Source organism: Trichosurus vulpecula, chromosome X, assembly GCF_011100635.1.
Source record: "Trichosurus vulpecula isolate mTriVul1 chromosome X, mTriVul1.pri, whole genome shotgun sequence".
NCBI lineage: Eukaryota > Metazoa > Chordata > Mammalia > Diprotodontia > Phalangeridae > Trichosurus > Trichosurus vulpecula.
In genome coordinates this window covers 12,471,835-12,616,013 of record NC_050582.1, presented here as the reverse complement: position 1 = coordinate 12,616,013, position 144,179 = coordinate 12,471,835, and positions in this window count along the sequence as shown.

Genomic DNA, 144,179 nt, shown 5'->3' with positions numbered 1-144,179 from the left:
CTTGCTCCAATCTAATTTTTAAGGTAGTATTTTCTTCAGTGGTCTTCTGGACCTCCTTTTCCATTTGGCTAATTCTGCCTTTCAAGGCATTCTTCTCCTCATTGGCTTTTTGGAGCTCTTTTGCCATTTGAGTTAGTCTATTTTTAAGGTGTTGTTTTCTTCAGTATTTTTTGGGTCTCCTTTAGCAAGTCATTGACTTGTTTTTCATGGTTTTCTTGCATCTCTCTCATTTCTCTTCCCAGTTTTTCCTCTACTTCTCTTAGTTCCTTTTCAAATCCTTTTTGAACTCTTCCATGGCCTGAGACCAATTCATATTTTTCTTGGAGGCTTTTGATGTAGGCTCTTAGACTTTTTTGACTTTTTCTGGTTGTATGTTTTGGTCTTCTTTGTCACAAAAAAAGATTCCAAAGTCTGAGTCTGAATCTGAGACCATTTTCACTGCCTGTTCATGTTCCCAGTCAACTACTTGACCCTTGAGCTTTTCATCGGGGTACGACTGCTTGTAGAGTAGAGAGTACTTTGTCCCAAGCTTGAGGGGCTGTGCTGCTGTTTTCAGAGCTATTTCTACACAGCAAGCTCTGCCACACCAGTGCTCCTTCTCCCCAAAGAACTGCCAACCAGACTTGTGGCCCATATCCAGGCAGGGCAAAGCAGGCTTTGCACTCCCGCTCTAATTGGCTGCTTAATTCCTCCCACAAGGTGGGCCTGGGACCAGAAGCAACTGCAGCTGTAGCTCTGGAAGCAGCCTCAAAGCTGCACCACCTCCACTGCCCCTGGGGTGGTAGCCAATCACAAACTCCTTTCACTCTGTCCCAGCAGCTTTTCCCGCTAACCTTCTCTGTTGTCTTCGGTGTTTTTGTGTTGAGAAGTCTGGTAACTGCTGCAGCTCACTGATTCAGGGCTCTATGCCTGTTCCGCCTGGCTCCTGGTCAAGTTGGTCAGGGCATTGCCCATACTGGGCTCTGCTCCACTCCGCTCCCAGTTCCATGTAATAGACCCTTCCCAGCGACCATCCATGCTGCCCTGGGCTGGAGCCCTGCTTCCCTTTGCTATTTTGTGTGTTCTGCAGCTCTAGAATTTGTTCAGAGCCATTTTTATAGGTGTTTGGAGGGACCTGGAGGGGAGCTTTAGCAAGTGCCTGCTTTCCAGCCTCCATCTTGGCTCCACCCCCTCTTTTGTATAATCTTGATAGCCTAATTGCTAATTTTTAAGCAGAAGTGACCTAGTCCTAATTTGCCATCACAAACCTCTCTGCATCCACAAACACACTGAAATGACCAAGGTATTAGTTTTATGTTTCTTTGTTGACATTTTGTTGGATGAGTTCATGCAGATGCTGATCATGAGGTCTTTTTATTTAATTTTTGGATTTTGGCCATTTTGTAGACTCCATCTGAGTATAACTGATGAATCTAATGGTGTGTACTTGTTATGGGCCTTTTAGTGAGGAAGTGTTAATCTGTTAGCTTCCTTGGGGCGATGGGCCCTATATTTCATTAATAGAAGGATATTTGTCAGTACATGCCCTGAATCTGTTATATAGTCCATTATGAAGTTTTACAGATGTAGTCCCTCTCCACACAGTAGACCTTCAAATACTTGAAAACAGCAATCATACTCAACCCTGAATCTTTCCTTTTCCAGACCAAGCAAACAAAGTTCTTTCAATCTTCTTATGACATGATTATAAAGGCCTTTGACCATCCTAGTCAACCCTCATAAGCTCAGAGTAAGGTGGTATTATTAGCTCCCTATTCTCAGAACTCATTGTGCTTTTAATGCAGGCCAAGATCTCATTAGCTTTTGTGAATGTCACATCACAGTACTGGCTCATATTGACCTTGCAGGTCATTGAAACCCACAGATCTTGTTCAGAACAACTGTTGTCTACCATGCCCCCTCATTAATACCTATAAAGTTGATCTTTTTGTGCCCAAGTGTAAGATTACATTTATTCCTGTTGAATTTCATTTTATTAAGTTTAGCACAATGGTCTAGCTTGTCATCCACTGAGTCTGTTGCACACTTGTCTGCCATCCACTGTGTTAGCTATCCCTCCTCTCTTTGTGGCATCTGTGAATTTGATGAGCATACCATCTATGCCTTTATCCAAATCATTGATAAAAAGATTAAATAGCACATGGTTAAGTATATATTGCTGGGGTACTCTACTGGAAACCTCCTGCCACATTAACAGTGAATCGTTGATAACTAAACTTCTACTCTTTAAGTCTGGCTATGTAACTATTCTAAAGCCATATCTTTCCATATTCTCCACAAAAATAGAGTGACAAGATACTTTATCAAAAGTTTTGCTAAAATCTAGCAAAACTGTCTGCAGGATCCCCAACCATATCTCTCTATCTTCTCTAGAGAAATGGCATAAAATACTTTATCAAAAACCTGAGTGAAAATATAGTTAAATGGTATGTTCAACAGTGCCCTTCTCTACTAGTTTAGTAATCCTGTAAAAGAGGAAATGAGGTTAGTCTGGCATGACCTGTTATTGATGAGGTCATGCTGACTCTGAAAAAGTATTCTTATATGTTCAAACCCACTCAGCAACCATATCTCATTCACATAATCTGTTATCTAGACATAATCTTCTATCTTGTATTTGTGGAATTGATTTTTGAACCTAAGTGCAGGACTTTACATTTATCTCTATTAAATATAGTTCTGGGATCATAGAGCTAAACCTATATAAGGGACCTTGGAGGTCAAATAGTTCTACCTCCATACTGGAACCTGAGTACCAGGGAGCTTAAATGAGTTGCCCAAGGTCACAAAGATAGTAAACAACAGAGCACAGGATTTGAAACCCAGTGGTCTGACTTGAGAGCTAGAGCTTGTTCAGCTCAATGATAACTGTTTCTCTTTGGAACAGCAACCCTGAGAGTCTTTCCCTCCCAACTTGATTTTTTTCTTTTCTTTTTTTCTAATTAAAGAGGCCATCCCTTGACTCATTTCTTAAAGAGGCTTATTCACTGAATGGGTGTTACCTCAGTCTAAGTGAGTACTTGAAAAGGCCTGAGCTTAAAAGGGCCAGGGTCTCCCATTGCATCCTGGGTCATCTCCAGTCATCCTGATGAATGTCAGGTCACTGGATCCAGATGGCTCTGGAGGAGAAAGGCTGATGACCTTGCATAGTCCTCCCTCACTCAAATCAAAGTCAACTGCAAGTCATGTCATCATTTCCCTGATGTCATGGTCCTCTTCGAAAATGAAGGACAAACACAAGAGCTCTTTCCACTGTTCAGTCCTTCAGTCCAGTTTGTTGTTATATTTTTGAATTCTGATTATATTGTTCAACGTATTAGCTCTGCCTCTTAGCTTTATATCATTTACAAATTTAATAAGTATGCCAACTTTCTTTGTTCAAGTCATTGAAACTTTGAAACTGATCAATCTATGATCCCTTCCATGTGAGTATTCCCATAAATAGTATCCATTTCCTTTCAACTATTTTCCATTTTGTTCAGTGGCTTTTAAAAATCCTTCACAGGAAGTGCACTCAATGTACTGGGAAACTTCCTCTCGAACTCTTAATGTTGTGTAGATACCAATGGAGCCCTTGGACTAGCAACTCATTATCCCTTGTTTTTACTGTATAATTGGTCTACCTCCTATTCCATCAATGATTAAAATGCTTAATAGCACAAAGATAAGGACAGACTACTGGGGTATAACACTAAGAGACCTCCCTCCAAGTTGATATTGGGCCATTAAACAGATACAAAAGTCAATTAACTATTTAATATTTGTGCCATATTATTAGTACTTTATTGCATACTCATGTTTTCTAAATCGTCTTTATTCTACAAGGTGTATACAATATTAAACACTGTCTTGTGCCTCAATTTTTCTAGGTCTATCTCCTGATGTACAAACAAGGCACTCTATCATTAAGGAATTCTTGACTGATAAAATTTCAAAAATTTGTTGGTTTTTTTTGAGGGTCCTGGTTAGTTAAATTACTGTCTGCTGACATTTTATTATATTGTATGCTGTTGCCTCAAAATACCAACACAGGGCAAAGTCTTCTTACATTGATTCTGGCACCACACTTAATTTTTCTAATTTCTCTTTACAGAATTTTTTTCATATGGTAACAGAATGGAGAGTGTCATCAATAAAATTGTAATTTAAAATAAATGGTATGGGATTTTAGGGAAAGGGCAGATATGATGATTTATACCCTGGCACTGTGAGGCTTCAATAAGTTATTCCTATTTTGAAAAGGCATCAGTCAACTCTATTTTGCCCTCATATGCTAGGAAGAGCCAGAGTTGGCAATAGTGTGAGGCACCCAGATTTTTGTCAAGCCACCAACAACCAGGTGGATGTGCTTTCTCTTCTGCTAGCTCCCCCAAAAGCCTTCTCTTGGCCCTTTGCTTATCATACCCTAGCATTGCACAGCATCACAAATTTCTCCCGGGACGTCCATGCCCATTGGAGAAGGGAAGGGGGAAGGGAATAAGCATCTATATAGTGCCTAATTTCACATTTGATTCCTGCAATAACCCTGTGAGGTGGATGCTATCATGATCCCCATTTTACAGTTGAGGAAACTGAGGCAAACAACAGTTAAGTGACTTGCCCAAGGCCACAAAGCCAATAACTATCAGGCCACATGTGAACTCTGGCTTCCTTGATTTCAGGAACAGCACTGTATTCACAGTGCCACTTAGCTCCCTCTGTGTAGGCTGAACAAGTTGCCTCTGAAGTCCCTGCCAATTCTGTCTTTCTGTGAAGCACAACACAACCTTTAAAAGATCCAGAAGCTTAGTTTCTGCTCAGTACCGTTAACCAGAATGGCTACAAGATGGTTTCAATAATCGCATCCTTGTTTTTTTGATATAAGACAGGATTCTACAAAAATATCAGATGTGGTTATTCATGCAGAATTTTTAGAAGAGGATAAACAACCAAATTCTTAGATGTTAGTCACCTGTTTGAAAGCAAGGAGCTAGAAAAAAAAAAGATTCCTTGAGCTCTCTCCCAGTTCTACACTTTTGTGATTTTCTGCAAGGTCTAATTTTCCCAAAACAGATAAAATACAAACTGGATATTTTATGCTCTAGAATAGGGACTCTTAACTTGGGGTCTGTGAACCTGGGGTTTTAAAAATGTTTTGATAATGATTTCAATATAATTGGCTTTTTGGTACTCATATGTATTTTATTTTATGCATTAAAACATTATTCTGCAAAGGGGTCCATAAACTCCACCAGATTGTTAAATATTCCATGGTAGAAAAAAGGTGAAGGGCTCTCTGTTCTACAATATGAAGAATCCTCATTGTGGAGGACACTGCTATCGTGGATGTATTTGATGGCACATAATTGGTATGGGAAAACCTTAATGACTTCAGTTCACTCACTTCATTCACTCTTCCTTCTCAATTATTGTCTTATCTCCTTCTGATTGCCCCAAAGAGTATTTGAATTACTTTACATTTAATTCTTGAGAGGGAGGGAGGGAGAGAGAGGGAGGGAGAGAGAGAGAGTAAGTGTGTGTCTGTACGTCTGTGCCTGTTGGGGCGGGGCAGAAAAGGAGAGGGAAAGAGAGAGAGGGATTGAGAGACACACAAGACAGGGAAAGAGACAGAGAGACAGAGACAGACAGAGACAAAGAAGAGAACCAGGTACTCAGACATGGGCATTACTTAAACAAGTGTACCAATAAGTTACCCTTCCTGCTTGACAAATACACAAAGTGGCATTTCATGAAGAAGTGGGACAGGAAATACATTAGGCATTACAGGGTTCCACTTAGAAATATGTTTTCATCTTTGGAACTGGATAACCTGTTTGTGGGTTTTCAGTTCAAGTTAATGACATTGGTCTTTGGTTTTATGACTGGCCCCACTTAAGGACATTTTCTATACTCAGTAAATATTTTGGCAATTTTCTGTAATACTAAATAACAGGTTACAATATTTGTTCCCCCGTGCTCCAAATTGTTATTTATTTTATATTTTTTATATTTGGATTAGACTTGGTGAGAAGAATTCAGTTAGAAATAGAGTTGGCAGCTATGGAAAAGCTTTGTCTGTCTGAGGAGACCACCACTGTGTGTTGTCCATAGCTCAATTCATCCTTCGTTGGTATCCCTTTGTCTGGCAGCCATTGTATCCATGAAATGTTACCAAAAGACAGAGTGAATCTGATCTGTGGCAGCTCAGATGCCACAAGAAGACATGAAGGTTATCATGTATTTGTCAAAAGCCAGGTCTGTTTTCTAACTGAATTCTTGATTTCCTGTCCCCTCACATAGTTGAGAAACTGACTGGAGAATTGTCGTGGATCAATCATTTTCAGCCATATCCAACCCTTCATGACTCTATTTGGGGCTTTTCTTGGAAAAAGACATCAGAGTGGTTTGCCATTTACTTCTCCAGCTCATTTTACAGATGAAGAAACTGAGGCAAACAGGGTTAAGTGACTTGCCCAGGGTCACACTACTAGGAAGTGTCTGAGGCCAGATCTGAACTTAGAAAGATGAGTCTTGCTGACTCCAGGTCCAGCGCTCTATCCATTGTGCCACCTAGATGTCCTTTCTAGCCAATGGGACTGACCAAAACTTTTGTTTATAGCAGATGCTGTCAGGTGGATTTGGGCTTAGGCAATCAATGAGTTAGGACTCTTAGCTGTTGTCATTAGAATTGGTATCACTTGCTTTTCTCCTACCCATTTTCCTTTTAATGCTTGTCTTCCATAAACTCACTTTCTCCTATTCTTTTCCTAGTGGTCCATTCTTTCTCTTCCTCCTCTCCTCCCCTCCCACCCCCCGTCTTTCTTTCTCTTTCTTTGAAAACAAAGGAGGAACAACAACATTTCAGTTAAATGTGACTGGGCATTGTTTTCTGGTCCAGAAGTAAAGAATAACCTCTCTTTGTATAAAACAAAAAATTATTGAATAAAAGAGGAGAAAAGGGAAGAACTTGCCTGAGCTCTCCCAAATTCCCCTCCAAACAACTTTAAAATAATGTCTCAAAATAAATGCTGGAGTGGCAAAACCCACAAAAGGATGGGTTGAAACAATCTTCTATCCCAAGACAACCTAGGAGGACAGCAAGAAAGGTCTGTCCTAAATTATAAAAGCTGGAGAAGATGCGGGAAAATTGGAACACTAATGTGTTGTTGGTGGAGCTGTGAACTGATCCAACCATTCTGGAGAGCAACTTGGAACTATGCCCAAAGGGCTATAAAACTGCACACCCTTTGATCTGGCAATACCACTACTAGATCTGTATCCCAAAGAGATCATAAAATGGGAAAAGTGCCCACATATACAAAAAATATTTATAGCAGCCCTCTTTGTGGCAGCAATGAATTGGAAGTTGAGGGCATGCCCATTAATTGGGGAATGGCTGGACAAGTTGTTGTATACGAATGTAATGGGATACTATTGGGCTATAAAAATGAGGACCAGGAGGACTCAGAAAAACCTGGAAAGACTTATATGAACTGATGCTGAGTGAGGGGAGCAGAACCAGGAGAATGTTGTACATAGTTACAGCCCCATTGTGAGATTACTGATAGACTTGGTACTTCTCAGCAATGCAAGGTTCTAAGACAACTACAAAAGGGTCATGATGGAAAATGCTACCCACATCTAGAGAAAGAATTAGGGACTCTGAATGCGGATTGAAGCATACTATTTGCTTTCTCTCTCTTTTTTGTTTTGTTTTGTTTTATTTCTTCTTTCTTGTGGTTCAGTCCATTGGTTATAATTCTTCTTTACAACATGACTAATGTGAAAATATGTTTAATATGAATGTTTATGTAAAGCCCATATCAGATTGCACACTGTCTTGGGGAGGGGGAGGGCAGAGAGGGGAAGAAAATTTAAAGCTCAAAAGCTTGTGGAAACGAATGTTGAAAACTAAAAGTAAATCATTAAAAAAAGAAAGAAAAAAAGGTCTGTCCCAAAAGAGTGAGAGTGAAATGCAGTATATCACAGGCAACGTAGAGGGCAAGTCAGCAGAAGTTCATAGGGGCAACTGAATCGTCAGCAGTTGGTATGGAGCTCTCAGCCCACAGATGGTAAGGGAGGCAGACAACTGGTCAGAAAGAGATTACAGGGGACCTCTCGTTCGTACTGGGCGCAGGATTCTACTGCATTACCCATATAGGAATATAAGTCAAAGTCCCAGGGTGAGAAGACGCACTAGCATGCCAGAGCTTGTGGCCCCAAGGAAGCAGGGACCCTAGTCACACTTCCAAGGCAAAAAAGAATGCTTGTGGTCACTCACAGAGCAAAGTAAGGTTAGGAGAGTAGTAAACACACCTCTCAATAGATCATATGACATTGGAAGAACTGAAAACTTACAGACCCCCAGAACTAGCTCTGAAAAGAGCTGCACAAAAAACCTGAAGCTTGGAACAGTGTCCCCTCCACCAGAGTCCAACTTTAACATAAAATTCAAAGTCAAGAAATAGGCTTGAAAAATAAGCAAACAACAAAAAAAAGAACCTGATCAAAGAAACTTACTATGGAAACAGGGAAGATGAAAAAACAGACTCCGAAGAAGACAGAAAGGGAAAATGACAAATGCTGGAGGGCATGTGGGAAAGTTGGGATGCTGATGCATTCTTGACAGAGTTGCTAACTGAGAGTAATTTAGAACTATGCCCAAAGGGATATAAAAACTGTGCATACTCTTGTATTAGGAGGGCAGAGTTTATAATTTCAAAGAGGATCATATATATGTCTGAAACATTCGGAACCACTGGATATAAGAAATTCTCAAGATAAGAGGCAGAAGAATCAAAGCATATATTTAGGCTCCAGAGTAACAGATCCACAAACCAGCATCCCCATTTTGACATATTGATCAAAAGCTTCCAGGCCCAATAAATACGCCTCACAAGAGTAACCAGGAGGCTACAGAGAAGCATGATCGTGTACAGCAAAATCATATACATGCTTCCCCTCTATGGTAAAAAGATTACCCACTGGCCTCAAGTCCTTGTTCAGCTTCCTCCCGTAGGTCAGCTCTGCTGCTGGCAGCTCCTGCTTCAGCTTCGGCTGTGGCTGTGGCTGTAGCAGCCTCTGGCTCCAATGGAAGCTGTTCTTAACCATCCAGATTCTGCGGGGGGGGGGGGGGGGGGGGGGGGGGGGGGAAGGTACGCCAGGGAAAGCACAGGTTCTTTCAATCTGCTTAAGCAAGGTGAAGGGGTTGACCGGGAAAGCACAGGTTCTTTCCATCAGCTTAAGCAAGGGAAGCAAGGTGAAGGGGCCGACAAGCTTACTCCAGTCCAACATACAAACAGCATTCAGTTCAGGGGAAAAAGCCAGACTAGTCAAGGGCACTTGTTGACTAAGTGCTAAGGAGCCCATTTTTGGTTACCAACACAACTCTTTGACCCAGCAATACCACTACTAGGTCTATAACACAAAGAGATAAAAAACAATACAAAAATATTACTAGCAGCTCTTTCTGTGGTGGCAAAGAATTGGATATGGAGGGAATGCCCGTAAATTGGGGAATGGCTGAAAGAGTTTTTGTATTTGATTGTGATGCAATATGTTGTGCTAAAAGAAATGATGAACAGGATGCTCTCAGAAAAACCTGGAAAGCCTTAGTTGAACTAATGCAGGGTGAAATAAGCAGAACCAGGAGAGCACTGTACACAGTAACAGGAATATATAGGTTGATCAACTGCAAATGACTTAGCTATTCTCAGCAATACAATGATCCAAGACAATTCTGAAGGACTTATTATGAAAAATACTATCCATTTCCAATGGAGTCTGAATGCAGGTTGAAGCATACTTTTTAAAACTGTCTCTATTTTTCTTGTTTTTTTTTTTGGGGGGGGAGGGTTGTGTTTTATTTCATAACATGGCTAATATGGAGATATGTTTTGCATGACTGCAAATGTAAAGCCTATATCAAATTGTCTGCCTTCTCAGGGAGAGGGGAGAGAGGAATGAGGGAGAGAATTTGGAACTCAAAATTTTTAAAAGTGAATGTTAGAGATTATTTTTACATGTAATTGGGAAAATATAAAATATTAATTATCAGAAAAAAGGGAAATGCTGTCCATGTCCAGAGAGAGAAGTGATGAACTCTGAATATAGACCGAAGCATATTTTTTAAACTTTATTTATTCATCTTGTTTTATTTTTTGTCTGTGTTTTCTTTTACAACATGGCTATGATAGAAATATGTTTTCCATGACCTCACAAGAAAAATTGTTATCAAATTGTTCACTTTCTCAAGGAATGGGCAGTGTCACGAGAGGGAAAGAATTTGTATTTCAAATTTTTTAATGAATATTATAATTTTTACATGTAACTGGGAAATACTTAACAAAATAAAAATATATATTTTTAAAAATATTGAAGATAGGATTCTCAACCAAAGTCTCTGTTTCCTTAATGAGGTGAATTTACTTGGTTATGTGTTGGAAGTTTGACTCATTTGGCTCATTTGGAAGCTACCCTCCCTTGAGCAACCACCTGACCACAAAAAAAGAAAGAAAAAGAAAAAAAAGGAAAAAAAACTCCATCCCCCAAAATATATTACATAGACCTCCATGTAATAATTTCCCTTGGTCCCATAAAAGCTGACCTCTACCACTTTGTACCTCTTTCTTTGTTTACCTAGGCTTCCCTTTAGGCACAAGAGGGCCATTAGTTTTTTCCTCACCCCCTAACTCCCAATATATTGGGCCAACTCTGAATGTAGGATGATATTAGGCCATTACCTCTCATGTACCTTTGCTAAATTTTCTTGGCTAGGGGGGAAATGGTTGCTGTCTAAGGTATGACGATACTTATACATATTTGAGGTAGATATGAGACAGAGATCATGGGAGTAAGGGAAGTTGAAAACTAGAGTTTTCAATGAGGAAAGGGGTTAGGGTAAAGAAGAAGGCAGGGGGCCAAGCTGAGATTACTGGGAAACAGACATGGCCTGGATGTCAATAGATAACAGAAACAAGGTGCTAGATAAGATGGAGTGAACTTTAAAGGAAAAGTGGGGATTTCGAAGTGATGGAGGCAGAGAGGTCTGAGAATGTCAGGGGAGAGCAAGGACTATGCCAATTCCTCCTCTCGGCCCTTTGAGAAGGATGCACAAGAGAAGGAAAGAAACATTGTTTCCCTGAGCACCAGAAAATGGAAGGATGCATTCCTGCAGACGTCAGCCATGGAGGACCTTATGATTCAACTTTTTAGTCTAACTCATTTCATAAGCTCCATATGGGACTGACAAAGCCATGTACCTGCTATCGCTCTTTACTATTAGTTGGCGAAGACTGTTTGTTCCAAAAGTATTTCCGTAGGTTTTGGACTTTTCTCATATGCTCTAAGAAGGTCTATCAATCCTCTTCCTCCTTTTTGATGTCAAAGTGTTGATCTTTCTATAGTTGCCTTGGAGTCATAGACTCCACGTGTGATTAATACTTTATGTATCATTTTTGGAGGTTAGGATATTTTTCAAATCTGTTACAGCCCATTTGACTATTCCAAAAATGTGTATTAAGTCTGATATTATGGAAGTATTCACTGCTTTATTAAAGTCTTTCCATTCAGCTTTGATTTCAGGTTTCCACGAAGTCTCAGCACATTCAGCCACAGCCGCCTCCTCCTCCTTGCCTGTAGTCCAAGGTGTCTGTAGGTATCACCTTTATCAAGGTTTAATGTGACCTCTAGATTTAAGCTTGAACTTTCAGTCTCCATCTTTCTTTGGTGTATATTAAGAATTTTACAATTATATTTTGGAAATCATTTGAAAAAGATTCATCAAGATGAAGTGGCTATTTTGTTTTTTTTTAAGTGAGGCCATATAACTTGATATCATCCATATACAGCAAATAGTAATTAGAGAGCTTGGTGACATAGTAGTTAGATGACCATTCCTGGAGTCAAGAAGACATACATTCAGAGCTGTCTTATATACACTTATAAACTATGTGACTTAGGTCATTTATTTTTAACCTTGGTCTCTTTATCTGTAAATAAGGGATAATAATAGCACCTACCTTAACAGGCTGTTGTAGGGTTTGAATTAGATAACATGGACCTTAAAGTGAGATACACACAAACAAATATATATACATATATATATATAATTATTTATCACAGTCAGTAATATTAATAATAATAAGCGGGGTTAGACCTATTATTTAATTGATATCTGGAACTCCCAGAAGAGAGAATTCCCTCTATAAATGGTCAGCACTTTTTCTGCAATTTGTAATCGTGGAGATTTTACTAGAGAACTGAGAAGTTAAATAATTTGCCTAGAGTCACAAAGGGGGTATATGTCAGAAATAGCATCTAAGTAGAACTTAGATCTTCCTAGCTCTGAGAGTGATATATGTGTGTGTATACACACACACACACACACACACACACACGAGTGAGATATTATGTATATATATATATATATGTATGCATATACACACACACGCACGCACACACACACACACGATACCATGCTGTCTAATGGTGATAATAATGCTGATAGTGATGGTGATGTTGTCGATGATGATAATGATGGTGAATTATTGGACTCAAGGTACCTGGGTTCTAGTTGTAACATCATCCACTAGATGGAAAATGAGGAGCATAACTAGATAATTGCTGTGGTTCTTTCCAATTATATTACTCTGTGGTTCTATAAACAGGCCTCAATTGAAAGATATGACTGCAAGGGAGAGAATTCCAAGTATCATGTCAGACTAATAAAGGAGGTGGGGGCCCTATAATGCCTGCACATCGAATCACATGGGCAGCTGTCTGCTCTGCTGACACACACAGCCAGTCCTTACTAGACAGATATATCTAAGTTACACACTCACAGAGTCTCATTTGTCACTGCAATTTTTGTAACATTGCACATTTCACTATTGTTTCAATATTTGAAGTTTATTTACACTTAAAAAGATTATTTTGCTTCTAAAACTAAGAGGAAATTAGATAAAAATCAAAGAGAGAATCAATGTGCCTATACTAAGTCTAAAAGATATCATATGTATTATTTTCTTCAAGGCATTAGAGACCGTATAAGATGGTCTCTCACCTCATAGGTGATTTCCAATGCTTTATGTGGTAATAATTTTAGTCTTTGCCATTTTATGGAAAGCAATAACTTCATGAATTTATGAAACACACAAACTTGAAAACCACAAATTATCAATGAACACAAACAGAAAAAAGAGAGCGAAATAAAATTCAGCCTTTTTTATGACAGAGACTATATGACTCAAATATCTTCCTTGCCCAGCATTCACCCTTTTCCAACCTGTTTTATTCCCTGAAGCTGATTTGTAGACATTCCTCTCTTCACTTTGAGACACAAGGACAAAAGTAATTTTTGTTGTGGAGTATATTATTTCTATCACTCTTCTAATAGTCTCTTCAACTGACTTTCATAGAGATTTTAACATTCAAGAAATGAAGTCCCTTTTATTTTAGTCAGTAATGAATTTTATTGTAGGGTCAGTTTCATTAAAAAATGTATTAAAATGAGAAATTCAATCTCCATGGTCTTCCAAGTGCAAAAAAAAATTGTTGATATATCACTCCCAGTATTCTTCAGCTAGGGATTCATCTATAATTTCTATCAGCAGATGAGGTAAGAATCATTCTTTGTGGCTAAACATTCAGATGAGGAAAGCCATTAATACCCAGTCAAGGATTTCAAAGATTTTTATACAAACTGAAATACAGAATACTTGGGATAAAGGCACACATTCTTCAAAGAAGATGAATGCTGAACCCTTTCATTATAGTCTATTACTCAATTAAGAAAAAAGTGAGAAATTTTCAAGGACTCAGGTGGTTTTCTTGTTGTTTTTTTTTAATATAAAGAAGGATACTAACTTTCCCCTCAAGTTCTTTTAACTAATGGTTGAGTTAAGCTACTTTTACATAAAAGTGAATTGTCTAGCACTTCAGTACACGGATTTATGATATATGTAATTTGGATGAAGTGGAAGAACATTCTACGGAGATAATTCAAGGCAGTGTGTGTAGTGTTCAGAGAGGAAGATCCATGTGCATTATTTACACTCACAATTATTTTGCTACTAAAACTAATAGCGAATTAGATAAAAATTAAAGAGAGAATCAATGCGCCTATACTAAATCTAAAAGATATCATATGCATTATTTTCTTCAAGGCATTAGAGACCATACAAGATGGTCTCTCACCTCACAGGTGGTTTCCCATTCTTTATTCCATGTCCTCTGACACATTCTGCTAGGTCAAGGTACCTTTCCAGGTCCCACCCAATTCACTAAGAATATGAATTGCAGAGCACATAGAACCTGCCCAGTTCCAGGGAATTTCCTTATCCTAGAGGTCACCGCATCAGTGACATCACACGTTGTAACGTTCCTATATCCTTGCCCCTAGGCAGATAGCCAGAACTATATGGTCATGTATACCCTTTTTAAAATTTGGTTTGGGAAATAAATTAATTCAACACTTCAGACCCTACCACTGAGACATTCAGCCTAGACAGGATTGTTGCCAGCTCCATCACCTTTGCAGCAAGGGCAGCTTGGATGAGTGGAGAGAGTAGTGGATTGGGAGTCAGAGGGATCTGAGTTTGAGTTGGGCCTCAGACACTTACTAGCTATATGGGAAAAGTCACTTAATGTCTCTAAGCTTATAATAATAGCTTACTTCACAAAGATAATGGGGGAATTAAATGAGATAATATATGTAAAGTGCTTTGCAAAATTCAAAGCACTATATAAATCTGAGCTATTTATTGACATCAGTCATGTCTGGCCTACTCTTACCTACTTCGCCATTGTCCTTTTCCCTTCCCCCACCAAAAAGGGGCATAAAATAACCTATCCTGACGAGTCCCCTCATCTCTAACATTTACCCTTCACACTACCCCCAAATCTATCTCCTCCATAGCATTCTTATCCATTGGCAGCAAATCATTTTTCATTGAAGACTATTCAAATAACACCAAAGTCATCCAGTGGATCTTTTTTGGCCTCTGGGTGTGCGGACTGTTAACTATGAGCTTCAATACTCTCCAACAGGCATGACATTAATAAACAATAAATTGTTTCATCTTCTGCTACCCTTTTTTTTTTACCTCAATAAACCTATTTTTGCTTCTCAAATTATAGTCTTCCTATTTGAAGCTGCAAGTATTCGCAGAGAGTATTTCCCACACATGGACATATCTCTCTCGAACAAACCAGTTCAATGAATCCCTCCTCTTTAAAAAACAGTGTAAAATTTGACTCCCCTAGAAAGCCGTCACTGGATAACATCACACCATAAATCTCATCAGTATCAACTACCCAATAGCATTTGGAACATATGGTAAAAGATATTTTATTTTCCCTCATATATACATCTGCTGTGTCCAATACAAGATTATGAGCCTCATGTGAAGGCATTTACATATAACCTTCATTCTGTATTCTCCATAAAACCTAGAATAGGAGTATATACTCTGAAATCAAGAAGTAGATGCTATAGGGATGGATATAAGGTGCTACCACTTAATAACCTAAAGCTGAGTTGTACTAGATGACCATTAAAGAATTAATTCCTCACTTAATGCACACCACGTACTGAGAGTAAAGTATGCACTTACATACAAATGTTGTTTACGGCTGATCATTTCAGTGGGTTAGCACATGGTGCTAATAAGTCTAAAGGCACAGTTACAATTCCTGGCCATGAGCAATAATGTATCCCCATATCAACAGTCTAAGAAATAAATTTTGGAAGAGAGTTTAACCATAGACTTTCCTGATTAATGTGGTTAGTTCCTTAATCAAATTGCTAAGATGATTGTAGGGTGGTAAGCCTTTATGTGAAGGCGTCTGAAGGCTCTTCATGGAGAATCTGGGCATGCCTGCTAGCTTCAAGTAGAGATGGTACAGAATTCCTGACTGGACACTTATCAGTACCCTGGTTCTTGCCATCTCTCAAGCTGGGAAAGCACAGTCTTAGAATCTCATCTTCAGGACACCTGTAAGCCCTGAAGCTTCCACGTGTGTATACCTCAAGGCAATCATTTCTAGCTCCTGGGATGAGGGAACATGTATAGGCTAATAATAGCAATGATATTAATAACATATTATAACAATGTCTAGCGTTATGTATTGCTTTAAAGTTTGCAAAGTACTTTACATATATTTTATTTGATTCTCTTAATAACCCTGTGAAATAGAAGTTATCACTATCCTCACTTTATAGATGAAGAGAGGTTAAGTGACTATTCCAGGGCCCTCAAGGTAGATAGTAAGTAGGTATATTAGGAAGGCAGAATTTATGATTTCAAAGAGAATCTCATATGTGCCTAAAAGGTCCGGAACGGCAGGATATAAGGAATTCTCTAGGCAGAAGGCAGGAGAACTAAAGCATGTATTTACACTCCACGATAACAAGCCCACAAACCAGCGTCCCCATTTTGATATTTTCATCAAAAGCTTCCAGGCCCAATAAGTCCGCCTTACAAGGGTAACCAGGAGGCCACAGAGAAGCGAGATGGTATAAGGCAAAATTGTATACATGCTTGCTTCCCCTCTACGGTAAGAAGATTACCCACTAGCCTCTAGTCAGCTCTGCTACCGGCAGCTCAACTTCGGCTGTAGGCGTCTCTGGCTCCAACCGGAAAAGGAAAGGAGGATCTTCAAGCTGTCCTCTCCCGTCTTATAGAGTTTTTGACATCATCAAGCGCCGCCTGAACGACCAGGGCCGATTGGTTCTTGACTTGGCCCCTCCCCCTAGCATAGACCATGTTAACACACCTCCCCTCAGCCAGCCCCACGACTCATCACACAGGAAGCTCTAGTCCTGCCCTGGAAGAGCAAGCCCCAGCGTCCAGGGAAGCTCAACGAGGCAAGCTGAGTCATTCAAAGAAAACAAAGTCCATTCTGGCTACAGTAGGATTCGAATTTAGTTCTTCCTAAATCTAGATGCCTCAAGAGAGAAAATAAAGCTGAACATATGGACTAGGAATCATGGGCACAGTGCCACCTAGCAGCTTGTTTCCCTTCCAGGACCAAGACTGCTTTGCTGTAGTCTGGTCTGTCTCTTAAATAGGGCAAATTAAAATAAAGACCAAAAATGAGGGTCAAATTGGTCTGTCAGTTCATTTTTATAGACCATAAACAGAGGTTATTTCTCTTATAGGGTCTACCTTCCTGAACTAATCCAATCAGTAAAACAATTAAGTAATCAACCAACAAGCATTTATTAAATGCCTACTATGTTCCAGATTCTGTGCCTAAGCACTGAAAATACAAGTACAAAACATAAAACAAGCTCTACTTGTATGGTGCTTAAACTATCAGAGAAACATGGGAAGACTCATATGACCTGATGCAGAATGAAGTAAACAGAATCAGAAAAAAATGTACACCATGACTACCACAATATATGCGTAATATTAAAATGACCTGGAACACTGGGTAATTATAATGACCAAGATTGGCCTCAAAGAAGAGCTCAAAAAATGTATTTTCCTTCCTTCATAAAAATGTGAGGGATGATGGGCATAAAATATTATGTAAGCTGTCAAGCAAAGTTGCTATGTCAGTCAGTTTCACTGATTCTTTTTTAATCTTTGGTATAAGAGAAGACTTACTGGAAGGAATGTGATGTAAAAACAAAAGACAACAATAATTTTTAAAAATCTGGCCTCTTAAGTCATCTTTGTTGAAGGCAGCTCCTGTAACTGAACACCAGTCCCATGTCCTGTCAGCAAGGCACCACCAGGCATATCCACACACATTATAAGGAGGGTGGGGAGGTACCCATGAGATGCTTACAAACAAGGTTAGGGATACAAAGAAAGACAAATGCCAACCTCTGCCTACGAGGAGCTCATAATTGGAAAGACAACATGAAAAACAACCATGTAGAAACAAAATACATAGAGGATTAACTGGAGGAAATGAATAGAAGGCAGGTACTAGAATTAAGAGGAATCAGAGCAGGCATCCTGCGGAAGAGGGTATTTTTTCTGGGAAGCCAGGGAAGGCAGGAGGTAGACAGGAGGTAGACAGGAGGTAGCCAGGAGGTAGACAGGAGGTAGCCAGGAGGTAGCCAGGAGGTAGACAGGAGGTAGACAGCAGGAGGAGGAGGAGGAGGAGGAGGAGAAGTAGTTAAGAATGACACTAAGGTTGCAAGCCTGGGTTTCAATGATGAAGAGGATAGTGGTACCCTTTACAATAATAGGGATTCATAAAGGTGGAGGGAGGAAGTAATGAATTCAGTTTGGGATATGTTGCATTTAAAACGTCTTTGAGACATCCAGTTTAATATGTCTCTCTAAAAGGCAGTTGGAGATGTGGGTCTGGAAGCCAGGAAAAAGGTCAAGGCTGGATAAGTAGATCTGAGAAGGGTCAGCATAGAGATGATAACTGAAACCATGAAAGCTGTAATCCTATAGAGGGAGAAGAGAAAAGAGTCCTGGACAGAGCCCTGGAGGATACTCACTTTTAGAATCTATGACCTGGATGAAGATCCAACAAAGGAGATGGAGGAGTTACCAGACAGAAAGAAAGAGATAGAGTAATGTCACAGAAACCTGGAGAATAGTGGGTTATCCTGGAGGAGTTGATTAATTGTAAGAAAGGTGAAAAATTATGAGGATTGAAAAAATGTCATTAGATTTGGCAATTCATAGATGATTGGTAACTTTGAAAAGAGTAGTTTTGGTTTGGATCATGCGGTCAGAAGCCACACAGCAAAGAGTTAAAAAGAGAGTGAGAGGAAAGGAAGTGGAGGCACCTATTCCAGATGAACTACTCAAGGAGTTTAGCTACCAAACGAAGAAGAGATATGAGATGATACTTAAGTGGGGATGGATGGATCAAGCAAGGGTTCGAGACATATACATGTTTATAAACAGAAGGGAAGCAGCCAGCAGACAGGGAGAGGTTGAAGATAAGTGAGAGAGAGGGGGAATGGTGGAGGAGGAAATCTGCCAGAGAAGACAGGATGGAATGGGATCACTTGTGCAAGTAGAGCTGTTTGCCATGGCAAGAAGGGTCACTTCTTCTTGTGAGAAAGGGGTGGAGGTGCAGATGGTAGCAAAGAGGCAACTAAGATGAGGAGGAGGGAAAAGAGGGAGCTAACAGAAATGGCTTCTATTTTTCAGTAAAATATGAGACAAAGTTCTCAGTTAAAAGATGGAGTATCTTATGCAAGGAACATCAAAGAGGCCAGTGTCATTGAAACATTAAGTATGTAGGGGTGAGTGATAAAAAGGTTATTGAACAGAGTTAACCTTTATTTCATTCACCATGTAATGTTGTATTATCATAACATATGCAGAAGACTCCCCGTTAGAGAAAAGACCTTAAAATGTGTTTTCTTTTATCAAGAATTTGACATTGTTACCTTTTCTTTTGGGGGGGCAGTATCTGAGGAAGAAAAACACAATTAGATCCTGTGCTCTCTGAATCTTTCAGTAAATCGTGTGACTGTAAAGATGTGATGTGCTAAAGAAAACTATTTGCAAAGGCCTGACCATTCCCTTCTCACATTTTAATTAAGGATAACCTCAATGTGCTTGTAGATAATTCTCATAAAAGCATTACAAAGAAGAAAAAAGTAGAGATGTGTCAATAATCACTGGTATTCTATCTATTGCCCTTTGGGGGATTAATGTAATCTGTGATTCTTTCTATTATTTTATTATTATTGCCTGTGTGAGACATCTTTTTTTTTCTTTTTTTTAATAATTTATTTAATAATTTTAGTTTTCAGCGTTGATTTTCACAAGAGTTTGAATTACAAATTTTCTCCCCATTTCTACCCTCCTCCCACTCCAAGATGGCATATATTCTGATTGTCCCATTCCCCAGTCAGCCCTCCCTTCTGTCACCCGACTCCCACCCATCCCCTTTTCCCTTACTTTCTTATAGGGCAAGATAGATTTCTAGGCCCCATTGCCTGCATATCTTATTTCCTAGTGGCATGCAAAAACTCTTTTTTGAACATCTGCTTTTCAAACTTTGAGTTCCCACTTCTCTCCCCTCTTCCCTCCCCACCCACCCTCCCTAGGAAGGCAAGCAATTCAACATAGGTCACATGTGTATCCTTGTGCAAAACCCTTCCACAATACTCATGTTGTGAAAGACTAACTATATTTTGCTCCTTCCTATCCTATCCCCCTTTATTCAATTTCCTCCCTTGACCCTGTCCCTTTTCGAAATTGTTTGTTTTGGATTACCTTCTCCCCCTATCTGCCTTCCCTTCTATTGTCCCCCTTTTTTATATCCTTCCTACTTCTTTCCTGTGGGGTAAGATACCAAATTGAGGGTGTATGTTATTCCCTCCTCAACTCAAATCCTATGAGAGCAAGATACACTTATTCCACCTCACCTGCCCCCACTTCCCTTTCTACAGAACTGCTTTTTCTTGCCGCTTTTATGAGAGATAATTTACCCCATTCTATCTCTCCCTTTCTCCCTCTCTCAATATATTCCTCTCTCATCCCTTAATTTGACTTTATTTCTTTAGATATCATCCCTTAATATTCAACTCACTCTGTGCCCTCTGTGTGTGTGTGTACATATATATATATATGTACACACACACACATATATACATATATATATATATATATATATATATATATATATATATGTATGTATATTCCCTTCAGCTACCCTAATACTGAGGTTTCATGAATTATACACATCATCTTTACATGTAGGAATGTAAACAAAACAGTTCCACTTTAGTAAGTTCCTTATGATTTCTCTTTCTTGTTTACCTTTTCATGCTTCTCTTGATTCTTGTGTTTGAAAGTCAAATTTTGTATTCAGCTTTGGTCTTTTCACTGAGAAAACGTTAAAGTCCTCTATTTTGTTGAAAATCCATATGTTGCCTTGGAGCATGATACTCAGTTTTGCTGGGTAGGTGATTCTTGGTTTTAATCCTAGCTCCCTTGACCTCTGGAATATCATATTCCAAGCCCTTCAATCCCTTAATGTAGAAGCTGCTAGATCTTGTATTATCCTTATTGTGTTTCCACAATATTCAAATTGTTTCTTTCTGGCTGCTTGCAGTATTTTCTCCTTGATCTGGGAGCTCTGGAATTTGGCGACAATATTCCTAGGAGTTGTCTTTTTGGGATCTTTTTCAGGAGGTGACCAGTGGATTCTTTCAGTTTCTATTTTACCGTCTGGCTCTAGATTATCAAGGCTGTTCTCCTTGATAATTTCTTGAAAGATGATGTCTAGGCTCTTCTTTTGATCATGGCTTTCAGGTAGTCCAATAATTTTTAAATTATCTCTCCTGGATCTATTCTCCAGGTCAGTGGTTTTCCAATGAGATATTTCACATTGTCTTCCATTTTTTCATTCCTTTGGTTCCTTTTTATAATATCTTGATTTCTCATCAAGTCACTAGCTTCCACTTGCTCCAATCTAATTTTTAAGGTAGTATTTTCTTCAGTGGTCTTCTGGACCTCCTTTTCCATTTGGCTAATTCTGCCTTTCAAGGCATTCTTCTCCTCATTGGCTTTTTGGAGCTCTTTTGCCATTTGAGTTAGTCTATTTTTAAGGTGTTGTTTTCTTCAGTATTTTTTTGGGTCTCCTTTAGCGAGTCATTGACTTGTTTTTCATGGTTTTCTTGCATCACTCTCATTTCTCTTCACAATTTTTCCTCTACTTCTCAAACTTTCTTTTCCAAATCCTTTTTGAGTTCTTCCATGGCCTGGGACCAGTTCATGTTTTTCTTGGAGGCTTTTGATGCAGGCTCTTTGACTTTGTTGACTTCTTCTGGCTGTATGTTTTGGTCTTCTTTGTCACCAAAGAAAGATTCCAAAGTCTGAGTCTGAATCTGAGACCATTTTCGCTGCCTGGCCATGTTCCCAGCCAGCTACTTGACCCTTGAGTTTTTCATCGGGGTATAACTGCTTGTAGAGTAGAGAATACTTTGTCTCAAGATTGAGGGTCTGCGCTGTTGTTTTCAGAGCTATTTCTGCACAGCAAGCTCTGCCACACCAGCGCTCCTCCTCCACCAAGAACCGCTAACCCAGACTGGACTCATATCTAAGCAGGCTCTGCACTCCTGCTGTGATCGGCCACTTAATTCCTCCCACCAGCTGGGCCTGGGACTGGAAGCAACTGCAGCTGTGATTCTGTAGCTGCACTTCCTCCACTGCCCCCAGGGCAGTGACCCAACCATGAACTCCTTTCACTCTGTCCCCCACAGTTTTTCCCACTAACCTTCTCTGTTGTCTTTGGTGTTTGTGGGTTGAGAAGTCTGGTAACTGCCACCGCTCACTGATTCAGGGTGCTAGGGCCTGTTCTGCCTGGCTCCCAGTCTGGTTGGCCCGGGGGCAGCCCATGCTGGGCTCTGCTCTGCTGCCCTCTGCTCCCAGGTTCGTGCGATAGACCTTACCCAGTAACTATCCAGGCTGTCCTGGGGTGGAGTCCTGCTTCCCTCTGCTATTCTGTGGGTTCTGCAGTTCTAGAATTTGTTCAGAGCCATTTTTATAGGTGTTTGGAGGGTCCTGGGGGAGAGCCCTAGGCAAGTCCCTGTTTTCCATCTGCCATCTTGGCTCCACCCCCCTCCTGTGTGAGACATCTTGTGAAGCAACCCACAAATGATTTGAAGACTGAGTCATCTCCAGCAGAGGTATCCATGATGTGTGCTTATCCTGGTCCAACCACTCTTCCTCAATTGGTCTTGCTAAGTGGCATTTCTATTCTGTCATCTGACACACTTGGGACTACTGTATCAGGGTCCAATTATGGTGATCCCTTTCTTTCTCCAGATGAAAACAGAATGTTCTAAGATATTGACATATTTTTTCCATCTCATCTCTATTTGTTGTTCTGACAATTTCCTCTGTAAATGCTGTAGCCCTTTTGGATCTCGGGCCAAGTTTTCTATAGACTTTGTTTTCCCTTCAATTGCTTTTTGTTTTTATATATTCTAATAGTGCTAATCAGTGTCACTGAGGTGTCACAGCTGATGGACTGTTACAGTTGGTGTTAAAATAGCACTTCAGACACTTGTAACCCCCTGGAAAGGAACTTAATCCCTCAAAGCTTCAGTTTCCTCACCTGAACTTATTACACAGGCTTGTTGTCAGGATCAAATAAGTCAATGTGCATAGAGCACTTTGTAAGCCTTAAAGAGCTATAGAAATGGGAGCTATTATTATGGGCATTGAATGGCACAGCAGATGGTGGTGGATTCGGTGTGTGGAAGACCTCAATTCAAATCTGGCACCAGACACTTAGTATTTATGTGATCTTGGGAGAGTCACTTAACTACTTTAAGTTTCCTCGTGTGTAAAATGAAGATAATATTAGCACCAATACAACAGGGTTATTGTGAAGCTAAAAGGAGATAAACTTAAAGTCCCATATAAATGAGATGATGATGATGATGATACCATCTTCCTTGGCTGCATCGTACAAAATGAGATTGTACTGTAAACAAACCTGTTTGTTTACACTGTTGGCCTTGGTCGCTGCTATGTTTCTCCACTTGGCAAAGAGATCGAATGTTTCCTGACAACATGATATAAGCCAATAGAAAGCTGGGTTGGAATCACAAAGACCTGGGTTTGAGTTCCGCTTCTGACAAATACTACAGTAGCTACATGACTATAGACAAGTCACTTAACCTCTCAGAATATCAGCAGACTCTCCAGAACTCTTATGTTACAGATGAGTTGTTCACCTCTTTCAATGGAGAGGATTTCCATACCAGGCGTTGCTTATAATGATGAAATCACTGGTCCAAAACGACAACAGAGTCAATGTATAATCAAGATAAATATATCTGACCTTTCTGTTTCTGACTCTCTTTTGGAAGAAAGTATTCATGATATATGGGCACAAGCCTCCTACATAGTCTGTAAGCTTTGGCCTCTTTCCTTTCTCAAAAACGAACCCAATTTTCCAACAGATACCTTTTGTCAAGTTCTCTTGCCCTTGCCTTCACAATAATCTCACTAAATACAGACACTGACCGATGAATTCACTAACTAATGAGCGGCCTAGTGGTGTGGAGCTTCTCTGTTCTGAGCTATATTAGTCTTTGCACAGAAGACCCAGTCTGATGTCAGGACTACATTTGGAGCTTTTATATTCCACTGGGCGTAGCCTTCAAGAAACCATGGCCACCTCCACGCCACAATGATGTCTTGAAATAGGGCTTGATTCGATTTCATTTATTTATTTATTTGCTTGCTTGTTTATTTATTTATTTTTTTTACTTATTTAAGAAACAGGGATAGATGTAGGTGCTGGACACTTGATTTCACTGGTATAAATAATAAAATCACTTTTTCCTAATCCAGTCCCTATGGTGAATGCATTCAGCAAAATGAGGATATAGCAGTGTGGTATAATTGAAAGAGCAATGGTCTGGAAGTCAAGTACCCAGAGTTCTGGTTCTGGCCCAGCCACTAATTAGCACTGTGAGTTCAATTAGCTTCAGCCTCCTCCTGCGTAAAATCAGGGAGTTAGGTCAAATAAGGACACTCTGAATGAGAGTAAGGAAAGGGTAGAATTTTTAAGTGCCCAGAGCCATTCGAACCTGGACAACCTATAATATATGTCAAGATTCTTAGTGGGGCAGGTAAATGAATATCAGGGTGAACATATGCATAGGCAAAATAGAAGGTCACCTCTCCAAACAGCTCTCTACCATAATTACACTGCGGATGCCTGATAATCTACCAATAGAGATTCATTATTTTGAGTTAGAATACAAATATCCCCAGGAAGGGAAACCCATTTAAGCTTACATCAGTGATTAACAGCTTAGACTATAAATAATTTATCAGAACCTTTCCCAGACAGCAGCTAGTAGAGAAAAAGCATAAATGGTGGAGAGGTCATAGAAGATGCTAGAACACAGGCTCAGGCTTGGGAAGGAAGGCCTGGCCAAAACAAAAGCACTAGATTTCTGGAGGAGTTTAAAGACTTTTAGCATTTAAAGGAAAACTAAAAGAAGGGCAAAGCCAATTTTTGCGGGGAGGGTGCTAATCTTGAACCTCAACTTCCAATCTAGCAGATATCTTTCTTTAGATTTATGTTTAGAAGGCAGCATAATGAAGTGGAAAGTGTATTGAATTTGGAGTGAGAGAAACTCAGGAAAGAGACTTATCACTGTTTTTGCTACAGTCTAAGATGTAGTGGCCCCAAATTACTCATCCATGATGCCTCAGTGAGAAATATTTGTGACACACAGTAGGACAGAGCTAAGAGCATAACACTCTGCACCCTTTTAGTCAAGAGCATACTTCCTACACACACCCCAAGGTAAAACTCCCTTCCTCTCCCCCTTACCCCCAAATATCGGGCTGTCAGATTATAGTTTTTAACACTGGCTAGGGTATTTTTCTTGATGGACCATAGAATCCTTGAGTGAGCAAGGAAGTTTTTTTTTCTCTTTGGACCCAGGAGAACACACTAAAATCAAAGAGGAAAAGCTAGCTCCTTATATAGGTATTATCTGGGCCTAGACACAAGAGTCTCCTCTAACTTACTCATCCTTGATTTAGTGCTCCATCTAAATCAGGGTCAAAGTACATTAATGGAATCAGTATGTGGAATTGTTTTTTTCCAATACAAACCATGATGCTGTAGTTCTTCTATGGACAAATTGATGGCTTCTCCTTCCTCACATGCTGCCACCTTTCACGAGTCAGTAACTAAATGAATTAAGAAAACATTGGGAAACAGCTCACCATGAGGTGGAAAAACTAACTTTAAACTCAGTGCATTTGCATTTGTGGGGCCTGGGAAGAGTTATTGCTGTAAACAATGTTTTTCAAATGGTCTCATTCAGATCTCTATTAACAATCTAATAAATCTTGTTACAGTAGCAAAGGACAAAAAGTGCAAGTGTGAAAATGAGCCAGTAAATCAAATTGTTTTTGAGACAACTGAAATTTGGGGCCTAATCCAAGACAGATGCTCCTAAATGAAAAACTGCAAAATCTTAAAAATAGTAGTGATGAATATTAAAAAAAAGATTTCTATTTTAGGTCAAATAATCACTTCAGTTATGCTTGCTTTTATTAAAGCGATATTTCTTAATAGCAATTTTGCTGATCTAAACATTTTAGAGATTTCATAAAGGGATAATATTGAAGATTAGGCCTATCTCCTCTGAATGTACTTACTGAACCATGTGAATTTTGAATACTTCCCAATATTAGTAGGTTCTCTGGATATATAAATTAGAGCATTAGTGTAATGGTAAGTGAAAGGCACACCATAACAGAAAAAGGAGAATAATATATTTTCGAAGACATATATATATATATGTACATGCAAAATAATAAAGATTTAGAAGATTATGGTTTCTGCAAGTTGCTGAAACAATTTTCAAGGGCTAGAAGAATGGCCCCTTTGGTTTCCAGTAGCCATATTCTCCTTAAAAGCACAGAACAAAGCTGACTTTAGTTTCTCAAGCATATTGACACAGAATTCTCAAGCAGTCATCCCAGAAAGCAGGAAATGTCTCCTCTCATGTTTCTTTATGTTTATCTTACATCACAGAGATGCAGATTCTGTCCATTTAGCTCTCCCCCCAAAAAAATTTGAGCCAGACTTCTGCTTCTAAAAAGGCTGCTTATGTTTACTTCCATCTAACATTCCACTTTAATCTATGTGGCACAGACTCATGGTTCTGAAAAGAATAAACAAGGCATAACATAGGAGAAACTTGCTTGAGAAATACACACAAACTCAAAAAGCCCCCAAAGAAGGCTAAGGTGATTGGTATAGGGATTATATAACCATGGCACCACAGACTTAGAAATAAGTTAGAAGATCCTAAAATGAGGACTAATGGTAATACTGACTTGCATTTATGTAGCGCTTAAAAAAAATTGTGAGGCACTGTACCTATATTATTTCAGTCAAGCATCGCTATAACCCTCCAAGAGAGATACAAGCAAAATTATTATCAATTAGGTGGATGAGAAAACTGAGGCTAAGAAAGGTTGTCTTGTCTATGGTCAGACATGTAGCGTCAGAGGTGGAATTGGAATCCAAGTCATCCTGACTCTAAATCCAATGTTTTCCCTAGTAGAAAGGTGATGATACTCAAACTGATTTGCCATGGCACATGTTAATAACCAAAATTAATTCCATTCCTTGCTTTGATCTCAGCTTCTTCTACAGATAGTGCCATTTTGCCTAATCATGTTCCAAGAATGTGAGATGAAGGTATGGAAAAGTAGTCAGAGTGCTCAACTCACTTTTTCAGGTTCGCTTTCGTACCTGCTGCCATCTAAATGGCCTGACTTATGGACATAGCCTCTTCCTTCAATACTGGCAGGGCTTTCTTGGTTTAGAGGTAGATGTTTAGCTACTCTCTGTGTTTGCTTTTCAAGCAAGTCACCTTTGGATCTAAGGGTTTATATCTGAAGCCAAAGCCGGGACCAGAGATAAGCTGCTGCTTCTTGAAGGAAGTCCATCCTTATATGGACATAATGGGAGCCAATCGAAGTCAGTTAGGACTGACTTTTTTTTTCAAGTGGTACTGCAGAGCAAGGACTCTATTCGGAGGCAGACTATGTAGGATTAAATCCTTGCTCTGATACTTGTGACTCATGTGACCACAGGCAAGTCACCTTATCTCTGTGCATGTCAGACGCCACATCTGTAAAAGAGAGGGGTGTGCTACATAATCTCCCAGGTCTCTTCCACTTCCACAGCCTGAAATCCCATGAATTAATTTGCACCCATCACTAGTACTGAAAGATACAAGTAGCAGAGCATGGCTAGAGACAGGAGCAAAAAACAGGACTGAAAAATGTCTGATATTGGAACACAAAAATATATGGCCCTCTGTTAATCCCATACAAATGTATGGAAGAGAAAAAAGCCAAAGATAACTGACTTATCTATGACATGTGGATGACTATCTAATTTTGGAGGATGATAGGCATGACTGTTTTTTTCCCTGGGAAGATTACAAGACCTGTGTATTATGATTCTTTTATATGAGACACAAAGGAAACAACTAGAAAACAGTCAACAAAGCAAATGCTGGCTGGTATTATTTTGAATTATGATGATATGATCCTAGCACCTTCTTAAGACAGAAGAGAAAATGTAAATATGATTGAAAATGTAATACAGAATGAATGAAGTGACATTGAAAGGAACTGGCATGGAGGTAAAAACATTGGAGTAAGAGACCTGAGGTGTAGTTTTGGCTGTTACTAAATGAAGAGACAACAGAGAACAGCTAAAGGGGGGCTGACCCTGAAATTAGGAAGACCTAGGTATAAGATCTCATTCTTAGGTGTATGTACCCCAAAGAGGCAAAAGACAGAAAGGACCCACATACAACAAGATATTCTTAGCAGCACTTTTTTGAGGTATTGAAGAACTGGAAACAAAATAGATGCTCACTGATGGGAGGAGAGCTAAAAAAATTGTGGTGTATGAATATGATGCAATATTATTGTGCTATAAAAATCATGAATATGAAGAATACAGCCAAGTGTGGGAAGGCTTATACAAACTGATGTAGATCAGAAGAGAAGAATGATATGCACCGTGACTACAAAAATATAAATAGAGAGAACAAAAAGAAAAAGTAAAATTCAATGTTGAGCTTGTCTTTGAAAAGGAGATGAGAAAAGATACCTCCTTCCCTAATCAGAGAGATGAGGATCTACAGGCCATTGTATAGGCTGACACTTAGTTGACGCGCTGTTTAGTTTTGATCAATTGCATTTTTTTCTTTTCCTTTGTAAATTTTTTGAAAAAGGAAGTTTCTGGTTACAAGAGAGAGGAAACAACTACTTGGAAATGAAGGCTACAGAAAAAAATGAAATGAGTAAAAATTAAAAAAAATGTAAACCAAAGCTATATTGGTATAGAGATGAAAACATTGCTTTGCTAGTCTTAGTTCAGTTGCTAGTCAAAAAAGCAGGAGAGCTTAAGAGAGGGCCAACTTGAGAACCAGAAAGACCTAGGTTCAATTCCTGCCACTGACCCACACTAGCAATATGAACATGGACAAATCATTTAAACTCTCAATGACTCTAGAGAATTCGTTATGACCATAAATTACAGACCAAATGCCAATCTGCATCCATCATACTACAATGATGAAATCATAGGTCCAGGTTTAAAATAAACAGAGCCTGTGTCAGCTTATTAATCCCTATGAATTAATAAGATAATGAATTTGGAAGTATTTGGAAATCTACAGAACACCAAACAAAGGTCAGATAGAATTAAGAGTTTTTGTTAGGAATAGAGAAAAGAAGACGGAGGTTTGAGGGTTTTGAAATTGCATCCTTCATACAAAAACTTTATATGCCTAGAGGATGGCAACAAGGGCCACCCTACCTGGCCTAGCTCATTAGACCAACTAAGTGATAGTCTTATTCTCAATAAATGTGTAGTTCCCCATGAGCTGAAATAGCCCCTCTTCCAAATGTCAATATTCATTTTTGTGCATTCAGTTATCTTAAATCAAATTTTCCTAAGCCATGTATTTCATTAATAGTTAAACTCAACATTTGTGAATAGATGTAATGAAATAGAACCCTAATATTTTCATCTGAACCAAAATTGTCAAGACCAACAGAAATCCGATGCTAATTTTCTTCAGACCAACAGTACTTTTCCAAGTTGGCCAATCCTCCAGAAAAGAATGAAGATTATGCTGAAGAATATTACAAGGGCAGTAATGATCCATGGCGTTAACTAGCTGAATGTCTTGTTGGCCTGAATATAATGCTCATTAACCACCATTGGCAATTTATGGCTGACCTAATGTTTTTAATGATTTCATAAAGGAATAAAACAGTAGGCTGGCCAACTATATCCTGAGTAAATTTAGTAGAGTCTTTTCATGTTGTAGTAGTAAACTTGGCTGGTGTCATTAAAATATGAAATGGAAGCTGTTTTTCCCACAGAAAACTATCTACAAGATTGAAAATCCATGGTCTAGAATGATTCCTGAAATAATCTCTCTTCTCATCTAGACTTTGATAAGGCACACTTGGGCAAGATCACTCAGGCATATAATTTAAATCAGAGAAGATCCAAGAATGGATTAGAACACAAGCTGGTCTGTTCTGGTTTGTTATTGCTCAGTTGCATCTGACTCTTCATGACCCTATTTGAGGTTTTCTTGGCAAAGATACTGGAGTGGTTTGCCATTTCCTTCTCCAGCTCATCTTGCACATGAGAAGACTAAAGAAAACAGAGTGAAGTGACTTGCCCAGGGTCACACAGCTAGTGTATAAGGCCAGATTTGAATTCAGGTCTTCCTGACTCCAGGCCTGGGACTTTATCTGCTGTTTACTATTTACTAGTTGACTGACTTCCAGTGCAAAGCATAATACTGAAGAAAGCCTTACCCCCAAGATCCTACAAAGCACAACCCAGGTGCCACCTCCTGTATGAAGAATTCCCTGATCGCCCTGGTTATTACCATCTCCCTCTAGAAATCACTTAATATTCCTTTGTAGGTGCTATTTGCTTCTTTGTGGGTACATGCTTGTATCCCATTTCCCCCAAAAGAATATATAGCCCTAAATGGCAGGTACTGTTTAGTTCTAGTGTTTGTCTCCTCAGTGACTTGGCCCAGTGCATTGTACCTAGACGGCACCAAATGTTGAAAAAGTGTATTGTCATGATACCTGTTCTAGCCCAAGCTGCCAGGAGTTTTTCTAGTAACCAAGTAAGAGGACGGAAGGAGCAGTGAGCTACCAGAGTAAAGGCCTCTGCTGGTGCAGAGCCCTGAGTTATAGTTCTGGTTTTATGACTATCCTGCTGGATGGGAATCAAGCTACATAACTCCTCAGGGCCTCCTGGGATCGACTCATAGAATCCTGGCACTGAAAGGAGTCTCAGAGTCTTGCCAGGTCAGCTTGTATCTATGCTCCACAGCTGGGTTGGAAGACAAGTTGTGAGGCAGCCACAGACCCTTGTAAGCTGTGAGACCCTGGGCAAGTCACTTATTCTCTCTCTGCCTTGGTTTCCTCACCTGTAAAATGGGGCTAATAAGAACACCTACCCCACAAGGTTGTTTTCAGGATCAAATGAGATAGTATTTGTAAAATGCTTTGGAAATGTGAAAGTACTATATAAATACTAGCCATCATTACTAGAGTTCCCTTTGGTGGAATTCAGTACAATACCCATTTTCAGTGCCTCTTATGAGTAAGGTACTGTGCTAGGCCCTGGGAAATATAGACAAAACCGAAAAATAGCCCTTGGCCTCAAGGGCTTTACATACTAGTGGGGGAATATAAGACACAGTAGAAACAAATAACAATTTTAAAAAAGGTAATTTGAAGAGGGAGTAGCACTAGATACCAGGGGCATCAGGAAAGTCTTCCTCTAGGAGATAGCACCTTTCTGGTAAGTTACAGATTCCAAGAGGTGATGAAAGAGTAAATCCCAGGCATTGGCAACCACCTGTATAAAGATATGGGGATGGACGACGGCATACAGAATTGACAGAGCAGGAAATTGACCACTTTGGCACACAAGGAGAATGGGTGTGAAGGGGAGAAATGGTGAAAAGGCCTGGAGCAGTAGGTCAAGACCGGCCTCTGAAGACCTTTAAATGCCAAGCTGAGAAGTTTGTGTTGTATTTCAGAGTCAGCGGGGAGCAGGAGAGTGAAATGGTAAGAACTACCAGGAAGATCATTTTTGCAGCTATGTGGAAGAGGAGAAAATGGAAGCCAAAAGATCAATTGGGCAGATATTGCAATAGTCCAAGTGAGAGGTGATAAAGGCCTAATCTAGGAAGGTGGCTGTATGAGGAAAGATATGCAGATAGATGCAAAGATTTCAGGCTCCACTTGGCCCTGCTTACCTATGGATTGGTGGTGGAGACTGAAGTGTTGAAGGTGATTCTGAGCTGGAAACCTGGGTGACTAGCAAGATGATGGTGGAGACGACCCAACAAGCAATCATCCACCTTGTGCTTGAAGACCTCCAGAGCAGAAGTAACCACTAACTAGGAAGGCAGTCCATTCCATTTTGGGAGACCTCTAATTCTTAGGAAGCTTTCCTGACACCAAGGCTAAATCTACCTGTATTTCTGCAGCTTCCACCCATTTTTCTCAGTTCTGCCCTTTGGGGCCAGGTAGAACAAGTATACACTCTATCTCCCCGGAGAAAGTCTTTCACACACTTGAAGATAATTACCATGGCCTCCATAGGTCTTCGCTTCTCCAAACTAAACAGCCTCACTCCAATCAGCTAGTTATCAGAATGTCATAGAGTTAAAAGGGTCTTCAGACACCTAGACCAAACCAGACCTGCATAATAATCCCCTGTACAACACCTCCAGCAACGGTTCTTCTGGTCATGAACAAAGAAGCTCAGCCTACCTCCTGAGACTGCTCATTTCAACTGGGGACAGCTCAGATTTTTCTTTATACTAAGCCACAATCTATTTCGCTTAAATTTCTACCCATTACTCCAAGTTTTACCTTCTGGGGCCAAGCAAAACCAGCTAAATTCTTCTGTACAATGCATAATGGATAAGGACCATTAATGGAAGTAGAGACAAATTAGAAGTTAATTAGCTGGGCCAGGTGTGGTGGTACATGCCCATAGTGCCTGCCTCGGAGGCTAAGAGATCCCTACAGCTGGGGAGTTCACAGTGATGGGAGGGCTAAAGCCGACCAGGTACCTTGACTGAGTCTAGTACCGCCGTGGATCCCCTTCTCTCCCCCAGGCCCCAGGGAGCAGGAAAGACACTGGGTTGCTTAGGAAGGAATGAAGTATCCTACAAAGGAGGCAGGTCAGGTCAAAACTTCTCTGTTGATCTGCAGGAGGACTAGGCCAGTGAGTGGCCTCTGCATTTCTAATCTAACCAAGATAGAGAGACTCAATCTCAAAGGAAATAAAAACGTTAATTAGAAGGAATTTGGAATTTTAGAAGGCATCCTCTCAGCTAAGATGCTGGAGCTAGAGGCTGTTTAGTAAAGGAGAAAGAACACTATACCATGAGACTATAGACCTGGTCTCTAGTCTCTACACTGATCACTCCATGACTTTAGGAAAGCCACCTCCCCATCTAAAGATGGTATTGCATGGAGTCTCAGTATTCCTATCTGGAAGATGAGAGAACTGGATTCTAATATCTCTAAGGCACCTTCCAGATCTGCCATTTGGACTCTGGAATACTACTTTGTTAATCTATGAAGATGATGAGACCCAAGTTCTCTTAAAGAGAAGAGAAATTGGCTATATAAACTAAACTCTTTTTAAAACTACTTTACTCAGCTAAATTTGCATTGGGTGGGGGGAATCCTTCAAACTGTGTCTGAGTTGGGAAATGGGATGGGGGATGGAAATATCAGGATGGATGTTGGGGAAACTAGTGTTTTATGTCACATTCATTTCCAAGTAATAGTCTGCCATTCCCAAACACTCAGAGAGCTATCTCTTATAAAAACAGATATAAAAAAGGGGGAGGGAGAAGCAGCTCAGCAAAACTAACCAATGTATGGACCAAATATGATAGTACATGTAGTGTTCCAGACTCATAGTCCTCCACATCTGAAAAGAAAAGGAGGAGGTACATTCTCATCTTCTCTTCAGGCCAAGGCTAGGAATTATAACTGCACAGTGATCTCTCTCAATTTTCACCTCTTTTAAATATTCATGCTTAGTAAATTACTATGTCCTGCATTTGACTTAGGTGACTGAGAAAGGAAAGGGGAAAGTAAGAAAGGAAGGAAATAAGCATTTATTAAGTACTTATTATTTGCCAGGCATTATGCTAGGTGTTTTATAAATACTATGTCATTTGATCTTCACAACAACCCTTGGTGGCAGATGTTTATTCTAATTCCCATTTTAGAGATGAGAAAACTGAGACAAACAGCACTTATGTGACTTGCCCAGGGTCACAGAGCTAGTAAGTAGAAGTCACATTCCAACTCAGGTCTTCTGAACCACATACCTGCTGCTTAAAAAGCGGGGTGGGAGAGGACCAGATCTGAGAGACATTGTAAAGGAGTAGCGTAACAGTGAATGCTTCTAGACATTCAAAAAAGAGAGAAATCAAAGATAACTCCCAAGCTATAAATCTGAGGGTTGGCAATGAGGAGAAAGTGGGAAAGGGGAACCAGTCTGGGACTAAACATGACGAGCCCTCGGAAAAATTAAAATGCTCCAGAAAAAGTCAACAGTTGCAAAGCACTCAAGCCAATTTTTTCAAACAATGCTCATATAAGAACTTGATCTGTTTTACCCACTGGCTTCCAAAAAACACTTTGTGAATTCAGGATCAGCAATAAGATCAAGCAATTAAGTAGCATTTAGCCTATATTAGATCTAGCTAGGGCCAGAGAATTTAGAGCTGTAGTCGTTTTTAGAAATTACCTAATTCAACCCCTTCACTTTAGAAGAGGAAACTGGCGTCTGCTGAGGAAAAGGGACTTGTTTAAGGTCACACTGTCCCTAAGTAAAAGAGATGGGCTTTTAATCCAGTTCTTTTGAGTCCTAACCCATGGCTCTTCACAATTCTAATACAAAACATTGATACTATCTGGTCTCAATTTATAGGTTTTCCTGTGAAAAGTTTGTAGCTAGGACACACAGTAGGGCCTTCTTCTGTCAGTGTTGAACTAAGCTAAAATCCAATTAGATTAAGTCTTTGTGCTTTTGCTTAATGGGAGAATAGCTGGTGTCTCTTCTTGGGCCCCCTGAAACTTGTCAAACGTTTAGGGTGTTTCCGTGAAGGGAACGCAAGGCATGAAAATAATCATGTTTCACATTTAAAAATACATTTCCTGCAATTGCTCCATTTGCTCATCTAGATTATTAATTAGATGAAATATTGCTAGTTATTTTGTTCCAGTAATAACTGCGGTGGGAATAGAGCACAAGTTAAAATTTTCAATTAACCCTCTTCCCAAAGGAAGACGTCTAAAAATGTGGTGTATTCAAGCAAATAATTTAATTTTCCTATTTTTCTAGCTTATATTTTCATTATCTAAATTCAATGGAAAAAAACTCGAACTGTGTTGGATTAGAATACCAACTAGTTGGTGTTTCCACTCACAGATTTAAAAAAAAACCCAACAACTGAAATGTATTTCTAGTGTCTATAAATGATGAATTCCCATTGTTTTTATATCTGTTATCTCCTAAGACACACACTATAAAGTTAATTCCAAATGGTACAACTAATGATCAAAAAGGTAGACCATAGTCACTCCATTCAGGTCTGCCTTTTGAAAATTAAGCATAACTATTTCAAATGGAATGCAAAACACTACCCTCTCTACTTATCTAGGACTACTTCCTAGACAACATGCTTCTCCTTATTTTTAAAAATTCATTGTTTATTCATTTTAATGTTCTTTTCTTTTTAAATTTTGGGTTCCAAATTCTCTCCTTCTGTCTCCCACATTCTATCCTACCCCTGAGGAGGCAAGCAACATGATATCAATTACACATGCAAAAATATGCAAAATATGTTCCCATATTAGCCATATTTTTGAAAAAAAATTAAGTTAGAAAATTATACTTCAATTTGCACTTAGAGTTCATCAGTTCTCTTTCTAGAGGTGGACAGTATTTTTCTTTTAAATCATGAGTCCTTTGGAGTTGTCTTAGATCCTTGTATTGATCAGAGGAGCTACGTCTTTCACAGTTGATCATCACCCCAACATTGCTGTTACTGTGCACAATGATTTCTGAGTTCTTTTCACTTCACTTCGCAACAGTTCCTATAGGTCTTTCCATGTTTTTTCCCCCCTGAAACTACCTTGCAGACATTTCTTATAGCACAATCATACTATATCATAACCCATCTGACACAACTTGGTCAGCCATTCCCCAATGGATAGGCATCCCCTCAATTTCCAATTCTTTGCCTCCACAAAAAGAACTACTATAAATGTTTTTGTACATATAGGTTCTTTTCCTTTTTCTTTGATCTCTTTGAGATACAGAACTAATAGTGGTATTCCTGGGTCAAAGAATCACAGTTTGATAGCCCCTCGGGCCTTGTTCCAAATTGTTTGCCAGGATGGTTGGACCAGTTCACTACTCTACCTGCAGTTCATCAGCGTACCTATTTTTCCATCACACCCTCCAGCATTTGTCATTTCTGATTGGTATAAGGTGGTACCTCAGAGTTGTTTTAATTTGTCTTTCTTTAATTTAAAGCATTTTTTTTCATATGATTATAGATAGCTTTGATTTCTTCTTCTGAAAATTGCCTGTTTATCTCCTCTGACCATTTATCAATTGGGGAATGCCTGTTTTTTAAATAAATTTATAAATTTGACTCAATTGTGTGCTCAGCATATATTTGAGAAATGAGGCCTTTATCAGAAATTTGCTGTATTTTTTGTATTACTTTGTTGTCTATGGTCCTTTTAGAAAAATGTAGTTGCCCTGATTATCTCATTTAATTAGGTCTATTTTCACTTCTGTTTTCTTATAGATTGTGATTTCTACCCCTGCCTTTTTTGCTTCAGCTGAAGCATAACAGATTCTGCTCCAGCTCTTTATTTTAACTCTGTATATGTCTTTCTATTTCAGGTGTGTCTCTTGTATAAAACATATTGTTGGATTCTACTAATTCATTCTGCTATCTGCTTCCCTTTTATGGGTTACCTTACACCATTCACATTCACAGTTATGATTATTAGCTGTATATTTCCCTTCATCCTATTTGCTTCTATTTATCCTTCTCTCTTTTTATTCTGTCTTTTCTCAAAATTCTTTTTGGCTTCTGACCCCTACCTCCTTTAACCCAATCTCCCTTTTATCATCTCCCCCTACCCCCACCCCACATCTCTAATCCAGTTCCTCTCCATCCCCTCCAGGGGAAACTCATCACCTCATGAGACAGTCCACTCCACTTTTAACAGCTCTAATTCTTAGAAAGGTTTTGTTTTTTAGTTCTATTTTCTAACATTAAGTCTGCATTTTCCTCTTTATAACTTTTCCCCCACTATCCCTGGTTCAGTCTGGTAAAGCCAAACAGAGCTAGTCAAATCCCTCTTCCATGTGACAGCCCTTCAAATAGTTGAAGACAGCTATCATGTCCCCGTCCCGAGCCTAAACATCTCCAGTTCCTTGAACTGATACTTGCATGTGTATGTGAATCTGACTTTCCTGATGTATACCTTAACATACTGGGCAACCAAGCATGATCTGGTCCATAACAGAATACAACTGGAGCATCAGTCTTGAAAGATAAAAACAGCAACTGGACAATTATTCAATGCTGAGTTCAGAAAGGCAGCCAAAATATCATGAGCAGGCCTCCAAGAGCACTTTGTCCATGCTTGGCTTTAGCAGTGAGCACAGGTTAGAACATATTCTCAATTCACTCTGCATTTTTCAATAGAGCTTCTATCCTGAATCATGTCATTTTCTCTCTCCAATTTCCTAGACAAACAGAACAGATTAAATTTCCCCCTAACAATGAAAAACAACAAATCACAAGTAAATTCAAGTGGGGCTTTCTCCAAAGGTCAATGAGATTCTGCCAATTTTTCTCTCCCCTCTATGAGATGTTATATTCCCTGCATCTCCGAACAAGTCTTTAGACATTGACTAACCTATTCTTCACTGAGAATAATCTATTTACCGCCTCTAATCTCTTCCGTTTTTGTTTCTTGTCAATTCTGCATTTCTGTCATTTCCATTTCTTAAGGGAGGCGCTCTGACCTCCAGAGGTTACCTGGCCTGACTACTTATTATCCTTCAAAATGACATTTTCTAGTATATTTTTAATCATGCTGGAGGCTCTGAAACCCTTTCACCAACTTCCAAGTTCATAACCTTTTTTCTTTGATGCCCAAAATGTTCATGTGGGGAATATGCCAGTGCTGGGATGGGAAGGCATCTGCTCATCATCTCCACTAGGCTGGGGATGGATGCTCACAGTAGATGATGATGAAAGCCTTTTGAGTTTCTTTGTGCTGTATATTATATTGTGAGCTTCCTCAATAGCAGAGCAAGAGAGAATATTAACACTGTCTACAGAGAACAGGTAAAATAAAGAAGGAATCTGAGCAAATTAGACCTGTTGAAATAGACAAAGGGTAGAGCTGAAGATACCTAAGAAACCCATTCATTTTCCATAGGTAAGTTCTTTAAGTCTCCATTTTACTACACTCCAGTTACTCCAATTAAAATAAATCTACTGTGTGGAAATATCAACTTGTAGAATTAAAGCATTTGGGAATCTTTACTGATAAAGTCTCTTGCTAACGTGCTAGGAGGAAAGATTACTTGTGCTTGTGTTGGCATAAAGCACTTCCAATGGAAATCAAATAAAGAAATCACCAGGACACATATCTCTTAAAATTGAATTAACAACCTTTGAACAGGGCAGAATCACTTAAGTAAATGAGAAACTCAGATATATCAGTTGGAATTAGCTAAGCAAAATTAAACCTGCTTAGAACTGATAGCATACAAGTCTGGCATTTTTAAAGGGCCCTATCTTTACCTTTCAGATGATCTTACCCTGGCAAGATAGAAGTAGGTTGATTCGGCTTCTCTTTAGATAACATCCATATTTTTAAATGACAAGGAAACCTTTAGAGCTCATTTACCCCTCATACGGGCCTAGGATCATAAGAAGGTAGTTTCAATTCTGTGTTAACAGTGAGTGTAGTATTTATATTTTCTTGTTTCTTTAAAGTATCTTCTTTACTCTAGAATTACTCAGATGTTCCATTGTGTAATATAAGTGATATTGGGACCTCTAACGTTATGCCAGCATAAAGCATTTTATCAAGTTAAAACAGTGACAAACTGAACGTCTCTTCTCTGAGGACCAGCCTAAATTCATAGAGACTCATTAACAGGCTAAGCCACAGAGGGAGGAATTTTTCAGCAAACCAACTCTGTATGACCACCTACTAAGCCTGATCAATTGCAGAATTTTGTAGCACTGAAGTATTTCTACTATTTTTCTTTTTAAACAAGACAACAAACTTTTAGTAAGCACTTATGTGCAAGGCAGCTAGGTGGCTCAGTGGATAGAGTGCTGGACCTGGAGTCAGGAAGACCTGAGTTCAAATCTGACCTCAAACACTTACCAGCTTTGTGAACCCAAGCAAGTCACTTAACTCCACTTTGCCTCAGTTTCCTCAACTGTAAAATGGGGATAATAATAACACCCATCTCCCAGGGTTGTTGTGAAGATCAAATGAGACACTATTTGCCAATTGCTTAACACAGTGCTAGTTGCTGTTGATGATGATGATAATGATTGTGGTGGTGGTGGTGGTGGTGGTAGTGGTAATGATGACACAAGGTTTTCACATGACAAGGTGGTGGTTGGGAATGTAGGGAGATTTGAAAAGGAGATGAGGTTTGGAACAGAATCCATGGGGTTTAGGATAGAAAATCAATTTGAGAGGAGATAAAAAGAATGCCTTGCTGCAGCAAGGGCCTGTTTGAGATTAGATAACTCAAATTTGTGGAGGACTCAGTCAGCTCAGATGAGCAACTTCCTCCAGCTCTCTTAAGCAGCATGTTAAGTCAGGGTGGAGGACGACATTCGGAGAATTGAGGAATGGTTTGTAAGCCATAAGTAGCAATTCCATTCAGTTGGCAACAGGGCAAGGTGGCATGGGATTGTAGTATAGGTAAATAGGAAGGTGAGCTGGTTAACAAAAAAAGTGGGAAAGGGAGGAAAGTGAAGTCGCTGCATAGATAATGGTCTCACAAAGAATTGAAGGGTAGGGGGATTGGAGGTCATGATAAGGACAACTGGTAGGTATAGCTGGAGTAAGATAGGAATACATTAGATGTAAAGACAGGTTATAATCAGTTAGAAGAGTGTTACAGATTTGGGTGATGGAAGTAGAGACTAGTGGGTAATCTATGGCCTATAGATTGACCATCCCTGCATGTAACTGAGGCATGTAAGTGTAGAGATAACAGGACTTGAGAAGAATGAGGAACTGGAAGGCTAGAATGTTTGAAGAAACATCAACATATGTATCTTTGAATAAGGAAAGAAACTGGGAGGGAAATCAATGAGTCAGGTACTGAATGCCTTGAGAATGGAGAGAGAAAGACTTGGAGGCCAGAGAGCCACTTTGATATCAAGTGGGTGATAAATTTTGATAGCGTGAATGTCAAAGGAGAAAACATTGCTAAGAGATCATAGCAAAGGGAGTCTCTAAGTGACAGTGTGGAGCATGGACTATTCTGACTCTCCCTCTATGAATGGTGAGATGGGGAATATGGGAGCAGGTATAGCCAGGGCTAAAGGGGATGGCTAGTGAGGGAAGCCAGGTCTTTGGACATTGCAGAATATGGGAGGAGCATGAGAGGATGAGACCCAAAAGGAAGGGAAGTTTGTTAGTTCTAAAATAGGAATCAGAAAAAGCAAAATGCAAGAGACTGGATAATAAAATAGCAGCCTTTGAGAAGTTGGAAGGAACCACATACACATATAACTGAGTTAGAAGGGATTTCATTAGAGATAGGGCGCTTAAGGGAGACAGATCATTTTCTTAGAAGAAAAGTCTGGGAAGAGAAAAAGGCCTGATTTGCCTTTCCTCCCCCTATCTGCTTGCTCATGCTCTTTCTGGGGCATTATCATTTCCACTTTCCTGATTTTTTCTAATTCACAATCCCATTGCTTCCTAAAGTCAATCTTCTTCTCTAAGTCATTTACGCTTCGTGCTTCACTTATTTCACATCTTTCCTATCCACTGCTTGAAGTAATTCTCCTGGAGTTCCTTATTTACCCCTTGCTTTCTCATTTTTAGATAACTCTTCAATAACACTTTCCTCCACAGCCATTTTAGGAGACAATATTTAAATGCACACTATCTGTTTAGGCCTTAGCAGCACTTCATTATTGACTATTCGACTGATTTGCTCAAGTTTTATTGTTCCATGAGGAATTTTAATTATAGGTCTGGTATCTACTTTACATACTTGCTGAAGAGAGAAATATTAACTAACCAACTGCCATATTTGTCCACTGCCTACGGCTTTGTTTTAAAAATGATTATATGAATACAACATCACCCTTCCAGAGCATTTTGCTGCCCAGGGCTGTCATACCTATGATCTCATTTTACCTTATCAAAGTCTTTCTCCAGTACCTTATTGTACTATGGAGCTGACTCTGAGTTCTCCAAAGCTATGCCAACAGAACTCAAGCTTGAGCCAGCCCTACTAAGCTGTAAAGGCTTCACAGAATCACCAAATCTTAGAGGCAAAAGGGGAATTAGAAGCCATCTAGACCAACTCTTTCATTTTACGGAAAAATAAAATGGAGCCCAGAGAAGTCAAAGGATTCCCCAATGGTCTCTTTTGTCCAAGAATCAGCTTAGCTAGATTACAAAATCTTTTATCACTTCTCCTATTGCCTTCCATGCACATAGTAGGAGCTTAAAGAATGTTTATTGAATTACCTGGTTGGGGGTAAGATGATGAATTATTTAGCCACAGTAACTCTAAAAGAACCAACTATTTTTTCACAGCAGATTGTACTGTGCACTCAATTTATTCAACAAGCATTTTAAAGGAGCTATCGTGCAGAAAGCAATGTTCTAAGCTTTGAGGTTACAAAGACAAAAAAATAGCCTCTGACCTTAAGAAACTTACATTCTGCTGCAATGGTGGGGGAATATCCACACCAATGAAATCCCAGCTCCTGGATATACCAAAATATGTATCCCAAAACCCAGTGAAGAAAGGAAGACAATTATGCAGTTTTACACAATACTGGCTAAGCATAACAATACTTTTAACATATTCTGTAAAAGGGTCATTAGGAATTCAAGGATAATATGGTGAGTTTTTCTTTTTTTAGTTGTTTTTTTAATCCAAGTTTAGGGAAAACAAACAAATATAGCGACACTTATGAATGAACATTGCACCAAGTTCAGCTGTACAGAAGGAGCTGAGGAGCTATACCAAGTCTGTGACGATGGTGGGGGATGGTGGTGGACAATGGCCAAAACTCATCAGATGCCATCAATATATAGTAAGAAAGAGCTGCCAGATGTGAGCAAGGTACAGATATAGATATATGCATATATACACACATATGTATATATACATATACATGTATATATACACATACATACACATTATATATACATGCATATATACATATATGTGTATATATACATTATATATACATTTATATATATACATATACACACATATATATGTGTATATATATATATGCAATCAACTTAGCAGATACTCCTAGCACAATTGGCTTTGCTTAGACCATTTCACTTGTCTGCTCTGAAAAACCCTAAGTAGCCCCTTTTCTTTCTAGTTCATTACCAAGTCACGTAGTAGATCTTTCTTGAAGCCAAATGGAACAGATTTCCTAATATTAGGAGAAGCTGGACTAATTCCTTCTTCTCCTATACATTTATTTTAATAGACCAGTGACATGACAAGATGGCAGCTGGGAGTATTTGTTAATAGCTTTCTGTCTTGACTTGTTAAATGTTTCCATTAGAACACAGATCAGTCATATGATCTGAATAATTCCAATAAAAACAGCAAAGGGCTATGGAATTTTTAAATATGTAATTTATCTAATTAATTTTTGGTGTTAAAGTTACAGTTTGTAACTCAATCAATTTACTCTTTTACCCTAGGAGAGTAGGAGTAGAAGCAACTGGATTTCAGTAGGTTATAACTATTTCAATTAATTTACAAGTTTAGAGTTAATTCATTTGCAATTCTGAATTAAAGGTTTAATTAATTTGGGGGTTTTAATTTCCTTTCCAAATGTTTCAATTTATGGTAATACTATGCTTTTATTTTCCTTGTTGGTACACAGAGGATAAACAAAATGGAGAAAAAATGAGATTTCTTAATGGATATGTTTAAATTAATTTCACAAATTCATCCTGCTTTCATTATTTAAGAGATTAAACAAATAAAATTGTTTAAACAGATAGTGGACAGACCACTGGACTTGGAGTCAGGAAGACTTGGTTTTCAAGGCTCCCTTACCAGCGGTGTGACCCTGGGCAAATTGTTTAACTTCTATGGCCTCAGTTTTCTCACCTGTAAAATGAGCAAGGTGGACTCAATGACCTGTGAGGTCCCTTTCGGCTCTAAATCTATGATCCTGTGAATCAAGTGAAGGGCCCATATATCCAGTTGTGGGTGATGAAACATTATGACTTCATATAAAATGCTATTATTTTTTAACATAATGGGCAGGCATTTTAGAAAGAAAAAATATGTGTCATTTAATAAATACAGAATTAATGTTTATGAGATCGCAAATGAAAGGGAGAGACAGTACAATTTTATGGAAAGTTATCTTGGTGTTAACACTTGGGGCAGTGGTTTTGGCAAACATCTTTCTAACTTTCTTGCAAAAGTTTGACAAGTAAGAAGTAATTACAGACATCAGACAGCAAAGATAGAAAGACTAAAAAAAGTTCTGCCAAGTTCAATAATTATCTTTGTAGGAAGATTGGCTTTAAAAAAAAGGAAAGAAAGAATTTCTTAAAATCTCTAAGTTTTCCGTAGAGTTGGCAGGTCATAGGGTTCAATCCTTAGACGAACTGTGGATTTCTCATAAGAACGAGCTTTTTATTAAAGGTGATTTCATTGACTAACAAGACACTTATTAAAATGTAGAGAAAGAAAAGCTACCAGGACCAGTTTCATCTGCTAATGAGTCTCTGTTGAGATACATTCAATTTCCATCAAAGTCAGTGTGAAAGAAATGCTGTGACAGGAAATTAGAAAATAACTTCTCCTCCCATTCAAAACCAACCCTCCATGTTATCGCTTCCCATATCACTAGGTTAAGAGAACATAAGTTTATGCCTCAGGAACACAGAGATTTCTCCCACAAACAGATGCCCATTAAAAAAACGGCCAGGCCCACTGGCTTTAATGAGACTTTTCTTACAGAACCATTCCTATGTTCACTGCCAAATAACAATGCTAGGCCCAAGGTCCCAAAGACAGCTGGAGCTGCAAGCAGGTTGAAAAACAAGGAAGAGTAGGTGGCAGCTTCAGCTAGTATGAAAAAAATGAAACCATCAGAACAGCAAAGATTATAAGAAAGGGAAAGAATCAATGTTGTAGAGGCTATAGAAAGACACCACTGGTGGAGCAGTGAACTGGTTTAAATGCTCTGAAAAGCTCTTTGAAATTATATAAAATGCTATTAAACTTTTCACTCTGACTTGAGTGATCACACTACTCAAGGAGATCAAAGAGACAAGTATTTCATTCATGCTAAAATATTCATGGTAGAGTTTTTTGGCCTCAAAAAACTGAAATTAAGTGTCCATTGATTGGAGAATGGTACAATAAATTGTGGTATATTACTCTAATGAGATATGCTAATATGGTGTGAGAAAAGGTAAAATGAGGAACTCAGAGAGACACAGGAAGACTTATATGAACTGATGCACAGAGTAACAAAGAGAACTAGGAAAAAACCCACACAATGGCTTACAATAGTGGAAACAAATAAAAAAATGTTAAAAGAGTCAGAACTCAGATTAATTGCTATGACAAAGCTTGGTCTCACAGAACAGATGGTGTACACCATTTGTTGGGAAATTATTCATATTGATCAACAGCACATGGTGGGGGGAACTATGGTAATAGAATGTTACATATGCTGCCAGAAGTAGTCACTTTTTTGGTCGGTTGTGTTCACTTGTTTTTCTTTGTTATGAGAGAAGGATCGATGGACAAGGGGAGAAATATATTAGGAAATAACCGTGGTGAATAAAACAAAAAGCATCAATAGTATTTAAAGATAAATATTAAAAATTACCTCAGGTTCTCATAGACATGAAATTAACAGGTTAAGCATGGTAGTGGTGGTGAGCTAAGACTGGCTGCATGGTATCAATGTCCCTCTCCCTCCTTCCTTATAGACCTCTCAGGTCCACACAGAGAATGATTTCTTGATCTTGGGCTCATTAGCGCTGTGCTTTCCTTACATGGATCCATGCATAATTTAAGTCAAGAAGGTAGTCCTGGGCAGCAGAGTGAAGATGTCCCCAAATTCCAAGCTTCAACTGACAAGACTGAATTCCTGAACACATTCTCAACACATCCCCTCCAAACTCTGAAGGGGCTTTCCAGGTCAGGATTAAGCAACCTGAAATGGGGCAATGCCACCAAGTGACATAAATATGGTCATGGACTTGCTATAACATGAAATAGGAAAATATAAAATGCAAGAAAAATGGAAATTTTTTGAAAAAAAGGATATAATTATGCCCAAAGAAATACTTTAAGATTCTCTTTAGTATCCATTCGCTTACTACAGATATTCTAGAAGAAATCTCATGTTTTGATGCATGGTGTCAGGTTGTTTCAGTCACGTCATGTAATGTCAGGTTAACTAATATTATTTGACAGATGTAACTTGACATAACATGACATGAAATATGTTGCACAAGAAGTTAAAGAGAAAAAGAGTCACTTTATCAAAACTTAATTGAAGACTTTAAAAAATTTTCAATAGAAGAGCATTTTATCAAAGATGGTAAATAAATATGTCTAGAGAATATTTACCTGCTTAAAATATGTTTTGAATATTTGCTGCTGAAATCTTGACATGAATTAGAATATGAGAACAATGGAGTGGGTTGAAGGGGATAGAGATTCTTGAATACTTATATTCTTATAAATATTTTTTAGCAGAATTACATTTGTTCCTTAGGGATAACACTAGATGTTTAGAATCTTTCCACTTTGACAGATGAACATGTGTTGAAAGATAGCTGGCAAGTTCTGTGAGAAGGAGTTGAAGTTGAATAGATGGATTGCTTTGTTTCTTAAAGTTTCTAGTTAATTCATAAAAATATACACAGAATCACATACCAAAATCAGAGTGTAAATTATTCATCCTTATCGACAGTATTTTGATATAATTTACAGAAAAGTTTTCCTGTCTTTCTTAGACTCTTCATATTCACTGGTCCTTACAGAACAATATTCTATTATGTTCATATATAGTTTTGTTCAACCATTCCCAGCCAGTGGGCACAAAGATTGTTTCTGGCCTCTTGCTATCACAAATAATAACACTATGAATATTTTTTGTACAAATGGATTCTTTCTTTCTATGAGAAATGTCAGTGGAGTATAAACTCAGTAGTAGGATTACTGGGTCAAAAGGTATGAGTGGTTTCAAATGTTTTTCTGAACAATCAGACCAATTCATAGTTCCACTAGCAGTGAATTAGCATGCCTTTTCCCCATAGTTTCTGCAAAGCTGGTATTTTTAACACCATCTTTCCCAATTTGATCAGTATTGGTGATACCTCAGCATTGTTTAATTTAGCAGTTCTCTTATTATTAAGTGATCTTGGATACTTTTTCAGAAGGTTGCTGATAGCTTAACTATTTGTGTCTAATGAAAAAAATAACACTTCTTTTTACAGCTTTTGGGTTAGATATATTGTTCATAACATACTTGATAAAATTCACTTGTAAATCTATCTGATACAGATATATTTTAGGAGGAGTTCCTTTATGCCCTGCTCAATTACTCTAAGATGAAGTTGCTTAGATTCTCTGTTTCTCGTGTTGCTAATTTAGATGTTTAAATTTTTAAATATAATCAACAGTGTTCTTATTTCTTAGTATATATGTGGGTATAATTTCTTTTTAAAATATAATTTACCACTGTCTTTTATTTTTGTATAACCCATATCCATGATAACACAGAATTTCTCTTAAATAGGAAGAAAAAATGAAGAAAAAGCAATATGATGAAAAATCTGCCCCTATGTACAAAGTTTCACACTCTTAGAGACTCCTCTACAAAGCATTAGGGGGCACTGTCTTCTCATAGCTTTCCTCTGGGGCAGGTCTTTGTGATTTCACATTTTTCAATTGTTTTATGGTGGTTGTTCTTTCCTTTCCATTGTACATATTATTTTCCTATCTCTTCATCCTTCAGTTTTCATGAGCTCATTTAACTCTTTCCAATGCTTCTCCATATTTGTTATCATTGTCATATCTCAGACAACAGTAATATTCCATTATATTCACGCACGAAGTTTGTTTAGCCATTCTCTTATTGATGAGCATGTATCTACTTTCGAAAAGGTTTTGTTGTTGTAACATGTTGTTTTGTTTGTTTGTTTGTTTTAAACCAAGAAAAGTGCTGCCTTCAATTATTTTGGTGTACAGGGAACCTTTTTCAGTCAATACTGTCTTTGGAGTATATGCCTAGTAAAGGAATCTCTAAATCCTTGAGAAGGGTATTTTAGCCACTTGATTTATATAATTCCAAATTGTTTTCCAGAATGATAATAACAATTTACAGCACCACCAGCAATGCATTAGTGTGCTTGTCTACCGACCAATAACCTTCCCACCACTGACTGTTCCCATTTTTGCATTTGCCAACTAGCTGAGTGTGAGGTAAAACTTCAGAGATGTTTTAATTTTCATTCCTCTTCTTATCAGTGATTCCAAACTTTCTTTCATACGAATGCTAAAAGTAATTCTACTTTCTGAGAACTGTTTGTTCATATCCTTTGGCCACTTGTCTACTGGTAATAGCTTTTAGTCTTAAATATTTTATTAAGTTGTCCATATATCTTGGATATCAAACTATTATTAAAGGTATTTGATGAAAAAAATTCTCAGTCAACCATTTCCCTATGATTATTCTCATTCAGTCTCACCTCTGGGTCCATGTCCTACAAATCTTCTGGGTGTTGGTTGCTCCCCAAAAGCTCTAATATATTTTCTCCTGAGGCAGGACGCTGGTCATGGAGGCATAATACTGACTCCCCCTAGATTATATACATGTACACCAATTCCCCCTAGATTAGAACCACTGTAATACTTGCATTATATTTAAAATACAAAAACATTCTTTGCTTACAAGCCATGGTTAGATTTGGCCTTTGGACTATTGTGTGCTGACACTTTTGCTACACCATGCCCCAAACATGGGTGTTCTTCAAGGCTCTGCCCCTGGCCCTCTTTTCTCCCTGTATACTTTCCCTCTTGGTGACCTGTTCTGATCCCACAAATTAAATGATCATCTTTTTGTAAATGAATCACAGGTCACTATATCCAGTACCAGTCTTACTATCTCTAAGCTTCACTCCCATTCTATTAGATGCTTCAAACTAGACAACCCAGAGACATCTCAAACTCAACATACCCCAGATACAACTAATTGTCTTTCTCCCTAAAATAAGTCCTCTTCCAAACTCCACAATTTCTGGTGAAAATACCACTACTTATATCAAAATTATCAATACTCAATAAAAAATGCTCCCAATAACTACTGATTAGAGAAATGCAAATTAAAACAACTCTGAGATTGGGTAACATGACAGAAAAGGAAAATGACAAGTGCCGGAGAGCATGTGGAATAATTGGGACACAATACATTGTTGGGAGGCTTCCAACTGGGTTGGAGAACAACTTGGAACTATGCCCAAAGGGCTATAAATTGTACATACCCTTTGATTCAGCAATACCACTACTAGGTCTGTCTCCCAAAGAAATCAAAGAAAAGCAGAAAGGACCTATTTCTATAAAATACTTACAGTACCTTGTTTTGTGGTAGCAAAGAATTGGAAATTGAGGGGATGTCCATCAATTGGGGAATAGCCGAACAAGTAGTGGTATATGATTGTGAAGAAATAACTATTGTGCTGCAAGAAATGATGAGCAGGAGAGTTTCAGAGAAACCTGAGAAGACATATACAAACTGGTGCAATGTGAACTGAGCCAGGACCAGGAGAATATTGCATATAGTAATAGCAGTATTGTAACAACGATCAACTGTGAAAGACTTAGTTACCCTGAACAAGTCAATGATCCAAGACAATTCCAAGGGACCCAGGATGAAAATCCTATCCACCTCCAGAGAGAATACTGACGAACTCTGAATGCAAATTAAAGCATAATGATTTTGCTTTATTTTTCTTGTTTTTTTTTTGTTTGGGTTTTCTTTTGCAACACGGCTAATATGGAAATATCTTTTCTATGACTTCACATGTATAATTGATATCAAATTGCTTGCCTTCTCAAGGAAAAGTGAGGGCCGGAAGAAGAGAATTTGGAACTTAAATTGTTTTAAAAATGAATGTTAAATTTTTTACATGTGTTTCAGAAATATTTAATGAAATGAATAAAACTATATTGAGGGGGGAAAAGAAAACATCATTAGTCTTCCAGTGTGTAAACTCCCTAGGAATTTAAACTTGGGGCTTTACTTGTCTCCTCACCCATCCTAACTCAAAAGTCAGTTTCTAAACCTTGCTGTTTCTACCACCACACCTCTCAAATTTAATTCTCATGTTCTACCCATTTAACTCCTATGTTAGTATAAGCTCTAACCACTTCCTACCTAGGCTATCCTAATGGCTTCCTAATTGGTCTCTATGCCACAAATCTGTTCCCACTCCAGTCTAGTCTCTAAGAAGTCACTAAAGGGATTTTCCTTAAGCACAGGTATAATCATGACACTGCCTTACTCAATCAATTCCAGAGGCTCCCCTATTGCCACTACGAGAAAACATAATTTGTTCCAACTGACACTGAAAGCCTTCCACAACCTGGATCCAACCTGCCTAGGCTCCTTGTACATTCCTTTCCTTCCTATACTGAAATCTAGCAGAAGTGACCGTCTCCCTGTTTATCACAGACAACACTCCCACCTCTGGGTTTTTGTACTGGCCACCACCCATGCGTGAAATGTATACCCTCCACTTCTGGCTCACAGAATTCCTCTTCTTCCTTCAAGACACAGCTCAAGCACCACTTTCTATGCACAGCCTTTACTGATCACCCCAAGGGTCCTTCTTCCCTAGCTATCTTACATTTATTTTGTATTTATTCTGTTTGTATTCGTATATGTACATATTGTTTCACCCCCTTGAACTACTCTTTGAGAGAAGAGAGTATTTCATTATTTCCATTTGTACCCCAAATGCCTAAAAGTGTATCTAGTACATAGTAGCCACCTAATACATGCTTGATTGATTTTATTCAAGTTCCAAAAAATATTTTATCCACCTATTTGATAAATAAATAATAAAAGTATAGTATATTGTCCCAGGATGGTTTCTAACAGAACTCTATTGAAAAAGAGGAGAAGGCTTGATTAATGATAATAATGCCCAACCCATCTCTAACATGGTGACAATGGCAGTGCAACAGATGGCAAAGCAGGGGGATGCCAGCTACAATGCTACACAGCTGGAACTCGAGCCACGTGGTTCTGAAGGAAGAACTGACTGGCTCACCTCTGCCACAGTGACAAACCTGCTCCAGGAATCTAGGAAACAGAGAGCAGAAAATGAATCTGCAGGCCAGCCCTTCTCAAAGCCATCAGGATGATTTGCTTGACAGGGAAGACAGCAGAAAGAATAGTGCTCCTTGGTGTTCTGCTACTAAAAGAAGACAAGATACATTTCAGCACAACATAAATACCAACACCTGACCTTGGGTGAAATGCTTCAGTGTATATGTCACCTATCCCTAAAGTGTGCAAACCACAAGTGTGCATAAAATGGACTGAAAACACAAACAAAGTAAAAGATGACATCAAGGCAATACTGAATTTGAAGAGGGAAAAGTTGAAGATGATGAGCTAGTTGGAAATTTTCACTTGAAGTAAACTCTAGAAATTATACTAACAAAAGAAAAGATAGAAAACAGCACTAAAGTGTCAAATGATTTTACAGAGAAGATGGGCTTTGTCTGAAATTCTGGAAAGTCCTCTTTGAATTTGACATTATGAATCTAATTGTTCACGTACGTCAAAACAGAAATTTTTAACACTATCTTATCTGCTATAACTATCATCAATCAGTTAATAAATAAGCACCCATTACGTGTCAGGCACTGTGCCAAGTGCTGGGGATATAAAAAAGTGGCGAAGCACAGCCTCTATCCTTGAGGAGCTTACAATCCAATGATGGAGACAGCATGCAAACAAATATACATACATACATACATACATATATATATATATATATATATATATTTGTTTAAATATATATGACAAATTGGAAATAATTGAGACAGAAGGCCCTAGAATTAACAGGGGTTGAGAGTAAACGATGGAATGCTAGTTAGGACTTAAAAGAAACCATAAATAAATCCATTCTCCTACAATATTTGAAAGAGAGTATAGAATGATTTCTGGACCTGTACACAATAGTGTATATGCAGTAACAACCACAGGAAGACAGGTGAGACTATCAAGGAATGCTTGTAAGGACGTGAGTCAGATACTATGGCAGAAGCAACACAAGAGAGATTTGGGGGGAAAAGCAATGGAAGATTACTCGACTGCCGAACCAGTATCTGCAGGTGCAAATTAACTGCCATCTTACCCAGTTAAAGGCAGCAACAAAAACAAGTCAAAATCTGTGGAAAGGAATCTAGAAAACAAAAGTATATCAAAAATTCTAGATCCCCTTCATTAGCAGCAAAAAGGTTAAGGTGATACAAGGAATTAAAAGAGCCCAAAGAACAAGCAAAGAATTCACCATCAATGAAAAAGGGTTAAAAAGTAATGAAATCAGGGGAAAGACAGACCCCAAATCCTTGCCTACTAAGACTGGTCATCTATATGGTGACAAGAAGTCCATCACAATGAAAACACCTGTCTGATCAAACAAGAAACAGAAATCTTGAGCACAATTAATATATTGAAAGCAAGAATAGTTATGCCAAAAGAAGTAACAGTAACTCCAGCTTCTCTGAAAAACTGGAATGTGTCAGGGCGAGATAAGATCTATAATTATTGTCTCAAAGATCACTTTACCACCTTCCTCCCAAGTCCAAGTCTGATTCTCTGCCCCCTCTCAACAGAAGGCATCACACATCCATTCCTGAAAGATTAGAGTTACCCTTCCAAATATAGGTATATGGATGATTCCCTACAAAAATCAAATTAGCTCTCAACTCATGGAATCTTTCTCTACTGATAACAAAATGTCATTTGGACTCAATAAGTATAAAATGCACCTAATGTGCTCCAAGGCAAGATAGCGAATAAAGACTTTGGGCTTGAATCTACAGGTCATGTTGAATCAATGGATGCTTTCAATGAGCTTACAGAGGCCACAGACAAACACACACACACACACACACACGCACACACACACACACACCAGAGGATAGAACACTGGATCTGGAACCAGGAAGACCTAATATATAAGTCAGACACTTAACTAGTTGTGTGAGCTTGAGCAGGTAACTTCTGTTTGCCTGAGATCCCTCCTCAGTAAAATAGGGTTAATTATTATTATCTGACCTCACAGGGGTGTTTTAAGGATAAAATGAGATATGTGCAAAGCACTTTTCAGACCTTAAAGATGCATAAAATGTTAGTTATTATTACTATTATAAACTATAATAAGCAATTATTTCATCTATCTATGCAACAGTTCATAGAGCAATGAAGAGAAGGAATAATAGCAGGATAGTAACTCATTGCAGTGTTCTTCTCTGGACCTCAAAAATAAAGTAAAATCCATAGTCGTTGTCTCAAACACTTTTCATATGTTACACAAGGTATTAGTAGCTTGTCTTACTAAATTTTGTTTAGGAACACACAAAAAATAATACATTGGCTGCAGAACAAAAAGAGCTCCGTCCAAAACTCCCAGGGATAGAAAAGACAATCTATCGATAGTATTGAAAAGGCTTAGCAAAAGTGCTACAGTATGACTAGTAGTAGTCCTGATTACTGCAAATATTTCAATAGTTTTTCACTCGTAGGTTATTCCTGTACTGCAAATATCTGAAATGGCCCTAGATACAAAAAGAACACCACAGCATTTGGGAACAATATTGAACACTGTTGTCTATTTGAAACATACCACTGATATGTCAGCAGCAACTGATATAAAATATATCTTTTAGGGAGACATTTTAAGTCTGGCATAGTTCTGCCTAGAATTAGGCGTAGTATCTCTAGTCGATATAACCGAGTATTGTATCAAAGTCAAAAAGGGAGTTGGACCAAAATGTCTTATAAATCCCTTAACGTACAGGATACCATCAGGTTACATAGTTACATCAAAAGCATGGAAACCTTCAATGATACCTAAGAGTTGTTTGGATTCAATAACTGTTCAATTCTTAATGTATACCAAAGAAAAATAGAGACTAAAAAATTTTTGAGCTTGAATATGGAGGTCAAATTGAACCCATGGACAAAAGGAATACTCACAAATATCTTGGTCTTCTAACAAGACATTGAGCATAAAACAATCAAAGAGATGGTTATTTCAAGTAATTTAAAAGCACACATTTGGAGCAACTAAAACCAATTTAATAACAGCCTCACCATGTATTTAGAAGATATAAAAAGTCCTGTAAAGTATTAACAAAGGACAGCTCTGGACAGATTAATACTTCCTCATCAAAAAGGAGGAACAAGATTGAAAGATAATCTCAGAGACCGTGATCAATAGACTAAATACCTGCAGATGTGCTTAAAGAAAAGGAGAAGCTTATGTAGCAATACAAGGTCAGGTCATTGATTTCAAAATTACAGATGGGCTATCCTTAACGAGTCAAGGTTTAGCGATCAATGTAGATTATGGGGGTGGGGGGAGCAATCGAAACTATGCAACATAGCATCGCATGTTACAAAAATACAGCACCCATAGAATATCTAATAAGACACTGTAACATAGCCAGAATTATACAATAGGAGTTTATTATCCTTCATAAAATGTAGGACAATAGATGCCCATATTACAAAGGTTCTTGAGAATTCTGCAAATAAACTGTACTGCAACAGGAACTTTGTCACGGAAAAAAATATTTTGTATGATCATTGAGATATAACATTCATCTTATTAAGAATGATATAGATCTGGGAGTCATCTGCAACCATGAAAGACAGATGTAGTGTAGAGAGAGAAGAGGGTGAAGGATAGAGCCTTGGGGAACACCCATAATAGAGGGACATAGGTATGATGAATCAGCAAAGGAGACTGGAGAATAGAAGTTAGGTGGGAGAAAACAGTATCACACAAACCCAGAGAGGAGAGAGTTTATGGAAGGAGAAGGTAGCCAATAATACAAAATACAGCTGAGAGGTCAGGAAGGATGAATACTGAGAAAAGGATATCAGGTTTGGTAATGAAGAGAGAGGTCATTAGTAACTGTGGAGAGAGCAATTTCATTTGAGCGATTATATCAGAAGCCACTTGCAAAGACTTGAAAAATAAAATGAGAGGGAGTGGAGGCAACAAATGCAGTGAATTTTTTTCTAGGAGTTTAGCTGAAAACAGGAGGAAGGTAAATGTATGTAGAACCTTGTAAATGGAGACCCCAGTTGCTGCTGTTGATTTATCAGAAATTTGGACATAGATCAGTGAAAGCCCAATGTATGCTTAGCTGCTTTAAAAAAACAATTTCTATTTCTGCTTTACAGATATTGTGGTTCTCTCCCAGTGTCCATCTTGTCTCTATGTATTATTTATTAATTTTGGAGCTGAAAGATTGTATTGTGCTGATTCAAAATCATGCTTCACTAACCTCTAATTCTGTTTTTAGTTCCTACCTTTGATCCTCCCATTAAATTTTCTGAATTTCCAATTGTTCTAAGATTTCTTGCAACTTGGACTGATTCTGTTCTAAGTCATTGCATTGCTCTCTGTATTATTTTACCAGCACACTTTCTTTTTGATCTACTTCTTACAATTTATTAAGCTTATGATTTTCTGCCTCCAAATCATATTGTCATCCTTTTGAATTGTATCATTTCACCTTATTTTTTCCTCTCCAATTGTGTAATCTCATTCATTTTTCTTTATAATTTTGTTTTATCATCTCTTTTATCTTTTCCCATTTTTTCAGTTTCCATTGTAATTTAATTCAATTAAAAATATTTATTAAGCACATACTGTGTGCCAGGACCTGTTCTAGATACAGGGAAAATAAAGATAGAAATAAAACAAACAGTCCTTACCTTTTAAGAGCTTATAATCCACTGTAAGAAAAAGATGTAAACAGTGAAATAAATTCAACATATACATGAAGGAAGTACAAAGTCATTCTGGAGAGTGAATACTAGTACCTGGAGGGATCAGGAAAGGCCTCATGTAAGAGATGGCACATAAACTGAACAGACATCCAACATTTATTTTTTGTAAAAAAGAAAAACAAAAACACAAAAAACCCCAAGAGAAACACTAGAAAGCATAGGGAAAAATTGACTTTTCTTAAGATAGAAGTATTTATTTAAAACCAAGAAATAACATTTTATATAATGCAGAAAAGTTAGAGGCCTGTCCAAAAAGATTAGGCATTCTCACTATTAATATTAAATAAAGTACAAAAATTGCTAGCTATAGCAATAAGACCAGAAAAAGAAATAAAGGTAAGAAGCATATGAAAGATGAAATAAAACAATTACTTTTTGTTGATAACATAATGGTCCACCTAGAGAACCCTAAAGAGTCAGCTAAAATTTTAATTGAAACAATGGGTTCAGAAAAGTTATTGGGTATAAAATAAACCCAGAGAAATTATCAACATTTCTGTATGTTACCAACAAAACTCAGCTGGAAGGAAAAAAGAAATTCCATTCATAACAACAACAGAATGTACAAAATATCTCAGAGTCTATAAACTGAAATAAACCCAAGAATTATAAAAGTATAACTACAAAACACTACAATAAAAGCTTAAATAATTGTATACTATAAAGCAATAATCATCAAAACTATTTGATACTGCTTAAAAAATTGAATGGTAGATCAATGGAACAGAGTAGATAAACAACATACAGAAGCAAGTGACCACAGTAACACAGTATTCAATTAACCTAAAGAGCCCAACTATTAGGGTTCGACATCAACAACAACAAAAACCTATTGGCAAAACTAGAAAGCAGTTTGGTAGAAACTGAGTACAGACTAACACCTCACACTGTGCACCAAGATAAGCTAAAAAAGGATTCATGATTCAGAAATAAAAGGTGACATAAAACATTAAAGGAACAAGAAAGAAATTAACTGTGGAATGTATGGATTGGTAAAGAGTTTTTGACCAAACGAGATAGGATAACAGAAGATAAAATGAGAGACAGTAATTATACAAAATTTAAAAGTTTGTATACAAACAAAACCAATGCAAGTAAAATTAAAAAGGGAACAGGTAACTGGGGGAAATTTTGTAGAAGTTTTTTTCTGATAAAAATTTATATCCAAGATATATAAGGAACTGTTTCAACTTTATAAGAACAAGAATCATTTCCCAATAGATAAATGGTTAAGAGATAAGAATAGGCAAGCAGTTTTCAAAGGCAGAAACTCAAGCTATCAACAACCATACAAAAAAGGTCCAAATCATTAATAATATATGTTAAAACAACCTTGAGTTGCTATCTCACACCTATCTGATTGGCAAAAATAACAAAAATGGAAATGACAGTTGTTGGAGAGGATGCAGGAAAATAGGCATATTAATGCCCAGTTGATGGAGCTGTGAATTGGTCCAGACATTATCAGAAACAACTTGGCTTTATTTTGCCTATTTTGCTTTATTCCACCAATTTCTTTTTCTTATTTTATTACTGTGGCTAGAATTTCTAGTACTATTTTGCATAGTGATGGTGGTAGCGGACATCTTGGCTTTATCGCTGATCTTCTTAGAATATTTATTGTTATTAATAATAATGCCAATATATGCTATAATTAATACTTTTATAATATTATAAATAATAATGCAGATGTGTACTAATTCAGATAATACTGACTTGATTTTAGATACATACCACTTATCACATCAAGCAAATATTCACTGGCTAAAGGAGAAATTTGTTTTGCTTGACTATACATATGTGAAACGGATTTTTTTCATCTTCTTTCTTTCACAATTATGGTGAGGGAGGTCAGAGATTAGAGAAAAGGTGAATACAAAAATAAAATAAAATTTAAAAATCACTAAATCATTTATATTCTTTGACCTAGCTATCTTAAAACATCATAAACCTGAGGATGAAGTATAAGACAGAAAGAAAAGTCCATATATACAAAAATATACCTAGAAATACTTTTGGTAGCAGCCCCAAATGGCAAAAAGAAGCCGGTCTCCACCTAGAGTAACATATCTTAGTGTAATGATGGAAAGAGTGCTAGATCCACCATCAGACAAATTGCTTTGGAATCTTGGCTCGGCCACTCTCTGTGTGGCTTTATTTAAGTCATTTTACTTTGCTGGGCCTCAGGTTCTTATATAAAATGAACGGGTTTGACTGGATGATTTTTAAGGACTGTTCCAGTTCTAACTCTATGATCCTATTGTTCCATACAAAATTACATATATGAGGAATTTAGAGAAATATGGGAAGGATTATACATAGTGATACAGAGTGAAATACAACCAGAAGAAGAAAATATACCATGAGCATAAGAATGAAAAAGAAAAAAAAAACACTAGAAAATAATTATAAGCTGATTAATTATAATCACTTACCTCGGTCCTGAAGAATAGATGAAAAAAAAAACCATACGTTCTTTTCAGAAAGGCAGCAGTGGACTATGGGTACAGAATGTGGCACATGCTCTCGGATATGACAGCAATGTTGGTTTTGCGTAACTTCTCTTTGTTAAAAGGGAGGGTCAAGGAAGAAGCATATTAGGAAAACACTGTGATTTAAAACCAAAATGAGATATCATTTTAAAAAACAACGTATTAGAGACCAACATTTTGCTTCGGGGGGGAGTGGAGTGGATGGTAGCTTTTAATTTATTAATAAACCAAAGGGCCCCCTCAATCTGGACAATCTAAAACATTTTGGACTTTTCTTCCTAAGACCTAATGTAGTTGAAACCAATGGAATGGTAAAGTATAATGCACTTCCCACTCCCCTACCTCATTCTAAACATCTAGAAAAAAATAGATGTCAACTTTGAATCGTATGATTGCCGAGTATGGCTAAGCAGGCGGAATCCTAACATACTCCATCATATGATGGACTAATAATACCAATTCGAATGCCTAGCTAGCCCAACACAGCTAACTCAGCAAGCTCCTATCCCTTCTGAGGTACACCTGAAGGTAACAGAATATTACATTTTTTGAGAAAGAAGTCAAGATGCCAACAACAAAATTAGATCTTGAAAATATAATGCAAAGCATGCAGTGTTCCACAATTTGAGCTTCAAATTGAGCCTTTAGAGTGATATATGGGAAGAAATGGGGGGGGGAGAACTAGTTCATTTAATTTCCTGCACTGACTAAGCCACTTTATTCATTCAAGGACAGAAGAAAAAAGGACTTTAGCTCTTCCTAAATGTAAATTACAGGCACAATTGTAGATACTCATGCCAACATAAAGCTGAATTTAACAGGGCCCTCTGGAGTTTTAAATCCTCTGAACAGTGAATCTAACGGCCAGTGTGCACTTTCTTTCAGCGAAGTTGTCAGTATTAAAATGAGAAATATGCAGGTGGGGAAATATTCACCTTAGTGAACTATTTGGATAATAAAAATTAATGGTCAGTTTCTTGTTTATGTCCAGTTCAGTGATTATCAATAAAAAATATTAGATCTGGAATCTTGTACCCACATTTCTTAATATTACCCTCCGAGCTTATTACAGAAAGCTTAGAATGTGATAAACATAGAGAAGGCTCTCTTTGGCATCTAATAGTGATTAGTTGAAGTTTTGCACAATGTTTTGTTGCTCCACTATTTTCAGAGGAGTTTTCAATCATATACCAACTTTTGCATTATGTAGCTGAGCTATAAAGTCCTTGAAACAATTTTCTTAAGAACTTTTATTAGGGGATATTCTCTTTTCTTCTGTGTCCTAATTCAATCAGTGGCTAATTTAAGGCACTAGACAGTATAATCAGCAATTTATAGAGCATTTAAAAACTCACAAGATATTTCCTCAAGATCAATAAAGAAAAAGAAATGATTGCTATTTAACACTTGGTGTGGGGAGGGGGAGGGAACAGGGGAAAGGGGAAACTAGGATGTGGCCGGTCAGGTTAGAGCAGATGGGTAATACTGGATAAATACCAGACTAAATGCTTACAGATCGTAGGTCAGGCTAATGGATTAGACTGATAGATAAGGTGGCTTCTGTACATATTCAAATACATTTGAGACTAATTCATAATGTGTATGATACAAGGATGAGAACAATTTAAGGCTCAAATTATGTTAGCTATACATTAAAGCGAACAGACATAAAGATGCCGATGGTAATAGCTGTAGGAGTACAAGACCTAGATTCAAAACCAGACAAGATTGTAAGCTCTTTGTGGACAGGGACTATAGTTTGCACTAATTTTGTACTCATGTGCCCAGCATAGTAGGGAAAAGAAGGAAATAAGCACCTACTATGTGCCAGGCACTGTGCTAAGTGTTTTAACAATAATTTCTCATTTTATCCTCACAGTAATCCTGGGAGGTAGGGGCTATTATTATCCCCATTTCATTTTTACTGTTGTGGAAATTGAAGCAAACAGGCATGAAGTGATTTGCCCAGGGCCACACAGCTAGGAAGCATCTGAGGTTAGATTTGAATTCAGGTTTTTCCAATTCCAGCTCCAACACTGTCCCTCACCTCACCTATTGTATAGAATTAGTTAGTAGAGAAATACTTGATGATTGATAGAGTAATTTGAACCTGAATCCACTGGAAACATTGATTTCTGGGGATGACTGGGTACTCATGTCCCTCCCCCACCCCCAGGAAACTAAAATTCCAATGTTAACAATTTGCTAGAAAGGCAGAGGTGACATAGGTAGATTATCATAGACCTAGGAAAAAAATTGCCTTAAACCACTGGGCAGGAAAGTGGAGACAGGGAATGGCTCTTTGGGGAAAAGGCACAATTAAAATAACTGAGAAGGTAGAATTCACATGAAGTCAAATGTCACAAGTTTAAAGACTGAGTATCTAGCAAAAATGAAGAAAACTCCCTTTCCCCTTTTGCCCTTCCTTAGTTGTAAAATAACCAGGTTTTCAAGGGAAATGGGCCTCTCCCTTTGTAATTCCCTTGAAATTCAGGGACTGTTTGAGTGATTTTTATACCTATGGGCTGAACTCATGATAGATGCTATATGTAACAGCTCCTTGAGTTACTGGAATAAAGAATAGTCCATATTTATTGTAAATAAGATCCCACTTTCAAGTTGAAAAGCTATCAAAAGCTATCAAAACAAATCTGATGTCCAATCTTTAAAGACATTTAGAGCAGGGCTTCTTAAATTTTTTCCATGGTTACCCCTTCAGCGCTTCTAAAACTGTGGGTTGTGACTGGGGTTGTGACCTACAGTTTAAGAAGTGCTGATTAGAGAACAGACATGTCTAAATTCTAAAATTCCTTACCCTGTAAAGCCTAAAATTGCAATCTATTATCTCTATTCAAATAAGACAAGATTAATTGGGTGATTATTAGTTTACTAAGATAATATTACTATTATATTACTAAAATTATGAATTTACTAAGAATGTGCAACATTAGTCACTCATGCTCATGGTCTCTGAATAGAGATATGAATTAGAAGAACTAGAGATTGGGCATGGAAGAGATTGTTTTTATGAAAAGGCCATTCCAAATCTTTGAATTAAACTGCTTCTCAACCCTAGTTCACTGTGCAAAAACTAATCTTTAACTTTTAAATATATTACTTGACATTTTATGGCCATCAGAGTTGAATATCAATTTTTTAAATGTTAGTGGAAATTGGATAAGAAACCACATCTCAAAGGAGAATCACCAGAGTATGGAAGAAGGCTATTAATTTACTTCCCATTACCACCTGGAATCTCCTTTCACTATTCATACCAATCTATCATCGGTTCTGCTTAGTCTATACCCATAAAAATAATTTCATGATTATGGAACTGAAAAATACCTTTTTATGATTTATATTTGATCAGTAATCTGAGCCACACTTTGAATTAAGTATCTGAAATAGTATTTAATTTTGGTGTAACAAGTCAGTCTACATTGTACAACGTGTTAATTAATTCTTGAGGGCTAAAGATCATGTGTTTAGGTTACGGAACCACTTCAAAGTCCAGTTCTGAGCTTTTCATCTACAAGCCAATAATTAGGCAACCCTGAAATCCGAAGGCTAGACCATGTTCCACCACTGAATGTGTTTGAAGGAATGGGGGGCAGTATTTGGTAGATGCACTACAGTCGAGATCTTCTCTAGCCTACCACCCTTTTGGAAAGGCAGTTGGAAGCATGGACATCAAAGCCTCCCCTAGCAGGACATTCTCAAGAGCCTGCGCCTCATTGTCAGTTTGGGAAATTGTGCCTTACTTTTAACCATGCTCAAGCACCTACTCTTTTGGGAAAATGGCACGGAGAAATATATGAATGACTCTGTACATTCCAGAGTTTGATTCAATGATTCAAATAACTTAATGCTTATTCAAAGTGACAGTTGGGAAGTTAAGTGTTTTTCTACAGCATCGGGTAGTATTCCCTCTGGCCTGACATAATGTAACAGGCAAATTACCATGATTTCTCTGGTTATTACTTTAAATAATCAATAATACAAATATATTCATATACTTAGTAGAGACTGGTTCTCAACAGGGTACATAACAATCACATCATTAGAAAAGAATATGGTATTAGTCTCCATGAGACAGTGCTTACCTACAATTCACATTGTGTGGAGAGCGGATCCATGTAGGAACCCATTCCACTGAATTTTTGCTCTTCACGCCCACGCTTATGCTGGAGGAAGAAAGAAAAGCTATCAGAAATCACAATGTACAACCCCACAGCCAAGGAAACAAGCACACTCTGAATTTAGGCTGATTTACCATATCAATCAGAGTGAAATTAGGCTAATGACCTCTGAGATCTCTTCCAGCTGCAGACCGATAATCCTATGAACCTAAGTCCTCATGTGCTTTGTGGGTTATTTTCTTTTTCACCACCGTCACAATAACAAGCTAGAAACATGACCTTCTACTGTGGAGTGTATGTAATTTGGTTTGCTTATTTACTAATTGCAGTCTTGACCTGTGATTTCATAGATGTGGGGAACGACTTATGAGGAAACTTTATCCACTGATGCCAATTAGCAGCTCATCCATAATGAGTCTTCAAGAGTTTCTTGGGATGGTGAAAGGTGAAATCACTCATCCGTGGTCACACAACTAGTAGGCACCAGGGAGGATTTGAACCCAGGTCTTCCTGACTCCAAGCCTGGCACTCTAATCACCATGCCGTGCTGCCTCTTTATGGTCAAAGTCAATCATTTCCATTTGTACAGTGATTAGCACAGAGCGTAGGATAGAACTGTATAAGACACCTTAGACATGGCTTAGTTCAATACAGTCCCTTTTACAAATGAGTAACCTGAGGCCCCAACAATGTATAATGACTCATACCAGTCAAAGAGGTAGTAACTGGTAGGGCCAGGACCTCAGCCCAGGTTTGCTGACTCCCAAACCAATACTGGTATCCTTGAAAAATTCAATGTCATTCACAAAAACTGATAATTCTACTGCTGTGCCTTTCATTACCAGACAGATACACACACTTGGGTTGGCTAATATCTGCAATTCAACTATCAGAGATTCAGCCCTTCAGCTTAAGACTTTATACCTATTAAAACACATATCATCCTGGTACAATGGAAAGTATACCAAAAGGGAAGTCAGGAAACCTGGGTCCTTGTCCTGGCTCTGCCAAAAATTAGCTCTGTTTTAGGCCAAGTTGCCTGACCTCTAAGCTAAATGCTTCGCCTTTTCACCAACTGAATAGATACAGATAAAAGAGCATCCAATGCAGAACTCTGGGATAGACTCATACATGTTGGGAGGGACATCTATGATGAAGCTGCAAAGGAGACACAAAGATTGTCCTAAACTGTAGGGAGAGAACCACAGCAGCACAGTATCACAACAATTGAGAGAAGAGAAAATAATTACAAGTAGGAGATGTTTTGCAGTGTCAGATATTGCAGAGAGGTCACGAATGGCAAGGATAAAAAAGGTCATCGCATTTAGCATTAAAGAGGTCGTGGGAGACCTTGCAGAAAACAGTTTGAGTTGAGTGGTGAGGAAGGAGGCCATATTGAAAAGAGTTGAGAAGTGAAAGGAGAGGAAGTAGAGAAAATGAGTGTAGACAACTTTTTTCCTAGAAGTTAGGCTACGAAAGGGAGGAGACAGATAGATGTGTGTATATAAATATGTATATATATGTGTGTGTATACACAGAATGAGTACTTGAACGTGTACAAGTGAAAGCACAAGTGAAAGTTTTTTTTTTTTTTTACTTTTCTAAGCTTGTAGGAGACCCGGGAGTATTTGTGGGCAGTGGGGAAGAAGTCTGAATTCAGAAGGGTAGAAAATTGGAGAGAAAATGATGATCAAGTCCGGAAGAGAGGGGTAGAAAATCAGAAAGAGGTGATCAAAGGGGTAATCTACTAAAACAGACTGGAAGGACAGGAATCAAAGGAAGAAAAAGAGATGTTGGCTTGGCAAAAGTAGGAGACACCTGAAGCTCTAAGAAGGGGCAAAGTAGGAAAGGGTGTGGGGTGATACTGGGGACATTTGAAATAGGAAATTGGAGAAGAGAGAGCGCTCACGACAAATGGCTTCAATTTTTTTTCAGTGAAATATGAGATGTCTTCTACTGAGAAAGGGGCAGAGGGGGTAATGGTACAGGTGGTTTGAGAAAAGAACTAAAGGTTAATACTAGCTAATGAAAGGAGCATGACAAAGTCTCAATCAGGGAAGAATGAAGGACTTGAATGCAGCAGTAAGGGCCCAAGGAAGGCAACCTCTGAATTCCCCTGCTTCATTTATCAAGTGATGTTACTCTGCTCCTTCTCCAATCCAAGTGACCACTCCAGCATATTTCCTCTATGCTGATTTCCTGAGGTGGTGTTGTTAACTGTTCCTGCTCTATCTTCCAAAATACCATGAGGTACAAACTATTTCATCAAGCGGTTTTTCAAAAAATATCCTGGCAGCTACTAGTAGCAAACAAACTCCACAAAGTTAAATTGAATGTCAGACTTTTCTCAAGAAGAAATTTAAGTGAACTGATTCGTATTGGAGATAATGCAGAAAAGCTCAGGCCCAGTGGTTTTCTTAATCTAATCACTTCCAGAAAGAATTGTCTCTTTCTCAGGCTAAATATATGATCGGGGGGTACTTTCCAAGATCACTGCTGAAGAAATAGCTAAACCACAATGTGAGAATCTTATATACAAACAGGGCTACTGAAATATATTTTTTTATTTACTTTTTTTCTGTTTCTTTTTTTGGAGGGAGGAAGGCAGGGCAATTGAGGTTAAGTGACTTGCCCAAGGTCACACAGCTAGTAAGTGTGTCAAGTGTCTGAGGCCAGATTTGAACTCAGGTCCTCCTGACTCTAGGGCCGGTGCTCTACTCACTGTGCCACCTAGCTGTCCCAAAAATACTTTTTTAAATGGCAAAACACCTTGTCATTTGTACTATGAAATGTTAACTGTCAATTGGTATGCAACAGTGCCCTAATAAGGAGTGGGCCCTAACACAGTATGGTACAGTAAAAGAGGTCAGGATTTGAAGTCAGGGGACCCAAGTTCAAATTCTGTATTTGTTATTTACTACCTGTGTGATCTTAGACAAACTGCTTCATTTCTCTGAGTCTCATCGATAAAAAAGCAGGTTGAACTAGATTTTTTTTCTACGTTCCATTCCAATTTGAAATCTATGATCCTATGATCCCTGTCTTCTTGTATATACCAACAGTAAAAAGGCTTACATGGCACCACAGCTCCCTAAAAGTTCCCATGATGCCAACTCCCAAGTATAAATAAGCAGCCCTCAATTTTCTATAGCATGGTCATTTGTAAATTGATTGTTTAGCACTTACAGCTTTTCCCATAGAAATAAAACCTGTAAAAGCTTAATTAAAACATAAGGTAGGTGAAATGCTGTACATCTGCGATAATGACTTCTAATGAGGTAGGAAACAATTCCTTTGACACATACTTTTCTTGTAAAAACCACGACAGCTATTTTTTTCCTTTGATACTTCAAAAGATCTATGATCTCAGTGATCTGAATGCTCTCTCCAAAGTTGCATGTCATAACCCATCAAGGCCTATCTATCCTGTGAGACTCCTATCCTTCTTCTCCTACAAATCCACCACATGGGGTCCACCCAGCACAGCAAGGGCTTTCCTTTCATTCTCTGGATATCATGTAGATACCTCATGCTAAAATGCGCCATAAAAGTAGGAATTGTATTCTCTGTGTTCATATCCCCAGAAACTAGCACAGTGCCTGGCATATGCTTAATTAATGCTCATGAGTTTCATTTATTGATATAAGTGCAGCACTTAGGCGGTCTACTGATTATCTTTTGTTTCTGTTATGTAACTAGCTGATCTTTTTCCTAAAAATGTTGCTGGTGGTGGTGGTGGTGGTGGTCCTTCCTTTTTCAAAGAGGACCAATGACATCATAGAGTGATGTCTTGACTCATGCATGAATTGGATTTAGGTGAGACAGAATTGCACAAGGCATCATTACGCCACATCTATGCCACATCTTCTATCTGATTCATTGTAATGTGTTACAGTCAGCTTATATCCACCTCTGCAATGCCCTTTGGCAGATCCTCCGGAGACTGTGGGATCTCATGACTCACAGCTATATAGAATCACTGCAGGAATATTGGTGTTTAAAAAAATGTTTCAGAAAGAAGTGTGAGGACATTAAAATTATCTACACAATTTCCCAAAGGTAATCCAGCTTGATTACCTCCTCCCACTCAACTTTGGCCCCAGCTTACTGACAATCTGCACAGCCTACTCAAGATACGTGCACTGATATACCAGCTCTATGAGTTGTCTATCCAACATCATAATCTGGATAATAGTTATCCATTTATATGGAACTTCCTGGATGGATAATCCATCCAATTTCTTTTGAGTGAACGGGGATCTCATTTCAGAGATTCTACTTTATTGCAAGGCTTGAAACCATTAGCCAAATGTCATTTGCAAACAAGAGCAGCTGGAGGACCTCTTTACCACGTATTGTGAATGGCTCTTCCATTTCGACCCTACACTGGACATTTCTCCATTATGCCGGCAAACAACTTTCAGAAGCTTTTATCTCCCTGTTTGAAGCCTTATTTCATATTAACAATCAGCTGGTTGTCAAACGAGTCACTTCTGTTGTTATAACTTACAAGGAATCTATAACGATTTTAAAATACGCATAGGTCATATTGTTTTGGAGAAGAACCTGTGGAGGCAGTATTTTTGTTTTTTACCCTAACAAATCAAATCTGCTTTCCCTGGGACCATGTTTTTCTTATACTGCACATCCAGGACTGTGACATGAATCCAAATATGATGGCTTCTCTGTCCTTAATGGCAAAAAGAACTTGTCACCAAAGTCTTTACATGCCTCCACTTTTTGTCTGTGCTGTCCTACATCCAGTTTTCTCTCTATATTAATAATAGTAACAGTAAGAGTAATAATGATGATAATGTAATGAGCCCTTTCTACAACTGATTTACTTTTCTTATAATAGATGTTCTCATATTTCATGTATTGTGGAGATAATCCTGGAGCTGATTTCTACCTGTCAGGAACACCCAGTCTTCCAAAGGTATATTCCAAAGGCCATTCAGTGGCCTCCAAGGTTCATCGTTGTCTTCTCAGAGGGCTACTGATCTCATGTTATTATTGGCTAGCCATAATTAATAAACTGATTATTAATTACCCAGAAATTATATCTCTAGGACTTTTATTCAACACAGTTTGTTGATGATTTTGCTTAACAGTTTTCAATGAATGTACTTTGCGAGGAGGAGTTATTTTGGATGGTTTGGGGGAAATGTCTGCTAGCCGAAACCAAAATCTGCCAATTAAAAAAAAAGAAGAGACTGAGGAGGCATAAAGAAAAGTTTGTGAAGCCTTTGTAGAATTGTGAGCACTTACAAGGCCTTTGGAGACTACTGCTGCTGGTTTTATTCATGTGTACATGCTTTTTCTCCCCAGTAGAATGTAAACTTCTTGAGGATGGGAATTTATTTTGCCATTGTATCCTTGGAACGCTGTCTGGCACACAGTAGGTACTTAATAAAAGCTTGCTGAATCGAATTGAATTGCATCTACTTTCACTTCAAAACATTCTCCTCTTCCTAAATAGACACTCAATCCAAAAAAGAAGGTTGTTCCTCTGATTTTTTCAATACTTCATTCTGACAGGCAGTGTTAGATAGTGGAGAGAACACTGGACTTGGACCCAGGAGAAACCTGAGTATAAATTCCACCTCTGATGTTTACTAGCTGTATAACCATGTTCAAGTAACAACTTCAATGTGCCTCGGTTTCTTCACCTGTAAAATAGGAATAATGATACCAATAGTACTTAACTATTATAAAATCCAAAATGTAACACTCATGTTACATAAACTAGTATTTAGCAAACTTTCAGGCACTATGTAAATAGAACTTATCATTTCTGTTTCTTTTGCTCTCACGGTCTGTGTAGTTTGAGTTAAGGTGAATAAGATCGGCACAGAGGCTGCCACTGACTATTATGCATCAGGGTGAGAGGCTGGAGTGGCTCTGTGGCTCCATTACAGTCTATAAGATCTTCTATGATCACCTTGGCCAGGAGCCCTGAAGCAGGATCACATCAGGCCCATCACAGTCATTCTCTACTTTATCTCAGAGGAAGGCAAAGGGAAGGAAACACTAATATCCAGTGGGAAAAGGAGCATCATTTAAGGAAATGGGAACTACCCAGAGGGATAGTCCTGAGGTAGCTACCATTCAGGCTGCTGAGCTAAATAGTGAATCCATCAGCAAGGGATTGTTCCTAAAACCATGGAAGGAAGGCTTTCCCAAAGAGCAGTTCTGGGGTTTTTAAGTGTGGGAGAATGAATTTCTTCCTGAAAAACATGAAATAATAAGACCATGCAGGCTCCACTCTGGAAAAGCCACGTGAAACCTATTCAAATCATTTCTCCTGGTTCTCTTCCTACTCATCTGATCAGGAGTTCTCAGTTTTCTTTGCTGCATCTTCATCCAAGTCATTCCAGCTAAGCTTGGGTGGCTTATAAGGCTTTGTCCTGGTCTCTCTTTTAATCCTCTGTACTCTTCAGTTGGTGATTTTATCAGCTTCCATGGATTCAATGAACATTTCTTTGCTGATACTTCTCATATCTACTGATCCAGCGTTAACTGCCCTCCTGACTGGAATCACCAGTTGCCTACTAGACATCTCAAACTGAATATTCTGTAGACAGCTTGAACTCATTATCTTTGCCCCCAAACCCTGTCCTCTCTGATTTTCTTTACCATTCTTCTAGTCATAGTCCCCCATGCTCACAGTCTCAGTGACTCTGAACTCATTCCGATTCACCATTTCTAGTCTTGTGCAGAAGCCTGTCTATTCTACCCTCCTACTGTCTCTCAAATATGTCACCTTTTCTCTTCTGCCACAGCCTTGGTGCTAGCTCTCATCACCTCATACCTACACCATTACAATAGCCTACAGTGGGACTCTGCCTGCCTTAAGTCTCTCCCCACATCCTTCATAGTAGAGATCTGACTATGTCACCCTGCCTCCTTTTAATAAACTCCAATGGTTCCTATAAAATCCTCTGTTTGGATTTTAAAAAGCCCTTTATAACCTGGCCCTTTGCTCCCTCTGTTCCCCCTGCCCTTGGCTCCAAACTCTAGCATTCAGTGTCATGGGCCTCTTTGCTGTTCCTTGTACACAGCACTCCATCTCCTGACACTTGGAATTTTTACTGGATATCCCTCATTCCTGGGATTCTCTCCCTCCTCATTTTGGCCTCCTGGCTTCCTGGGTTTCCTTCAAGTTCCAGATACAATCCCAAATTCTACAAAAAGACTTTGATAGTCCCCCTTAATGCTAGTGTCTTCGCTCTGTTTATCATTTCTAATTTGTCATATATTTATCATGTTTCTATATAGTTATTTGCATGTCCCTGCCATGAGAGTATGAGCTCCTTGTTTTTGTCTTTCCTTGTATCCTTAGTGCTTAGAATAATGCCTGGCACATAGTAGGTGCTAAATAAATGCTTATTTGGCAGCTAGGTGGTACAATGGGCAGAATCAGGAAGACCTAAGTTGAAATCTGATCTCAAACACTTCATAGATATGTGACTCAGGTCAGGCCACGTGACCTCTGTTTTCCTCAGTTACCTCACCTGTGAAATGGAGGTAATAACAGTACCTGCCCCCCAGGGTAATAATTGTAACACACCTGGCACAATTCCTGGTATACAGTAGGTGTCACATAAAAGTTAGCTCTTACCACCACTATTGTGGCTGTGGACTTGACTTAAGGCATGTTGAGAGGAAAATACATTACAAACATTAAAGCGCACTTGCTGTTGCTACATCAAGTTAAATTCAAAACATCTTGACTTCAAAGTACTGACATTCAGCCTGAGGGTTCTCCCTTCACAAAAATCATTCAAAACTTTAAGGTTGCGAGTGAAAGCCTGATGATGATGAGGAGGAGGAAGATGAGGCTGATGAGGATGGTGGTGGCGGCGGCGGCAGGACCATTAGCACATACTGAATTGTTGCCCACAAATGCCCAGCCATAACACATGAACTATGTGCAGGTCACATTTCGGGGCAATGAACACCTTTGGCAAGCATCCATCTCCCCATTCAATGTCTCTGATGACACTGAGAGAACCACCACAGTGGAGGGGAGGGAGCTGGCCTGGAAGCCAGGGATCCCGATGCCACTTCCTGTCTGGATGACCTGGGAGAAGTCACCTAACCTCTCAGTGCTCTAGGCAACTCTCTAAGACCATAAATTCCAGAGAACCTATAGTACTGCCCTGATAGATGGAGGTTCTTTACCCAAGGGCAGCTAAGGGATTAAAGGGATAGAGCATTGGCCTTTGAGTCAGGAAGACTCCAGTTCAAATCCAACCTTGGACACATCCTAGCTGTGTGACTCTGAGTAAGTCACTTAATCTTGGTCCGCCTCAGTTTCCTCAACTGTAAAAGGAGGACAGTAATAGCACTTTCTTCATAGGATTGTTGTGAGAATAAAACAAGATATCTATAAAGAACTGAGCAAAGTACCTGGGCCATAGTAGGTGCTCTCAAAATGGTGTGCCCTTTCCTCCCCCTAGAAGTTGCTTACAAAAATGAAATCACAGGTGTAATCCCCATACCCATCCCTTAATACTGACACTTAATAGACTGGTTAAAAATTATCTCTGTTTGTATCTCTCAAGGAACACCATGTAATTTAAACATAGATATGAGAGGCATCCTGCTTAGTAGGGACTTTAGAGGTTGCATTTTGCTCTTCTGAATCAAGTGTCTTTTTTGTGATCAATGAAGTATAGTCACAGTGGGGTCCTAAACTTCTATCAATTGTGTGAGAAAATCACTTGCAAAAGCCTCCCTGTTTCTTTCTTATATTTTCATAATGTCATAGACCGAGAGCTAGAAAGGACCTTAAATACTTAAGGTAGTATTTTATTATTCAGTCTTCATGGGTATTACTAAAAATCATTTTCTTAAATATGGAAAGGATTTCTATTCTATTGTCAAAAATGAGAACTCGAGTGTTTTGTCCATCAAATGTAAACATACAAAAATACGTTAAATGAATGCTTACAAATATCAATTTTTAAAGATTCCACATTTTCTTTTTCTCTGGGAAGTATCTTCTCAGGGCATTGCCTTAAAAATACATTTTCAATAAATTTTAAGGTATTATATTTCAATAGGATTTTATCCCATTGCTTCTTTCGAAAAACCGATAAATAGCCAAGCTCTCCTCTTGTTAACAATACGTATTTTTGTGTCTGCTGAGTTAGAGCCTGTGAACTTCTCATGTGTGTTTTGGGACACTAATTCTGCCATTTGCTTGAGAATAGGCTGTGTAGTCCAATCATATTTCTAACCCTGCGTTAAGTAGATTCACCATTTGCTAACTGAATGTTTCATACAAGAGACTGCCCACCAAGACTTTACAACATTATTTCATTAATGTTCACATTTCCAAAGCAAGTAGAAGGTAAACGTTATCATCCCAATACATTAAACAGAAAATTGATTTCTGAGAGAAGGAGCACTTGCTTTTCTCCAGATCCTCCTGTAAAGAATGTGATGATTAAAATTCTGGATTCCTGATTCCCAAGCCACTGATCTAGCTGTCAGATCAAAGGTCCCAAGCTAGTAGCTCCCCTTGAGCTGTCTGCTCCTCACCCAAACACTAAAGAAAACAATCAAATGAGATATCTCCTGCAGGGAGCTGCACTCCCCATGAAACCATAGAATTCATTCATTTCATTTGTGGAGAACCTGTTAGCTTCAATATTAGATCAATATTCTTAATTTTTGGCCAGAGTGAGATTAAAGAATCAACAGAAGAAGTAATATGGCCTATAGGCCCAGCACAACTCCTTACCCTAAAGAGTCTGACAGCCCAGTTTGCCTTTATATACTAAGGCTAACCAATGGGACAAAAGAGATAGTTTTCATTGAAGTTCTATTCCCTTTTAGCCAAAGAAAGATTTTCATACCTTTATATATAAACAGTACACGTAGCCTTTGCCAATTTAAAATAATTCTGGTCTCAGTCTTCAACTTTGCTTTGTTGATGAGATAAGAAATTTCCAAAGATTTAAAATTCAAATCAGAGAATGATTTTAAAATACTAGCAAGTAATCCTGTAGAGACTAAGGAAACCTGCTACTGATGATACATACGAATATGTTTGGACTAGGGAAGAAAAGGGAAAGAATCTTAGGAAAAATATGAACAAATGGATTCCCTCATGCAAAGCAAAAGCAGAACTGCATAAATGCATGTTGGGCCCTTTGCCTACTTATTTCCTAGCAAAAACGGGTTAGGAAGTGCAAAGGATATACACAAAAACACTAATGAGGCCAACATTCTAGACTTTAGTGGGAAATGGGGTTATATCTGTGACACAAACATGAATAAAATATATGTAGTTTAGGGCATAAACTCTGATAAGGAGAAAACCAAAATGCTTCCCTTCCCCATGATTAAGGTTTTGTGGTAGTCTGAGGGCTCAAATGGGGTCATAAAGCTAGGAAAAATCTGTGGTAGGATTCAAACCCAGGTCTCCTCCTGCCAAGTCTCATAACCTTTCGACTATGTCATGTTCATGTTTTCATATCACATTCAGCCTTGGAACGTTATAGGTGCTTTTCAATGAGAGCCTTGGCAAAGTTGGGCCATTCACATAATTCTACAAAATAATGAAAGAGCCATAGGATTGCCTTCAATACAGTGGGTGGCTCCATTGCATGGCACATAGAAAGCCATAGATACAAAGTACCCAAGACTGAGAAGATGTAAATAAGGCACAATCCACACTGTTGGAGGGAGGACTCACAATGAGATCACAGAGCCAAGGAAGTATTGAAGCGTTTTGTCTTGAGTAGTTTAGAGCAAAAAATTCTGCCATTTTGAAGGCCTGCTTGTCTCTGACATCATATGGTTGTCTCCACTCTGACCAAGTAAGCCAGATGCTGAGTAGAGATATATTTACGTACTCGCTACATCTTTGGGAACCATATCTGTTCAGCATTGCCTACTAACTTTGCCTTCATGCCTGTAAGTATAAATTAATGCTTCACCCAAAATAAGGGGACGACTGAGATAAACTAACAAAAATAATGTCAAAAATAGAGAACAAACTTGGAAGTAGTGGTAAAATGGCTGAGGACTCATGTTAATGCAACGTTGAAGGCTCTTTTCAAAACTATATTTTTTGTTCATCAGTTTTAGCAAATGCTATTTTGTACAGTTAAAGATATTCTGTTGCACTACCAACTATAATTTGTGGAAACAATGCGTATATAAATGGTTATTATCATATACAAATGGAAGAGCTGAATGAAATACTGAAACTCTTGAAATACAAAAGACTGAAACATAATATGATACAAAGTAGAAAGCTAGACTTGGACTCAGAAGAAGGAGGTTCAAACTGTGTATCAGGATAATAGATTTCAAGGTAGAAGGGTCTTGGAGTGCATCTAATTCCAACATCCCCTCAATTTACAAATGAGAAAACTAGGGGCACTTCCTGGCAGTGTGATCATGGAGGAGCCATAACTTCTTAGCAGCTCAATTTTCTCCTCAGCATAATGGGAGCGATGATAACACTTGTGCTAACTACCTGTATAGGGTAGAGATGGCTCAGGTGCTAGAGCAGGGGGCAGGGGGGAACCTGCAGCCTCGAGGCCACATGTGGCCCTCTAGGTCCTCAAGTGCAGACCTTTGAATGAACCCCAACTTCACAGATTAAGTGTTTGGATTCAGTCAAAGGACTACACTTGAGGACCTAGAGGGACACATGTGGCCTCGAGGCCTCAGGTCCCCCACCCCTGGACTAGAGCATCAGCCTCAGAGTCTGGAAAAGCTGAGTTCAATCAGACACTTATTGGCTGCATGATCCTAGGTAAGTCAATTACCCTCTCTCAGCCTCAATTTCCTTATATGAAAAATAGAGACAACAATAGCACCTACTTCCCAAAGTTGTTTGAAGAACAAACAGGTTAACACAGCAATTGCTTTGTAACCCTTAAAGATTGCACTTCTTATTGCCAGAGACACCATTTCACCCTTTCTACGACAGTTTCCTCATCCCTAAGGACTTTTCCAGCTCTAAATCTAATATACCATAAAATATAAGTTACCATTGTTAAAACCATTTTTAAACAGTTAAATTTTCTTTGTAATTATTTCTTCATATAAGTTACATTTATTTACATACAGCCAAATATGTAGGAAGCCTTCCAGTCTTAGACTAATGATTTATAGCTATATTTTCATTGTGCCAGTGAGGGTTCCCTCCCTAACTGATGACTCTTTGTTTTTACTGTAATAAAAATGGATAATTATAGAACTGTTTGAAGATTCACAAAGCATTTTGTGTACATAATCTCCTTTGATCTTTATAAAAGCCTGATACGGTAGACAGTATAGATGCTGTTCTCCTTGTTTTACACATGGGGCATCCTAGGTTTATGGAGGTTAAGTTACTTGCCTAGGGCCACATAGCTAGGAAAGTTCCAGAAGAATGATTTAAATTAAGGTCTCTCTTGACTATAAATCTTGTACTCTGTCCACTATGTCATATTGCCTTGCCAGCATCATTACTTTAAAAAGTAAGAAAGAAAGGATAGATTGTCCAAGATGAACACAGTCAAACAATAATTATTCTCCAGTGACAAGATAAGGGAGGAAATGACAAGCATGCAGGAAAACTAGAATAAACCCCCTCCGCTCCTTAACTGCAGAAATTAGAGATTCATTTCTATTATACAAGGTTCTCTTTTAAAATTCAATGTCGAGGAGAGCAGAGCCATAATGGTGGAGTATAGGTAGCAACACAGGTGAACTCTTCCAACATTGCTTTCTAAACAACTTTGAAATAATTCCTCAAATAAAATTTTGGCGTAGCAAGCCAACAAAATGTCAGAGTGAGACACTTTTCCAGTCTAAGACAACTCACTGGGGTGAGAGCCAGCCCAGAGCACATGCTACAGCAGCACAAGTGTTTTGGAGGCAGCTATGACAGGATCCATAGCACCTTCAGGAATCCTCAGACCAGAGATGGTAAGAGGGTAGGACAACTGGTAATAAAGAGATTATGGGGACCCTCTACTGACACAAGGAGCATCTGGAGCCAACTGGCAATGCTATTGTCCATAAGCAGTTCTGGGTCCCAGTTTCAGGGTGGAGAGGAGCACTTGTGGTCAGTCACAAGGAAGCAGGGGTTCTGGTTGCAGTTCCAAGGCAAAGAGGAGCACTAATGTTTGTGGCTACAGGGGAGCAGGGGCCTTTCCTTGGTAAAGACAAGAGTACAGATCAAGGGAGCAATGACCATACTTATTCCAGGATCACACCACCTTGGAAGCACCAAAAACTTGCAGATCCCCAGAACTAACACTAAAAACAACAGCATGAAAAAGTCTGAAGACTGAGACAGTACCACCCCATACCTAAGGAAGCAGAGTTGAACTTTAACATAAAGCTCAAAATCAAGAAATAGGCTGGAAAAATGAGCAAACCACAAAAAAGAACTTGACCATAAAAAGCTACTATGGTGGCAAGGAAGGTCAGGTAATAAACTCAAAAGAAAACAACAATGTTGTGAAAATAGCTACAAGGAAGGCCTCAAAGAAAAACACTAATTACCCAATAAAAATTCATAGAAGAGTTAAAGACAGAGATAAGAACTTTAGAGGAAAAACTTAGCAAAAGAAATGAGATTGATCTAAGAAAATTATGAAAAGAGAATTAACAGCATGGTAAAAGAGGCACAAAAAAACCCCTAAAGAAATTAACACTTTGAAAAACAGAATTGGCCTAATCGTAAAAGAAGCACAAAAAATTCACTGAAAAAAATAACTCTTTAAAATGCAGAATTGGTTAAATAGAAAAGGATGTACAAAAATTCACTAAAGAAAACAATTCCTTAAGAAGAAGAATTGGCTAAATGAAAAAAAAGAGGTACAAAAGTTCACCGACAAAAATGGTTCCTTAAAAATTAGAATTGGGCAAGTGGAAGCTAATGACTCCATGAGGCATCAAGAAACAATAAAATTTAAAAAATGAAAAAAATAGAATAATATGTATAACATATTGTATGTATAACATATCATTGGAAAAACAACTCACCTGGAAAATGGATCGAGGAGAGATAATTTAAGAATTACTGGATATAACAATAATTTGGCTAGCAGTTGCTACTGGGATGTAAGACCCGAAAAGACCAGCAACAAGAGGTGCTAGCCCAGGTTCTTTGATCTGCTTTTCTAAGGAAAGCAACTTTAAGGGGTTAACAATCTCAGTTTAATCAAACATACATATATCATTCACATAGTTCTGGGGGAAAATATCAGCCCCCTGAACTTCAGAGCAAATACAAACAGAAATTACAAACATCAACAGAAAGACCTTGTTTGATCAAATCACAGTACATAGTTACCAGAGAAGAATCGATGGGTCTGGGTTAGCAAAGCCAGAGGGCAGTTACATGGCTTGCCCAGAGTCTCAACACTTCTTTCATGAGTGAGCCCCAAAAGTCAAACACCAAGCTCTCCTCAATTATATCCTGTTCAGAGATCTGAAAGCTCTGACCTCACCCAGGCTGGGTGTGTGAAAGTTCCCCATCCCCAGGATCACATCACATTAAAGTCAAAGACTCCAGATTGCCTCAGTGCTGAGAAATACTCCCAGGCAAAAGATTCCACAGTCCCTGCCCCATTCAAACAAAGAACAGTGAAAAGTCCCATTTTGCTTGCCAGTACATTTGAAAGTCAAGAATCATTAAAAACACTTAAGAAAAGAATAGCAAAAAGCACTGCCCTGATTACCATTACACTGGACTAACTGAAAGCCATGATCAAAAAAGAGGTCCAGACATCATATTTCCAGAAATCACCAAGGAAAACTGTTCTGATATCTTAGTTCTAGAGGGTAAAACAGAAATTTAAAGAATCTAACAATCGTCTCCTGAAAGAGGTCCTAAAATGAAAATTCCCAGGAATATTACATTCAAATCCCAGAGCTCCCAGGTCAAAGAGAAAAGACTTCAAACAGCCAGAAAGAAACAATTCAAATATCATAGAGCCACAGTGAGGATCACACAAGATTCAGCAGCTTCCATGTTAAAGAAGCAAAGGGCTTGGAATATAATATTCTAGAAGGCAAAAGAGCTATGATTATAACCAAGAATAACCTACCCAGAAAAACTGAGTATAATCCTTCAGGGGAAAAATGGATATTTAATGATATAGGGATTTTCAAGCATTCTGGATAAAAAGATGAGAGGTGAACAGAAAATCTGACATTCAAACATAAGACTCAAGAGAAGTATAAAAAGGTAAACATGAAAGAGTAATCATAAAGGACTCAGTGAAGTTAAACTGTTTACATTTCTATATGGGAAGATGATACATTTTCCCCCTAAGAACTTTTTCATTATTAGGGCAGTTAGAAGGTGTTTACAAAAACAGAGGGCATGAGTTGATTATGATGGGAAGATCTCCAAAAAGAAAAAAAAGAAAAAAAAGAAAAAAGAAAAGAAAATAAAGGAAAGAAAAAAGAGTGAGAGAGACATATTGGGAGAAGAGGGAAGGAAGAGGTAGAATGGAGAAATTTTTCTCACATAGAAGAGGCACACAAAGTAGAGTGTTTATAGTGGAGGGGAAAATGGGAAAGGTAAACAATGCTTGAACCTCAATCTCATTGGAATTGGTTCCAAGAGGGAAGAATACAGGAATACACACACACACACACACACACACACACACACACACACACACACACACACAGAATTGGGTATACAAATCTATCTTACCCTACAAGGAAGTAGAAGGAAAAAGAGATAAGAGATACTTTGGGGAAGGAATAATAAAAGGGAAGGCAGTGGTCAGAAGCATAAAGGACTTTTGAGGAAGGACAGAATAAAAAGAGAGAGAGAAGTATAAACGGAAGAAAATAGGATGGAGGGAAATACACAGTTAGGAATCATAACTGTGAATGAGATAAGCTCACCCATAATTAGAAACTAGAATCTAACAGTGGGTTGTTTACAAGAGAAGCCCTTGAAACAGAAAGACATATACAGAGTTAAAATAAAGGGCTGGAGCAGCATCTATTGTGTTTTAGCTTAAGTAAAAAAAGGCAGGGATAGAAATCATAATCTCACAGAAAGCAAAAGCAAAAATAGACCTAATTAAAAGATATTAATCAGTGAAACTACATTTTTCTAAGAGGTACCATAGACAATGAGGTAATATCAAAAAAATTACAATAATTTTCTCTTATAAAGGCCTCCTTTCTCAAATAGGAAATGAGTCAAATTTATAAAAATAAGAGCTATTCCCCAATTGATAAATGGTCAAATGATATGACAGCAGTTTTCAGAAGAAGAAACCAAAGCTATCTGTATTTATATGAATAAATGCTTTGAATCACCATTGCTTAGAGAAAGGCAGGTACCATCTCACTGTTGTTGTTTAGTCAACTCAGTCATGCCCAAGTCTTCATGACCCCATTTGGGATTTTCTTGGCATTTCCTTCTCCAACTCATTTTAAAGATGAAGAAACTTAGGCAAACAGGATTAAGTGACTTGCCCAAGATCACATAGCTAGTAAGTGTCTGAGTCCAGATTTGAACTCACAAATATGAACCTTCCTGACTCCAGGCTAGATTCTCTAACTACTGAATCACCTAGCTATCCACCTCATACCTATGAAAAATTACAAATGCTGAGAGAAATAAGGAAAAGTAGGAATACAAATGAAGTGCTGGTGGACTAGCGAACTGGTCCAACCATTCTGGTGAGTAATTTGGAACCATGCCCAAAGGGCTATCAAACCATGCATACTCTGACCCAGCAATACCACCACTAGGTCTGTATCCCAAAGAGATCAAAGGAAAAGGAAAAGGATGTATATATACAAAAATATTTATAGCAGCTCTTTCTTTGGCAGCAAAGAATTGGAAATTGAGGGGATGCTCAGCAATTGGAGAATGGTTGAACAAGTTGTGTCATATGACTGGGATGGACTAATATTGTACTATAAGAAGTAACAAGCAGGATGGTTTCAGAAAAAAAAAGCATGGTAAGACCTATATGAACTGATACAAAGTTAAGTAAGAAAAACTGGGAGATCATTGTGCACAGTAACACCAATGTTGTGATGATGATCAACTGTGAAAGATTTGGTTCTCTGATCAATACAGTGATCCAAGACAATTCCAAAGGATTCCTGATGAAAAAAATGCTATCCATCTCCTGACAGATGAACTCTGAGTACAAATTTAAGTATAATTTTCTTGCTTTCTTTATTTTTCTGGCTTTTTTTTGGTAATATGGCTTATATGGAAATATGTGTTGCATGATTTCACATGTATAATGGATATCATTTGCTTCCCTTCTCAGTAAGCGGGGGAGGGATGTAAGGGAGAGAATTAAGAACTCAATTTAAAAAGAAAATAATATTTAAAATAAATAAAAAATTTGTATAAACTTCTTTTTTCAAGTCAATATCCCCTGACAGGACTAAGCCTAAGAGGCACTCATAGTTTGGTGTGAATTCCTTTTTTTTTTGGAGGGGGGAAGGCAGGGCAGTTGGGGTTAAGTGACTTGCCCAAGGTCACACAGCCAGTATGTCAGGTGTCCGAGGCAAGATTTGAACTCAGGTACTCCTGACTCCAGGGCTGGTGCTCTGCTCGCTGCACCACCTAGCTGCCCCTGTGTGAATTACTTTTATCAGTGGCTCACTCTTCTGGTTATGATTAACAACACTCATGCTATGAAAGCTTTGATTGGAGAGAGGAAGTTGAAGATAATGGCTAGACAATGATGAATGCTTTCAAACACAATAAGTGTCAAAGAAAAACATATTAACACTAACACTCCATACTAACACTAATACCAATATACTAACGCTTGCACTTTACTCTGTGTTTATAAGTTCAAGTCTACAGAAACAATTTTATTTAGTTGAATATTAATCTATCCCTAGCTATCCTTACCTCGGAGAGTCAAATGTCTAAATTAGCATGTCCCCTGTGCCTTCCGACATGACTCTGCCCTTCAAGATCATTTGAAGTGATATTTATCAGAAACTTGAACAAGTAGAAAATCACAATAGGTAAAAATACAGTCTGGGTTAACATTCAGAATTGTTTATAATCAAGTTCCCATTTCATTCCTTCTCAGACCACAGCCCTAAGGGCTGGAGCTAAACAAAGGGACCTCCTCCCTCCCATCCAAGTCTTAATCCTTTTTCAATCAACAAGGCTGGCTCATAGAGCCAACCACTTCAGGTGGGCAGAGGCAAGGACCAGAAGAAGACAAAGGCTAAATATGGTTAGCACCCTTAATCCACTTCCCTAAGAAAAGCCTTTTTACCCTAGAACTATTACTCACCTTTCCAAGGGACTTTTCCAAAGATTTTGGAAAGAGCTTTAGAAGAAAATATTATTTCTTAATAAAGAAAATATTATTTCTTAGTATTTTCAGTTTTACCATAAATGAGATTTTAAATATACTCCCACATAAGTCTCATAACTTAGTAGCTACAGAGAGGGTCTTTTCTATATTTATGGAGGGAATACTTACTGGTTCAAAATCATGGCTCACAGTTAACCAATTAGGGGCCTTAGTTAAAGAGGTTAGTTAAAGAGAACAAGGTTTGACCCTTTGTGAGCCCAGGAACTTCATTTTATTACTTGCCATGGAACAATGGAATTAAATGGTGGATTAACCCTAATTCTATTCAGCCATCTATCTGATCAAAGATCTTCCCCACCCATTCAATTGGGTTGGGGGGGGGGCGGGTTTAGGTAGGAAAGCCTGATTATATCTTTGTTTGTAAGTAGGCCTAAAGCCTATATTTACTAGATGCTAAGTGTGTAGGTGCGAAGCCCTGAGGGCCCTAAAGGGAGTTGCTAAAACCAGAGCCAATGGTATGTAAGCTGAGTTCTAGTCAATCAGATGATGGCTAGGACTGCATAAAAAGAGAGCCCAGGAACTACTTCCTACAGGAAACCTTTCCCCATCCTCCCTGCCTACTCCCTAACTAGTGTCTTCCCTCTCAAACTACTTGGAATTGATTTTTCTTTGTTCTCTGTATATATACTTAGAAGTGATTTGTAAGCTCCTTATACAGAGGAAAGGTTTCATTCATTGCACTTGCCTTCCCTAGTGCCCATAAGTATTGTGAATACTTAATTAAATATTTGTTGATTGAATATTTGATTCATATACATCCAGCTTTTGTCTCTCTCCTGAATTCTAAGCCTTTATTGGCAATTACTGGCCAGATATCAGTAAATAGATGTCCCATAGTGGTTTCAAATTCGAGATATCCAAACTGGACTCATCTTCCTCCTTAAAAACCCCCTTACTAAATATTTCTTATTTCTGTTGAGATTACCTTCCAGGTCCACACCAAATACTCAGTTCTTCATTTTCCCTCACTCTTCATCTTCGACCTGTTGCCAAAACCTGCTGATCTCTGCAACATCCCTAACATTTGCTCCCTTCTTTCCACTCACAGGGCCAATACCTTATTTCAGGTCTTCATCATTTCTCGCTTAGACCATTGCAGTGGCCTCTAGGTGAGTTCGTGACTTCTAGAATCTCTTCTATCCAATCCATCCTTCACTTACCAAAATAATCTTCTTAAAGCACCCCTGTCACTATGTCCCTGCCCTGCTAAAACCATCTACTGGCAAAAACCTTACCGTCTCTAGGATAAAATATGAACTTCTAAGTCTGGCATTTAAAATCCTTCACAACCTGGCTCAAGGTTACCTACCCAGGCTTATTGAATCAATCAATCTGCATTTGCCAAGTGATGACTATGTACTAGAAACTGTACTAGGTGCTAGGGAAGAACATCTCAGAAAGACATTGAAAAAATCTCTACCATGCAGTGTGTGCATGCACATGTATGCAAACACATGAAAGCCATTTAAATCAGTCCTTTCTCACCACAGTTTCAGTGTGATTCCAAAAGCACTTCCAAGGAGTTTTGTTAAGAGCATCATTTAGCTGTCTTACCAAGAAGAAATGCTTATTTCAGATCTTAAATGTAGAATCACTGAGAACTCTAAAAGCAATGACGGAAGGAAACAATCGATGGCTGTGTCTTTGAAACTTGAGTTACTCAAAAAGTGTTCCTTCTATCTTCTCCTCTCAGGCTGGGACACCATTAATACAGCAGCACAGAAGTGGCAGCATGGAGCACACACTTCTTTTGCTTCCTCCAATGTTCATTTTAAGAGAACAGTCACCTACCACGATCGGCTTTTATCTCCAACACATAAACCTCATGCTAATTCCTGATAAATTAGAATCTTGCTATAAAATATTCAAGGGAAAACATGGTTCTGCATGTCCCAAATAGCATCTCTGAAAACTGGGTCAGGGTCTTAACAAGTACCATCATTTCTCCACAGGGTGGCACTGCAGGCTTTTGAAATCAATGTACTTTATAAAAAAATAGTTAAAATTTTCCATTCTCATTTCTCATCCCAATCACTTGTGCTCTAACAGAGAGAATTGATATCAATAAATGGAAGCTTATTTGCACCACCCTCTCATAATCACATATAAGAAAATGAGTCTTTAATGAAATACTAGGAAATACATATTTCTAAACTATGACAGCATTACAATAACAAGGTGAACAGTGGTGCAGATAATTTGAAAATCATCTCTGTTGACCTGGGGAGGGCATTATCTGTTTTCAATTTTTTTAATTGTTTCAGCAGATTTCCTGATCAGCTCTATTTGGTTTTAGTTAATATTAAGATAAGCTTTATTCCCTGCATAATGGATCAAGTGTTAGACTTGGCATCAGCAAGACTCATGTTCCAATCTTGGCTTAAATATTTACTAGCTGTGTCACTTTGGGTCAAGTCTCTCAAATGCTCTGAACCTCAGTTTCCTCTGCTACAAAATAGAGATGATAACATCTACCTCCTGGGGTTGTTGTCAGGATCAAATAAGAAAACCTATGTGAAGAGTAACTGAAGGGGAGAGTTGCCCCAGAGGCTGTATGCTGTAATGGAAAAACCACTGGTCTTTGGAGTCAAACAGTCTGGGTTGGCATACTGGCACTGACCCTGGCTACAGAGCCTTGGGCAAGCTATTTCACCTCTCCCAGTCCCTTTTTGCATTTGTAAAACGGGCTGAATAGTACTTGGATTATGTACCTACCTCTCAGGGTTGTTGTAAGTAAAATGTCTGTAAATCTGCAATATAGAAATGTGAGCTAGTATTTTAGCTAGGAGGAAGAGGATGGACAGCCTAGAAGTTTGAAATATGCAGTGGACATTTCAAAAAATTGATTTATAAACAGTATATTTAAATGCTTAAATTTATAAACCCTTTGAGAATTGGGCTGGTTAAAAAAAGCATTCCTGGGGCCAACTGGGCCTTTCCAAATTTAGCTAGATTGAGTCTTGGACCACAGACATCATCAGATTTCTATTCAGATATATTTCCAATTGGGTTGGACCTGCCAAAGTTCAGACTCTTTCAATGTTTTAATCAGTTATACTGTCTTTTCCTCTTCCTTTTCTTTTTTCATCATAAAAATTCTATTGGTTACATAAGAAAGCTCTCTGTGAGAAGGGAAAGTGACACTGGGAAAAATTATGGTGATATCCAAAAAAGAGACATCAATAAAAATGAATCTTTAATCGTTTGATGAATTGAAATGGATTATATCTAGCCCAATTCTCTTATTCTGTAGATGGAGAAATGATTGGCCCAAGGTCCCAAAACAAGTTGGTCAAAGAACTGTGACTGACTCACAGTTGGAGATTCTTTCCAACATAGAGTATACTAGGCAACCCTGACAAATCCTGGTCTTTTTCTACAGAGGAAGAACAGGAAACACACATTCTTAAAACCATAATGATGAGCAACTTAAAAGGAAAACTCTACTCAATTTTAAGCTTTTTGAAGGCAGAGACCCTGCCTCATTTGTCATTGAATCCTACTTAATGACATAACATAGTATTTTGCACAGGGCTTGATGGCTGCTCCATATTGAATTATATTCTGAATTTAAAGAAAGAAGCAAGGTTGTATCTGTGTGACACAATTTGGCAGAAACAAAAATAAATTAGTATAGAGAAGACAATTAGATGGTAGACTGAATTTTTCATTTTGGCTGTTGCATAGAGGCAGCTTGAAATAGGCACTATTTTCTAAAAATCATTGAATAATGGCAAAATAAGTATTAGGAACTAAATCCTTCAATATGCCCACATTATTATAAACATCTTCCCTTATATTTCTGCCTAGTTAGCTGAGCATGAGTTAATGGCTTCAACTTAACCATTCTCTGTTCATTCCAAGATCATTTTCAAAGAAATATACTAATTTAAACCAGTTTAGGTACTATAATAAAGGGTAATAGGCCACATCCTTAATTCAATCCATGGGGCATCAGCTATCTTGAAACCAAGTGGTAGGTGATAAATTTCTCAGGTGGGTAAATGTCTGATCATGTTACTCTTGTACTCAAAAATCTTCAGGGAGTCTCCCTTACTTAAAAAATAACACTCCCTCACCTGACATTTAAAAAATGGCCCTCCACAACCTGGTACCAACATACCTACCTTTCCAGTGTTATTTCATAATACTCCCCTCAAAGAATTTTATGTTCTAAGTAAACTGAACTAGCCATTCCCTGGATTCATTACCTCATTTCCAACCTTGCATGAATTTTCACAAGTTTTTTTTCTACTGGCCTAGAATCCACTCCCTCATCTTCAAAGCAATTTCAAATTCTTATTATTTCCATGTTCAGCTCAGGTACCACCTACTTCTCTAATGTAGCCTTCCCAGAAAGCACTAATTGTTAGGGCGCTCTCTTTTCTCCATTTTTCTTCTACTATCTGTGTACATATTGTTTCCACCTAGTAGAATGCAAGATCTTTGTGATCAGAGATGGTTTCATTTTTGTATTCTTTATCCCCAACACTTAGCCAAGTAGTAGATGATTAATACAATATTAATCAAGGGCAAGGTGCACAAAAGCACTCTCTAATCAACTTCTGAAGACCTGAAACTCAGTGAGGAGAGGGTGAGGTTGGACCCTGGGGCCTGAAACCTTAAGACTATGGGAGGAGGCCATAACCCCAGAGGGAACAAGAACACGAAGAAATGGGAACAAGGTCACTGGGTATGAGGCCAGAAGCAGAGGAAATATACTAACTAATTAAGGACCATTCATTGTCTTTCCCTCCCACTCTCCCATTTACAAAAAAAGGAGAGGTAGAGCCAAGATGAAAGGTAGGGATTCTACTGAGCTCTTCCAAATTCCCCTGCAAACACAGTTAAAACAATGTTTCAAAATGAATTCTGGAGTGGGAGAACCAATAAAAGACCAGAGTAAAACAATTTTCCAGCCTGAGACAACTTTGAAGATCAGCAAGAAAAGTCTGTCTCAGTGGGGTGAGAGTGGAGTTAAGTCTAGCATAGGCCAAGCCTGGGAAATTGGGAGCAAGTGAATCAGCAGCAGTGGATTCCAGAGCTGTCAGCCCAGAGATAGTAGAAGGATCAGTCAACTGGTCAGAAGGTGATTACAGGGCACCCTTTGCTGGCACTGGGTGCAGGACTCTGTTGTATTGCTCCTGTGTGATTCCAGGTCACACAACCAGAGTGAGGAAGAGCACTAGAAGGAGTGGGGATCCTGGTCATAGTTCCAGAGTGGAAAAGATTACTAGTGGTCACTCACAGACCAGAGTACAGCCCAGGAGAATAGGGAACATGCCTCTCCTTAGATCATGACACCTTGGAAGAACTGAAAACTTACAGACCCTCAATAAGATTTCTGAAAAAATCAGTACAAAAAGACTGGAGCTTGGGACAGTGCTCCCTCCAGCCTAGTAAAAAAGTCCAATTTTAACAAAATTAAAAGTCAAGAAATAGGCTAGAAAAAAATGAGAAAGTGACCATAGAAATTTATTATGGTGACAAGGAAGATCAAAACACAACCTCAGAAGAAGACAATAATGTCAAAACAATTACATGCAAATATTCAAAGAAAAATGTGAATTCGTCCTCAGGCCCCAAAAGAAATGCCAGAAGTTCTCAAAAAAGATTTTTAAAATCAAATAAGAGAGGTAGAGGAAAAATGGGAAAAGAAATAAGAGTTATGCAATAAAATCATGAAAAAAGAGTCAACCGCTTGGTAAAGGAGCCGAAAAAACACTGAAGAAAATAACACCCAAAAAAGCAGAATAGGTCAAATGGTAAAAGATGCACAAAAGTCCACTGAAGAGAAGAACTCCTTGAAAAGCAGAATTAGCCAAATAGAAAAAGAGGTACAAAAGCTCACTGAAGATATTAATTCCCTAAAAATCAGAATTGGGCTACTGGAAGCCAAATCCATGAGACATCAAGAAATAATAAAACAAAATCAAAAGAATTAAAAACTGAAAAGAAAATGTGAAATATCTCATTGGAAAATAGATCAAGGAGAGATTAAGAATTATTGGACTATCTGAAAGTCATGATACAAAAAGGACCTTGACATGATATTTCAACAAAATATCAAGGAAAACTTGCCTTTTATTCTAGAACCAAAGGGCAAAATACAAATTGAAAGAATACACTGGGGCCAGAGCCAAGATGGAGGCATGAAAACAGCATTTCACAGGAGCTCTCGCACAAATTCTATTAGATACCTCTAAAAAAGTGAATCTGAGTAGATCTGAGAGAGTTAGAAGCCACTAGTAGACTGAATGTGGCAAATTTCTAAGCCAGGAGAGTCTGCAGGGTAGGCAGGTTGGATCTGTAGCCTGGGAGAGTGCCCAGCACATGGAGCTGCACCAGACCACACCAAAGCTGAAGCAGCTGTGGAACTCAGCCAGCAATCCAGGCTGAGAGAACACTGAGCATGTGAAACTGGTGGTGACCCGCAGGCCTCCCAGCCCGGGATGGCAGTCTGTAGGAGCTATAGGAGGAAGCAGCACCTGAGGCCATGAGAACAACTACTCCTGAGGCTTGCAGCCAATAGTCTAAAGGTTTGAAACATGCCTTCTTGAACTTCTGGGAGCCATGATGGCCAGGTTAAATGGCTCTTATCCCCCCCTAACCCAGATAATACGCCCTCAGGAGAAACTCCAAAATAGAGGAGTCAAAAGTGGGGATTCAGTAGCCTTTTAGCTTGAGAAGTTGGGGAGAGGGCCCTTCTTGTGGTGGTGGAAGGAGACTAGTGCAGGAGGAGAGGTGTCCCAGCAGGTTCCACTCAGCAGAACAGTGAGAGCTCCCAAGACTCAGGGGGGAAGAGCCAGCAATCATCAACACCAGGACCCCTGATGCGCCTTCTCACAGCCAGGGGAGGTGGCAGGCATCAATGCAGAAAAAGGCTGTACCACAGCAATATGGGAAAATGACACTTCCAGCAGCCAGACCACCCCTCCCCCACACCTCATGAAACCAGAGGCCACAACACACAAAGCCAGTAACTGTCCCCACAATTCCCAGAACAAGAAGCCTGGGGCAGAGCCCCCTGAGTCCCAGAAGCAGAAATCCACTTTAAAGCCAGGAAAAAGTTAACCAACATGAATAATAACTCTAGAAAACTGAAGACTATTGATTCTTTTTATGGAGATAGGGAAGATCAAAATACCAGTTTGGGAGAGGACAGCATTGATACTACTCCCACATCTGAAACCTCAAAAAGGAATGTGAACTGGTCTCAAGCCCAAAAAACATTCCTGGAAGAGCTCAAGGAGGATTTTAGAAACCAAATTAGAGAGGTAAAATTAAAAATGGAAAAAAAATTCACTGATAAGAACAAATCTTTCAAAAGTAAAATTGGTGAAATGGCTAAGGAGATTCAGAATCTAGTTAGAGAAAATGATGCCCTGAAAAGTAAAATCAACCAAATGGAAAAGGAAGTTCAGAAGTAAAATGAAAACAACAATTCATTAAAAATTAGAATTGAGCAAGTAGAAGCTAATGACTCTATGAGGCATCAAGAGTCAATCAAACAAAATCTAAAGAATGGAAACGTAGAAGAAAACATGAAATACCTTATTGGAAAAAACAACTGACCTGGAAAATAGATCCAGGAGAGATAATCTAAGAATTATCAGTCTACTGGAAAGCCATGATGAATAAAAGAGCCAGGACAGTATCTTTCAAGAAATCATCAGGGATAACTGCCTCAACGTCCCAGAACCAGAGGGCAAAATAGTCATCGAAAGAATCAATTGATCCCCCCTGAAAGGGATGCCAAATTGAAGACTCGAAGAAATATTATAACCAAATTCCAGAATTATCAGGTCAAGGAGAAAATACTGCGAGCAGCCAGAAAGAAACAATTAAAATATTGTGGAACTAGAGTAAGGATCACACAGTATCTAGCAGCTTCTACATTAAAAGACAGGAGGAATTGGAATATGATATTCCAAAAGGCAAAGGAACTTGGACTACAACCAAGGATCAACCATCCATCAAAACTGAGCATAATTTTTCAGGCAAGGAGACAGACATTCAATGAAATAAGAGAATTCCAGATCTTCCTGATGAAAAGTCCAGAGCTCAATGGAAAATTTGATCTCCACAAATAAAACTCAAGAAAAAGGTAAATAGGGGGGAAAAGCCCTGTTAATAAGGGCAAATTGTTCATATCCATATATAAGATTATATTGTTTTATAAATGTTATATATAACATGTATACACACACACACACACACATATATATATATATATATATATATATATATATATATCTTGAGAATAGTACAGTTATTATGACAATTGAAAGGATATACATAGACTCAGGGTGTCAGTATAAAATAACTGATATAATGATAAAAAAGATAATTAAGGGATGTAAAGGAATGGATCTGGGAGAAGAGGTAAGGAGGTAGTAGAAAAGGGTAAATTATATCACATGAAGAGGCACAAAAACACAGTATAATAGAGGGAAAGAAGGGAGGGAGAAGAGCAGTATTGAGTTTACTCTCATTGGATTTGGTTCAAGAAGGGAATAACATCCTTTGATAAGTATAGAAATCAAACTTGTCCTACAGGCAGTAGAAGGAGAAAGGAGAAAGAAAGGGAGGGGTGGTAGAAAGGAAGGGAAGAAGTAGCAAGAGGAAAAGGGTAAGATAATGGAGTGGAATCAATAGGGAGGGTAAACTGAAGAAGGTGGCAGACAAAAGCAAAACTCTTTTGAGAAGTGGAAGGGAGAAGGGAGAAATAAAGGCATAAACAGGAGGGGAAATAGGATAGAGAAAAAGACAAAGATAGAAATCATAACTGAATGTGAATGGGATGAACTCTCCCATAAAACAGAGGTGGATAGCAGAATGTATTAAAAACCATAATTCTACATTTTGTTGTTTACAAGAACACATTTGAAACAGGGCAATACACATAGGGTAAAAGTAAAAGGCTGCAGAAGAATATATTGTGTTTCAGTTAAAGCAAAAAAAAAGGAGGAGTAGAGATCTTAATCTCAGAGGAAGCAAAAGCAAAGATAGATCTAATTAAAAGAGATAAGGAAGGACACTATATCCTGCTAAAAGGCACCATAGGCAATGAAGTAACATCATTACTTAACATATATACACCAAGTGGCATAGCATGCAAACTCTTAGAGGAAGAAATGGTCAGCAAAGCTATGCTAGTGGTGGACCTCAACCTCCCCCTCTCTGAACATGATAAATCTAAACTCAAAATAAAGAACAAAAAAGTTAAGGAGGTGAATAGAATTCTACAAAAGGCAGATATGATAGACCTCTGGGGAAAACTAAATGGGGATAAAAAGGAATATACTTTTTTTCTCAGAGCTATATGGCACATACTCAAAAATTGACCATGTACTAGGGCATAAAAACCTCACAATCTAGTGCACAAAGGCAAACTACTCAATGCATCCTTTTCAGATAATAATGCGATAAAAATTATTTGTAATAAAGGACCATGGAAAGATAAACTAAAAATTAATTGGAGACTAAATAATCTAATCTTAAAGAATGAGTAGGCCAAAGAAGAAATCATAGAAACAATTAACAACTTCATTCAAGAGAATGACAATAATGAGACAACATACCAAAACTCATGGGATGCAGCAAAAGCTGTTCTTAGGGGAAGTTTTATATCTCTAAATACTTACATGATAAAATAGAAAAAGGAGATCAATGAATTGGGCATGCAACTGAAAAAGCTAGAAAAAGAACAAATTGAAAATCTCCAATTAAAAACCAAATTAGAAATAATGAAAACCAAAAGAGAGATTATTAAAATTGAAATCAAGAAAACTATTGAACTAATAAATAAAACTAAGAGCTGGTTTTATGAAAAAACAAGAAAATTGATAAAACTTTGGTCAATTTCATTAAAAAAAAGAAAGAAGAAAACCAAATGACCAGTATCAAAAATGAAAAGGGTGAATTTACTTCCAATGAAGAGGAAATTAAAACAATAATTAGGAATTATTTTGCCCAATTGTATGTCCATAAATGTGACAACCTGAGGGAAATGGATGAATATTTACAAAAATATAAATTGCCCAGTTTAACAGAAAAGGAAGTGAACTACCCAAATAACCCCATCGCAGAAAAAAAAATTGAGCAAGCCATCAATGAACTCCCTAGGAAAAAATCTCCAGGGCCAGATGGTTTTACATGTGAATTTTATCAAACATTTAAAGGAAAATTAATTCCTATACTTTATACACTATTTAGGAAAATAGGTGAAGAAGGAATCCTACCAAAATCTTTTTATGACCCAAATATGGTACTTTTACCTAAACCAGGAAGAGTCAAAACAGAGAAAGTTATAGACCAATTTCCCTAATGGATATTGATGCAAAAAATTTTAAGTAAAATATTAGCAAAAAGATTGCAGCAACTTATTGGGAGAATAATACACTAGGACCAGGTAGGATTTATTCCAGGAATGCGAGGCTAGTTCAATATTAGGAAAACCACCAGTATAATTGATCATATCAACAACAAAACTAGCAGAAACCACATGATTATCTCAATAGATGCAGAAAAAGCTTTTGACAAAATACAACACCCATTCCTATTAAAAACACTAGAAATCATAGGAATAAATGGAGTCTTTCTTAACATTATAAAGTACTATCTAGGGGCAGCTAGGTGGCACAGTCAGTAGAGCACCGGCCCTGGAGTCAGGAGGACCTGAGTTCAAATCCGGCCTCAGACACTTGACACAAGTACTAGCTGTGTGACCTTGGGCAAGTCACTTAACCCCAATTGCCCTGCCAAAAAGCAAAAAAAAAATAAAAATAAAGTTTAAAAAAAAATAAAGTACTATCTACCTAAAACAATCAGCAAGCATCATATGTAATCTACCTAAAACAATCAGCAAGCATCATATGTAATGGGGATAAGATAGATGCATTCCCAATAAGATCAGGGGTGAAACAAGGATGTCTATTATCACCCCTATTATTCAATTCGGTACTAGAAATGTTAGCTTTAGCAATAAGAGAAGAAAAAGAAAGTGAAGGAATTAGAATAGGAAAAGAAGAAACTAAGTTATCACTCTCTGCAGATAATACGGTGATTTTGTTATAGATTCTTAGAGATTCAAATAAAAAACTACTCAAAATAATAAAAAAACTTTAGCAAAGTTACAGGATATAAAATAAACCCCCATCAACCCTCAACATTAATAAATATTACTAGCAAAGCCTAACAGCAAGAAATAGAAAGAGAAATTCCACTTAAATTTACCGTAGACACTATAAAATATTTGGGAGTCTACCTGCCAAGACAAACCCAGGGCCTATATGAACACAATTATGAAACACTTTTCACAGAAATAAAATCAGATCTAAATAAATGGAATAGCATTAGTTACTCATGGTTAGGCCGAGCTAACGTAATAAAAATGATAATTTTACCTAAATTAATTTACTTATTCACTGCCATACCAATCGAACTACCAAAAACTATTTTACAGAGCTAGATAAAATAATAAAATTCTTCTGGAAGAACAAAAGGTCCAGAATATCAAGGGAATTAATGCAAAGAAATGCTAGGGAAGGTGGCCTAGCCACACCAGATATTAAACTGTACTGTAAAGCAGCAGTTATAAAACCTGCTTGGTACTGGCTAAGAAACAGAGTTGTGGATCAGTGAAATAGGTTAGGTACACAAGATGTAGTTGTCAATGACTATAGCATTCCACTCTTTGATAAACCCAAAAAATCTAGCTTCTGGGGTAAGAGTTCACTATTTCACAAAAACTGCTGGGAAAATTAGAAAATGGTATGGCAGAAACTGGGCATAAACCAACATCTTCCACCATATACCAAAATAAAGTCAAAATGGGTACATGATTTAGGAATAAAGGCCTATACTATAAGCAATTTGGGAGAGCAAGTAATACTTTACCTATCAGATTTATGGGAAAGGGAAGAATTCATGACCCAACAAGAGACAGCATTACAAAATGCAAAATGGATAATTTTGATTATGTTAAATTGAAAAGTTTTTGTTTAAACAAAGCCAATGCAACAAAGATTAGGTGGGAAGCAGAAAATTGGAAGAAAGTCTTTACAACTAATGTCTTGGTAAAGGCCTCATATCTAAAATATACAGGGAACTGAGCCAAATTTATAGGAATGCAAGTCATTCTCCAATTGAGAAATAGTCAAAGGATATGAAGAGGCAGTTTTCAAAGGAAAAAATTAAAGATATCTGTAGACATATGAAAAAATGATCTAAATCACTATTAATTAGAGAAATGCAAATCAAAACAACTCTTAGGTACCACATCTCTCCTGTCAGGTTGGCTAACATGACAAAACAGGAAAATGGTAAATGCTGGAGAGGATGTGGGAAAATTGGAACATTGTACATTGTTGTTGGAGTTGTGAACAGATCCAGCCATTCCAGAGAACAATTTGGAACTATGCCCAAAGGGCTACAAAAATGTGCAAACCCTTTGATGCAGCAATACCAGTTCTAGGGCCGTATCATAAAGATATCACACAAGGGGGAAAGGGCCCCACATGTACAAAAATATTAATAGCAGCTCTTTTTGTGGTAGCAAAGAATTGGAAATCAAGGGGATGCCCATCAATTGGGGAATGGCTGAACAAGTTGTGGTATATGTAATGGAATACTACTGTACTTTAAGAAATGGGGAAGATATGGACTTCATAATAACCTGGAAAGAACTATATGATATGATGCTGAGGGAGAGGAGCAGAACCAGGAGAACATTGTTCACAACCAGAGACACATTGATTCTGTGATGACTAGTTTTGATAGATTTGGCTCTTCTCAGCAATACAAGGTTCAAAGACAGCTCCAGAGGGCTCATGATAGAAAGAGCTATCTACATCCAGGGAAAGAACTATTCAGTCTGAATGCGGATTGAGGAAAACTATCTGCTCTGTCTCTCTTTTTTCCTGTCTCTTCTTTTTTGGTTTTCTTTCTTCTTTCTCATTATTCACTCCATTGATCATGGTTCTTCTTTATGACTTGACTATTGTGTAAATATGTTTAATGTGAAGGTATATGTAGAACATATATTGGATTCCATGCCGTCTTGGGGGCAGAGGGGAGGGGAAGGAGGGGAAGAAAATTTGGGATTCAAAAACTTGTGGAACTGAGTGTTGTAAAAGTAAAATAAAAAAAAAACAATAAAATAAAACAATATACGGAGCACCTTTTGAAAAAGATCTCAAAATGAAAACTCCAAGGAATATTATTATGGATTAAGGAGAGATAATTTAAGAATTATGGGGCTACCTGAAAGCCATAGTCAAAAAAAGGAATGGTATCTAAAATTAATTAATTAATTAATTAAGGGGTGAGAAAGAGGGATGCATTGAGAGAAGGGAGAAGAAAGAAGTTGAATGGCGTAAAGGATCTCACATAAAAGAGATGTAAAAGAGCTTTTACAGAGGAGGGGCAGGCAAAGATTGGAACTTACTTTCTTGGAATGGGCTCAAAGAAGAAATAGCATACATACTCAGTTGGATACAGAAATCTATCTTACCCTAACGGAAAGTAGGAAGGGAGGGAGATAAGAAAAGTTGGGGGAGCAGAGGGGAAGAAAAAGTAGGTGGGAGTCAGAAGCAAAACAATTTTGAAGGATAGGGCAAAAAGAGAGAGAGAGGAATAAACAAGGGAAAAATAGGTTGAAGGAAAATACAATGTTAGTAATCAAAACCATGAATGTGGATGGGGTGAACTCACACATAAAATTGAAGTGGATAGCAGAGTTGATTAAAAATCATTGTCCTACAATATGTTGTTTACAAAAAACACACTTGAGGCAGAGAGACACACACAGAGTAAAGTTAAGAGTCTGGAGAAGAATCAGTTATGCTTCAGTTGAAATAAAAATAAGGGGTAGCAACCATGATCTCTGACAAAGCAAAAGCGAAAAATAGATCTAATCACAAGAGGAGCAGAAAGACTACATTTTGCTAAAAGATAATATAGATCATGACGAAATATCAATACTAAACATATATGCACCAAATAGTTTGGCAATCAAATTGCTGAAGGTAAAGTTAAATGAGTTACAGGAGGAAATAGAGAGTAAATCTATACTAGTTGGGGACCTCAACTTTCCCCTCTTAGAATTAGATTAACCAAAAAAAAATTAACAAGTAAGAAGTTTAGGCAATGAATAGATTTTTAGAAAAGTTAGATATGACACCTCTGAAGAAAATTAAATGGGAATAAAAAGGAACATACCTTTTCCTAAGTACTACATGGCAACTACACAAATAGTGACCAAGTCACAACCAAATGCAGAAAAGCAGAAATATTAAAAGCATCCTTTTCAGATAATAATTCAATAAAAATTAAGTTCAATAGAGTTCTATGGAAAGATAGATTAAAATTAATTAGAAACTAAATAATTCTAAAGAATGAGTCAAAGAGCAAACCAAAGAAACAATAACAATTTCATTAAGGAGAATGACAACAATAAGACAATATAGCAGAATTTATGGGATGCAGCCAAAGCAGTACTTAGGGAGAAATTTATATCTCTAAGCAGTTATAGCAATAAAAGAGAGAAAGAACAGATCAATATATTGGGTGTGCAACTAAAAAGAATTGGAAAAAGAACAAATTTTAAATCCCTAATTAAAACACCAAATTGGAAATCCTGAAAATCAAAGGAGAGCTTAACAACATGGAAAGTAAGAAAACCACTGAAACAATAAATAAAATTAGGAGCTTATTTTATGAAAAAAATAAATAAATGAGATAAATCATTGGTTACCTTTATTTAAAAAAAGAAGAAAACCAAACTACCAGAATGAAAAACAAAAAGGTGAATTTACCACTAATGAAGAGGTAATTAAAGCATTTATTAAAAGCGTGTTTATCCAATTATATGCCAAAAAATCTGAGAATGTAAGTGAAATAAATTAATATTTAGAAAATATAAATTGCAGATTAACAGAAATGAAAATAGAATTCTTAAATAAACCTATCTTTAAAAAAAGAAATTGAACAATCCATCAATTAGTTCCCTAAGAAAAAATCCACAGGACCAAATGGATTCACAAACTCTAGGAAACATTAAAAGAACAATTAATTACGATACCATATAAACTATTTAGAAAAATAGGCAAAGAAATAATTATACCAAATTTCTTTTATGACACAAATATGGTGCTGATACCTAAAACAGGAAGAGTGAAAGCAGAAAGAAAAAATTATAGACCTATTTCCTAATGGATATTTATGCAAAAGGCTTAGGTAAAATAGAAAGGAGAATATAGCAATATATCACAAAGATCATATACTATGACCAGGTGGGATTTATATCAGGAATGCAGGGCTGGATCAAAATTAGGAAAACTATCACAATTTACCATATCAATATCAAAAACAACAAAAATCATATGATCATCTGAATAGATGCCGAAAAAGTTTTTGACAAAATACAAATTTTTTTCCTATTAAAAACACTAGAAAGCATAGGACTAAATGGAGCTTTCCTTAAAATGATAAGTAGTATCTACCTAAAAGCATTACCCGTAATGGCAATAAGCTAGAAAATTTTCCAAAAAGAAGAGGGATGAAGCAAGGATGCCTATTATCATCACTATTTTTTCAATGCTGCACTAGAAATGCTAGCTATAGCAATTAGAGAACAAAAAGAAATTAAAGGAATTAGAGCAGACCATTAAGAAACAAAACTATCATTCTTTGCAGATGATATGGTACACTTAGATAAGCTTAGAGAATCAACAAAAAAATACTTGAGATAAATCAACAATTTTGCACAATTGCAGAATATAAAACAAACCCATATAAATAAGCATTTTCTATGTATCACTAACAAGGTACAGCAGGAAGAGATAGAAAAAGAAATTCCAGTTAAAATAACTATTGACTATATAAAATACTGGGGCATCTATCTGCTAAGACAAACCCAGGAATTATATGAACACAATTACAAAGCACTTTTTAGAGAAATAAATCAGGTCTAAACAATTCAAAAAAATATTAATTGCTCATCGGGGGGCCAAGTCAATATAATAAAAATACCAATTCTACCTAAATCAGTGTACTTATTGAGTACCATACCAATCAAACTACCAAAAATTATTTTATAGAGCTAGAAAAAATAATAACAAAATTCATTTGGAAGAAGAAAATGTCAAGAATATCAAGGGAATCAATGAAAATAAAATGTGAAGGAAGGTAGCCTAGCTGTACCGGGTCTTAAACTGTATTATAAAGTAGTAATCATCAAAACAATCTGGTACTGGCTGAGAGATAGGGTGGTAGATCAGTGGAATATATTGGGAACACAATAAACAGTAGGTAATGACCACAGAGATCTAGTATCTGATAAACTCAAAATCCAAGCTGTGAGGACAAGAACTCACTATTTGATAAAAACTGGTGAGAAAAGTGGAAAACAGTTTGGCAGAAACTAGGTATAAACTAACATTTCACACTGTATACCAGGATAAGTTCAAAATGGGTAAATGATTTAGACATAAAAGTTGACACCATAAGCACATTAGGGGAGGATGGAATAGTTTATTTGTGAGATCTACGAATAAGAGAGGAATTTATGACCAAACAGGAGATAAAGAACATTATGGGATGTAAAATAGATAATTTAGGTTACATTAAATTAAAAAGGTTCTGCACAAACTAAACCAATACTACCAAGGTATATAAGGAAAGCAGAAAGCTGGGGAAATTTTACAGCGAGTTTCTCTGATAAAGGCCTCATTTCTCAAACATATAGGAAATGAGTCAAATTTATAAGAATACAAGTCACCCCTCAACTGATAAATGGTTAAAGGATATATGAACAGTTTTCAGAAGAAATCAAAGCTATCTATAATCATATGAAAAATGCTCTAAAACATTATTGATTAGACAAATTCAAATTAAAAACAACTCTGAGGTACTACCTCACATCAATCAGATTGGCTAATATGACAGAAGAAGCAAGTGACAAACATTGGAGGGGATGTGGGAAAATTGGGACACTAATGCACTACTGAAGAATTGTGAAATGATTCAACCATTCTGGATAACAATTTGGAATTATGCCCAAAAGGCTGTAAAACCACACATAACCTCTGACCCAGCAATATGAATACCAGTTCTATATCCCAAAGAGGTTTAAAAAAAGGAAAGGAAAAAGGGCTTATATGTACAAAAATATTTATAGCAGCTCTTTTTGTGGTGGCAAAGAATTGCAAATGAAGGGGATACCCATTAATTGGGGAATGGCTGAATAAGTCATATATGATTGTGATAGAATACTACTGTGCTATGAGATATGATGAGCAGGATGTTTTCAGAAAAACCTGGAAAGCTTAACATGAATTGATGCAAAGTTAAGTGAGCAGAACCAGGAGAACAGTGTACATAGTAATAGCAATATTTTACGATGATCAAGTGTGAATGACTTGGCTATTTTTAGCAACACAATGAATGATCCAAGGCAATCCCAAAAGAGTTATGATGAAAAATTCTGTTCACCTCCAGAAAAAGAACAGATGAAGTCTGAAAGGAGATCAAAGCATAGTAATTGTTTTACTTTATTTTCCTTGGGTTTGTTTGGTGCATTTTTTTCATTTTGGGGGGTTTTTTGGTTTGTTTTCTTTCACCACGTAGCTAATATACGACTTCCATGTATAACCTATATCAAATTGCTTGCCTTGTCAATGAAGGGGGATGGGAGGAAGGAAGGAAGAGAATTTGGAACTCAAAATTTTAAAAATCAAATGTTAAAAATTGTTTTTACATGTAATTGGAAAAAAATTTTTTTTAAAAAAAGAAAAGAAAACCCTTATAATAAATATGCATAGTCATATAAAACAAATTCCCACATTGATCATGTCCAAAAATATGTTTCTCATTCTATATCTTGCTTCTCTTTCAAGAAGTGGGTAGCCTACTTTATTAATGGTGTTTTAGAATTTTAGTCACTCATACTGATAAAAGTTCCTAAGCCTTTCAGAGTTATTTGTCCTCATAATGTTGCTATTATCAGATAAATTGTTCTCCTGGTTCTGATCACTTTACTCTGCATCAAAGCATACAGATCTTCCAAGTTTCTCTGATGCCATCTCTTTCATCTATATGGCACACTGGTATTCCATTAAATTCATATACCTAAAAATTTGTTCAGCTATTCTCAAATTGATGGGCATCACATTAGTTTCTAACTCTTTGCTCCCACCAAAAAGAGTTCCTATAAATATTTTTTGTATATAATGGTCCTGTTCCTTTGTCTCTCAAACTCTACATGTCTAAAGCAGAACTCATTCATTATTTTTGCCTTCTATCCCACCCCTTTCTCATTTTGGTTAAAGATACTACCAAGTATGCAACCTCAGAGTCATCCCTGACTCCTCACTCTTCCAGATCTCACATAGTCCAATCAGTTGTCAAATTCTGTCAGGTCTGCCTCCACCACTTTTCTTTCATCCGTCATCTTCTGGCAATTTACATGTACCACAGTACCCTAATTCAAGCATCCACCAACTCTTGTCTAGATTATTGCATAGTTTCCCAATTCATCCTTCCCTTCTCTAAAATATTCTCCACACAGTTTTCAAGGCAATTTTTCTAAACTACAGAGCTGATAATGCCATTCTTTTGCTCAATAAATACCCATGGTTCCATATGCCCTTAAGGATCAAATTAAAACTCCTTTTTGGGCATCTAAACCTTTCAACATGGCTCCAACATACCTTTCCACCCTTACTGTATGTTAGGACACTTTGCACACTCTAGGGTCCAGCCAAAACAGCCTTCTTGCTGTTCCTCATACATGAAACTCCATAGCCTGTCTTTGTTCTGACTGTACTCACTCTTGGGATGCATTCTCACTTCACTTCCACTCATCAGAAAATACAGTAATTTTCTTCCAACCTCAGATCAAATACTAGGTCCTAACTGAGGCCTTTCCTAATTCCTCCAGCTATTAATGTCCCAATGCCGGTTACCTTGAATTTCCTTTGCATATGTTCTGGGAAGACTAGCCAGTGATGAGCTAGTCTTTAGAGAATGTGCAATATGCTCTTTCTGGTTTCAATCCATGAGGAAGATTGGTAAACCTACTTTTAGGTATGCATAATAGAAGGGCCCTTCCCCTCACTCCAGAGCACTCACAAGTGTCTTCTGATGATTTCATGTTGGCTTACTGTGTGGTGATGAAATGTCTCTTAGTTGTCCGTTGGGATAGAAATGAGTTTGCATACAAAAGGTTCAAGCAGACAAAGTGATACTCTTTTCCCTGACACTTTCCAGGAGGAATAACTTTCTAAGCCTTTGGGTGAGGAGAAGGGCAGTAGCTTTAGCTGTTTTTTCTCCCCACCCAGTGGGCATGCAAGAATATATGGTACCACTGTACTTTGGATGCTTCTTCTTTGGTGATCTTTAAGGAACAAGCATTTGTATGGTACCTACAATGTTTGAAGTATGCTGCATAGAGTTTTACAAATATCATGTCATTAAATGCTTACAACAAACCTAATAGGTAGGTGATATTATTATGCCCATTTTACAATTGAGGAAACTGAGGCAAACATAGATTAAGTGACTTGCCCAGGGTCACTCAATAAGTACCTGACAGAAGAGTCTTCCTGACTCTAGATCCAATGCTCTATCTAAGGTACCACCTGGCTGCCTCTTAGTTAAAGGAATATCCCGAGATGGATGAACTGAGACTACCAATGAGAAGAAAAGACTTATCAAGAAGAGAGCCCAGGCAACCAAAGAGAGACCAAGATGATCAATGGAAAGAATACTAGATCAGGAAGCCCTGAGTTCAAATCCTATCTCAGATACAAACTAACTATGTGGCCCTGGGCAAATCACAACCTCTATTTGCCTTAGTTTCTTCAATGGCAAAATAAGGATAAAGATAACACCCATCTCAAAGGGTTGTTGTAAGGATCAAATGAAATACTTGAAAACCACTTAGCACAGTGCTTGGCACACAGTAGGCATTTAATAAATGCTGCTTCCTTTCCTTCTCCCCTACCTCCACTTCAAGAGAATGACTCAGCTGTGCCACACCTAGAAGTGAACTTGGTGGTTACTCAGACACGGGCTAAAAAGGACTACTACTGTCAGGAAGTAGCCTGCCCCCAGTGCTTTGGAAAGAGGGGTGGGGTATGTTGGGAGCAGTCATATTAAGTTGGAGCCCAATCTCCCCAGGGAAGGAGCTATGTAGAGGGCAAAGGGTGCTTCCTAGCTTTGTTGGGGTATTTTTCCCCTTGAGGAAGGAAGATGGTAGTGTTACTGTACTTTGGTCCTTGCTCTCCTTTCTCAGTCAAAATCCCTTTATACACACACACACACACACACACACACACACACACACACACACACACACACATATATATATGTATATATTTAAAGCACTTAACTGATATTGGGGAGATGATACTGGGAAGCATACATGAGGAGTAATAGTACTAGAACTCACTCAGAGGCCTCAGGGTTATCCCTAGAATCATAAAGGGAGAAGTATCACTCACCTCTTAGAAGGCAAATTGCTAGTATGTGTGAAAGTTTGGGAAAATGAGTGATATATATCCATGTCCATATTCACATGTACATACACACATGTAAAGGAAAGGCAGCAGTGTGGTATAATGGTTAGTAAGCCATCCTCAAAACCAGGAAGTCCTAGATTTAAGTCCCTCCACTGTGGCTATGTCCCCCTGAACAAGGTACTTAGCTTCACAGTGCTCTAGGGAACCAAGACTAAAAGTTTCAGAGAAGGTGCCAACTTGCATTCACATAAGGAGTTTCTTTACCTGGGAAGAGCCTATGTCAATGAAATCAGAGGTAAAGTCTCTAACATTTTATTTGTGTGTGTATGTGTATGTATATACATGCGTGTATGTATATACAAACACGCATATGAGTCTATATATATAAAATATATAATTCAAACCTAGGCTATGCCACTTTGGCTACTTAATCTCTCTCTCTCTTGTCCTTTAAAGATAACACGAGAGGACTAGACAAATTCAAAGGTCCCTTTTATCTCTAAATCAATTATCCTATTATTCTTGAGGCCAGGATGTACTTCTTTTTTTGTCTTTGTGTGATCCCAATTGTGATCCCAACTTGGGGCAGCTAGGTGGTGCTACATTGGATAAAGTACTGGGCTAGGAATCAGGAAGACTCATCTTCCTGAGTTCAAATCTAGCCTCAAACACTTACTAGCTGTGTGACCCTGGGCAAGTCACTTCACTCTATTTGCCTCAGTTTCCTCATCTGCAAAATGAGCTGGAGAAGGAAACGGCAAACCACTCCAGTATCTTTACCAAGAAAGTCTCAAATGGGGTCAAAAAGAGTTGGACTGAAACAACTAAACAAAAAAATTCATCCCAATTGTCTTGTGCAATGCCTGCTACATAGAAGGCATTTAATGACTTTTGATGGAATGAATGACTTAGAGGTATTGTCAGTTTACTCTCAATGTTGCTATTGTGGGACAAATACACAGCTTCCCTGAACCTGTTATAGCTCTAGGGCTTAACAGATATTTGTTGACTTGCACTGAAATTTTGTGAGTTGAGAGTACAGTTTCCAGAAACACTAGAATTCATTAGACAGTCCAGGCAAGATGGGTTCTATTACTCCCCTCTAAATCCAGGGACTATGCCAGAAAGTTCTTCTGAATACTTAACCATCATGGTAGCATTTACTGAAGACTTGGGAGGTTTACAATCATGGTAGAAAGTAAGACTTGGGTAACTTTAACCTCTCAGTGTCCCAGACAACTCTCTAAAACTGTAAGTTGTAGCATAGGTGACCATCCTCATTGGGAAAGAAGTTTCTCACTAAGGGTGTCCCACACAGATGAAAAAAAGAAAGAAGACGAGAGGGGATGGGGTGATGGAGAAAAAAAGGAAAGAAAGGAAGGGAGGGAGGGAGGAAGGAAGAGAGGGAGGAGGGAAGAAAGGAAGGAAGGGAGAAAGGAAGGGAGGGAGGGAGAGAGGGAAAGAGGAAGTTAGGAGAGGGAGGGAGGAAGGAAGAGCTTGAAGAATGTGAAATCTGATTCGGGAGAGACAGCTATCACAAATCTTAGAACATGCAAGGAAGGAACTAGAAGGAAGGAACTTAGACATCATCTAGTTCATATATTCCAGAGGAAAAAATTGAGGCCTAGTGGAAGTGACTTGCCCAAGGCCACATGAGGAGTTAACGAAAAAGCCAGGGCTAATTATAATAACATATTGATTTAGCACCTTAAAGCGCTTTATATATTCTCTCATTTGATCCCGAGACAACTCTGTGATATAGATACTATTATTATCCCTATTTTACAGATGTGGAAACTGAGGCCCAGAAAGGTGACTTTCCCAGGGTCACGTAGCTACTAAGTATCTGCATCAGGCTTTGGATGCAGATCCTCTTGACTATCTACTGTGCTAGGGAATGAACATAGGTAAAAAAGGATCATGCAGATTACTAGTCAACCTTAATGTTCTCCCACTGATGCTAGTAAAAGACAACTAAAAAGAAATGAAAAAATGTCTTCCCCCTCCCTTCAGGCATTTAAAAAATCATTCTTACCATCATTTAAATACCCTTTACTTAGCCAACCAAACACATTTAACTCCTTCAAATTTCTCTGTTCCAACCTGCAATTCCCTTAATCATACTGTCCTTCTTTTAACTTCCTTTAAGCTGTTCCCAAATTTATAGTGTCATAAAAATGATCACTGACTCTCTCTCCCTCCCACTGAAGTAAAATATTAGATGGATCTTAAAGCACCAGCAGCTCTCCACATGGTGCAGAAATACCTACAGGGAAGTGATGGAGACTTCATTTTCCCTACTGAACAACAGGAGCTCCAAAGGCAAAGGGTCGGCTGAACGGATTGGGAAGCCATGGCCACAGCAGGGGAAGGGAGCCAGGGGTCACCAGTAATAAGGAGAGAGCTGGGGGTGGTGGGGGAGTCGAGCAGAACAGGAACGCAGCCTCTGCTCCCTCACCAGGCTCGGCCGTTAAAGGAATTCAAGGGGACAGTTTTTATTTGTTTGTTTTACTTCATCACCCTCTCAGAAGAGAAATCAGGAGCTGGATTGTACCAAGGCCCAAGCTGCTCCTCGGCTGTCCAAGAGGCAGCTGCTGCCAGGCTCCTGGGGTACTACTTAAGCCACTGTATCACTCCAGCCTGGATTCTGGAAAGAGTGGATACCTAATGGAGAAATTATGAACAAACAGGAGGATCAGGAAAATGCTTCTAATGGAAGATCATAGGAGCATAAATATAGAGCTGGAAAGGACCCAAGATGTCATTCAATCTAAACCCCTCATTTTACAGATGAGGAAACTGAGGCCCATGGTTTGCCCAAGGCCACACAGGTAGGAAGCATCGGAAATGGGAAATAAACCCATGTACTCTTACTCACAAACTGGTGTTACTCCACCACGATGCCCCCAGCTCCACCACCAAGCCCCCAGCTTGGAGGAAGCTAGAGATTCCAAGAGGTCAAAGTGAAGGGCTGCTGCATCCTAGGCAACCTGTACAAATGCCTGAAGACGTGACAGAATACCAAGCAGAGGGAAAAGCAAGTAGTCCAGCTGGGCTACAATAAAGATTGTGTGAAGTGGAATAATGTCAAATAAAGCCTAAAAGGCAGGCTGGAGACAGACTGTGTGAGGCTATATTTAAATCCCAAGTTAAGATGCTTGTCTTTTTTAGCCTAGAAGCAATAGTGAGCCACTGAAGTATCTTAAGCAAGGGAATGACATGGTCACACTTGGGTCTGAGAAAGATTATCATGGCAGCTATGTGGACAGTTTAGAGAGGCTGGAGATTAGATGCTGGGAGCACAATTGGGAGGATATTGCCAAATAAGAGGTGAAGAGGACTCAAAGTGATGATAGAATATCTAACTGGAGAAAAACAAACATATGTGAGAAATGCTGTGGGACCAAAGCACCACACTATACACATATGGAAATTGACATTAATCTTTGTTATAACCATTTGCCCAAATAAAGAATCATCTTTGAGTCAAGGCTGTGAAATTCACCCTCCTTCTTGTCCAGGGCTCAATAGCATATTTAGCTTTTGCTAAAGGTATACAAGTAACTCAGAAGAAGGCCAGAACCCACTACTAAATTCATTACTGTTACATTGGCACAGTACCTGGATGTCTTTGTGGCAGTATTATAGGGTCAGACAAATTGTCACCCAGGCTACTGGTTAATAATCAGGTCTTCTCTAGCAATACAGAGGAAGTATCCTTTTGATGAGTGGTGCTCCAGTGAAACTGGGCAGTGTGATGGTACTGGTCATGGCAACATGGCTCCATATCTCCAGCTTTCATGATGATCTGCAGTAACCCAGAACAGGTAAAGTGGGATGACCCCCAGGTCAAACTGCACACAACTCCATCCTTTGTGATTTTCTTCATTTTGATTATATTTGACAGTTCTGAAGCTGAGACCTTTGATCAACAGAGTGGCCCTCGGCAGTTGCCTGCCAAAAGGAGGCTTCACTCACAGAAAGCCTGTGCACACTGTGAGGGAGAGAATGAGAGAGAAAAAAGGGGGAGGGAGAAAGAGAGAGAGAGAGAGAGAGAGAGAGAGAGAGAGAGAGAGAGAGAGAGAGAGAGAGAGAGAGAGAGAGAATGTGTGAAAAATTGAAATGGCAAGGGCTGTTACAAAAAGAAAATGTGTGAAAAATTGAAATGACAAAGGCTGTTAGCAGCTTGTCTCATAGTCACAGTCAAACTGAAATGGCTGCTGGCAATCTGAACAGTTGAAAGATAACAGGATAGAAGGCGTGGCTCATTGAGGAAGTTCTGCAGACACAGGGGTCATTTGTCCTTTCCTAAAACTAGAGGGATAAAGGGGACCTAGGAAAATATAAAATGATGGGTTTGGTTTTTTCCCCTCCATCTAAGTCTAAAATCACAGAAACTTTTTTGTACTTGTATAAGGTACCTAATGACCTAATGGATGGTGTCCTAAAAGGCATCCTGTTCTGATATATGTTGTTTCCTTTGGATAGTAAAACTTTCAGAATAATACCTGTATTATTACTCTATTTCTCACTTTTCTCACAGAAGGAAAATCAAAGAGGTTTTTCCATTGAAAAACACAGAACATATGTGAGTTAGCAGAAGTAGTTGTCACACATGATTGGAAAACAACTTGGTAAGGGAATGAGTATTTAAGCATTTATATATGCTAGGTACTACGCTAAGCACTTTACAAATGTTAACTCACTTGGTCCTCACTGCAACATTGAGAGGTAGTTGGTGTTATTATCCTGATTTTACATATGAGGAAACTGAGGCAAATAGAAATTAAGTAATTTTCCCAGGGTTATATAGCTAGTAAGTGTCTCCAGTCATATCTGAACTCAGATTCAGGTCTTTTCTGACTCTAGGCCCAGGGCTTTTACCACTGTACCACCAAATGCCAAACTTAGCAAGGCAAACTAAACCAGATCCAGGTAAAGACCAAAAGGGTTGGCAGATGAGTTGACACTGGCATCATAAAGAATAGATCCGTAACGATAACAAAAACTATAGGAGAGAGAAGAAATCAAAACTATGTATCTGTATTAACTAGGGATTGGGAAGATCATATAGGAAAAGAAGTGGTAATCACAACTATGGTACCAGCACTAATATTGGGTGGAGGGAAGGAGCTGACATTTACTTAGTTCACTAGAACATCATCAATCAATTCAATTTCACATTTACTAAGCTCCTACTATGCACAAGACACTGTGCTAAATGTTGGAGATACAAGGACAAAAACAAAACAGTGATTGAACTAAAAAAGCTCATATTCTACAATGGTTATAGCACATGCATAGAAATCAGTACAGCACAAGGAAAACAGAAAGAATTGACAACTGGGGGAATCATGGAAGATTTTTTGCAAGGGGTTCCAGATGAGAGCCTTGAAAAAAGGAAGACAAGGTTTCTGGGAGATGAGGAAAAGAGAATATAAAATGGGGAATGTCAATATTTGGAGGCAGAAGATGAAGTATCAAGTTCAAGAAAGAGTAATACACTCTGAAATGAGGCTAGAAGTAATGACTCAGTCAGAGGACCAATAAAATGGAGGATTAGACATTTTCGCTAGTCCCCATTAATGCTCAAAAAACAAACAACAAAAAAGGAAATGAGGGATTATCAGGTAGGAGCAGAATAACTATAGCTGAATCCTCAGGATAAGAAAGCAAGAATCCTGATGAGGTTAACAGTTGAATGAATTAACACAGGAGAATTCTGATCCTTGAGGCATTCAGCATCCCTGAACTATAGCTTCTATGCTTTAGTAAGGCACACAAATGGACCCAAGACCTTGTAACTTTGATATCAACATAAGCCTTCTCCTCATAAAGCAGAGATTCTTTGGCTCCAACCTACTGGGAATGTTTTGGGAGCCAGAGAAATTCCCCTGAGACCACAGAGACTGTGTTACAGTAATATTCCACCACAACAAGAACCAAACATTAACTCTGCTCAGTTCCATGAGGCAAAAAGGGGGGAAATGGAGGAGTCAGAGTATTAGGGTTCCCTCTGCCTGAGGCAGCCCATAGTTTAACAAATCTCAAAGCTGCAGAGACTTTTCTCAGAATACCAACATCATGCAATCCAACCCTACAAAAGATAGCATACACTAATTCCGCATTGCCAGAGAAGAAAATAATGAAGAGAAGTGGAGCAAGGGGCCAGTGTGTGTGGCTACATCAGACCTAAAGAAAATGAAACTGAAATCCAGCCCAAGCTGTTCCATTCCTCCCAGAAGCTGCTTGGAGTAGGGACTAAGCTGGTTAAAAGTAAACCTTGCAATGTGGGACAAGGCCTAGGTAGTGTTGCAACATTGCCTTGGGGGTACACCCACCACCAAATGATGAGGGAGTCAGAATGTGAATAAAAGGAGAATATAAAAAAGCTTTTCAGATGAAGAAAATACAATTTAAAACCTAGAATGCAAACCCAAAAGCCAACAAGAAGACGTGAAGGAAAGATGAGCATTAAAATTGCAAAAAGTTTACAACCTTCTCTAAATAAATACTACAAGACAAAGGAAACTGAACAATGCCTCACAAAACATAAAACTTTGTGGAATCTTAAGAGGACATGGAAAACAATAGTATGTTCCAAAATAGTTGAAAAGAGAAATGGAAAGCATAAGAGAAATTAGAAAGGAAGAATGGTCAGAATTTATGGCTTTCAGTGATGGAAAAAATGAACAGAATAGAAAAATCTGAACCTACAGTGGTAAGTGTCACCAAAGAAATGATAGCAGAGTGACAGAGTGACAAATTATATTTGTAAAACAAATATACAGAAGCAAAGGAAAATCAAAAGGCAATAATGCTAAAAGAATACATAATCTCCATAAAAGCAAAAGCCATTGATCTTCAAGAGAGGATGCATAGAGCCAAATTAATTATCACAGGTCTCTCAGAGGAACAAGAGCAGTAAAAAACCTTAGCCTAAAATTTAGGAAAAACAGAAGAAAAATGATCAGAACTTATCAGTACAGTAGATCACCAGTACACCAACCAAAAGAAATTACAGATAGGCTCCAGGAAAAACATAAATCAAACTCTAATTCATACTGTGGTTAAATTGAAAAATTCCAATGACAAATAGCAAAAGCTCCAAGTACCTAGTTGAAAGAACTTCAACTATACAGAAAATTCAAGAAATACAAGAATATTTTGCAGCCATTAGAAATTACAGAATGGGGAGGCTGAGCCAAGATAGTGGCTGGAAAGCAGGTACTTGTGTGAGCTCCTCTCCAGGTCCCTCCAAAAACCTATAAAAATGGCTCTGAAGAAATTCTAGAACTGCAGAACCCACGAAATAGCAGAGGGAAGCAGGGATCCAGCCCAGGACAGCCTGGATGGTTGCTGGATGAGGTCTATTGTGCACGGAGCTTGGAGCGGAGCCCAGTGTGGGTGGTGGCAGGACCAACCAGACCAGGAGCTGGGCGGAACAGGCCCTAGCGCCCTGAATCAGTGAGCTGCGGCAGTTACCAGACTTCTCAACCCACAAACACCAAAGACAACAGAGAAGGTTAGTGGGAAAAGCTGCTGGGACAGAGTGAAAAGAGTTCACAGTTTGGCTGCGGCCCCCAGGGCAGTGGGGGGAGGTGCAGCTACAGAACTAGAGCTGCAGTTGCTTCCAGCCCCAGGCCCACCTGGTGGGAGGAATTAAGTGTCAGATCAGAGCAGGAGTGCAGAGCCCGCTTAAGATTTGCCTCAGGTCCAGGTTGGCGGTTCTTGGGGAAGGAGTGCTGGTGTGGCAGAGCTGGCTGTATAGAAATAGCTCTGAAATCAATGGCACATCCCCTCAAGCTTGGAACAAAGTACTCTTTACTCTACAAGTAGTCATACCCTGCTGAAAAACTCAAGGGTCAAGTAAGTTGGCTGGGAACGTGGCCAGGCAGCAAAAATGCACTAAGAATCGGTCTCAGACTTTCGAATCTTTCTTTGGTGACAAAGAAGACCAAAACATACAGCCAGAAGAAGTCAACAAAGTCAAAGAGCCTACATCAAAAGCCTCCAAGAAAAACATGAACTGGTCTCAGGTCATGGAAGAGCTCAAAAGGGATTTGGAAAAGCAAGTTAGAGAAGTAGAGGAAAAATTGGGAAGAGAAATGAGAAGGATGTGAGAAAACCATGAAAAACAAGTCAATGACTCGCTAAAGGAGACCCAAAAAAATACTGAAAAAGATACTGAAGAAAACAACACCTTAAAAAATAGACTAACTCAAATGGCAAAAGAGCTCCAAAAAGCCAATGAGGAGAAGAATGCCTTGAAAGCCAGAATTAGCCAAATGGAAAAGGAGGTCCAAAAGACCACTGAAGAAAATACTACCTTAAAAATTAGATTGGAGCAAGTGGAAGCTGGTGACTTTATGAGAAATCAAGATATTATAAAACAGAACCAAAGGAATGAAGAAATGGAAGATGATGTAAAATATCTCATTGGAAAAACTTCTGACCTGGAAAATAGATCAAGGAGGGATAATTTAAAAATTATTGGACTACCTGAAAGCCATGATCAAAAAAGAGCTTATTCATTATCTTTCAAGAAATTATCAAGGAAAACTGCCCTGATATTCTAGAGCCAGAGGGTAAAATAGAAATTGAAAGAATACACAGATCATCTTCTCAAAAAGATCCCAAAAAGAAAACTCCTAGGAATATTGTTGCCAAATTCCAGAGCTCTTAGATCAAGGAGAAAATACTGCAAGCATCCAGAAAGAAACAATTTGAGTATTGTGGAAACATAATAAGAATAATACAAGATCTAGCAGCTTCTACATTAAGGGATCGTAGGGCTTGTAATACGATATTCCAGAGGTCAGTGGAGCTAAGATTAAAACCAAGAATCACCTACCCAGCAAAACTGAGTATCATGCTCCAAGGCAAAATATAGATTTTCAACAAAATAGAGGACTTTCAAGCTTTCTCAGTGAAAAGACCAGAGCTGAATAGAAAATTTGACTTTCAAACACAAGAATCAAGAGAAGCATGAAAAGGTAAACAAGAAAGAGAAATCATAAGGGACTTACTAAAGTTGAACTGTTTTGTTTACATTCCTACATGGAAAGATGATGTGTATGATTCATGAGACCTCAGTATCATAGTAGCTGAAAGGAATATGCATATATAAGTGTATGTATATATATATATATACATATGTGTGTGTCTATGTATGTATTTATGTAGGGGTATGTGTATATATATATATATATATATATATATATATATATATACATATATATTTATATATAGACAGAGGGCACAGGGTGAGTTGAATATGAAGGGATCATATCTAAAAAAATAAAATCAAATTAAGGGATAAGAGAGGAATATAGTGAGAGAAGGAGAAAGGGAGAGATAGGATGGGGTAAATTATCTCGCATAAAAGTGGCAAGAAAAGGCGGTTCTGTAGAAAGGGAAGAGGGGGCAGGTAAGGAAGAATGAGTAAATCTTGCTCTCATTGGATTTGACCTGAAGAGGGAATACCATACACACTCAGTTGGGTATCTTACCCCACAGGAAAGAAGGCGGAAAAGGGGGGACGATAGAAGGGAGGGCAGACAAGGAGCGGAGGTAATCAAAAACAAACACTTTCGAAAAGGGACAGGGTCAAGGGAGAAAATTCAATAAAGGGGGATAAGTTAGGAAGGAGCAAAACATAGTTAATCTTTCACAACATGAGTATTGTGGAAGGGTTTTACATAATGATACACATGTGGCCTATGTTGAATTGCTTGCCTTCTTAGGGAGGGTGGGAGGGGACGGAAGAGGGAGAGAATTTGGAACTCAAAGTTTTAAAAAGAGACATTCAAAAACAAAAAAAAAAGTTTTTGCATGCAACTAGGAAATAAGATACACAGGCAATGGGGCATAGAAATTTATCTTGCCCTACAAGAGAAGAAGGGAAAGGGGGATGGGAGGGGAGTGGGGTAACAGATGGGAGGGCTGACTGGGGAACAGGGCAACCAGAATATATGCCATCTTGGAGTGGGGGGGGAGGGTAGAAATGGGGAGAAAATTCGTAATTCAAACTCTTGTGAAAATCAATGCTGAAAACTAAATATGTTAAATAAATAAATAAATATTTTTAAAAATAAATAAAAAAATTTAAAAAAAGAAATTACAGAATGGAAGGGAATAATATTTGCTGAAGAGCAAAATGGCTCAAGATGCAACTCAAAATGACAAAAACAGCAAATGGCTCTAATTATAAATGAAAAAAGTTAACATCCAATAAAAGAGCGGAATTTGAAGCATTCATGTAAAAAACATACACCTATAAATATATCATCCAATTCAAATCAAGAGTCATTTATTAAGCACTTGGGATATACAGAAGGATATACACTCCAAAGAACAGGAAAACAGAAATAGTAAATAAACACAGCTACCAAGGAAACAGTAAATACATAAAAAAGAAAGATTGATCCATAAGATTAAAAAAAATAGAAGAACTTTCAAAAGGATTTTTTGTTTAGGGATAGAAGAGGACAAAGATATAAGGGAAATTTAAAGGAATAGGAAAAGTGGCAGAGGACCACACCTGAGACACCAAGAACTAAAACCTACAACCTCCTTGAAATGTATTTTATGGGACTAAATCACAGAATTAGTGTGAATAAATGCAGAAACAAGAGGTGGAAGAAAAAGGGGAGCATTCAATGTACCCTAAGGAAATCCATGGGTAAACAGTGGAGGGAAGCTAACTTCTGTAGTCTCTTAGAAGGGGCTAGAGGAGAATGGAAGAGGTAGCAAAGGGGGTAGAAGGATTAAAGGATGGAAAATACAAGAGAGAGGTCAAACTCAATGGAGGGAGGGTTTCCCACTGATGAGCATTCTCATGGGAAAGAGAAACATGTAGTGGGAGATGAGGAACTAAAGTAGATTCAGTCCGGAAAAGACTTTTTCCTCTGAGAGTGTTGTGCCTCCATAGACAACATCCTTCCTCAGAAGAAGGGAAATCAGAGTGGGTCAAAGAATAAATCAAAGAAACAATAATTATGCTAAAATAATAATAATGAGACAACATATCAAAATATGTGGAATACAGCTAAAGCAGTCCTCAAAGAAAAGCATATTCCTAAAAATATACTTTAAGAAAATAGAAAAAGGACTAATGAACTGAATATACATTTTTTTTTAAAATAGAATGGCAACAAATAAACCCAAAATAAGCACAAAAGAGAAAATCTTGAAAAGTAAAGGAGACCAAGATAGACTGGAAAACAAAAAAATCTATAGAACTACAAAGGAAACTAAAAGACGGATCTTTTCAAAGACCTTTTAAAACCCTAAACAAATACTTATCTAACTTGATCAAAAAGAGGACAGAAAATCAAATAAATAAAATAATAAAGGAACAAGGTGAAATCACAACAAAGCCAGAAGAAATAAAAAGAATTATCAGTACCTAATATGCAGTTATATGCCCATAAAACTGAGAATACAAAACAAATAAAGGCTTACTTTCAAAAGTATGAAATACTCAAAATAACAGAACAATAAATAAATAGAGATCTTAAATAATTCAACCTCAGAATAGGAAACAGACCTAGCCATAAAAGGAACTATTAAATAGTGGGGCTGGTTATATTGCCCTGATGAATTTAGAAGAGAATTATATCAGATTTTTAAAGAAAAATTTTTACCAATACTGCATAAATTATTCTCAAAAATTAGAAAGTCCTCATGCCAGAATCTTTTTATGAAACAAATAAAATGGATAATTTTGTTTATACAAAATTTAAAAGTTGCTGTACAAACAACAACCAATGCAGGTAAAATTAGAAGGGAAACAGAACTGTGAAGATATCTTTGCAGCTAGTTTCACGATGATGATCTCATTTCCAAGATACATAAGGAATTGATATAAATGTATAAGAATAAAAATTATTCCCTAATTAATACATGGTTAAAGACTGCAAACATAGTTTTGTAAGGATGAAATCCAATCTGCCAATACCTGTTTGTAACTATGCTCCCAAAGTGACTAAAACTCTGCATATACTTTTACTCAGTGATATACTATTAGATAAGAGATCAAAGAAAAAGGAAAATGATCATATGCACAAATACATTTATAGCAGCTCTTTGTGGGGTGGCAACAGACTAGAAAGAAACTAAGGAGGTGCCTATTAAAAGAAGGGCTAAAAATTATGGTACATGAATGTAATGGAATTCTACTGAACTATAAGAAATTATGAAGGGCATAGTTTCAGAGAAATCTGGAAAGATTTCTATAAAGTGGTACACAGTGAAATGATCAGCACAAGCAAAACAATTTATATAATAATAGCAAAATTATAAAGTCAAAAAACTTTAAAAGATTTAAGAACTATAATCAATGCAATGACCAACTATGATTTCAGAGAACTTATGTTGAAGCACACAAACTACCTCCTAACAAAGAAATAAAGAGAAAGGAAGAAAAAGGGTATAAACATTTATTATGCACCTATTAGGCACCAGGCACTGGACTAAGACCTTTAAAAATATCTCATTTGATCTTCACAATAACCTGTGAGGCAGGTGTTATCATACCCATTTTACCATTGGAGAAACTTAGGAAGACAAAGGTTAAGTGACTTGCCCACAATCATATAGCTAGTAAGTACCTAAGACTGTACATGAACTCAGGTTTTCCTTACTTAGGACCCGGTGAGTTATTGGTCGAACCTATCATTCAATATTTATTATGCAGCTACTATGTGCCAGGCACCATGTTAAGTCCTAGGGATACAAAAAGTGGCAAAAGACATTCCCTGCCCTCAAGGAGTTTACAATCTAAAGAAAGGGACAATATGCAAAGAAATACATACAAAACAGGCTATATATACAATAAACAGGAAATAATGGAGGGAAGGCAGTGGAATGAAGAACAGTTGTGAATACCCATTGACTAGGGATTGGCTAACAAAGTGTGGTATCTGAACTTAACGGATCATTATCATATTGTGAAAAAGTGAACATGACGAATATGCAAAAGCATAGAAAACTTACACTAAGTGAAATAAGCAGAGCCAGTAGAAAACTATAAATTATTTTTTTAACATTTAGATTTTTTTTTATTTTTAGTTTACAACACTTGGTTTTAACGTATTCTTGAGTTTCAAACTTTCTTCCCTTCCTTCCCCTCACCCCTCCCCCCAAGACAGCACGCAGTCTGATATAGACTCTACGGAAACCTTCGCATTTAACTTATTTACACGAGTCAATTTGCAAAGAAGAATTATGACCAATGGAATGAATCATGAGAGAGAAGAAACAAAACCAAAAGAAGAGGAAAAAAAGAGAGAGCAAACAGTTAGCCTCAGTCTGCATTCAGACCCCACAGTTCTTTCTCTGGATATAGATAGCTTTTTCCATCATGAGTCCTTTGGAGCTGTCTTTGAACCTTGTATCGCTGAGGAGAGCCAAGTCTATCAAAGTTAGTCATCACAGAATCAATCTGTCTGTACTTATGTATAATGTTCACCTGGTTCTGCTCCTCTCACTCAGCATCAGTTCCTGTAGGTCTTTCCAGGTTATTATGAAGTCCATATCTTCCCCATTTCTTATAGCAGAATAGTATTCCATTAAATTCACATATCACAACTTGTTCAGCCATTCCCCAATTGATGGGCATCCCCTTGATTTCCAATTTTTTGCCACCACAAAAAGAGCAGCTATAAATATGTATGGGACAGAATTTTTAAATAATAGGAGAGACATCTTTAAGAGAAACAAAGTAAATTTATTATACAAACCTTGAAAGACTTGGGCACACCTCCATAATGGAGGAGGCGAGGTAAAAGAGAACCTTCCTTAATTTATAGTCTTTTTTTTTTTTTTCCTTTATTTATTTTTAGTTTACCACACACGGTTCTACATAGTTTTGAGTTCCAGTTTTTCTCCCCTCCCTCCCCCCTCCCTCCCCAAGACGGCATGAAGTCTCATATAACTGTCATGTATAACTTCGCATTGAATTAATTTATGCTCTATTCAAGTCGTGGAGAAGAATTTTGACCAATGGAATGAATCATAAGAAAGAAGAAACAGAACCAAAAAAAAAAAACAACAAAAAAAAAAATCCAAAACCAAAAACAAAAGAGAAGCAGAAAAGGCGAGCATGTAGTGTGCCTCAGTCTGTATTCAAACTTCGCAGTTCTTTCTCTGAATGAAGATAGCATTCTCCATCGTGAGTCCCCTGGATTTGTCCTTGCCCCTTTAGGTTGCTGAGAGAAGCGCAGTATGTCAGGGTTGGTCCTCACGGAATCCACATATCTGTGGCTGTGCACAACGTTCTCCTGGCTCTGCTCCGCTCACTCAGCATTATGTCGTGTAGGTTTTTCCAGGTTGTTATGAAGTCTGCATCATCCCCATTTCTTATGGCACAATAGTATTCCATCACCTTCATATACCACAGCTTGTTCAGCCATTCCCCAATTGATGGGCATCCCTTTGCTTTCCAATTCTTGGCTACCACAAAGAGAGCTGCTATAAATATTCTTGTACATATGGGTCCTTTTCCTGCTTGCATGATTTCTTTGGGATACAACCCTAGAAGTGGTATTACTGGGTCAAAGGGTATAAACATTTCTATAGCCCTTTGGGCATAGTTCCACACCGCCCTCCAAAATGGCTGGATCAGCTCGCAACTCCACCAGCAATGCAACAATGTTCCAATTTCCCCACATCCTTTCCAGCATTTATCATTCTCCTGATTTGTTATTTTAGCCAATCTGACAGGAGAGATGTGGTATCTAAGAGTTGTTTTGATTTGCATTTCTCTAATCAGCAGCGATCCAGAGCATTTTTCCATATGCCTGTAGATAGCTTTAATTTCTTCCTCTGAAAACTGCCTGTTCATATCCTTTGACCATTTCTCAATTGGGGAATGGCTTGTATTCCTATATATTTGGCCCAGTTCCCTGTATATTTAGAAATGAGGCCTTTATCAGAGATACTAGTTGCAAAGATTTTCTCCCAATTTTCTGCTTCCCTCCTAATTCTTGTTGCATTGGCTTTTTTTGTACAAAAACATTTCAATTTGACATAATCAAAATTATCCATTTTGCATTTAGTAATGCTCTCTATCTCTTGTTGGGTCATGAATTCTTTACTTTTCCACAAATCTGATAAGTAAACTATTCCTTGCTTTCCCAAATTACTTAGAGTATCAACTTTTACTCCTAAATCATGAACCCATTTTGACTTTATTTTGGTATATGGTGTAAGATATTGGTCTATGCCCAGTTTTTGCCCTACCATTTTCCAATTTTCCCAACAGTTTTTGTGAAATAGTGAATTATTAGCCCAGAAACTGGCTTCTTTGGGTTTATCAAAGAGTAGATTGCTAAACTTGTTGATTTATAGTCTTAATGAAGAAGATTCCCACACACCTCTATCCCTTCTCACCATTGGCTGGGGTGGGTGGGCTTACAGTCTAGGCACGAAAACTACACAGAGGACCAAGATTGATCCGGTTCGTTCAGGTTTTTCCCTATCAGAACTCAACTGCCAGGGTGGCGTCTGAAAGTCTAGAAGGAGAAATGGGATGGGGGAAGGAGAGACCCTTCCCAGAGCAGAGAACAAATAGCTCACAGGAAGTTCATTATCTTCTAACATCTGAGTGAGAGAGAGGGAAGGGGATGCCTTCCCAAAATTACAAGGCCAAATCCCAAAACCTCTCCATTAGACACACCCTGTGAAGTCTTCACAATTATCCACCCCATACAAATATTTTTGTACATACAGGTCCCTTTCCCACTTGTGTGATCACTTTGGGATATAGCCCTAGGAGTGGTATTGCTGGATCAAAGGGTATGTACATTTTTATAGCCCTTTGAGCATAGTTCCAAATTGCTCTCCAAAATGTCTGGATCTGTTCACAATTCCACCAAAAATGTATTCATGTTCCAATTTTCCCACATCCTCTCCAGCATTTATCATTTTCCTGTTTTGTCATGTTAGCCAATCTGACAGGAGAGATGGGGTACCCAAGAGTTGTTTTGATTTGCGTTTTTTTAACCAATAGTGATTTAGAGCTTTTTTCATGTGCCTATAGATATCTTTAATTTCTTCTCCTGAAAACTGCCTGTTCGTATCCTTTGACCATTTCTCAATTGGGTAATGACTTTTATTCCTATAAATTTGGCTCAGTTTCCTATATATTTTAGATATGAAGCCTTTATCAGAGACATTGGTTGTAAAGATTTTCTCCCAACATTCTGCTTCCCTCCTAATCTTTGTTGTGTTGACTTTGTTTATACAAAAACGTTTCAGTTTAGCATAACCAAAATTAACCATTTTGCATTTTGTAATGCTCTCTATATCTTGTTGGGTCATGAATTCTTCCCTTTCCCATAAATTTGACAGATAAACTATTCTTTGCTCTCCCAAATTGCTTATAGTATCAGCCTTTATTCCTAAATCATGTACCCATTTTGACTTTATTTTGGTATATGGTGTGAGATATGGGTCTATACCCAGTTTCTGCCATACTAATTTCCAATTTTCCCAGAAGTTTTTGTGAAATAGTGAATTCTTAGCCCAGAAGTTGGATTCTTTGGGTTTATCAGAGTAGATTGCTACAGTCAGTGACTTCTGTGTCTTGTGCACCTATCCTATTCCACTGATCTACCACTCTGTTTCTTAGCCAGTACCAGGCGGTTATGAGGACTGCTGCTTTATAGTACAGTTTAATATCTGGTATGGCTAGGCTACCTTTCCTAGCATTTCTTTTCATTAGTTCCCTTGATATTCTGGACTTTTTGTTCTTCCAGATGAATTCTGTTATTATTTTATCCAGCTATGTAAAATTATTTTTAGTAGTTCTAATGGTATGGCACTGAATAAGGAAATTAATTTAGGTAACATTGTCATTTTTATTATGTTATCTCAGCCTAACCATGAGCAACTGATGCTATTACATTTAATTAGATCTGACTTTATTTGTGTGAAAAGTGCTTTGTAATTGTGTTCATATAGTCCCCGGGTTTGTTTTGGCAGGTTGACTCCCAGATATTTTATAATGTCTACAGTAACTTTAAATGGAATTTCTCTTTCTATCTCTTGCTGTTGGGCTTTGTTGGTAATATATAGGAATATCGAGGATTGATGTGGGTTTATTTTCTATCCTGCAATTTTGCTAAAGTTGTTTATTTTTCCAAGTAGTTTTTTACTTGAATTCCTATGATTCTCTAAGTAAATCATCATATCATCTGCAAAGAGTGATAACTTAGTTTCTTCTTTGCCTATTCTAATTCCTTCACTTTCTTTTCCTTCTCTCATTGCTAAAGTTAACATTTCTGGTACCAAATTGAATAATAGGGGTGATAACGGACATCCTTGTTTTACCCCGGATCTTACTGAGAGTGCATCTAGCTTAACCCCATTACATATAATGCTTGCTGATGGTTTTAGGTAGATGCTATTTATAATTTTAAGGAAAACCCCACTTATTCCTATGCTTTCTAGTGTTTTTAATAGGAATGGGTGTTGTATTTTGTCAAAAGCTTTTTCTGCATCTATTGAGATAATCATATGGTTTCTGCTAGTTTTGTTCTTTATATGATCAATTATGCTGATAGTTTTCCTAATATTGAACCAGCCTAGTAGTACTGGAATAAATCTTACCCGGACATAGTGTATTATTCTCCCAATAGGTTGCTACAATCTTTTTACTAATAATATTTTATTTAAAAAATTTTCATCAATATTCATTAGGGAAATTGGTCTATAATTTTCTTTCTCTGTTTTGGCTCTTCCTGGTTTAAGTATTAGTACCATATTTGTGTCATAAAAAGAATTTGGTAGGACTCCTTCTTCACCTATTTTCCCAAATTTTCTATAAAGTATGGGAATTAATTGTTCTTTAAATGTTTGATAGAATTCACATGTAAAACCATCTGACCCTGGAGATTTTTTCCTAGGGATTTCATTGATGGCTTGCTCAATTTCCTTTTCTGCAATGGGGTTATTTGGGTAGTTCACTTCCTTTTCTGTTAACCTGAGTAATTTGTATTTTTGTAAATATTCATCCGTTTCCCTCAGGTTGTCAAATTTATGGGCATACAATTGGGCAAAATAATTCCCAATTATTGTTTTAATTTCCTTTTCATTGGATGTGATTTTACCCTTTTCATTTTTGATACTGGTCATTTGGTTTTCTTCTTTCTTTTTTTAATGAAATTTACCAAGGTTTTATCAATTTTATTGTTTTTTTTTTCATAAAACCAGCTCTTAGTTTTATTTATTAGTTCAATAGTTTTCTTGATTTTGATTTTATTTATCTCTCCTTTGATTTTCAGTATTTCTAATTTGGTGTCTAATTGGGTAATTTCAATTTGTTCTTTTTCTAGTTTTTTCAGTTGCATTCCCATTTTATTGATCTCCTTTTTATCTATTTTATTCATGCAAGCATTTAGAGATATAAAACTTCCTCTAAGAACTGCATTTGCTGCATCCCATAAGTTTTGGTGTGATGTCTCATTATTGTCATTCTCTTGAATGAAGTTATTAATTGTTTCTATGATTTGTTCTTTGGCCCACTCATTCTTTAGGATTAGATTATTAATTTCCAATTAAGCTTTAGTTTATCTTTCCATGGTCCTTTATTACAAATAATTTTTATTGCATCATGATCCGGGAAGGATGCATTGACTATTATAGCCTTTCTCACTGGATTGTGAGGTTTTTATGCCCTAGCATATGGTCAATTTTTGAGTATGTGCCATGTACCACTGAGAAAAAAGTATATTCCTTTTTATCTCCATTCAGTTTTCTCCAGAGCTCTGTCACATCTGCCTTTTCTAAAATTCTATTCACCTCCTTAACTTCTTTCTTGTTTATTTTGAGGTTAGATTTATCGAGCTCAGAGAGGGGGAGGTTGAAGTCCCCCATTAGTATAGTTTTGCTGTCTATTTCTTCTTGTAACTCCCTTAACTTCTCCTCTAAGAATTTGCGTGCTATACCACTTGGTGCATATATCTTAAATAATGATATTGCTTCATTGTCTATGGTGTCTTTTAGCAAGATATAGTGTCCTTCCTTATCTCTTTTAATTAGATCTATCTTTGCTTTTGCTTCCTCTGAGATTTGGATTGCTACTCCTGCTTTTTATTTTACTTTAGCTGAAGCATAATATATTCTACTCTATCCTTTTACTTTTACCCTGTGTGTATCCCTCTTTTTCAAATGTGTTTCTTTTAAACAACATATTGTAGGATTATGGCTTTTAATCCATTCTGCTATCTGCCTCTGTTTTATGGGAGAGTTCATCCCATTCACATTCACAGTTATGCTTACAAGCTGTGTCTTTTTCTCTATCCTGTTCCCCCCATTTATGCTTTTATTTCTCCTTCCCACCTTCCACTCATCAAAAGAGTTTTGCTTTTGAGCACCTCCTTCCTCAATTTACCCTCCCTCTGGATTTCCCTCCCTTATTTTACCCCTTTCCTCTTGCTACTTCTTCCCCCCCTTCTGACCACCCCCCCCCCTTTACTTTCCCCTTTCCCCTCTTACTGCCTGTAGGACAGGTTTGATTTCTATACTTTTCAGAGTATGTTATTCTCTTCTTGAACAAAATCTGATGATAGCAAAGCTCACATACTACTTTTCTCCCTCCCATCTTTCCCTCTGCTATAATGTGTTTTTGTGCCTCTTCATTTTATGTAATTTACCCTTTTCTACTACCTCCTTACCTCTTCTCCCAGAACCCTCCCTTTACATCTCTTAATTATGTTTTGCATCATTACATCAGTTATTTTATACAGACACCCACAGTCTATGTGTATCCTTTTCAGTTGGCATAATAACTGTACTATTCTCAAGATTGACATATATATATATATATATATATATATATACACACAACATATATAAAATGATATAATCCTATATAAAGATGCAAATAATTTGCCCTTATTGATAAATAAGGTTTGTGGGGGGGTTCCCCTGTTTATCTTTTTATGTCTCTCTTGAGTTTTGTATTTGAAGATAAAATTTTCCATTGAGTTCTGGCCTTTTCATCAGGAAGGTCTGGAATTCCCTTATTTCATTGAATGTCCATCTCCTTGCCTGAAAAAGTATGCTCAATTTTTCTGGGTAGTTGATCTTTGGTTGTAGTCCAAGCTCCTTTGCCCTTCAGAATATCATATTCCAATTTCTCCTGTCATTTAATGTAGAAGCTGAAAGATCCTCCATGATCCTGACTGTAGTTCCACGATATTTGAATTGTTTCTTTTTGTCTGCTTGCAGTATTTTCTCCTTGCTTTTGTAATTCTGAAATTTGGATATGATATTTCTTGGAGTTTTCAATTTGGGATCTCTTTCAGGGGGCGATCAGTGGATTCTTTAGATTTCTATTTTACCCTCTGGTTCTAGGACCTTGGGGCAGTTATCTTTAATAATTTCTTTGAAGATACTGTCAAGGCTCTTTTTTCATCATAGATTTCCAGTAGACCAATAATTCTTAAATTGTCTCTCCTGGATCTGTTTTCCAGGTCAGTTGTTTTTCCAATCAGACATTTCACATTTTCTTCTATTTTTTCATTCTTTACATTTTGTTTGACTACTTCTTGATGCCTCATAGAGTCATTAGCTTCCACTTGCTCAATTCTAATTTTTAATGAGTTGCCATCTGCATTTTGCTTTTAAGTTTCCTTTTCCAGTTGGTTGATTTTACCTTTCAGGGTGTCATTTTCCTCTATTTAGATTCTGAATCTCCATAGCCATTTTGCTGATCTTATTTTTTAAAGACTTGATTTCGTCAGTGTTTTTTTCCATTTTGTTCTTTTACCTCCCTAATTTGGTTCTTAAAATCCTCCTTTAGCTCTTCCAGGAATGCTTTTTGGGCTTGCGACGAGTTCACATTCCCTTTTGATGTATCAGATGTGGGTGTAGTGTCAATGCTGTCCTCTTCTGAATTGTTGTTTTGATCTTCCCTGTCTCCATAAAAAGAATCAATGGTCCTTGGATTTTTCGTGTTCTTCTTCATGTTGGTTAGCTTTTTCCTGGCTTTACAGTGGATTTCTGCTTTTGGGGCTCAGGGATCTCTGTCCCAGTTTTCTTGTTCTGGGGACTGGGAGCTTAGTTACTGGCTTTGTGTATTATAGCCTTCAGTTTCCTGAGGTGTGGGGGAGGGGCCCTCTGGCTGCCTGAAGTCTCCTCTTCCCCTGGGACTACTCTCCAGCACCTTTGCTCTTCAGCAATGGTCTCAGCTGTTGTCTGTGCTGGTGTCTTCCACTTCTCCTGGCTGTGCAAAGGTGTGTCTGTGCTCCTGGTGTTGACCACTGCTAGCTCTGCCCCTCTGGGACTCAGGACTCCCACTGCTTGGCCACTGAAGCCCCACTTCTGTCTCCTCTATTCCAGCATTTTTCCAGAGGAATTCTTTGGGTCAGTAAGGGAGGGAGGGAGGGATGAGAGCTGTTTACCTGGCCATTTATGTCCCCTGGAAGTTCAAGAAGGCGTGTTTCAAACCTTTGGGCTACAAGCCTCAGGAGTAGATGTCTCATGGCAGCAGGTGTTGTGCTGCTGCCTCTCGTCGTTTTGACAGACTCCAGTCCTGTGCTGGGAGGCCTGGGGACCTCCGCCGGTTTCGGGTGCTCAGCTTTCTCCCAGCCTGGATCACTGGCCTGTTTCCTCAACTGCTTCTTCTTTGGTGCTGTCTGGTGCAGCTCCACACAAAGAGTGCTCTCCCAGCCTACAGATCCATCTTGTTGACCTTTCAGACTCTCCTGGCTTGGAAATTTGCCCCACTCAGTCTGCTAGCAGTTTCTAACTCTCTCAAATCTGCTCAGGTTCACTTTTTTAGAGGTATCTGACAGAACTTGTGAGAGAGCTCCAGTAAGACGGTGTTTTCACATGGCCTTCTTGGCTCTGCGCCACCCCCCTAAAAACTATAAACTATTACTGCAATAGTCCAAATGCAAGGAACAAAACGAAGAGTGACAACAAAATAATCAAAATCAAATGTGCTGAAAAAGTAAAAAAAAAATTATAAGGTGGCCCCAAAGAAGAAAAATAAGAAGAAACATCCTCCTGCTCCTTTGCAGAGGTAAGCACTCCATGGTAGTAATATTGCAAATAATATCAAATTTCCTTGATGTGTGGGTTTTGCTGCTTTTTCTACTTCCTTTTTTTTCCTCCTTTACAAAATTCTTTTTTATATAAGGTATGGCTCTGGAAAGAGTAAGAGGAGGGGCTAAAAGGGGAAACCTGGGTGATATATAAATAAAAAAATCAAAATATATTATTTTAAAAAGCAAAGAAGGATGGAAAAGTAGCTCTGAGTCAGGTTATAGATGAAGTTGAATGCATAGCTAAGGAATTCGTATTTTACTCTTTCAGAAATGTAAACTCAAAGCTTTTGAGCAAAGGAATAATATTCTCAGACCTATGCCTCTGAAACATTATTTTAGCATCTGTGTGAAGGACAGATGGGAGAGTAGAGAGACTGGAAGCAAGGAAGCCAATTAGAATACCTTGTAATGATTCAAGCAATAGATAAGTAGGGGCTGAATTGTCAATCAAGTGAAGAAGCATTGATTAAAAGTACTATGTTAGGTTCTGGAGATACAAAGAGAAAAAATGAGACATTATTTGACCTTAAGTACCATACATTCCCTCAGGGTAGACAATGGGTACACATATAAGCATATATAAAATATTTATAAAATTAATACAGAGTATTCAGGTTGAGGGAAAGAAAAATCAGAAGCTGGGGGATCAAGAAAAAATTTATTTAGAAAGTGTCATTTGAGCTCACTTTTTAAGGAATCTAGAGATTTTGAGAGGTTGAGGTGTAGAGGTGGAGTTCATTTTAGGAATGAGAGCCATGTATGGAGTCAGAAGAGCCCAAGACAAATCCCTGAGGAATAATCACATTGAAAAGGCTGGAGATGGATGGTGATCTAGCAAAGTGGACTAAGAAGGACACTCAGAGGAGAACTAGAAAGGAAGGGTATTGAAGAAGCCAAGAAAGGAAAGTATTCAGAAGGAGGGAATGATCAACAGTGTAAAATGCTTCAGAGAGTTCAAAGAGGATGACGGCTGTTCAAAAGACCATTATTAACTAATATTTACATAATGGCTTTAATGTTTGCAAGGCAATATACATACACATGCTTACACACATATATCTATATACAGTCAATCCTCAACTTTTATGGGGGTAATATTCCTAGAAAATGGCACAAAAGTAAAAAAAAACATGAATATTGATACATTGAACTTATGGGAAATAAGGACTTAGGTTCCCGCAACCACCAGAAACTGTAATCTTTCACTAGAGATTGTTGAAAATATACTTTTCTGCATATAATTCTTTATAACAAAACACTGATTCTGATAATATGCACTTTTCCAAACACAGTAACCATGAAATAACCCATGATATACAGTACACAAAATAAAACTGGTAACATGCAAAACATTTTTCTCACTAGTAATTCTCTAGAATACTGTGACCTTTTGTGTTAAGATCACAATTTAAAAAATGATTTCAGACAGTAATCACTTCTCATAACCCATGAATTCTATAGCACCATAAATACCGTATAGGAAATAAAATTCTTAAAACTAAAACATTTTTAACCTGAATCTTATCTTCTACTGTGTCAGATGGCAGTGTGAGGGCATAGTACTATATACTATACTACTGTAAACTTCTCTACCATGGTGGCTCTCTGAAAACCAAAGTAAAGGTTGCTGGGACTTCATTTGCTGCCTTTGGAAGATGTAGAGACTGGTGAGGTCTCAACATCACCTCCAACATTCTGTCCTTCACGACTGATGGATGATGTTGGAGATTGTGAAGCATGTACCAGATTGATATAATCCATCAGCAATGCCTGCTTCATGAGTCCTTTCATATCCTTAAGGGTCTAGGAGTATAGAAGCACAGCAGAGGCAAGTTGATATTTAACCTTGAGGCAGTGATTGATAATGGGATCATCAGACTCCATGTCTGAAGCCAACTGGTCAATTAGGCCAGCAGTGGCTACGTACATTCTGGCACAAAGTTTATCTAGCACCTGTATTTTCTCACTAAGCTGAATCATTGATTTTGCATACTTGGGTTTAGAGCCCAAAGGATTTGCACTAGGCTTTGCAGGCATAATCGAAACAGAAAACTTGAGTTTTAAAGGCAAACAATGAAAATATGCAATAAATGCACAGGGAGTTCTTTACAATGGCAGGGTAAACAAGACCAGTGAAGCACCTAGTAGGATACACATACATGAAATTACTAATAAAATCACAGGAATGCTTCAAGTCGGGAAAGTTAAATGTGTGAATGTTGAGGATTGACTATATCTAGGTATGTATGTAGAGAGATAGATAGACATATATTATTTAATCTTCATAGAAGCATTGTGATACCTCAGGTGCTATTGTTATCTACATTTTACAGATGAGGAAAATGAGGCTAACAAAGATTAGTCCAGTATTAGAGCTTTCCCAAGGTCCAACAGCTAGTAAGTGTCAGTGATAGGATTCAATTCAAGTCTTCCTGAACCCACATAGGCTGCCACTTTACCATCTAGCTGCCTCTAGGCAATTAAGAGATGCTGACTTTTGAAGGAGCAGCTTTTAAAGGGTTAAGTTGGTGAGGAAGTAGAGGTATAAAACGTGGATGACTGTAAGCCTTTGTCAGTGAAATGGAAGAAAAATATTGGGTGATAGTTTGAGAGGATGGCAAGGTCAAGTAAGAAGGGTGGTTTTATTACTGGTTTTGTTTTTTGTTTGGTTTTGATTTTGGTTTATAATAGAATGAAGTAGACCTGGAATTGTTTATAGGCAGTGGGAAAAACCTAGCAGATAGGGAGAAATTAGAAATGATAGAAAGAGGGAATGATAGGTGGGGAAAATTCTTGGAAGAAACAAGTAGGGATAGGATTAAGAATACAGGGAGGCTGGCCTTAGTAAGAAAAAAAGCCAACCAATCTCAGAGACAGGATAGGATAGACAAAGATATAAAGCAATTTTTAAGGTATGGAATACAGAAAAAGAGCGAGCTCATAGCAGCAGAGTAGTAGTACTAGCAGGAGCAGTAGTAGTAGTAGTAGTAGTAGTAGTAGTAGTACTAGCAATAGTGGTACTAAGTAGCAGTTGTTGTAGTAATATGGTATACATGGCTCTCTCCTTAAAGAAGGCTTGTGGAATAGAAATTGATGGCTTGAAGAGAGAAAAGATGGTTTGGATTTATCAGTGAGGAGAGTGGACTAGAAAGTCAATGAAGGAAGGATACAATTTTTTTTTCATGAATCAGAGAGATCCCAAGGGGTATTAGATAATATAAATTCACAAAGAACTCGGTGAGCTGCTGTGACCTCCTCCAACAGCATTTAGCAGCTCAGCAGCATGAACAGAGAAGGCAGTTAGTCGGGGTGATTCAGTGTCAAGGTTTGGCAGGATATGAACAGTTGTAGAATATGGGGACAAGAGAGTCAACGGTGGAAAACACTGTATATATTTGAACAGGTGAAAGATAGGGTCAAGACTATAAAGAGAACAAAGAGAGACCAGGGCAAAGTAATTTGGTTGAGAGAAAAATGTAGTGTTGGAGAATCACATTAGCTTTTGTGGTTGCCACATCACACTGCTAATAGTGGAACTTGCACTCTACTAAAACCTCCAGATATTTTTTAGTACCACCGCTGTATAATCCTGCCTTCCTCATCTTGTACTTGTGAAGTTGGTTTTTTTGTAGCTAACTGTAATGCTTTGTATTTATACCTAATAAATTTACCTTATTACATTAAGACCAATGCTCTAGCTGGTCAAGATGTCTTCAAAACCCTGCTCCGTCTCAAGTATGCTATTTGTACCTTCCAGCATTGTACAGTAAGAAAACTTGAGTAACATGCCACCTATGCCTTCATCCAAATTATTTATAAAATGTTAAACAGCACAAATACCCGAGGTCATGCCATTAAAGACCTCCCGCCATGATGTTATTGAACCACTAACAACTATTGAGTCTGATTTTCTAATTAGTTCTAAATCCATCTAATTGTATTTGTCTACTCCACATTTCTCCATTCACAAAATAGCTTTGTTGAAGTCTCAGGAAAACTATCCACAGCATTTCGCTCAATAATTACTTTAGTAATCTTGTCAAAAATAGGAATGAGGTCAGTTTGACATGACTTGTTCTTCATGAAGCCATATTGACTCTTTATGTCACTGCTTCCCTTTCTAGATGTTTACCAAACATCTCTTTAATGGTCTCTGGCATTTTCCCAGGAATTAAAGTCAAGCATGCTGGTCTATAATTTGTAGACTCTATGTTCTTCCCTTTTTTAAAAAAATCAGGACATGTGCCCTTCTCCAATCTTGTGGTAACGCTCAGATTTTCCATAATCTTTCCAGTGTATCTGACGATCACATAAGCCTGTTATTTGAGTATCTGAGGATGTGGCTCGTGGAGACCAGGTGATATGAATGTATCAAGGACAACTAAGTGCTCTCCTGTTATCTCCAAACTTATCTTGGATAGTAAAGTCTCTATTTGCTACTGTTGTTCTGTCATTGCCAACACAAAGCTTAGTCTCTTTGACAGAGAAAATGGAAGGAAAATAAGAATTGAGCAGCATGTTCCCCTCTCCGTTGTCAGTTATCATTCTCCCATATGCCTCAAGGAAAGATCTTATCCCTTCCTTTGATCCTCCTTTTACTCCCAACATAGCTTTTTTGAAAATCCTTTTTGGGTTTCCTAGCTTCCCTTGCCAATCAGCTGACTCTGAGCTTTACTATCCCTCACACTATTTTACAAGATCATGCTAAGATATTGCAATGATCGTCTATTACCTGACCTTACTTCCATCTTCTGTATATTTCTTTTATAAAATTCAAATTGTTCCATGAAGTTCCTTGTAGACAAATATCATTCTCTTTAGAAAGATCCCATTCCCTTCCTCATTAGAATTGTTTCCCTGTGGATCTTCAGAATTTCATTCTTGAGAATCTCTCATCTTTCCTGTGGGGACTTCCTTTGCAGGATTTTACTCTCTCTTTACTACCTACCTTTCCTCTGAACTCTTTGAATCTGTTTTCCCAAAGTTTATGTGCAATTCAGACTATGCCCACATTTCTTCTTTTGCTTTGTCACAAAACCTAGGAGGGAGTTGTTACTTCTGTCCGCTGTTCCTTTCATATTCACCATGTGACCAGTTCCTCCTTGCTAGTGAGAATCAAATCTAGAAAGTAATGTCCCCTGGTTGGTTCCTCCTTCTTTTAAAGGGGGAAATTATCACTGAGGCAAATTAAAAGTTATTAGCTGCTCTGCTTTTGGCAGACAGACAACTCCCACGTTGGTCTGGAAAGCAGAAATCTATCATCTAGTCTATTACGCCTCAGTGTCAGGCTTGTGATATTCCCCCAACAATTCATCTATAGTTTCTTTCTGTCACAGTGGTTCTATGATATGCTTACAAAGATGAAATCTCTTCTGTTTTTTCTCCATTGCCTTGCACCCAAATATTCCCTGTTACATTTCCCCCTACCTTCAGTTACTGCATTTCCTCATGTTTATAACTTCTTAATATGTAATATTACCTGACTCCTTTCACTTACCCCCACCTTATGTCTTCCACTCCTTTTGGATAAGGCAGAGTAGTACAGAGCCATAGTCTATTTGTAGGTTTCATTCCAAGCCTCAGTGATGTCTGAAGATAAGTTTGTCTCCTTGGGTAAAAAACTCTAGGTCCTCTTGCTTGTTGGTTAAAATCTAAGCATTTGTGAATATAGACATTTGAATGCATGGGTTTTACTTGGGTTTTTTCCACATAACTTTGTGGATGACTCAGCTGCTATTCCCCCTCTCCCTTCACTTTAACCACTCTCTATGGTATCTACCTTAGAGGATATACATGGCAGTCTCCTTCTGCCCCGCCCCCCCCCCCCAGCCAATCTCTTTTGGTTTAAAGCCCTTTTGATTAGATTTGCAAGACTCTCGCCCAATAAATACATTCTTAGCAATCTTTGTTCTATTTACTCTGTCTTTGGCCTTGCATTCCTTATCCTAATTATCCTGCTGTGTTCTACCCTGGTCATTCATATCATATCTGTAGCATCGCATGTCTAGTTCTGAAGAGCACATCTTGGGAAGGAAGTATGGTGAGTACACTCGAATTCATAGCATCCAAGAAATAACAAGAGATAATATGAAAAAAAGCTTGCAGAGGCAAGAATGATGATAATCTTCAAATATTTGACAGGTCTTCAGGTAGAAGAGGGATTAGATTTATTTTTTCTGATACATTAATAAAGCCAATGGGTCAAATACAAGGAGAAGGATTTTACTTTACACTAAGGACAACGTCCTAATAATTAGAAGGATCTAATAATGGAATGGACTATCTTAGGGTAGTTTGTTGTGCAATAAAGACAAAGATCAAATTTAAATAGCACTTCAAAGGGTGCAAAGCAGTGTGTGTGTGTGTGTGTGTGTGTGTGTGTGTGTGTGTGTAAAATCATTTATAGTGGCAGAGTGCTAGCCTCAGAGAGAATAAAATGGGTACAAATTCCACCTCTGGTACTTACTAGCTTTGTAACCACTTAACTTCTCTTTGTCCCAGTTTCATCATCTTAAAAAGATGGGGTAATAATACCTTTATTACTTATCTTACAGGGTTGTTATGAGACTAAAATGGGACAATGTATGTACAATTTTCAGGACTTTAAAGTGCCATAAAAATGTCAGTTATAATTGTCAGGGGAGACTGTAATTTCCTTTTCACTGGAGGTAAGCACAAAAACAGAAAGTGAATTACTACCAGTTGTGGATACTGTAAAGAATTTACAATCTGTTGGACATCTGAACTGTCTCCTATGTATGAAAGTCAGACTCAGACTTGAATTCTTCTGCATTATATCTCTCATATCCATCCCCTCTTTTCCATTGTCACTTTCGGTAGTCTCATTCAGGCCCTGCTTATTTCACACCTTAACCACTGGTCTCCCACACTCCAATCTCTCTATGTTCCAGTTCATTTCATTGCCTGTAAATAGAAGTCCAAACTCTTGATCGTGGCATTCCTCTCTCTACCATCTGGCTCGAACACATCTATCTAGTCTTTGTTCCTACTGTTCTCCTTTGTTGCCTTGGCTCCCTACCATCAGGATGACTCACCATTTCCCAAATACACCTTGGGTTTTCCTATTTCTGTTCCTTCTTCCTAGAATGCCCTTCCCAACATTTCTCCCATGTCAAAATCTTAGCCATCCCTCAAGGCCTAAATTCAATATCATACTACTTTTGTGGAGCTTTCCACTGATTTCACCTATCAGAAATGTAGGCTTTTGTCCACCACTGCCCCTTTCCCATACTCCTATAGAACTTTATACTACTCTTATTAAATGTTGTCTTTCTGATTTTATTGTAATTATTCTTGAGAATGTTCTATCACCCTTGCTAACAACTTGAGGGAAAGGATTGTGTCTTATTCAGCTTCCTACCTACCCACACAATAAATAGTCGAAACCCTTGAATATATTAGATATTGAATATTATCAATATTTTTTGGATAAGGCAGTAATAACATTCCTATAAGACAGCCCTCATATACCATCACACAGATTTTGAGTCAGAAGTTCCTCTGAGTTCTATTCTAGTCCTCTTCCTTTTATAGATGATGAACCTAAGGCCAAAAAAGGTTAAGAGTGATTTGTAGAAGGTTACACAGGTAGTAAGATTCACACTCAGGTCCCCTGACTTAAAATCCAGTGCTGCTTCAGTTCTACACATAGTTGTAGGTGAGCGGAAAAACAAGGGAAGCAGCCTGGTATAGTGGAAGGCATAGTTTCAAGGTCTGTTACTGACAATAGTTGGGTGTAAAAGTCATTTAATCTCTTAATGCCCTAGGCCAGGGCTGTCCAACCTTAGGTTTTTATTGAAAAATAGAAAATATATTTTGATTTGCCATTTTACTGAGAGCTCTGTGGTAGCTTGGCTTCCTTTACTAACGCATTTATGCAAATTTCTACGCTTATAGGTGTGGAGGGCCTCATTTTGGACAGCCCTGCCCTAGGAAATTCTCTAAGACAGAGGGACTTCTGATTTATGTTAATTTAGATCAGTAAAGAGAGTTTCTACATGAGGAATTGACCATAGAGATAAAATCTCATATCCAGACCAAAAAATAAACGCATGAAGTTCTGTTAGAAAACGACAAAAGCCTTCCCATCGTACACTATCTCTACCAAATGGCAATCACAAAAACACACTAATTTTACTTTTCATTGTCTATGCTCCGACTAGAAATTGTACCACACTCTCTAGCTTCTTGAATTTGTCTTGTTTCTGATCTTATTAAAAATGTCAAAAATAATTAAATTTTGCAAGACCAGAAAATAGCAAATTATTGTATGTGTTATGAAATGCCAACATTCTACAAATTAAAGCTAAACAGCACCTGGTTTACATAGAGCTTTCTGCTTTATTAAAACGCCTGTGTATTTTTTTTAATCTACCATGCTATGTTCTTTTTTATATCTTTTCAACACTCTCACAAGTGTTTTTCTAGGGAGGTAAAAGTATTGAAGCCCAATTATCTTTTTAAAAAATTATGAGAAGGAAATACTTGGGGACACATAACTATTGAAGAAAAAGACTGTACTTTGAAGTTCTATTATATCTGTGTTAGAAATTATACAGAATTACTGCCATTGAAGACTGGCAAAGCTTATTAAGTATCTCTAAAGAAGCAATAGTACCCATTCATTTCAACCTTAAAATGTCACTTAAATTCCCACAAAAATTCTTGTGAGCCTTGGATCAGGGAGAACTGAAAGGGGGGCAGGGTAGTGATATTTCACCAAGCTGACCTTGAACCTATCTTTCAGAAATATTATTTTACTTTCATAGGAAACAGTTTCACCCTGCTGAGGGTGGATCTACCATATGGTAGATCTCAGATCAAATGGTAGTGTCTCAGATCAAACAGCCAAGGCAAGTCTTAATGGAAACAAGGACAAGAATTACCTATTTCTGTCTCTTCTCCTCTCCTCTCCTCAACTTTTCTCCCTCTCCCCTCTCTCCTCCTCCTCCTTCTGTCTCTCTCTGTCTCTCTCTGTCTCTCTCTCTCTCTCTCTCTTTCTCTCTCTCTCTCTCTCTCTCTCTTTCTTGCATACACACACATACACAAACACACACACACACAGACTTCAGAGCAGCTTATCATTGAAAGCTGGCAGGATTTTCTCAGGAGTTATACACTCTCTGAAAGAGTCAAGACTCTGCCTAGAAATCAGTTGGCTTAGGCTCAAGCCAAGAAAAAGAGACTAGACTGGCTGGTGCAGCCAAGTATTTGCAGGGATCTAGTAAATATTATCCTGTACTTCACTCAATTGGAGACATACACATGACCAGGTGAGAAAGTATTAAAAATTTCAGAGTCTGGCTTGCAGCATCATTGACATAAGAGGCCCAAATAACACAAACATACAGAAAATTCTTTGTGAGCTAAGCTTGTGCTGTGTCTAAATTACCATGGCAAACAATACAGGACTTGGATTTCAGACATACCATTGATGCTCTGATAAAATGCAGTTGCCCTTCTGTCCATTCTCCCCAATTCCTTACTACCCATGCTCTTGTCTACAACCCCTTACCCTTAAATACACACAAGAAAAACCTGATCATATTCAAGTCAGAGATCTTTTGCCTGTGTCTTTGTAATGGTACATATCTGAAGAAAAGCTTAAAATGCAACTAATCACATTCAAATGTTTAACTCCCTGATTGAGGTCTCAAGGAGCCATAGCATTTTACAGGAAGAATTGGCAACAGGATTCGGGTCTCCTGTCTCCCAGTCTCGTGTTCCTTCTGCTATACCAAATAAATCTTGTTCTTTATTTATTCATAATCAACCTTAGTCCTTTCTTTTAGCATTGCACACATGCTTTTTATTAAATTTATACTATTTACTTAATGGTGAATGCTAATTCATAGCAATCACAGATGAGAGCAGGAAGGGTCCTTAGATCTCATTGGTGAAGTGGAGTTTCAGATTTGGGGTCAGATGGCTTAAATCAGAATTATGTTTAATGGTATCTTTGTTTTTATATCATCTTTATTTCTAAACCTATGCCTCCTCTCTCCTCTACCCAGAGGACATTCATTAAAACAAAAAAATAAAAAGAATTTTTTAAAAGTTCTGCAAAACTAACCAACATATTAAATTGTCTGACACTGCATTAAATTCAGCCTCTGCCTCTCTTTAATATCTGTGTGACCCTGAGTAATTCATTTAGGATCACTGATTTGGAGACAGAAGGAATCTTAATTGTGATCTGGTCCAATCATCTTAGTTTACAATGAGGAACTGAGATTCAACGAGTTTACGTGACTTGCTCAAATCATGCGGGCCAACAACGGCACAGGCCAAATCCCAATCATGCTCTTCTGACTCCACATACAGTATTCTTTCCACTGTGCCATGTTCTGCACCTCAATTTCCTTATACAGAAAGTGAGAGAGAAGAACAACAGGGCCCTTCTACCTTTAAATCAATTAAAATATGAAATGCGTCATTTCAAAGACAAGGGAACAGCAGCACTGAGGAGGTTCTGTAACTTCCTCAAAGTCACACACACAGTACTACAATGGGTCTTTGTTTTAGCACCTGGTAGAATTCTTCTCAAAGAGTGTAGGTTTTTAGAACTAATTTTTATTTTACCACTTCAAGGATCAATACTTTTATCTGTGCAGGTACTCTTGGTGATGTAGATCATAATTTTTTTTATTCTTAACTAGATGGGTTAATGAGTCTCTTTAGCCAACAAAAAATCAGCACCTGAAGACCAACTTTCTGAGGTTGACAAGCGTCTCTGAACTTAATTAGGCTGGTCTTCAGATGACATCCACATGATTTGATACCACTCCCATACTCTATGCCTTTCTAGCTTGGCAGTATGTACCAAAGCTTGTGCTCTGCAGGCGCAGACTTTGAGAACCCAGAGTAACCTTTACACCACATGGAGAATCAAAGCAGAACTTTGGCAGAGGGGGTGTGTCTTCCAAAACATCCTTAATTCCTTCACAGCTCAGACTTTCTTTCCTGACCTAGTCAGCTCATAACAGGTCCTATTATCTTGCCTCATGCATTCATCCTATACTTTCTTTATATTTTTTAAGAAATAAATATATCAATTAGCAGTCATTATACCTTCCCTGAATGTCAAGCTGATATCATGTCTATTACAATAAAGCTTATTACATATTTAGTAACCTATATTTGTGGTGATGATTTCTACTCATCACATGTTATAATAAGTCATCTAGTTCTCCTCCTTTTTCAATGCTATGCCATTTCTTATTCGATATCTTTTCATCCTCAACATACCCATTTCCAATTATATGCCATCTGCTATTGGGTTTGAATAAAGTGATTAATGCAGCAGAAAAAATAACAAAGACAAAATTAGTTTTAAGACTCTCTTTTTCATAATCTTTAAATCATTAAGTTGAACAGATTTCACAGATATTTACACCAGGACATTAATTGACAATCTGTTAACCTTGGCCATTAATTAATCCTCTAGCTTTGGAGGGATGCAACAATTACATATTGATCACTGGGATCATTATGCTTGCATGACATAAATTTGAATGATGTTGCAGCATCAAGCTCAGTAAATTACAAGTGTTTCTTAATGTTTAGAATCTAGGAGCTGCCCTGGTTAAACTAAGCAGCCTAAAAGAGTTCCTGTATGCAAACTCATCTCACTTTTCCCCATAATTTCCTTTCAAGTATTGCTATTCAATTATCTTAAATAGTTATGTATTTAATAAACTATCCTAGATGCATGTCAGCTAAGACATGAATTGTTAACTTAGGTTGTGGCTCTGCCCGCCCCGCCCCCCAACCTAGTTAGAATGTTTTGTTTAGTTTTTAAGTCAGATAAGATCATTCATTGTCTTACTGATTGTACACGTGGGCACAAGTGAAAACGAAAACATTCACTCACTCATTTAGCTACTGTGGAACAACCATATGTTTGATGAAAATATCCAATTAATTGTTCAAACTCGGTTTTTGTTAACATGCTTACAAAGCCTTAAGGTCCCAGTCTGTGCTCCAGCAATGCTTAATCATTTCCCCCTTGGGGTACTAATCTTGGGGTGGCCTGATTTTCTTATTGGTTGCCCCATACTGACAATGTGCATGACATCATTTTCTACAACTTGTTCAAGTTTCCTTAGTGAAGTACACTATGGAAAACCATGACCACAGAAAGTTGACACATTTCTCACTTCACTTTCTGGCTGTGCATTTATTTTTTCAGGGAGCTTTTTGAGGGCACAGACTTTAATTTTGGACTTTACATCCCCAGTGCCAAGCATAGTGCCAGGCACATAACAGTTGCTAAGTAAATGTTTGTTGAATAGATTTGCAGCAGCCATATACCTGTACCTAAGTTGCCTAAGAAAGGTAGTTCTTCTCTAAATAAGTTCTCATTTTCTTGTTCCACATTTTTTATAAAATAAAACAATAAATGGAAATATTAACAAATTGAAACAGAAAAGGGCACATAGTAAATAAAAGGTTCTGTTTTCTTTAAAGCTTCTTTCTAATATGCAAGCATTTCAATATGATAATCTGCCTTACAATATAACACAAGCTAAGGTGCACAGGGAGTTAATAAAGTAGAAAGATTCAACATGCTGTCAATAGGATTAAGTTCCTTAGCCCAGAAAAAAATTCCCTAAAACCCCCGTTGTATGTTTCCTAACCAATGCTCAGAATAGTTAATAAATGGACAAGGGAGGAAGGGCCTGGATTCCCTTGGGGAAGGGCTATAAGAAGCTGACTTGTCTCATGTCAATTTGCAGATAAAAGGAAATCATTCTCTTAGCATGCAACTTATGATGGAATCAATCAACCTCGATACATACTCCATGCAAAAGAGAAGACACAAACTCACTCCATGGAAACAGAAAACGAAAACATATATATGCATGTAATATGCATGTGCTATATATGCACGTAATATGTACTATATATATGTATATATACACATATATTCAATACCCATATATTTTTATTTTGCATCAAAACCTGTAATACAAGTATCGAGTTGGGAAGGTACTTTATTTCTGAAAAATTTTACAGGTACATTGTGTTTTCACACAATAGACACTTCACTCTGAAAAAGCAAACCACTTCCCACAAAGCACCTTTTCCTGCAAAGCCAAATTAAGTCACCTGATAAAATGATTGTTACTGATAACACTTGCCATTCTCCAATTCTCTAGTTTACCAAATATTAACGGAAAGGAAGGTGCTCAAAATGTACCCCAAAGTGACATACCCTGCAAATCTGGGCCTAACCATTAATGAAAAAAGATGAATGTTCAATGAAAAGAGCTGTTCAAAGCATTCCTAGAAAGAAAACAAATTATTTGCTTTTGAAACAACTCAGACAATAGAAACACTATTGTGTGTGAAAGTGAAAGGTAAACAAATACAGCAACTACGGACAACAATAACAAACTAACAGCAGAGAAACCGTTAAGAAATTTCTTTTTACAAGTATACAGGCAGACAAGGATGCAAACAGAAGTGACGGTGAAGAAATAGGCTTGAAACATCATGGACTAGGCATCCCAATACTATGCCTTCAGGGTTAGCAATGCCTTTGTGAGATGAAATTGCAAAATGGGACAGAGGAAGACAAAGGGGGAAATGGGATGTTCTATAACCAAGTCAAAAGCTGGTAATCAAGGGAAAATAACACCTCGGTAGGAGATGCAAGAGAGGCTCAATACGGTAATCTCTCGGGAAGAAGAGAAGTTGTAGGAGAATGGGTGAGGAGGCAAAGGGAAGGAACAAGAAAAGAAGGAAGGAAAGAAGAAAATCTCCTTTAAGTTATGAGAAGAGGTACCACTGATGGATACTCCAATTGGGGAAGAAAGATACTATAAAAAGGAAAATGGGGACTTTATAATGGGTATAATTTGCAGGGATTGGGTCCTTAGAGAGACCACTCATCCTGCCTCAGGAGAAAGGGAATGAGAGTTCCTGGGGGCAATTGACACCCAGAAGAGTGAGAGGGCATGGACCCAAGGAGATTTAATGGCGAATGGGAAAAATGACCACTAGGAGGGCAAAGGTTAATAATTAACTGCACAACTAAGCAATATCCTCTCTATGACCCTGTAAGAACTGATATTGCCAAGAGTGAAGCACAACAGAAAAGGGGAGCCAAAGGGCACAATCAACAGGGCAATAGTCTAGAAATTGTTTATAAGAGGGAACTCAAGATTGGTACCTTAGAAGCTTTAATTCCACGAAGAGCACAGAGATTAAAGAACCACTGAATAAGAGCCATGAATGAAAGAATAAAAGTCTTGAATAGATAGAAAACGATTATAACTGGCATTTCATTGTGGTTGATTTTGACATGTTTTTTTTCAGATGACTATTAGTACTCTTTCTTCTTTTGAAAATTGTTTGTCCCTAGCTCATGACTATTTATCTGTCCACATTTTAAAATAATTTCTTCTATCCAATATTTGTTTACAGATTGTTCCCCACAGCTACAAAAAGTGTAATAGCCATTTAGAATCTATTTGGGCATATAATATGATAAGCTGTTTTAAAAAGATTTTCTACCAAATTTCCATCCAGGTTTATTTAGCAATTGTTTGAATAGAGAATCTCACTCACTTATAGTTTCTATTTTTAGGATAAATGAACAGAAGGCTGCTGGATATCTGCTTCAACATATTGATTATTTAATCTATTGTGTTGATCTGCTAGCACTATCCAGCATCAAATTGATTCTTACTACTTTGAAAGATCATTTGAGATCTAAGAAGTTCAAGACACTATTGTTTCTACTTTTTTCAGTATTATCTTGATATGCTTGACTTTTTGTTCCTTATATGAAGAGTTATTGTTCTATCTAATTCTAAAAAAAATACTTATCTCCTTGGTCTTGACTAGCATAATACAAAATCTGCACAATTGAGGTGGTAGTATTTTTATTATGTTGACAGAGCCCTGTCATGAACATTGACTATCTCTCCAATTATTCAGGCAATCCTTCATTTGTGTAAAAATTGTTTTTAGTTAAATACATTTTGTACATATCTAGGAAAGATAACTTCCAGATATTAATTGCATTTTGTTGATATTTTAAATGGAATTTCTCTTTCTACTGCTTCCTTGTGATGTTTGTTAGCAATATGCAGAAATGTTTTTGATTTTATGGATTTCATATGCTGATACTTGACTACTGTCTTGTTTCATTTTTTAAATTCTTTTTGGTCCTCTAATTAAATCATCATTTCATTAACAAATTTCCCATCTATGCAGAATAAGAATCATCATATTAATCAGGGCCATCCTCAATAAGGTTATTAATAGGAATTAGGCAGGCTTTCTCAATCAATGTTCACAATGTACCACATTTTTTTAACTGAAAGACGTAGAAAATGTAACATTCTATTTTAGTCACTATTTATTGATTATGAACAAGCATTTCATTTAGTAGAACAACATTTAATAGAGGCTGGCTCTTTTATCATGATATGCTTTCCATCCATCCATCAAAATCATATCCCATATTCCTTGGAATACATAACAAGAGAAATATTACTGTTGAATGATTCTGTGATCACAACCGTAAGAATATCAGTTGATGCATAAGATAAGGAGATGTGTATTCACCAGAAGTATTTGCCATCATGAGGGAGGAGATCCTAGTTGAAGTAGAATCCCCTGTGAATAGTTAGGTCCTTCAGATCCTCCTGTTTGCAGATGACATTGTGCTTTTTACATCAAGCTCCAGAACAATGCAGAGCCTCCTGAGAGACATCTGTAATCACTCAAAGGAATATGACTTGTCCATCTACACAGGGAAAGCCAAATAGATAAACAATATTTGTTGCCCAAATTCCAAAAAGCATTTGGATATAAGCACCATAGAACTTGTATGCCTATCTCGATTTGACTGACAATAGAAATGATGAACAAATTGGGCCCAAGGTTTAAGCAGGAGAGGAAATTATATGGGACTGTCTTCAGGAAAATGCAAAACTTCCTTACTGATTCTCAGCTTCCCATGCAAGAAAAATCCTGTCTTCTTAACACTATCATTTCACAGGTACTACTAAATGACAACACAACACAACCTACAACAGCCCCTGAAGAACTAAAATTGAGCTTCACATGGAGGGCAATGAATAGGTGTAGGGTGGGCATAAGCAGGCTGCAGCTCTGAAGAACAAGAGTAAAAGAAATCACCAAGGAATTGTATGATGGGAAGAGAGGATGAATTGATCTCATGGCAAGAATGAAAGCCAGGCCTGGGAGACTCCCTTTCCTAAGTTCAAAACTGATATCAGACACATACTAGCTGTGTCACCCTGGGCAAGTCACTTCACCCCATTTGCCTCAGTTTCCTAATCTGTAAGATGAGCCAGAGAAGGAAATGGCAAACCATTCTAGTATCTTTGCCAAGCAAACACCAAATGGGTCCACAAAGAGCTGGACACAACTGAAAAACAACAGCCAGGTTTTATGCTTATGACATGACATGGACAAAAGATGCACAGGATGGATCACAATATGCATCACTGGATAGAACTCCCAAATCAATGAAATCATACATTCATTTGAGATATTTTTTCTTCTTTTCCTTTGCCTATGCTCATTTTATCTTGCCTTACTACAGTAACATGTTTAATAGGGACTTGGGCTTCCTAATGCCATGTGAAATAATAATGGAAACAGTCCTTTCAATTCTATGCTTTTTAGCATTTTAAAACATAAATAAGTGCTGTATTTTGTTGAATGTTTTTTTCTGCCCACACTGTTAGAATCTTAGAGACAGCATTGTATAGTGAATAGAGGATAGGACTTGTGGTCATGAAAGTTTAAGTTTTAAGGCTAGATTTCTTTCTTAATACCCATGCCTTAAACCCAAGTCATTCTGACTCTCACTGATTGGCCAACAATAGCTCCCAGCCCAAGCCCATGGGGTCATTGTTTGGGCCCTGATTTCTCAGAGTGAATGTCAAAAACAATTGTTTTGGTTTTGGCCAGAAATCCTGAGGGTGTTCCACTCTCAGACTGACATATGTACACACCCACATATACATACACATGCACATATACATGTATAGTCTTTGCCTCATTTCTTACCTATCCATAATCACTGAATGGGCGGTGAATCAGTCAAACTGAGACCTGGGAAAGACCTTAGCTTAAAAAGACCAAGGTCTCACACTGACCTACATCTAGCCACTGGACCCACATGGCTCCAGAGGAAAGCGTGACACTGGTGATTTTGCAAAGCCCTGCCTCACTTAAATCCAAATCACTTGCAATTCATGGTATTACCTTCCTGATGTCATGGTCCTCTTCGAGAATAAAGGACAAACAACAACCTGTTATGGATGCATATTAATAATGAAGTAGATGGAGGAGACACTGTAGAGAATTCCTTAATGACATCAACCAAATGTTGTTCAGAAGTCCAAAAGACCAATGATATGCTGGGCATCATCAGGAGGAGTATTGAAAAAGAACATAAAACATTCTCCTTCATGGTCTAGTAGAAAAAATAAGGGACTTGAAGTCTGAAAAACAGGTTTCTAACCTTGTTTCTACCATTATAAGCTATAAGACCTTAAGCAATTCAGTTAAACGCTCTGAAGCTCAAGTTCAGTAACTTGTGGAAATGACACTTACCCTACCCACCACAAAAGGCTAATTCAAAGAAAGCTCTTCGGAAAGTGTAAGGCACTGTGTAAATGTGTCTTCATTATTACTATACAAATACATGTACTCTAACCTGGATGTCTGGGTTAGGCTAGTTTTGTCATCAAATAAAAAAAACTGATAAAAGCTGTAGATGGTAAAGAAAAAGACATTGGAAATGACCACAGAGATGGAAAGGATGTAGTATGAAGATGGAGTTAAGAAATCAGAACATTTTAAGCAACAATGATGAAAGATTATGGTCTATGAAGTTATAAAAGACATAGGTAAAGTAAATGCAGAACTAGTCATCAAATTGTGAAATGGTAGAACTAGGGACCTACTCCTTGAAAGTTGGAAGAAGCATATTTAGGAAAATAAAAGGAAATACTAGTTTAAATGTGGTACAGAGTAGAGATACGCAATCAATTTAAGGGTTTCTATAAACTCATGAATGATAGCTTAACCATAGGACATTGGGCTTTTCTTTGTTTGGACTTGGCATAAAAGGTAAATTTCAAAATAATTTCATAGACTTTGATATGAAAAGCACTTGACCTTTCACTAAAATTAATATTTACAATTTACTGTGTTGGTCTACGTCACTCACTTTTTTTCCCAGTTCAGTGGGTTCCTGTGTACATATTCTCTGTTTGAGTATAACAAGAATTCTTTCATCCCTTTCTATGTAAAGCTTACAATGAATTAGAAAAAAAGAACCTTTATAAAAGATTTGATTTCCTTGGTATTCCTGTGCAAACTCTTAACAAATTTTGAGCCATAGCTATAAAAAGATCATACCTGGAAAAGGTCCTGAAAGGAGTAACCAAGATGAATAAAGTGTTGAGAAATAGTCCTTATACGGAAAATCTAAAGGATTTAGGGCTAACTGGAAGCCAAGGCAATGGGGAAGTGGAATGGTTTTCTGTTGCATGAATGGATTTTGATTAAATGTTGTTGAACAGCTACTCTCCACTGAGGGAATGACCTTCACCTATATAGTACAAATGATTGAGGTTAGGCATTAGAAAGAGCCTCTCTGCCTGTAGGGACTGTGAAATACTGGAACATGCTACCAAGCGTAATTGGAGAATCTCCTTCTTAAGACATTTTTTAAGGCTGAAGAAAACATTTTTTTTTGTTTTCTGTGTCTGGGGGTACTTCAAGTTCAGTTGTGTCTTAAGAATGTGTGAGTTGGTGGTAGGTGGTGTAAAGATTTCTTGAGAACTCTTTCAGCCCTGATAATTCAATAATTTCAAATTAAAAAAAACTCTATATACCTTAAACAAAAAAGGCAAAGCCTTTTCTTATTAGCAAAACAGATTAATGCTGAAATGCATCAAATTACAGTAGACTATTACTTTAAATCTCCTGTAACTAGAGATCATTTCTTGGTAAATCTGCCCTATATTCTTTTACTACAGCAAAGCTTTAGAAAAATCCTCCCTTCAAATTTATTTTTAATCATAGGCAAATGCAGCCAAACAAAGATAATTCTAGGTTCTCTTTTATCCTCATAAACATTTTTAAAAGAATCAAATTGTATAGTGTGGTTATATACAAGAGCATATCAAATGACTCCAAAGCACATTTCCACTTATATTACCCAGAAGACAATGCTAAATGATCTATATTTCTCAGTAAGCTAGCCACAAATGTAATACCTTGCTAGCTAGAACTAGTGGGTTTGGGCACCACTGTCGCATTACAGCTTAGTCAATCTTCACTTAGTCAATTATTCAGATCTTCTACCCTCTTCATAATTTCCTTGAAAGCAGAGTTTTCTCCCTGTATAATTTCATGCTCTTTCCCATTAGGCATTCATTTGGTGAAAGAGAGATATGTGAACTATCCCTAAGTCCCACAGAGAAATAGAGGAAAACGAACTTCAATTTTCTGATAAATTTGGTTTAGCTAAGCAACCACCAAAGGTAGGCAGCTTACCTACAGAAATGAGTTCAAAATGGGGATGTCGGGAAGGAAGAGGATATTTAGGACATATTCCGAACCCACCCCCAAATCCCAGTCATTCGATTATTATGAAATGGTGTTTGCTGGGGGGAAAAGACAAAGCTCTCTCTATATATAAAATTAATATGGTACATTTGCTTTTCTGCCCTGTATCATCATCAAGAGTAATCCTTTATTCTGGAATGCTGAGTTTTAGCTGAAAAATATCTTTTTAATACTAGTTTCATGCTGAGAATTTATTCATGATTTGGCCATTAGTTCCTGCCTACTTAGCAGTCCCAGAAAATCTCAGAAAGATAAAAAGCTTGGAGTGTCCAGTAGAAATAAGAAACAGGGATGAAAGAGACACCAATTTATTCGTTCTTGTAATTATTTCAGCTAAATTTAAGGTACTTCTGTCAGAGGAAGAATCAAAGAGAAAAGGTTGAAATAATTATGAGGCCAATGATTTTTTTAAGTTAATTTTTCTAAGAAAGCAGAGAGGCTTATACAACCCATTAACGGCAATATCATGTTAGGAGAACTAATAATCACTAAAAATAATACATTAAGTTGATACAGTACCATTTTTGAGGAGGTCAAAATGCTTCAAAGGTAGTAGTCTTATAATTTTCTATTTGGTAGCAAAAGATCATGAGTTATTATCCCCATTTAAGAGGTAATTCATGAGAAACTCATCGACTTCTCTAAATTTATCAAATTAAAGTGAAGCCTCCATTAAACAGAACCTAACTCATCGGGAACATTCAATTACTTGGATTCTTCTTTCTCTACTCAACTATCAGGTTAACAAAAAAGAAAGGAGGAATGAAAATATCAAGGATTTTGTTTTTCTTGAAAGTAATTTCCAGGTATAAAGCAATGCCAGCATATACTGAACCTAAATCTCCGAAACCTACTTTTATATCAAAGAACAATGTGTGCCATGGTGGGGGAAAAACCCTGAAAAATTGGACTTGGGGTCCTGCTAGAACTGGGTTCAGAATCTGTCTGGCAATTACCATCTGTGGAACAGTCATTTTATTTGTTTAAGAAATTTGGCTCATCAGTAAGATGGGAAGGACAGTATCTAAAGTACTTGTACCTCGCAAGATTAATGAGAGGATCTAACTAACGTAAAGAAAATACTCTGTAAACCTTAAAATCCTTTACAAATGGCAGTTAGGAGGGCTATTAATAGTAGGAGCAGAAGATTGTAAGTTCCTTGAGACTAAGTGATTTCTAGCACATAGACGCAATAGGAACATCTAGTAGTTAATGCCTAAGTGAGCAACAGGTTCTTATGAAAATAACATCATTTGTAATACTGATCTGACAGGAGTATTCGTTACAGGATTTTGGTCCATATCTATGGTTTCATCATATGGAAAACATACCCCTTGGAAAGTTTAGGTCAGTTTCATCTTCAGCATAGTGGCAGTGTCCCACCCTCACCAATGCCAAGCAGCAGTTTCTCAGTATCCTATTGTCTTTAGACCCCATCCCACCTCCACCCTGATCACTGCCTTGTTATGCAGGAGAGGATTGCATAGCTCAATGAAACTATGAGCTATGCAGTGCAGCATTACCCAGGATGGACATAGTCGTGGTATAGAGTTCTGACAAAAGGGTGATCCACTGGAGAAGGAAATGGCAAACCACTCTGGTGTTTTTATCAAGAAAACCCCAAATGGGATCACAAAGAGTTGGACATGACTAAAATGACTGAATAACAAAAATGTCGCTCCTCAAACTTTCTGCTTTATCCAGTCTTGCCTGAAAACTAGATATAAATCCTGATGTCCTATCTCCAGATCAATGTGGTTTGTATTTAGTACTAATATTATTGACCACAAAATCTCTGTACTATGAACAACTGTTAGCAGAGAAAATACTCAAAATGAGCTGTATAATGTGATAAAAGGTACCATTCATGAAATGGCAAGCATTTCTGAAAGCAAATTAATGACCTTTATTTGAATGATCAAATTAATCTAAGAAGGGCATGTTTACTGTGGAGTCTTAACACTTTGTCTAACAGTCTGTCACTCAAATGCACAACACATGTTAGTAGAA